The sequence below is a fragment of the Aulonocara sp. 'chitande type north' Nkhata Bay genome, linkage group LG11 (genome assembly GCF_057382095.1).
Source record: "Aulonocara sp. 'chitande type north' Nkhata Bay isolate Kocher_YH1m ecotype deep benthic linkage group LG11, A_spYH_male_GT1.1, whole genome shotgun sequence".
Lineage (NCBI taxonomy): Eukaryota > Metazoa > Chordata > Actinopteri > Cichliformes > Cichlidae > Aulonocara > Aulonocara sp. 'chitande type north' Nkhata Bay.
In genome coordinates, this window is record NC_141354.1 from 22,376,814 (window position 1) to 22,520,992 (window position 144,179).

At 39.7% G+C, this 144,179-nt stretch overlaps 4 protein-coding genes across 4 annotated transcripts; 2 read left to right on the plus strand and 2 right to left on the minus strand.

Annotated features, from left to right (window-relative positions):
- Nucleotides 1-9,762: 9,762 nt before the first annotated feature.
- On the plus strand, nt 9,763-12,908 carry pou3f1 (POU class 3 homeobox 1). The gene has a single exon (XM_086311132.1). The coding sequence runs from the start codon at nt 9,797-9,799 to the stop codon at nt 10,919-10,921; it is 1,125 nt and encodes a 374-aa protein (XP_086167258.1). The 5' UTR covers nt 9,763-9,796; the 3' UTR covers nt 10,922-12,908.
- Nucleotides 12,909-37,152: 24,244 nt separating this feature from the next.
- utp11 (UTP11 small subunit processome component) lies at nt 37,153-40,693 on the minus strand. Its single transcript, XM_086311133.1, has 8 exons — nt 40,489-40,693; nt 40,270-40,331; nt 40,075-40,177; nt 39,848-39,967; nt 38,013-38,106; nt 37,743-37,873; nt 37,498-37,608; nt 37,153-37,402 (listed from the first exon to the last, which is right to left on the minus strand). Exons 1-8 carry the CDS (start codon nt 40,546-40,548, stop codon nt 37,319-37,321), a joined length of 765 nt encoding a protein of 254 aa, XP_086167259.1. The 5' UTR covers nt 40,549-40,693; the 3' UTR covers nt 37,153-37,318.
- Nucleotides 40,694-47,196: 6,503 nt separating this feature from the next.
- fhl3a (four and a half LIM domains 3a) lies at nt 47,197-81,977 on the plus strand. The gene is made up of 6 exons (XM_086311134.1): nt 47,197-47,409; nt 74,912-75,076; nt 76,055-76,229; nt 79,227-79,396; nt 79,548-79,734; nt 80,356-81,977. The coding sequence occupies exons 2-6, from the start codon at nt 74,921-74,923 to the stop codon at nt 80,505-80,507; spliced, it is 840 nt and encodes a 279-aa protein (XP_086167260.1). The 5' UTR covers nt 47,197-47,409; nt 74,912-74,920; the 3' UTR covers nt 80,508-81,977.
- An 18,185-nt stretch (nt 81,978-100,162) lies between these two features.
- rspo1 (R-spondin 1) lies at nt 100,163-118,848 on the minus strand. Its single transcript, XM_086311135.1, has 6 exons — nt 118,451-118,848; nt 112,551-113,212; nt 110,400-110,594; nt 108,001-108,144; nt 107,194-107,418; nt 100,163-103,273 (listed from the first exon to the last, which is right to left on the minus strand). The coding sequence occupies exons 2-6, from the start codon at nt 112,645-112,647 to the stop codon at nt 103,104-103,106; spliced, it is 831 nt and encodes a 276-aa protein (XP_086167261.1). The 5' UTR covers nt 112,648-113,212; nt 118,451-118,848; the 3' UTR covers nt 100,163-103,103.
- Between the last annotated feature and the right edge of the window lie 25,331 nt (nt 118,849-144,179).

Below are 144,179 nucleotides of genomic sequence, written 5' to 3' on the forward strand. Positions count from 1 at the left end.
CACTCAGACCGCCTCTGGCCACCATTATCTCTTCAGTGCATGACTGTGTCCATGTGAGTGTGACAGTGTGAAAAATAGAGTGTTTGTTTGTTTACTGTGTGCATGTTGGTGTGTGTGTGTGTGTATGTGCGTGTGTGTGCATGCCAGTGTTTGCTTGTTCATGTGTGCGCCTGTCAGTAAATCCGAATAAGTGTGTGTTCACATTTGCTGTTCAATATGCTGAAGCCAATATAACTGACTGGGGGATAACTAGTGAGCCAGATGACATAGCGGGAAGATACTTCTCCTCAGACCTTAATTCAACCCCTCCGGGCAGGGTTAAAGCTTCTTAAACTTCACAGACGACTTTTTCATTCATTATAATTATTTAAGTGGACAAACTTCTCTGAAGCTACACTTATCTGGTGTAAAATAAATATAATCTCCTGCTAGAAGACAAGAGTCACTAAGACCACTAAAATAGCTGACTGCAAGTTGAAGACTAACTTAAAGTAGGCTTCGGGTGAGATCAAAAGGTAAAATCTATTCATACTGCTGATATCAGGTGTTATTGTGTATCTCAAAACACCACAAGAGGATTAAAAAAAAGTTGATGGGTCTCAGATCAGGTTAAGTGCATCTGGACACTCTATTATGTGCATATATGCAGCAGGTCAGGGAATCCTAATAAATCTGCTTAATTGATAATATATTAATCACTCTAATAATAATAATAATGATAATAATAATTGGTAAAATGTTCTCATTAGTATGTAAACACGGGCATATCTGGAAACATGTTTAGTACCTTTAAAATCTTGTTTTCGTGTTCAAATAAATAGAATGGATGGAGTATTAGTGGCAATGTATTTTTTTCTGACAAGAAATGTTGACCTAAAGTAAAGAACAAAAAAACACTAAACCTCTGAACTAACCTCCTTTTCACTGTAGCATAAAACACACTTTCTGCAGACTAGTTTGTGTAAAGCTATGTCATAATTTTGTCGTAATATTTCTGACAAGTCATTTTGCATTTTTTTTACTTTTACATGCCAAATCGAAATTTTTATTTTTGTCTATTGGACAGCAAAGATAAAATTCTTTAAAGCAGTAAAGAGACCACAGTGGGATGTTGCTAACAGAAACTCACCCAGAGCTGGGCTGGCCTAGAGACCTACATCATTTAACATACTGCCAACACCACACTACCTATATAGCCAAAGCACCCCACACACTCTATCCACACATCAGTCACTGCTCGCTGTGTGTGATAGCGAGAGAGAGAGAGAGAGAGAGAGAGAGAGAGAGAGAGAGAGAGAGTGTGTGTGTGTGTGTGTGTGTGTGTGTGTGTGTGTGTGTGTGTGTGTGTGTGTGTGTGTGTGTGTGTGTGTGTGAGTGCGGGAAACAGAGATGAATGACCGTCTAATCGTGCACACAATGCATCTAAGCTCCATAATGAAAACCACTGATAAGAAAAATTAACATAACAACTAAGTGGTAAAGAACAAGACAGTGGACTTAAATAAGGAGGCCTCACGCACCATAAATCTGAACCATAAACACAAATATGTAAGACACACAAACATAACTCAGTGACTTCCTCATTCTAAGCTGGGAAAAAAGACCCTAAGGCATATATACACATATCTGCTTCATCCTCATTTTTGCTTTTTGCCAGTTCCCGCAGAGCTGGGTCCTCCACTCATAGCACGGTGCAGTAAGTTTTAATGGTAAATCAACAAAGGGCCAACATGAAAGAAAGGCTAGCTTTCCAGTTTGCAGGGTGAAGAATTATTCATCAGCACTGTAGTGTTGCACTGCAGGCGAAAATCCTGCAGCAGCGCTCCATTTTAATTGCCAGAAAATGACTGTAAATGATACAGAGAGAAAGGGAGAAGAAGCCAAAAAGGAGACAGAGGGAGAGAGAAAGGAAAAAGAGAGCTCGAATCAGAGGTATAAAGAAGGGGAGGAAAAAAAGGACACCCCCTCTACCAACAGCTGCCCCCCAAATTGAAGGCCATGGTGATAAAAAGCTATGTGGCAATCAGAGAAGTGAAGTGTCCCCCCAGCAGCCTAAAAGAGAGATAGTGAAGGGAGAAAAGAGGAGAGGAGGGCAAGGGGGAGTGCCATCAAAAAAGGACTGGTGGGATTAGGTCTGAGAGAGAGTTTACTACGCTCTTTTTGTGCGCCGAACCTGCAGGATTAGAGATAACAAATGTTAGCCGAGGACGGGCACCTGCTGTGAGCCGAAAAGAAGAAGAGGAGGAGAAGAGGGGAGGAGAGACGAGAAGAGCTAACCCACTAAAACAGCAGAATGGGCTTTTGTAGCCCTGTGCAGAATTAGAGGAAAGAGGGCTGAAGGGGGGAGACAGAAGAGGATAAAGAGGGAGTGAGTAGAGAGGTAAAGAAGTGGATGGAACGGGTACAAAGTAAATTTGTAATTGTCAAACAGATGAAGGAGCTGAGATTTTGTGGAGGGGTAAACATTGAACTTGCTAATCTTTGGACCTCAAAGCCTGCTTTGCTCGCAGTCACTCTAACGCCTTCACCAATATGCGTTTCTGTTTGCTTGAATTGTGTGGCCCCTGTAAATCCACAGATCAGACTTCATGTAAAAACGAATAAAGCACAACAAATATTCCAAGTTTTTAAAGTCTCTCAGCTCTCACTTGTTCTCCTCGCCTTCTCCTAACTACCTTTACACTTCCTCCTCTCCACCCGTCTGCAGCACTTGGGTGTATGTGACTGAAATTGCTGCTGGGGCCTGGGGACCTCCCCACCTGCTCTCTGCAATGACCCCAGCCCAGGAAGCACTCAGACTGGTCAATCAACAATTAAAAGCCTGTCTGTAGCCACTAACTCAATTCAACCACTCAGCTTAGTGCTCCGTTAGAGCCGAGGCACCCAGACAGAGCCGAGACAGACTCAACAGCCTTGACCTCTCCACTCCAGATCTCTCTCTCTCTCACACACACACACATACGGGGTGGTCCAAGCCAGTGTGGTCACACCTACACACCCTTACCGATGTTTGAACCCCTGGGGGCTGTCTCGAACAAATGCATCCCTAGGTGGGGAGCAGTGTAGTAGATGTGCACGTGACAAGAGGCGGGAGAGATTTACCTTGAGGCCTGGCCTGGACAAAAAGGTCACAACCTCTGTCTTGCAAATGTCTTGGTACCTGTACTTCAACCTGAGGGTTTAACCCTGTTTAGCGTTCAATACTGAGTTTGACCTTTTCTTCAGGCTGACTTAAGGCATTTACTATAGTGGACTCTGGGTCAGTATATGTGTGTGTGTCTGTGTAGTCCAAGTTTTCACACACGCAGACGCACAATCCTTAAACTAAATGATGTAGTGATAGAAGAGGCATGAACACAAACATATTGGCGTCAAGTTTCCACTCTAAAAATACACAGTAGCGCTCTTTAACACACACATACACCCACTAAAACGCTTCAGTCACCCCATATGTTTCCTGTTTTTACTGTTTCATCATTCACTCACTGCTTGGAAAAAAAGACCTGGAAATGTAATATAAAAACAAAAGCCAGAGAATAACTGCAGGGGCTGGTAAACGAAGCATAAAGACCCCGAGTGACCGAGGGGAATTATTTGGCTCCATTAAGCAGGCATTAACATGAATTACTATCTAATTAAAATTAAACAGCTCATTAATAACTTTGCGGTGGGGCCTTAGTGTGGAAGTTCTCTGGAGTGTGTGTCTGGAGTGTGTGTATGTGTATTTGAAGATCTGTGTTTTGTCACAGCCAAGAGAGCAATCAAGTGGGATAAAGCCGAGCAGCTGCCCCAAAGGAAAGTCAAGGCCTGAGAGGGCTTACCTCTGGAACAAGACAACTCTGAAAAAAGATGTTCTTCAGCAAATAAAGTTAACTTTATTCACTGTTTAATCCTGCAGCATCAAAAACTACAGTAAATGAAGCCGGCATCCAGCTGGCTTCGAGGTTAAAAGTGTGAACCACAGATTCAATGGTACAAATCCGTATGCTGCATTTCTTTCCATTTGTTGTCTGTAATCTGTCAATTTAAATAAATAAATAAATAAATAAAATGTCAACAACATATTTCAAATTTTAAAAAATGCACAAAAATCTTGTGTGTAGCTTTACCAGGTGAAAACGCCTCATTCTTAACTTAAAAGTGGTTTTAGGGGCCTAAATGTACACACACTTGTGGGTATTGAAAACGGCTTTTTAATAAGATATTTAGCATTAACAGTAATAATCAATAAAAGAATCGTGTGAGTCAGAAAGTTCCAGCAGTGTCATCGTATCTACACAAGCAAATAACAATCACACATACAGGAAACTAGAAGAGGGGTTTACATAGAATGAAAGATTGAAATGGAGCAAAAGGAGTCACGAACAATGATCGATCATGAACAACAGACTTCCCACAGAACATGTTTGCACACTTCTGCGCGCACACACATGCATTTTGACAATATGTGAGACACGTCGACTCACTCCTGCCGTGTCCTTTTGGGGTCGTGGCCTTCATGTCGGCAAGCCGCTCAGCCTTGCAGGGTCTGTCAGGCGAAAAGCAGACAGAAAGAGAGAGATGGTCTGAGTCTGAGATCAATGTGTTACCAGTCTTGTCATCATTTTAACAAGAGGATATTGAAGAGAAGAGGTGTGTGCTGTGTAGGGTACAGCTGATGCTCAGTAAAGATGGCAACAGTGGTCATTGTTACATTTGTTTTCATGGCAGTGGGACAGAAACAATTCCAATGTTAAATCCTGGCCTGCACTGATCTTAAAAATGCACTATCAGCAAAGTGAACCCAAAAACTTTTGGCTTTTTCAGCCTAAAGTCAGATTTGCAAACATCATTTCCCGTGCATTGATAATGCAACCTAATAATCAAAATCCACAAGATTGTCCAAAGCAAACACTCGACATTCTAACAACAAAATAACTTGAAGAAATAATGATAGATAGTCTTCAGAGATGCGGAGTGAATGACAGAGAGGGGGGGTATGGACTTAGGCCCCAAATGTATGCCAGTGCATGCATCAGCCACCCCCCTGCACTCTCCTCTGGGCCAGGAGCTGTTTACCTCTCTATCAGCGGTCCTCTCTAAAAGCTGGGACCCCATCCATATTCACTGGCCTCAAATTCCTCTGCTTATCTCCCCCCAACCCTTGAAAAACCTCCTCGTGTTCCCCTTTGCACATACATACATACATAAACACGTCTTTATGGAGGCAAGAGGCAAACGCGCTGGGCCAGGAGGGTGTCGGGGATAAGAATCACCTTGAATTCAAAGCAGAGGATTGTGGGTCCTTGGCGGGCGGATGGATGGACAGGAAACCAGGCACATAGGCTAAGGATCACACTGGCATGACACACAAAACTGCTAGACAGGTAGAAAGAGGCTTTAGGCAGGGGGAAGGGGTGTGTGCAGCAAGAATATTAGCAATTCAGAGGATTTGGAACAGTAAGGTGTGATGCTTTCAAAATTGTGTGTGATGTCAGGTGATGGATGCTTGTGCAGGTTGTTTTTCTGTATAAGCACATTTGTGCTCTACTCTAAACATGAGCTTTAAATGTGGAGTTTTACGAGGAGTCTTTTAAAATTGAATTGAAATTTTTGCTTGTATGTCAAAAAGTGAACTCAAAAAGCTCTGCTGGCACAGGAAATAGAATAACTCTTATGGGCACTTAAAAAGTTATTGAGAAATATAATTGGATTAGCTGTTGTTCACAACACTGAGATTTATATGAAGTGGACAAATCACTTGTGATGGTGGCTGCTTTGAAAAGGGGAGCAGGAGACTGGCTGATAAGAGCTGAAAGTACAAGTGAGGGCTCAAAGAGTGCTTGAGCAGAAGCAGAGACACATGGAGTAGGGGGGGACCGGTACCCCGTTCCTGTACAAGCTGCGTTGTTTGGGGATTGAAGTTGGGAACTCTCTCCACTACTAATTGCGCGCCGGTGCTTTCATGAATATTCATTCGTTCAGACCCCGCCTAATTAGCCGGGAGATAGAGGAAGAAATTCGCACCTTTTACCACAAGAGAAGCGTTTTTCCCCCGTCGCATTCTCAGGGGGATGCTGGCAGAATAGCCCAAGTTCATTAGCCAAAAAAGAAAGCGAAAAAAGTTACCTGAAAAGCACGGGACGATTTTGGTCTTCAGAATGGATGGGCAAACAGGATTTTTTTTTTAATTACAATTGCATATTTAGTGCCTATTACGCATGTCTGTCAAAAAAAGAAAAAGGAAAAGGAAACGAATTACAATTATCTGATTGAGTGAGTTGGTGGATATTATTCTACTCGCGGTAGTTGAGGGGTACATCACATGAATTTTAAAATCTAAATATAGCTTGTGGCAGTTCGAAATGTTCCCCCTGGAATTGAGGAAGACTTGTATTAAACATCTAATATGAAGCCGCTGCCGTTTTAGGAACGCGAGTGTCTTATTTCGGATATATTTGTGGAAAACAAAACCCGATTTAACTTTATTTCGGACTTAAATGTCGAAACTACTAAAACCTCGAAATGCAAAAAAAATCTAATGTAAAGCTTTGCTGCTAAAATCAGTTACATTGTGAAATGATATATATTCACTTTGTTTCAATTGTTCTCTAATAAAACATTTAAACTTTGTCTCCAGCAACATTTTATTCGAGATACAGAAACGGCTGTGAGATCATTTTATAATCATCCTATTTGTCGTGTTTAATTTTAATGCATCCCTCCCATTCTAACTGTACTCACAACAAGGCAGCGCGTAAATGAAAGGTGGGGTTTGGTTAATTGAAGGGTCGATGAGGTTTTGTTGGCTGAGTTGCGCCCTGGCAAAAACTGCTGCATTTAAAGAGATTGGGATTGAGGGGGGAGATTAACACGTGACTGCCCCAAAAAGAAAAATGCCTCTGCTCCTAAACAACAACCTTAATTAGAGAAGCACGGATATTCTAAAATTGTGAGCGGTCCGGGAAAACGTTGTTTGGTTAGTTTTCTGTTGTTCAGATTTCGTTACACTGTCTCTCCAAATCTGTCAGTGCATCGCAGGAAAGGGGCTCGCAAGAAAGTACAGAATAAATCAGAGAATTGTCTTCTCAGGGTGACACAAAGGGGACTTATTTCGGGTAAAAGAGGTCACCCAACTTCCTCATCTCTGCGGTTCCACTGTAAGTGTGCCTCGTAATTTCTTTCTTTTTTCTGAATCCATCATATCGCCTTCATTTCCAGCCGCTTTTCCTGTACGGCCTGTCATTCACCACTAAGTTCTGTGTGATCCCTTTCATCGAGCGCACCATGGAAACCTCGCGCATCCTGGCAAAAATGCACCTCAGCGCACACAAGGCCATATTCTTTACAAAAGGGCCAAAGCATCTGGACCTTTCTTTTCCAGCAGCTACTCGCTGGCATGGCAAAGCACAAGACTGGGTCTGTGAGGCAGAAACCACTGCTTTTTATAGACTGGGGACAAGAATGACTGAATGGCTAACGCATCTTCATTAACTGAGAGCTGCATGTAGCTCTGGTCTCTTATAGCAGTGACGCGCAAACCCGGGGTCTCTCAAGACAGAGGAAAGACAGTGATTTTTATTAAAGGAGTCGCGTTAGAGGGGCTTTGTCATCCTCGTCATACATGTTACTTTTAATTTTTTTCTCAGATTTCTGCGTTGTATTGCATAAAATTAAACTACGTAAAGGTTAGTTGATAAATGTGGTAATACATAGTGTAATTATGCATCAATGTATTTTATGATGTATAAAGACAAATTACTCATGCAAACTATTCATTTTTTTAAGAATTAAAGGGAAACATCAAGTGTAACTTATCAATCACGAGTCGTGTTTCTTAAATTCTTACATTGCATCTTATACCCAAATATCAGACTCTGTTACTAATAAATTGCTCCGAGATGACACGAAGATAACTCGCGAGGACTGTCTCCCACTCATTCCAAATAAATATATAACGGATGGGTGGACAAAAACCACGCCTTTCAAGAGATGATGACGAGCACCTGTGACCCCGACAACATTTTCCGCACACACGTACACACTCACGCCACACACACTCGCTACATTGTTAACGCTGGAGACAAGAGTACAGCAAGGACGCAGTGACAGCAGAAAGGAGACAACTTACCTTTTAGTCTTGTACTCCCGGATTAAAATGAACACTCGAGTTGAGTCGTACTGTAAATAGAAAGAGAATAGTCGCATGGGGAAGATGACAACAAACAAACACGCGGCAGAGATAAAAAGGCAAAACATTGCTTTCAGGTAAATGATTAAAATGGGACTGTTGCGCCTGAAAAACCTTCCAAAAAGCTCCTGTTTTAGAAGGAGCGGAACATGTGCCTGATTGCAGAGTTTTAGGCGAATGGAACGGGAGAGATGTAAGATTTGTTTAAAGCCCCGCATTTCCATTTAAGAACGTGATTGTGTTTGCAAAGATCCCTTTCAATCTTCGCATCCCCCCCTCTCTCTCTCTACCCCTCAGCGTCTCTGAGGCTGCTTTGCAATTCATAGAATTGGTAATTTGCTATTGGGACAAAACGTGAAGGGAAAAATAATCAGATCAACCGGGAGAGGTAGTGAGGAAGGAGCCAGGAGAAAGAAACACAAGGTTTCTCTCTCCAAGTTGCTGCTTAGTAAAATGCTTCGAGAGGTAAATGATATCAGAATATAGACTTTAAAAAATTAACAATTTAAAAAAAAAAAATCTGGAATCTGTTAAATCTAAATTTCCAGGGCTGGGGAATATCCAGATTAACCAAGACGCAAGCCAAGAGCTTGGCAGCGAAGAGTCCGTGTCATATTAAAAAAATAAAGATTGTTTTATGATTATAAATGGTAATTATCAGATGTAGCAGTCTGGCTTTGAGGATATCAAAACAAGAGGCGTAATGATGGGACTAAATTGCATCGCTATAATATGTCACCTCTGTCACCTGTACTCAACGTATGTGCAGGGAGGAGGGCTAAGGAGGGAAGGAGCACGTTTTGGCCTTTCTGATCTAAGTGGGTGGTGATGATGAGATCACACAACATTGAAAATTACCGAGACAATACAAATAAATGACACACGCGGAGGCTTTGAAACAGAGCAAATGCTTTCGAATTTGTCACACATTTACGACAGCATCCACAGACACGTCGCATATTATTTACACGCCTCTCGTTGTGTGGGTGGCTGCAGAACTGGAGCAGCGCGCCTTATAATCTGTTTAAAACGAGGAGCGCTATAATCATCAGTGACCTATTATAAAGGTGCACGGGTGTGTGTCTGTAAGTGCATCTGTGTGTGTTAGAGGGAGGTGGGGGTGGGGGGTATCCTTCAAAAAGATCTCCGTACTCCCCCACGTGGTTATTTGCAAAACAACCGATCTAAACCAGAGGAAACCTAATCAAACCCCGCTGCTGTAGCCCTGCTCACCTTCCTTGGAGAAAACTGGATGAAATGAGAGAGAGAGGAAAAAAAAGTTTAAAAAAAATTAATTAATTAAAAGACGCGCCTTGTGTGCAGGTTCGCCAAAACGAGCTGCAGAAACTACTGTTAAAAACTCAGAGACATTTATTAAATAGAACATATGTTTTTCTATAACATATGTAAGATCGGAGCTCTGTGCGAAAAATGCGCTGCACCGTGCTCTGAACCCCTGCGTCTATTGAGTGTGTCCCTAGTGGGCTTGAATCGGAGAGGAGCCAATACAAGCGGAGAGGAGGCGTGTCTTCGCTCTTCCACAAGACCTCCCAGAGCAGGTTGTTGCGTTTTGGCTCTAAAGCCTGGAGACCTCCGAAGTGCTCGTCAGTTTTCGAAGTAGGAGCCATGGCGACAACAGCTCAGTATATTCCGAGGAATAACTCCTTACCGTCTAACCCGCTCATGCATCCGGATTCGGACAGGATGCACCAGGGGACGACCTACAGAGAGGTACAGAAAATGATGCACCACGAGTACTTGCAAGGGCTTGCGGCGACCAACACGGGACACCCGATGAGCCTGACGCACCATCAGTGGCTGCCAACCTCCAACACAGACTGGTCCAGCGGCACCCACATCGGACAGGAGCACAAAGCCAGCGTGCAGGCGAGCAGGGAGGACCTGAGCAACGGGTTCCACCACAGGTCTCACCTGGTGCACCAGCAGGCGCAGAGTGGCCACCATGGTTCGTGGGCGCCTGCCACGACGCACCACTTATCCCCGCTGTCCCCAGCATCTAACGGCCACCAGTCACTTGTCTACTCACAGCCTGGATACACAAACCTCAACGCAATGTTGAGTCCCCAGCCCGGCACGCTGCACCATGGCATGCGGGACCCACTCCACGATGATTCGGCCAGCCACGACAACCAGATGGAGTCGCCCCAGCAGGCTTTCAGCCACCACCAGGATCACTCGGACGAGGACGCGCCCAGCTCCGACGATCTGGAGCAGTTTGCCAAGCAGTTCAAGCAGCGGCGGATCAAACTTGGCTTTACGCAGGCGGACGTGGGGTTGGCCTTGGGCACCCTGTATGGAAACGTCTTTTCTCAGACCACTATCTGCAGGTTCGAGGCGCTGCAGCTCAGCTTCAAGAACATGTGCAAACTTAAGCCGCTCCTTAACAAGTGGCTGGAGGAGACAGACTCAAACACGGGCAGTCCCACCAATTTGGACAAGATTGCTGCGCAGGGCAGGAAACGAAAGAAGAGGACCTCCATCGAAGTGGCTGTGAAAGGGGCGCTGGAAAATCATTTCTTAAAATGCCCAAAGCCATCTGCTCATGAAATCAGCACTTTAGCCGGTACTCTGCAGTTGGATAAAGAGGTTGTCCGTGTTTGGTTTTGCAACAGAAGACAAAAAGAGAAAAGAATGACACCAGTGGGGGTCCCTCACCCGAATATGGAGGACGTATATTCCCAAGCAGAGACCCCTCCTCTACACCGCACACTACAGAGTCCTGTGCAGTGACTGTTTTCATGAACAATCCGAGCATTTCCGCGGGGGGATAGAAAAGGGAAAGGGGCTATGGAGTTTACAGTATTTAAGTTTGGCTTTTGTTTTCCTGAGAGAAAAGAGACGTGGAAAAGTTGAACAGATCAGTTTTGCCTTTAGTATTCGCGATTCGCGTGCTCATCAAATAGATGGCAAGAGGAAAAAAACGTTAAGAAAAAAAAGAATCATAAAAAAGAAAAAAAAATTCGCTATTACTGATTCCGTGCGCATTTAAAGTGAAACAAAGATCTTTATTTACCAAAATTTTACAGAGGAGACATGCATATAAAGTAAATTTGATATCCAATGGCTGCTCCAAATAGGGGGTAATTAAATGTGGCAACTGAGTCCATCTCCTCCTGGTGTACCATGAACTGTAGGCGCTGACCCGAATGAGGTTGTAGCCTGAAAATGATCAACACTGGAGATGAAAAGCCTACACTGAATGAACATTTAGCTTTTTTCAGGCTTAAACTGGTTATCTGAATATTAGTGTATACTTTCTTTGTTATATTAAGTGTGATGTTTTGGTTCGGGAAATTCTTTAACTTCAGTGTCTCTCTTCCTGCAAAGTGTCTATGATTTTGTTCATTATTTGCTATGGGTACTGTATCTCATCAGAGCAACCGCTAATTTCTTATTTTTTCTGTTTACTCAGTGGGAGTTGATGGTTGGAGGAGTGATGGAAATTGTGGCACCCGAAAACACAACACTTACAAATAACGCCAGACACGTTTTAGAAATTGTGCAAGTGCAACAGGACATCCAAGTTCTGACTGCATGCCTTAAAAAAATCGAGCTTTTTGCAGCTGACCACGCCGAAATTTGCAAAAAGCACCAAATTAGAAGCAAGCGTTTCTTTTCTTTTCTTTTCTTTTCTTTTCTTTTCTTTTCTTTTCTTTTCTTTTCTTTTCTTTTCTTTTCTTTTTGGAGGTTTTGATTGTTCTAAAATTATTGTTTTCTTTGCATGGAGCACTTATTCTTTCGTTAATATTAGTAATGCTATATTATGTTTTTAATAAAAGTGTGAGTGTAGCTGATCTCATTAGGCTTAAACACAAAAGCCTAAAAATCCCATGTTTACAGGTTCCTGGTTATCACCACAGAGCGCTGTCAGCCCACACTGCTTACTGCCTGTTATCCTGTTGTATCCCAAACATTTTGAGAGATTGGTCAAATATGAAAAGTTATAATAACTCAGGTAACTTCAGTGCCCCATGTCGGAATATGACGCCTGTACATGATTTGTTTTCCTCCGAGTGTGTATTTTATTTTTATTTTATTTTTTAATATAATTCAGTTTTTTTGTTTCACATTGTCATTGTATTATAGTTAAACGCTGGAATCGGAGAAAAGAAAATTACAATTCATTCATTGAGGGTAAGCGATGAAGGGATTTACTTTAGATATATTTATTTTTTCCCGATCTATAAGGAAATCTGAAAATCTCATGTGTCGTGTGTCATATCTCAGTGTTGGACCAGTCCAAAAGCCTACAGCAGTGCTATTCAATACAGATGAGGGAAACTTTTTTTCCAGGAAAAAAAATAATGATAATAATAAAGATTTTAGAGAAAATGTTGCCAGGATTATTTCCGATATGTAAATATGTCTAATATGTAAACTTGTATTTGTTCCGAGATATTGTTTTGTTTTTTGTTTTTTCGTTTTTGTTTCTTTCCGGGCAGTTTTGTACACTTACTAATTCCAAGAAGATATTTTAATATGATTTCATTTATGAATCTGACCATTTATATATATATATATTTATTTCTTAAAAGTGTTTGGAGCTTTTTTGTTCAGCTCTGTTAATGGTTACGTTGCAGTGGACTTCAGTATGTTTTTTTCCTTTTTGTTTACTACATTGGTTGTATGTTGATTGCTAAATGTAGACTGCAAAGTCACATTTATATTTATGTTATAGTAATATTTTATTACTTACATAAAACATATATACAAGAAATGGTCTTCTGTCTTCATTAAAATCCAAACTACTCGTCTTTTGTTGATGTCTGCTACAGAATCACCAGGCAAGAAAAAAATAAACCTGATCATCAAGTTGAATGCTTTTCACTGTGCTGAGCATCGGGAAGAAGTGAGCACCCCATGTGTTCATTTTAAATAGCAGTGATTCGTTATGTAACAGGGGATCGTTTAAAATCAGAAGCTGTGTACATGTGCTGTTAAGGGGAATAGACAACAGTATTTTACCTCAGGCATTCCCTGCTAAGTTCACAGTCTGTGACGTTGTTCACATCTTTGTGTAAACGCAGTATTAAATTGTGCAATATAAATACGGAATTACTGTCTTTTCATTGAGTGATTATTACTATTATTATCATCATCATCATCATCATTATTACTATTATTTAACAGAGGCGTTTGTAGCTAAAATATGCTTTCTGGAATTATAATTTGAGCTGTATTCTTTATAAAAAAAAGCATCGATCATCACTTGACGTGTTTTAGGCATTTAAAAGGCGAATTGTGATGAATCTTTGATCTCAGACAGAAGTGCCTGCAGGCAAACATCAGCCTCTTTTCCAAAGATAGAGAGAGGAAAAGGCACACAGGCCCATAGGATCGACATAAACGACGGGCCCTAAACTTTTATAAGGATAAAGACAAGCCTAATAAACAGGCAGCATATTTATGTGTTTCTAGCATTAAAAAAATCGACATCACTAAATAGTAAATTAAATACAGTCTCACCTCATGGAGCCTTCTGTCAATTACAACGGAACAAAGCGGCAGAAAGCATTATTTTTACATTTGCATGTGTAGATAAAACCAACATATATGTAGTGAAATTTGTGCAGCTGCGGATATTTTAAGAAAATTTACTGTTTATTGATACATGACGAAAACCGAGAAAATTAAAAAGATTTACTGTTGATTTCTCTTATTGAAGTAGCCACTACTAAATGGGATTATAGCTAAAATCTAAAGTTTGCGTTTCTTGATGAATTTATTCTTTTAGTAGAGGATAGTAAATTCATATTATTAATAATTGCACATTTATATTTACGCATTTCCTCATGGTTTTTGTGGTGATCGTACAGGAACTCGCAATGCAAAGTTTTGTGTCCCGTTCAGTTTAGCCACTTTTTAATTTTTTTAACTTTCTTAATAAATAATGCCTTCGTCTGTTAGTATACATATATATGCACCAACGTTAAAATTTCTCTTCGTGAATTATTTCCTTCAATTTAGGATGTTCCGAATAATTTTAAACATGATTTTGTGAGCATCATTTGTTCATCCATGGCATGCCTTTGGAAAACTGCGATAAAATAACAAGAGAAACAAAAAACAAAACAAAAATTCAGATTGTATTGGGGGGTTTTTAGTCGATCTTTGGTGCTTCTGTGATGGAAGTGTAAAAGTTTATTTTTTTTCATAGGCTGAGGTGGTCAAATTGTGGGAGAAGAGGCCACATTAGGAAGCAAAGCAATTGCCAGACAACAGCGAGTCGCAGGCGCCCCCTGCTGGCTAAACCGGGGTACTTCAAAGTCAAATGAGCCTTAAAACGAGGAACGTAATATTCCAATAATCATCAGGAACGAGATTATTTCTCTTCATTGTTTGTGGCTGTGTCAGAACCTTTAGCTGGCCAATCTTCAAACAGCTTTACAAAAGTTAAACAAAACACTGCGCTCTATTTCCTTTAGTCCGCTATCAAGCTAATACATAAATTCATTTGGGCTAAGGTTTATGACTCTGATAGACATTAAAAGGGTTTTTGCTGCTTGTAGCATTTTTGGCACCCCCCTAGAGAGATTTTATCCAGATACAGTGAAAAAGCTTTAGTGTTTTAATGATAATAGCAATAATAGTAAAAGAAATCACTATTATAATTTTTTTATTTACCCAAGTATAATACAGATTTTTGTTTATGAAATGTTAGTTACATGAAAAATACATAGATTCCAGCTAAATAAGGTTACACAAACTCATTGCCTCTGCTATACCTGGATCAGTCATGCTTACTGTCATGTTACCCGCCCCCCAAAGGCCCATACTGAGCTGAGGAACACCCTGATAAACTGTTGAGAATGACTTTTTATGCACAGCCTTGCATCCAGTTCATCTCTTCATAGTAAACAGCTTCTCAATGAGCCACTTGTTCTCATTATTAAAAGTTTTATAGGTGAGTCAAACAGAGATCAAACAACAGGCCTGCCTGTGTTAGATCAGGCTCACAAACCACCTAAAGTGACCAGCAGAAATTGTGGCAAATGCACAGAGGCCTGCAGAGGGGACATAGAAGGCTAAACAGAAGACATCCACAGTTGACCAGACATGAGAGACTGTGGTGACTCACACCAACTGTTATTTTTTGATGATATGCAATTTTTATTCTGCACCGTATGGAGGGACACAACCTCCATTATGCCATTAAATCAATAATACATGAGGAGAACTCATCACAAAACAGCAAAACCCAGGTATTTGACCTAAGTATCACTGCAGTTCATTCTTTCCTACCTTCCATCTCATTCACTCTCAGCAGTCTGCTTTCCTACTGAGGGGGCCCTCGGCAGCCCTTGCAGTGGAGCTCCAGCCTCAGCACTGCCCGGGCGCCGATGAACACCAATGCCTCCTTCATCAGGGAAGTATCGTCACACACAGGAGATGTGGATTAGTGATGATTAGCAGGGATTATGGCTGGTTAATGGTGGGAAAATACATTAGGAACCATCGGCTCTTGGAGGGGGAGGGGATTTCACTCACACTAGCGGATTTGCATTGATCCACAGCAAATGAATGAGGATTAGTAGCATCAAGCTATCTGCCAACAGATAAATAACATTAAGCGTATTATACGCCAACGCCTGCTATTAATGACATTACAAACACCACTACAATGCTGGCAATTATGGAAATAATAGGAGCAGCTGAATAAGTTAGGCTGGGATTCTTGGGATTCCAGCTCATTCTCATGGAGAGGTTTGGGGTGATGCTGGAAAGTCAGGCTACTTAGTGGCAAAGACGCATGTAGCTTTTGGGTACCACCGTCTACTGGGACATACTTTAAGGGGTTTATATATTGTTAATGTTCTGATTTTTACTAAATAATTTATCACTGCTTTATAGGCTGGTAACAAGCCTTTCGTAATCCCATGTTTTACATTTCCAGGCTATGAAATTTCATTTTGGTTGTCATACAACCTTGTGCAGCAAAACATGTCTTTTTAACTGTTACCTTAATTTATCCAAAAGAACCCTTTCAGAGATGAGCAGCATTTGTAGAAGAGATGAAGAAGACCTGGATCAGAAGGGATTCTGTAAGATCAAATAGTTAAACCTTTGGTAAATATTTACTCATAGTTTAGCGACTCTAACTTGCCAACTCAAAGGCAATATTTGCTTATTACTCATAAAAAACATTAATATATCCATTAAAAAAAGGGAACTAAGACAAAGAAGCAAGATTTAATACACAGTGGTGTGTTAATGATTTTCTTTAATATTAGACGTTCTAAAAAAATGTGAAAAGAAATGTGGTGAATAATTTAAACAGTGTTGATAAGTCGCAGTGGCTACCAAAGTATACTTTGTCCTTTGGTATGCCCATGTGTATCCATTTTCATTTTATTGCAGTTAATGGTGAAGTTCTGCTGGATCAATACTGACATCTTTATGCAATCAAAGTGCACGAGGATGGCATCGACAATATTTGTAACAAATTACATCTATCATATTACTCTGTAGGTAGGAGTGCAGAGAAGGCGACAGAGCCTGTAGCTTCCTTATTCTCCATTTCTACCTCTTCCTCTGGCCGAGTTCTCCTCTCCTCTTCTCACCGTTTATGTAATAAATACTCCTCTCCCACAGCGAGCGGTAGAGAAAGTGGGGTTGGAAACTGGAAAAAGAACAGAATAATGCATTTTTTCATCAAAAATTCCTTCTCTTCCCCTACCTCAAGGTTTCCTCCTCTGAGCCACTTGAAAGATGGGCAACAATGTGGCCACACAGTGAACACCTAGTTACCATATGAAACACTCCAGCAGTGAAGTGAAGGAGACGGAGAAGGGAGAGGAGAAGTCTTGTGTTATTTATGATACTGGACCTTGTAGCTATATGGGTTACCTCTTCATGTCTACTCCGAAGTATGGCCCCCATATGCGAAGGGGTATAAGTGCAGGTTTATAAAGTTACTCCCCCTCCTCACTGTATCTCTTTGCTCCTCACTGAGAGGTTTTGAAGAAGAGAAGTAGCCCGTCTCCCTCTGTCATGGCTTTGAGCGACATTTTATATCGCCTCAGGTGTCTGTCAGTGTGACTAACAGTTCTGAGAATGGAGAACTAATATCTCAGGAACTTGCCTTCAGGCAGCTGCACATAGATTTTACTGTTGGTGGCATACAATGAGACGAAAGTCATACTTTAGAAGCATTCAGTAGCAGTAATTACTAGTGATTCAGTGAGCTAGTAGGCATTAAACATTGCCTGTGACAACTTTAGCAGGTGATGAGAAAAGAGTGGGAAAGGCAAGATAAATACAATCATCTGTACTGCAAAAGCTGCCTTCATTTTGTGGGCTGTCAGGCAAAAAGGTTGAAAAGAACCAAAGGAAATGTATTAGGGATTGTTCTCTAACTAAGCAAAAGCAGTAATAATGATGGTTTTATTTTATTTTCAGAACCTCGTGGCACTTCTAAAAGTGCTGCTAAAGAGGCTTTTTAGACTACTGCACAAGGTTGCAAAATTAATTATTTTTGCATAAAAGGACATAGTAGTCATATGTTAAAGGTTGCCCCCTCTTTTCGCCTTTATGCCAGTCCTTTGTCAGCTGTAGTGAAGGCGTTGCAGTATCTCTTGACTTCAATTACAAGGTTTACTGAAGAGAAGAGGAGAGAAAAAGAAAAGACAAGACCTTGCAGTAAAGAGACACATACCAGAGTAGGAAGGTCATCTGAACCTCGAGCACACTGAGATGTTCAGGGCCTTTCTTCAGTCATGTGTATTCAAAAGAAAAAAAATATGGCTAGTCAGTGTTCAAAAACGTATACGAACAGCTGAAAGATCATCTTTCTGCTCACCCTGAGCTGATCTGTTGTTTGCTCTGCACTGTGTACCAGGCTTATAACCCAAACCTAAACAATTTATCTTTGCCGTTGTCCTTTACATACGACTGATCGTTCCTGTTATGCATGATGGAACAGATATCACATTGTGAAGCCCTGCAAATTGGAGCCGGACAATAAATAGATCATCAAAGATGATCCTGCTGCCCCAGACAGTCGGCTTTGCCCTGCTACGCTGAGTTCAAAGGACGAAGATCGGTTGGCAAATGAGTGCGGTTGCTCAGCTCACAGTCAATCGAAACAACAATAAAGATAAGGCTGATGGAAATAAATAAAAAAGGATGGAGGAATGAGGAGAGGAGAGGGGAAAAATAAGGCAAATGGGGGTGGGTGGGGGTGTGTGTGGGTAGGCAAAGCACAAAGATGAAATGGAGAACTGCCACTGTGCTCAAGGACACCGCATGCCACCATGTAATTAGAAATGTACACAGATGATTTGGATGCAGCGATATGATTAGGCAAAGCAGTCTCCAGTCTTAGGCCTAATCAGCTCACTTCTGAGAGATACTCCACCACTACTTGTGTGTGTGTGTGTGTGTGTGTGTGTGTGTGTGTGTGTGTGTGTGTGTGTGTGTGTAGGTGATGTAGAAAGGGGGGTGAATAATACTACTCCTGTCACTACAAGCTTTGGGAGGGTACAATGAGGAAAAGTTTCTGAGAAGATTTGTGAATAAGCAAGCAGATAGAATAAGGAGGTTTGGAGAAGACCTCATGATATTGTTTTTCTTAAAGATAAATATGGGGACAATAATAATAATCATATGCAAGAATATTCTGAACCAAAATATGTTTCTGTCTTCTACTCTGAGTCACTTTCTAGGTTCAACTTTAAACCAGACATTTTCGATGAATGCATTTTGATATCAGCTGAAAAAGTACAAGAAAGAAAAAACACCCAATACATGTGTGACCAAGAGCTAAAGCCCAGGATGTGCACAAAATAATCGAGGATGTACAAAGACCCCACTAATGAGCACAAGCCAATTAAAAGAGCTTCTGCTTCCACCTCCCTTTCTATCCCCTTCTGTCTGTCCTTCTGTCTCTGTGCCTTCAGTGGCTTGTTATTGATCACCTTTAACCTCGTCCCTCAGTGGTGTCAAAACTACCATTTAGGCTCATCCCTAGGGCTAAGCGTGTGTCGATAGCACCCTGCCTCATAAATCATTACTGGACGGAGGCCTTGGGAGGTTTTGCCTGCGCGAAATGCAGAGGGAAGGCTTGACTATCGTTGACACATTTCGGGACAGCCGACCCGTCATGCCCCTAGGGGTCAAGGGTCATCGATGGCACTCAGACACCACCGTCAACCCTGGTTTCTCCAGCCAACCCACCTCTAATCCCCAGCGGGCCTAGCAGTGGCACCCTTTTGATTTTTAAATAAGACAAAAGGTCAGTCGTCACCCTGCCCTGTCTTTACAGTGATCACCTTTGCTGTACGTGACAGTTCTTCTTTATTCATGATGGATCTCAGTGTCTGGATTGCTACAAACTGAATTAATGATTAGCAGAGTTTTAGGTTCACAGAATTAAGTATTTGAAGTTAGTGACAGTGGCATGAGTGAATGGTGCTACAGGGCACTATTGTTATCACTGTCTATCTTTTTGGTTATCTGTGTTAGCCTCACTCAAACTCCTCTTTACCTCCTCCTGGACTGAAGGCGCTTCATCTCCTCAGTACACGCCTGCATATCAGCCACAGCATCTACCCACAGCACTCCTCTTCTTTTTCTCTCCTTTCTGACATCCACTGTGCTCCCTATGATTTTCTCCCCATGTAAAGAGGCAAATAAAGAATTCATCTGATCCTCTCTCGCAGTTAATCTGCCTCTCTCAGTCCGCCTGTCTAGCTGCTGCTCTCCAAGCAGTGGTCAGACAAGCACAGTTACCCTTTGCAGTGGCAGTCATGGGGCCTGGGGATCAGGTAGTGATGGGTAAAGGTGACAGGTCCTTTGTTGGGGATAAAGACTCAGGGCGCATGGGTAAGTATAGAGTAAAGGGTGGGGGAATCAATGCGTGCTTTTCATTATGCTAACTAATGCTCCTTTGCATTCTCTCTATTACTGTGACCCGGAAATCATTCCTCTGCCAAGATGTAGGATCTTTCAATCATTTAATTGCAACTCAAGGAGCAAGGAGGCTTCTGGAGGAACTTAGGAAATACGGGTCTATCCCTCACAGATGTCTTTTCAAGTGGGTGACTTATAATTGCTGCACCTCTACATGTCAGTAAGTAACTGATGTCACTTAAGACTGAGGCAGTGGAATCAATGATTTCTCACTCGGTAGCTTCGGCTCTTCCTTCTGTGGGGGGACCTAACTAAAGAAATCAGGGTGATTTTAGGATGAAAAATACTTTAAATACCAATGGGTCTTATGCAGTTGTATGTCATTTTTTCCTCATTTTGTGATCACTGGTGCATTGAAGCCATTTACTCAAATATACTTAAGTACAATAGCCAAGCATTTTTACTTAGGATAGCCATTATACATACATTTCTTTTGCATGTGGTATGTTGCTTTCATTTATATAAAGAATCTGAATATTTTTACTTTTGCTGGCATTACGAACACATCTTTACATACTCGCATTAGTTAAATAGTCGTTTTGTGTTGCATGCTTGAATAGATAGATGAAAAGGATCCATTGATGTAGATGCGGGATGTTGGTGTAGCAGAGCATACGGTATAGATTTGGTGCACATTGTTGATTGTTGTTGGTCCCCATGAGCCTCTCCACCACTGCACCCCACCTCTACCCTGCGGGATGGCCCTGCCAGGGGGTGCAGGCATGGGACAGGACACTCTGCCACCAAGGGGATTAATTGGTGTGGCACCTCTTTGGTGCACATGGTCAAAGCAATTAAATGGTGGCCCTAGGCCCTCGGTTTGCTATTACTAAACCAGTGACAAAGCTGCAAATTGGGTCTTTTCTCCTTGTGCCCGTAGTTCAGTGCATATGCGGATGAGTTGAAACGAATTCTGCATGTGTCTGCAGAATTTGCTTTATGATGTGTGAATAAAGGCCAGAAGGATTGCAGGTGTGGCAACATCAAAGCTTCAACTGAGGTAATTTTAAAAATACATTATAATTTGTGCTGTGTGCATGTATTAGTGAATATATATATTATATGTGTCTGGATGGACATTTGGATGTACAATGTGCTTAGTGTAAGCATGGTATGGTGTCTTTCACATCTCTCCCACTCCCTGCAGCCGTCAATTAGTGAGCCCGGGTGTTCGAAGGCCTTGTGCTCTTTCACATGAGCCTTTGTTGCTTCTGTCTCCCGTGCTCTGTCTCCCTTATGTTTGAAGATTGAGAAAGGACACAAGGCAGGTTACTGCTTTTCTCTGGGGTGTTGGTTTCTAGCTGTCATCCCTCTGTTAGCCCGCGTGGGTATGAAGACCACAAAATCCTCAGAGCCTTCAAACACAAGAAGGAAACACATGAACACACAAATGACCATTGCCAACTAGATTAATACACTAACAGATGATAGGACATATTTTTTACAGTAGTTTTTTTCTGGTCAGTTATCAGATTTTGTTTCTTATACAAATATATATAAAAAATATAATATTTAATAAAAATTATTTGTATTGAATAACTGACAGAAGCATTAAGAAATTCAAGAGATTTGGCTAATACTTGTTGTCATTCAGCCTATAAAGAATCAAAGCACTTGAATATGCTTTGTTTAGATTGCAGACATTTGTCTAACAAACCCAGCCATGTTAACCCCCATCCGCCTAGCAGCCCGGCCGTTCCGCCCCAATCTCCAGACACTGGGCTAGAGAAAAGCGTGAAGAAGGGGGCCAGACTGCAAACCATCCATCACATCTATCTGACCTGCCCTGCAGTGTTGAAAAGACCACGGTTATCACTCACCCCTGACACTGTCATCGATGTCTGTCCTTAAGAGTGCACACGTGTACACACACAAAGACACTGAAGCAGCACGCATATAGACAAGCTACAACATCTTGGCACTCAGTCCAAAATGTCCCGTCACCTCCTGTCCTTCGCTCGATTGCACTCTCATGACCATTCATCAGCACCCATCATTCACAAAAATGCCAACATGCTCAACAGATGGCTCCAACCCAATGAGATCACGACGAACGACAGGTAACTCCCAAAAGAGACCGGCCACATTTGTCTGCGCTGGAACCGTTCTGCAAAGTTGGTGTCAGCTTAGACCTCGACTGGTGGAGGCCTTTGTGCTGATCTGAGTTGGAGCTAGGCATTACAATACAATAGCTTGTATTGTCCCACTGCCTCTCAGCTTTATTACATATGTATGTGTTGATTGCTCCAAAACAACAATGCTGGTGGATGGCATTAAGCACCAACAATAACAGTGATGCTTGGCGCTCCTACTCAGCGTTGGATGTTTATCTAACAAACCTCTGTGTTGACGCCCAGCACGCAATAGTGTGAAATACCAACACAAGTGCCAGTTTGGGAATATCATGAATGGGGAGTTTATGCTTTTTTCTTTTTCCAGAACCTATTTCAGCAATTTTAACTTTGTGAGCAAGGAACAATGACAGATGAATGATCGTCATACTGGTGTTTCCTCTATTACAGGATACAGACAAAAAGAATAGCAAACAGCTGGCTGTATACAACATTTAGATTAAGTCTGAGTTCTGTGCTTAGTGTAAGAAATTAGTAAGAGCCACACTGCGTAGATTTGAGAAATTGATAAAGAGACTATGGCAAAATGGACACATGAGAGAGATCCATAGGCTCAAAGGTCATCTAGCCCACCCACGTCACTGTGGTGTAACAAGCCTGCAGGGAATGCTGGATCGTGCTGGTCGAAAACCTTGGGTTTGTCACCCGACCCAACCCTTCAAGCATCACAACACACCCGATCAGGCCAAGCTATGTGCCACCCCTGCTGGTACCCTGTTGTATCAGAGACCTCCCCACCCTTGGGTCCCATTCACACTCAACCACACATGGGCGTTTGCAGACAACAGCCATCTCTGATGCCCTTCTGATTCGCTCTGCTGGCATTTAGCTGGTGAAGTTCAGTGTGTGCGTATGTGTGTGTGTTTGCTTCAGTGGGGCAGCAGGGAAAAGGGACTGAGGTGACAAGAGTTGTGGTGCAGATGTCTGCACAGCTAGCGGAGCCTCATGAATGGCAACTGTTGTGATGGTGACGGGGAAACGCGTTGGAGGCCTGGCCTACGCACTCCAGTCATCTGAATGGCCGGAATTCAACATGGTCGAAAGACAAGCTCATGCGTGCGGACTGGAAACAATGTGCCCTCTTTATTACTTTTTTTTCTATGTCTCTCTGTTACTGTCACTCAATTTTTAATCATTCCTTTTATGTAGCTGCAAGTTTCATTGTGCCAGTACTGTCAGTGGCACATATAAAATATATACTGATAGATAATATAACCGATGCATTCCTAATAATACTTTAAACATAACTAGTAATTCTTCGGGAAAAAATCAATTGAAACAAAGGAACAAAGATGAATAGGAAGTCAGCATAATTGATTTGAAGTGGAAATGTTGTGATTGATCTATTGAGTAGCTGTCTGGTCTTTACTCAGGGGACCATAAACCCTGGCCTCACATGAACAAATATATGCCATGGGTTATGTTTTTTTTTCTTCTTCTTCTTCTTTTTTTACCATGTTTTTATCAAGACTACAAGACAAAAGAAATTCATGATCTAATAAGGCAATGCTTGCAGCTGATGAGGATTTGACACAACACAAAAGGTGTGCACAACTACGCGTGTGCTGAAAACACGTGTTTCAGAAAAGTCTCCTGCAGTATCTGTTTACTGCACAAAGATGCCGATGGCGCTCATTTACTGTTATTATAAATGAGATTGGTATGTATTACCTCACCTCACACTGACTGCAGACAAAAAAACCATCCTCATAAACAACTAGCCACAGCCAGCAAGAAACACACCCTCAAATATGATTAGATAACATTTACTGATAGATGGATGGTGAGCTATCTAGGCCTAAGACTGCAGTTTAGGCACAGCTTCACTGAGAAACAGCAGTGGCACCTTAGCCGGACAGACGCCCTGGTACTAATGAGAGAAGGTGACAAACTGGGAGGCTGGGGTACAGAAAACACAAGAAAGAGGCACGTAGGGAAATAAGGCATTTAAACATGACTGTTCCTGAAATTTAGATGAGTTATCTACAATGTATGTGTAAAGGCATACATGCATAGTAGTGGAAACCTCGTGTTTATGTCTAAAAATGCGAACCACATTAGAGAAACAGCACATGCATGAGGGAAAAAAATAAAACGCTAGATAATACTTAAAACATGCAAATCACCTGCCTTTGCCAACATTTACAGGAGACTAGAACTTGAACATTTTCAGTCCTGTCTTGCCCTTGTTTTCCCCATCAACTTCTCCCTTATGTTTTATTTATTTATTTTTTAATTGACAGTCAGACTACAGTAAAATCTTTTATCCTGACTTACAACAGATAAATCCCTTACCCACCCACCTCACACAGTGGAGAGATAGACTGTAAAAGTCTAACAAGACTGACTAAGAAAAGGATTCTTGTTTGAAGCAGGAAGGGGTTATTGTTCACTAGATGGCTGGGCGTGGGCATCACGGCAGAGATTAGCTACAGAGAAACATTATCTCTCCGGGCCAGTTTACAAAACCCAATGAGGCCAGGACTGGCATAGTTTGGCTATCTAGGTACTTTATGTTCTAAGAGGCTCTTGTCCCCTATATGAACAAAGTTAGGGCTTGTTGTTGAAACCCAGAGGGGTGAGTCCCTGCTTTCCTCCCACCTCCTCTCCTCCCTGCTTCCCCTCCTCTCCTCCTCCCTGGCCCACGGACCAACTGCAAGGCTGCTGGAGTTCAAGTCTGGCCACGTGTTGGCCATTACACTCCCACAATGACCTTGTTGAGCTCAACATTTAGAGTCCCATAAAAACATTATTGTCCAGTTCCTGGGATCATTTGTCCACTACCACAAAGGCTCAGAGAAAACCAAAATGTTAACCACCCCCAGGGTTTTGCGGAGACACATTTTTCAGATTCTGCCCCTTCTCCTCTCTACCCATCCGCCTTCCTGGTACCACATTGCACCCACATTGACGCACTTCCCAGCAGTGCCCACGGGGTACTCCTACACCAGCACATTCAGATATAATGCAAGCTGCATGGTCAAAATGCTGCCCCATAAAATAGCCATTTTGTGTGTTGTACTACAAAAGAAGAAAGCCAACAATAATGTCCATTCTCCTCTGCATACATCACCATTTCTACTTCCCCCCTCTCATTTAATTGACTCCTGCCCTGAAATTGTTCCTGTTTGTCATCTATCAATCTATGCGCCCATCTTGCCTTCCGTTTTCAGATGCATAACTATGGACCCATAACAGCTAAAAGTCCCTAATGGTCATTCAGTCTCTAAATATGTCCACTTCATAACGGCTCAGTGCATGTACCTGCTGAGTGAATAGGCAAGGTCGTGCCAGTCTATTAGCCATATTAAAAACCAACCCATTATGGTAATTGGCGAGGTCTAATGCATGTACAGGTTGCTTAGCGCCCATGTATTAGCTCTGATAGATGACTCAGTGATTAGCATTGAAAGCTACATTGTATTACAAGACTGCTTTTTGCCCCAGTGCTTGGCGTCCTCTGATCCTGTCTCTCAGTGTGGTGACCTCTACTGTGGACAGATACACATGCCCCTGACCAAATGTTTCATGCTGGGAAGCAGAATGTCTGCTATGGATGAGTTACTTACTGTGACAATCACAAAGACCTTTTTTTAAAAAAAATATAATTACTTAATTTCCATTTGGTTGAGAAGATGAGAAAGGTTGGAAGGCACCCTCATTGTTATTTTATCTACCTTACTTTAATTTGCCTAAAATCCACATGTAAATACAGAAACGTAACAGTCTGGACCTAATGCACATGATTTTTTTTATGCCAACAATTCTTAAAAGACAAATACAGTGGGGCAAAAAAGTATTTAGTCAGCCACCGATTGTGCAAGTTCCCCCACTTAAAATGATGACAGAGGTCAGTAATTTGCACCAGAGGTACACTTCAACTGTGAGAGACAGAATGTGAAAAAAAAAATCCATGAATCCATATGGTAGGATTTGTAAAGAATTTATTCGTAAATTAGGGTGGAAAATAAGTATTTGGTCAATAACAAAAATACAACTCAATACTTTGTAACATAACCTTTGTTGGCAATAACAGAGGTCAAACGTTTACTATAGGTCTTTACCAGGTTTGCACACACAGTAGCTGGTATTTTGGCCCATTCCTCCATGCAGATCTTCTCGAGAGCAGTGATGTTTTGGGGCTGTCGCCGAGCAACACGGAGACTGGCTAGGCCACTCCAGGACTTTCAAATGCTTCTTACGGAGCCACTCCTTTGTTGCCCGGGCGGTGTGTTTTGGATCATTGTCATGTTGGAAGACCCAGCCTCGTTTCATCTTCAAAGTTCTCACTGATGGAAGGAGCTTTTGGCTCAAAATCTCACGATACATGGCCCCATTCATTCTGTCCTTAACACGGATCAGTCGTCCTGTCCCCCTGGCAGAAAAACAGCCCCATAGCATGATGTTTCCACCCCCATGCTTCACAGTAGGTATGGTGTTCTTGGGATGCAACTCAGTATTCTTCTTCCTCCAAACACGAGTTGAGTTTATACCAAAAAGTTCTACTTTGGTTTCATCTGACCACATGACATTCTCCCAATCCTCTGCTGTATCATCCATGTGCTCTCTGGCAAACTTCAGACGGGCCTGGACATGCACTGGCTTCAGCAGCGGAACACGTCTGGCACTGCGGGATTTGATTCCCTGCCGTTGTAGTGTGTTACTGATGGTGACCTTTGTTACTTTGGTCCCAGCTCTCTGCAGGTCATTCACCAGGTCCCCCCGTGTGGTTCTGGGATCTTTGCTCACCGTTCTCATGATCATTTTGACCCCACGGGATGAGATCTTGCGTGGAGCCCCAGATCGAGGGAGATTATCAGTGGTCTTGTATGTCTTCCATTTTCTGATGATTGCTCCCACAGTTGATTTTTTCACACCAAGCTGCTTGCCTATTGTAGATTCACTCTTCCCAGTCTGGTGCAGGTCTACAATACTTTTCCTGGTGTCCTTCGAAAGCTCTTTGGTCTTGGCCATGGCGGAGTTTGGAGTCTGACTGTTTGAGGCTGTGGACAGGTGTCTTTTATACAGATGATGAGTTCAAACAGGTGCCATTCATACAGGTAACGAGTGGGGGACAGAAAAGCTTCTTACAGAAGACGTTACAGGTCTGTGAGAGCCAGAGATTTTCCTTGTTTGAGGTGACCAAATACTTATTTTCCACCCTATTTTACGAATAAATTCTTTACAAATCCTACCATGTGAATTCATGGATTTTTTTTTTCACATTCTGTCTCTCACAGTTGAAGTGTACCTCTGGTGCAAATTACTGACCTCTGTCATCATTTTAAGTGGGGGAACTTGCACAATCGGTGGCTGACTAAATACTTTTTTGCCCCACTGTATCTTACCTCTGCCATTGTTAAGTATATTGCACAGACCAAAAACATTCAGGTTTTCTTAATTCCCTTTTTATTGGACAATCTCACAAGTCAAAAAGCAGTCAAAGACTTGAATTGAGAATGTGGGAAGGAAGAAAAAACAGCTTTTGACAGCAGCGTTAATGCTTCACTACAAGTTTTTAATTTAGAAAGCCATAAGGGAAATGCTTTGCCTTGAGTATCCAAATCACATTTCATTAAATTTTACCATCTGTCCTAAACCACCGGCACCCACCCCAATCCTTGTCTTATTCCCAATCCAGAGCTGGCATCCCCTGCTCTGTGAGCGGCCCTGACTGGGTCTCTCAGGGAAAGGAGTAGATTCTCCTTTCATCCTCTCTTAGAGGACAAACATCAGTCCCATCTCACTGCTCATCCATATTCATGAGCTGCTTATAAATATCTGATAGCCACCTTGCTACAGCTGTTTAGCTGGGAAAGCAACATAAACTGTGTTGCATTGTATATATATAAATATATGCCGGTATGTGTGTGTGTATTTAAATAAAAAGCACTTTTACCTAATGGTCCAATCATATTTAGCACATAGGTGCTTAAACATGCATTGTATTGCTGTATTGTTCTCTCTTTCAAACATATGTGTCCACCGATTGGAGACGAGATCTCAGCTTCTACCTGCCGGGCCCCCTGATACCATCGCCTCATTGCAGGGCTATCGCTCTCTCTTTTTCGCTCTCTCCTGGTTTTAATTAAAGTTAAGTGTGACTATAGAATAAGAGAGGAGACCTTAAGTGCTGTATTTACCTTCCCTCTGACAGGGCTCATGCTTATCAGTAAGGCTGAAGTACTGGAGCCACAAGACAGGGACTTCTCAAAGGTCTGAGTAATCGCTAGGGTCCCTCTCCCTCCCAACAAATAAACCCATGCATACACTTTTTCAATCTAAGCATACCTACCTTGTAGCACATCTCTCCCTGTTTGATGCAAATGGAATACAAATGCCTCACACTTTCACTCGTGAAAGGGGAAAATCTTATGCTCAGTTATATGGTTGCAGTGATTCATGGTAATTATTCTTTTAATCTCAAACAAACAGGATATTTTTTTTCTGTTGTTGAAACATTTCACTTGCTGTTTAGCCTAACAATTGAAATTTACTCTGGAAAGATGTAGATGACTTCTACATGTTTTAGAAAAGCTCAACTTTCATATTATCACTATTATAATGTGCTACATGAAATGACAAAAAGAATAAAAAACAAAGAAACAGAAAATAAAACAAAACAATGAAAACGTTGTACAGTCTTTCCCAAACTGCTCCTCACTATGAATGCGTTTGGATAACAGGCTCTGAGGGACGACTGGAGGATAAAATCCAAATAAATAAAAAGTAACCTCAACTCTTTCCTGAGATTCAGCTCATTTTTCCAGCTCTTGTGTTTTGATTTTACGACTAAAAAAAACTTAGTTCAAGTGTGTGTCTCTAATTATCTAACATATTTTCATTAAAGATGATGTACGAGGTGCATTCGCAAAGTTTTTAGCAAATTTCCATTTCAAGGTCACCTTCTTGCGTGCTTGTGGGCCCCTTTTTTTCCACATTCACTGGTTTGTACATTGTAAATTTGCGTCCCAGGCTCAGGCTATCAATGCAGTCTCCAAAATGAAAGTGGCATTAAGACCATGCAACAGGTGATGATATAACCCTAATGTACAAAAATATTTGCCATCCAAATGCAAGCAATAACACGATACACAGTCTGACATTTAAAAAAAGAAAAAGATGCACCCCTTTGATGTTACAATACAACGCTAAAAAGGGTTTAAAATAAAAAATTTTAAAAAAGCACTCAAGATGGAAGCAGTGCAGCCAAAGGGGAGCTAAAAGAGAGTGTGGAAAAACTGATATCAGGTATGATTATTGTTTTTATAGGCAGTGATTTTTTTTTCATTCATACAATATGTCATGTTCACTGTACATCTAATGAATTTCTATTAATGTTTGATATTTGGATTTGTTTGTATTTCTTACAGAGAGTTAGTTAATAGGGCTGACACTCTCCTCTCTGCTTTTCTGTTTGGTAGATATGAAGCGAGAGACAAGAGAAATATTGCATAAGAATGAAGAATGACTAGCGTGGCTTTGTGGGGGGTTGGATTCGACCAGCATCAGTGACTTCCTGAAGCCAGTGATGCAGTAGTAAGCAAATACTTCATTGCTGTGGCTGAGGCAGTAGAGTGGGTTGTCTACCAATCTGAAGGTTAGTGGTTTGACCCTTATCTGTCCCAGTCTTTGTGCTGAAGTGTCCTTGGGCAACATACTGAACGTCATATTTCCTTTGATACATTCATCTGACTGTGTGTGAGATTGTTAAAAAGCACTTTGTTGAATAAAGTGCTGAGTGAATGTTGTTTGTAATAAAAAAAAAAAGCTTTGAGCTAGACTAGAAACGCTTAGATATTACTTTAACATTTTGTTTTTACATGGCTTAAATAAACAAAGCACATGTTCTGTTGTACAGACCTTTTACTAGCTGTTTCTACTTGTTTCTAGTGTTAAATTTAAGCTGCTTTTTCTTTTTCAAATTCATACATGAATGTGATATTGTCACACTGATCTGATTCTATGCAAAATAATGCATTTTACCAAGATATCAAAGTGTGTCTTTCAATGTAACATTTTCTTTTCCCTGTCTTTAATATTTTTGAACTTTCATTGTTCATGAATTCTCCTTCTAAGTGCTGTTTTCAAATATGAGCAGGTACCTTACAGAGATTTACATTGCAGAATTTTGGGGGGAGGAATTTTTTCCCTAGTGCTCTAGATTAGACTGGTGATAAGAGCACCTTCCTATCACTCTCTGCTAGTGGCTTCCTAATCACATCTCTGCAACTGATACTGAGGCCGAAACACTGAATGTGAGAGTAAGAGTGAGCAAGAAGAAGAGCGATAGGATGAGGAGCAGAGAGAGTGGGGCAGTTGAAGACACAGTCTTGAAAATCAAACACCACAATCCACCGTGAGCTTAGCACAGCACATATACAGCAGCAGCAGCATTCAGAGGTGACATTGCAATCGATGGTGAATACTGTAACATGTTTACTGGACTGTTAGGAAGGTGGAAGCCACAAACTGCACTTATGAGGAACTCTTACAGTGTTTCTCTTCTTTACTTGTGATTTTATTTTAATTTTTTTTAATTTACCGATACCTAAACCACTTCCACTCGCTCCACTTCTCTGCCAACTCATTAGAAACATTAGAATTGCTGATGCCGGCAAGAAAACACATTTTGCTTCAGTCTGAAGAATATCTTTGTTCTGCTTCCAATACAAATAGAAGGAGATTTAAATATTGCTCCTCTGGAGTGTGCCTGGGTGGCTCTGTGAGAGTGAGGCAGAGAGTCTGTGCATCTGAAGTTGAGCCGCTATTGGTTGTGTATACCAAAGGATGAGCTATTATGTGAGCTTGTATGTGTGCGTGTGACTGTATGTGTGTTCCCACAGGGTATTTCTGTTCCTTGTGGGGAGTACAGTTGAAGTGAACAATAGGCAGTGCTGCACTGCACCCTACGCTGCACGATACTACAGATGATCAACAAAAAGAAGGCTTCGGCTTTGTACGTGAATCTGGAATCCTGCTCGGTCAAATAAATGGTCAAAAATATTGTGAGTTTTTGGCCCCTAAGGTCATGCGTGACTCGTAAAAAAACAACTCAGGAGCTGATAAAAAGGGAAAGAATTGCACTTGCAGATAAGAGAGGTGAAATATAATGACTGAAAACAGCAAAAACAACAACGACAAAAAAATGTAAGTAAACAGAAGGTGGAGACATGAAAACAGAAAAGGGTGGGATGTTTAAAGCTTGCTAGCTTTCCTCATTAGCCATGCAGAGCATCTTGGCTGCTCTCCCACACCTCCCGGCTCATCATCGCCTGAGCCGTGGCTGCCAGCGCACCCCCACTTCCATGAACCATCCCTCTCTGCCTCATCCCTCCATCCCTTTCCCCCTCCCCTCCCGGCCCCTATAATCACACCCGCAATCACAGCCCCTAATTAGGTTAATTAATTTGTATCAGCCCTTGTAGGGACTTGGCTGATGAGGCTGCCATAATAGCGTCATCACCCCCTCCTTTAAAAAAAAAAAAAAGGAAGAAAAAGATCTGATGCAAGCCTGTCTGTGGTAAGACAGTACTATAAACCATGGGGTCACATTTACATCCCCACCCCCAAACCTTTCTTTCAGCTGCATCTTTTCTCTTCTCCCCTCCAACTCCAACACATCCCTTCCCCCTGCTCTTTTTATTCAATAGGTGTGACGCTGACACCAAAATAGTGATATATAACCTGTCGTGTCACAGTGCATCATTGTGTTTACTAGAATGCAAACATCTCGTGTAATAATAATAATAATAATAATAACAACAGAGTCTGCATCTTTACAATGACACACTTCCCCACATATTGAAGTGTGCTGTTTTGCTTGTTTGTTTACACTTTGTTTGCTGCAGCGTTCCAAGAGCGGAGGGGGGAAAAACTGTACGCTATGATAATGATTCTCTTGGCGGTTTGTCTCTGTAGACCGATCGAAGCATCACATTACAATCAGCGGCCCTCATCGCCCCTCATCAGGCCACTGACGAACAAACTCTGATTAACACCCCCATCTGATTACTGCAATCACCCGAGATAACCACGCACAAGCACTGTCCCCCACCGGCGCACACACGCTCACACATACTGATTCTCACACCTCACCGTTAGTAGTAGTAGATAGAAGGCAAACGTGTGCACACAAAGTAGCTCTGATCAGGCATTGTCACATAGTTACCATTAAAGGAAAGCATTAGAGAAGCAAAACACTAACAAATTTTGAGAGGCAAAAAAAAAAGTGCACGGAGGAGAGCGTGATTGTGTGGAAGATGGAGGTAGATTAAGATATTGAGATTATAATTAAGTCATAATGAGCATGCTTGTAGGTGTATAAATATAATGAATGGCTTTTAAAAACTCACAAACACAATATCAAACTCAAACGTGGGTCTCTAGAATAGTTCTTAATTTTAAGTAACCAAGTAACCCCCCCAGTACACTTGAATTGGGTGCATTCAATTGTGATGCAAGCAGACACTTGCATAAATATACATACACACAATCTCAAGTCGACAATGACACAGGGAGACTGCGAGACAAGGACAGATCCGGTAGTTAAAGCGTAATGAACACGTCCCCAAGGCACGCGGCTGGCATTCCCCTGAATGATGGACTGACAGTAATGCCGGGGCAGATGGGTGCGCTCCACGCCCCGTTCAACACCACAGATACACACATATACACACACCCACACCCTCCCCCTGGTCTATTCTGGCCTTCTTTCCTGAAGAGAGATACCCCCTGTAGGTCTGATATGGAGGTGGGGGAATAGCAGGGGTGCTGTGTATGTGTGTGCGCAACTAGAGGTGGGGTGCGCAAGTATGAGGCCTCTGTCATGATTTAGGCTCCCATGCAAATTTAATCAATTCGAGTACCTCTCGCCAGCCAGGGCTCATTAGCGGCAATTTAAAAAGGAGGCTCTGTGATCCCACCTCATTGCATGAGCCAGACATTTGGCTCAGGCACACGTTCATAGTATATACACACAATCATGCTAGAATACACACAGATATCCAAATACTCACACACAAATACACAAAAATGAATGCACATCAGGGGGACTGTCATGGTTGTAAAGATTTTCCTTCAGATACCTTCCCCCTGGCATGGAGAGAGACCCTGCCTGAACATCCCCCATGCTCCCCCTTTTTGGTCTCTCCTCTCTTTCGACAACTTCAAAAGGTCCCTGACACCCAGCTTCAAGTTAAAGGATTGAGGGTATCCATAGATAAAGACTAGCTCTCACCCCCACCCCTCGCATTTGGAGATGCCCTCCCAAAAACTCAAACCTCAGGCTACTTCAGTCTTCTCACCACCTCTCACTCTCCACCTCTCAGTAATTGGGGGATCAATAAGTACTGTCCCCAAATCACGCTTTACTGTGGCACTGAACGCTGGCTTTGCAGAGGAAAAGTGGTACTGGTAAATGAAGTGGGTGAAGTGCAGCAGGTTGTAAGGATCAAGCACCTGTTTAAGGGAGGTGACAGCAGCACGTGTCTAATTAGAACCCTGTATAAATAAGAATAAAATTTCACCACTTTCCAGAATAATAAGCCATCACATCAATGCCACTGAAGATTTGTAATGTTTAAATGAAAACTGCTCACAGTGTGGTCTTTAGATCTCTCTCAAGAGGAGTTGTGTATCGTTTTGAATGACAAATATCAATACTGCAAGCAGTAAAAATGAGGTTTTGTTCACTCTGCCTGTACTAGTTGAACTCGTTGTGTGACCACTTTGACAGAATTTCCCAGAAGAATGCAACAATCTGAAGAAAACTGACCAGATATCAGACATCAGTTTAGGTTAAATCTTGAATATATTAGGCCACTAATAATCACACGAGGGGTATGACTGTTCAAAAGATTTTAACAAAAAAATAGATGTTGGTATGATTTTATTCTGCTGTTTTTTATCTCTTGAATTTTTTTTTTAAATTGATTCCACGCTGCCCGTTCTACTAGTTGTTCTTCACCCATTTAGCAATTACTAATATGAGGCATAAATCACTGGTAGTCCAGTCTGATTTGTTAATCCTGTAGTTTGTATACAGTAATTAACAAAATAAGATGGATTACCTGATTCCAGATAGCACACACTGGGACTCCTAATTCAGATCACTCTAACCCAGATTAAGTGTTGTTAACAAATGAACCCTTGAACAATTCAAGTTTATTTAAAATGTGCAGTATTCAGTGGAAATGTACAAAAAAAACCCAAAGTGTGTCATTTTTTAGTTTTGCTCTTTCATATGTTTAATAACTAAAGTTAAAGAACAAAGCTCTGTTGTATTCCATTTTAACCAGGCTACACTTTCACTCTCAGTGAAGTTACTATATATCAGGGTCAATGTCATACCCTGCAGCTGTGTGACTACCCCACAGTACTCCACTTCCACCCCCCCAATTCCAAAAGTGACTATCCGTTAACAAACCTCAAGGGTCATTAACTTTAGAGATGGCTTATGGGGGACAGGATGGCCTGTGAGAGTAGTCAAATGAATTATGAGCCTTTTGACAAAAGAGGAATGCCTGTCTATATCTTTAAAATCAGAAGGTCACCCACTGCCCACCCCTGAGCCCTGCCTCTGCACCCCTGCATAAGAGTCCCGTTACTGGGGAGAATGAAAGGAGAGCTTGAGGAGGAACAGAAGCTGGTCTGTGCTTGGGTCGCATAGTCGGATTGGGGTCCCGGAACTGCGCACACAGTGTTTTGACCCCTGGGCTTTCCTCAATGACCTCCACCCCCTCCGCTTATGGACAGTGAGCCTCAGGGTCCCGGTACACACACGCCCTCATAGGAGTGTGACGCAGTAACAGAGGGCAGAGAGGGTGAGAGAAAGGCGTAAGGAAGGAGGAGGGAGAGCTGGCTGAGGATGCAAATCACTCGTACTGGGTACAACAGAATTCTGACATAAATTGTCAAACATACAAGAGCCTTGTTTATGCTTTGATTAAAGTGAAATACATCAATCTGTGCACTATATACTTGAGATGTTTATTATATAGGTGTACGTGTAGAGGTATTTGAACTTACATTAACAGAACATTTTGTAGTGCTAGATTTGTCAAGCTGTTCTTCTAGACGAGTGCAACTGAAGCAAGCAGGAGTCCTGCTATCACTCTTTGCCTCTTTTGGCCCATTCTGAGCTATTGGCGCACCTTTCCTCTGGTCAGCAGAGTTTGGGCCAAGACCTGTGGTCCCTATCCTGCAGCCTCTATGCCTCTCACTTTTCCTGATGACACATTCACTAGGTTCCCTGCCTGCCCTCTTACACCCCCAGTGGCTCCCAGGAGAAACTGATGGATGGGCCCCATTTATGAAGCTGCTGCAACCAACAAGGATCAATCAAGACCGGGTCACTGAACTGTTGCTGGGCATCAGGTACTCAATTTGTTTCAAACTACTGGAAGTAAGCAAATATATTTTTACCTGCTTTATGTGCAGACAAGACAACATAAAAGATTAGTGGAGATCGTGAGACAAGGAGCAAGAACGTCCAACCTTTATTTTATTTTTTTGAAAGTGTGCTTGCTTTACCCTAAATCATGATGCTTTCCTACATTTCAGGGAGTAGAGCAACCTCTGTTGCCCACCCAGGAATGGGATATCAACGGCTAACTGGAAAGGATTTGACGGACAAGTTTCATCATCAGTATATTGTACAATTGAATGCGAGTACTCATTTGGTTAATTAAAATTTCATTTTTAGCACCTTGATGTCCAGTAAGATTCTTAGGAAGCCTCAAATCAGTTCGCTGAAAGAGAACTACCTGCTGAAAATGAGCTAGCTGCAACAATTTATCTCTCAAGGGGGCCTTTTAACAGAGATGTTATTGCATAAGCACAGCTGCAGCTAATAAAATTAATAATGGGTAATTTTGATTAAAGTGAGCTAATGAGCAAGCATTGGCAATAGTGTTATTGTTATCGATGCTTGCTAACTGACATCTAAATCATTTTTAATTGTATTAGCTGCAGCTGTGTCTACCCTGCTGCGACATGTGAAAAGGGCCTGTTAGAGGTGTGCTGCATCCCAAGTCGAGGGCTGCAAACAAAGACATGTCCTTCAGAGGCTCTGAAGGCTAAGCCAAGCCTGTGTCTCCACCACAGAAAGCACTCCAGCACTTCAGCACGCAAACAATGTCCTCAGTTGATGTTAAAAACATATAAATGTGACTTCATTTTTTTTAGATAATGTATCAGAGCTTCGAAAATATTTAACCTCGGTATACAAGTGTTATTCAGGACTAAATAACACATTAACACATCGTGGGTATCTCAACGTTCAACAAAGCATTACGTGTGTAATATGGAGAACTTCCAAAGTTGTCCTCAAACCTGGATAAAGAGAATGTATTTCTTGATGTTGTTGTGTAAATGGGACAGTTACTGAATTAGAGAGCAACAACACATGAGTGAGAAATGTTATAACCTCAATCTGACACAAAAAGGAAATTGTAGGTCGTACTTGTAACTCAAACTGTGGGGCAAGGATGGCCTGGAATACAGTGCAGAGCCAACTTCAACAAAATATGGCATTTATTTAACTACAGTTCAGCTTGGATCTTAATATTATTACTACTAATAACACTACTTTTACTACTACCTAGAAAAGAGTGAGGTGTGGGATGCAAGTCTTCTTCATCCTCTTAAAAAGAGTATGCTAAAAACAAGTTTAAGAACCACTATAATAACTTCTGGGAACAAATGCACTTATGGCTCTCTTCTAGTTGCCTTAGATTGGAACACTCATGAAGAACACTAATGCCCCCTAGTGGTAAAAATATATATATATATATATTTCTTAGCTAACCAGATCATACAGCACCCCTTGAGTCATAGAGCCTGAGAGCTCTCCACTTCTTCACAAGCAAAGAAATCCTTAAAATATAAGTTGTCTCCAAATCAAGAAATTAAATCCAATTACAAGTTCTTTTGATATTTATTTGAAACAAATTAAGCATAGTTGATAAATATATACAAAACTGAATTTTTATCCTTTGCCTCTGCTGTGCAGACCCATAGGATTCGAGAAGTTCATTATTTTCAAGTATCACCTCCCGACAGTGATTTTCTTTCCCTCCTCTTGTCAACGTTTCCTCTTAGCTTCAAACTTGTAAATTGCTGCAGAACTGGTGGTCTCCTTCTTTACCTTCACTTTCTTGAACTTATCCTGTACAAAGGCAAAACATAAAAAAAAAAAAAACTGAAATGAAGACAGTCATAGCACACCAGCACCAAAACTTTCAAGAACCATGTCCTCCTCACCTGCAGGTCCTTACGGGTCTGAATTTTCTGGCTGATGACAAACATTTTCTTTTCTCTGTCAATTCGCTGGGAAAGTATCTTGTATTGATGTTTCCTTTGCTTTGCCAGTTTCTACAGGTACAAATCACATAGACCCATCAGTGGAATGAAATGCCGAATCTTAAACTTTATTACCAATGAACAATTCCGAGGAGCTAAATTTTAAAGAAATATTCAAAAAATGAATAAATATCATCTCCACAAACCCCCAGAGCACGCGGGTCTACAGCTCCCTGTATTCTCTTGGTTTCCAGTGTTCCCAGACTTGGTCTGTTGTACACTCTGTCCACCAGCTCTGGAGCTGTGTTGAGGTGGTCCGCCAGGTTAAATGACTGCACTGAGGGAGAATAAAAACAACTTCTCAGGCAATCTCAAGACTGAAAGCACAAGAGGAAAAGGATAGTTTGTGTGCACAGCACTTACACATTTCCAAGCACTCACTAAATTTATTAAATCTACCAAACGCTTATATTTACCTTCTTTTTTGGAGTCCACAAAAAATGTGTGCTTGTTTTTTGGTTTGCTCTCTGCATCCAGAAGATGGAGCTCTCCTTTCAGCCTCTCAATTTTCTGGAAGTACATCATATACCCAGAAAGATTGACCGAGGCACCACCACAGATATAAATGATGGTGATAATATCTATGCTCATGCTGCTGCCACTGCCCTTAAACTACTAGGCACATGTACCACCACAGAGCCCTCTCATTCGTTACTGCAGATGGCTACTGGAAATTTGCCTTTTCAGGAACAGAAACCCTTCATCCCCCTTTATATTCCAGTACTAGGCCTACTCTGTGGAACCTTTGGAAACTGAACAGTTTTCAGAGGGGAACAACTTTTACCATTTGGTTTAACGTTTAATTGTGATGTGATGCAATGATTTGTATGTTGAGAAGTTATTTCTTTGTTGTTTTAGGTTTTCTTTATGTTTCCAAATTGCGAACTCATGCTGTTGGAAAGAGTCATGCACAATATGCATTTTAAAAATATTAGTGCAAGGATAATATATAGCCTGGGTACACTGCCCTGCAAAGTAACCACTTCCAAAATGGTATCGTGAGTATTTAAAAATTACACTGCAGTAGCATTGCTTTTAACATTTAAGGGGTATAATGTATATCCATACCATTCTTCACCTTTGCTATTCGTGTGTATTGACTTAATTTTCAGATCTTCACAGGTGCATTTCTGATGTCTAAAACAAACTCTTAACATCTCTCATTAAGAAAGCTTCATACATGCCAAATTCACTTGTTACTGGTCCTGCATCAGCAGTGTGTTTGGGGTCATGATCATGCCAAAGAATGAAGCCGCTGCCAATCAGAAGCTTTCCAGAAGGTGTTACGTGGAGACTCAAAATCTCGCTGTACTTTTTGGGTTCGTAATTTTATCAGTTTTAACAAGATCTTCAACACGACTGGCTGAAATGCTGCCTCACACCATGACAGAGGCTCAGTGTTCTCCAGATGGCCGTAGACACTCACTGTCGTACTTCTCTCTTGACCTGCGCCGTACATATTTATGACAATTTGAAGCAAAAATTTCAATTTGGATTCACCACTCCATAAGACGTGTTTGCCACTGATTGTCAGCTGAGTTGTTATTTAATTTGGGATACCTCAGCCTGTTCCCGTTGCTTAAGAATGGCTTGTGTCAGGCCATATTTATTCCTATTTTTTAAGCACATGACTTTTTTTAGTTATTGTTCATCTGCTGCAGATACTTTTTAAGCCCCGCCACTTCTGTTGTCCTCCCTTTGGTTTTCAGCTAATAGCACTTTGCCAAATTGTCTTCTATGTGTAGACAGACAAGTAGTTAATTGTTGAGGAGCATTTTTAATGCTTGGATGATTCGCAGATCAGTATTAAATACTATTTTAAATAATTACAAGAAAGACTGGCTCGTTTGAAGCAGTATATAAAGAAATGAAGGGTGAGGCAAGACTTTTGCACATTACTTTACCACAGTAGTTACTGGTTCAAAGATGTTATGATGTCACCAACCAACTAATTATCTATCAGTCAGATGCCTGGTGTAATCCAGTAAGATGATTTGTAGTAATGAATCTCATAACTGGTCAACAAGCATTTCCAAAAAACCCAAAACAACAACAACAAAAACAAAACCCAACAACATCACACTAATTGAACAGAACAGAAAAATGCAAATTTGGTTATAAGGCAATGAGATAAGCTGTGGCCACTGAGCCTACTTTAAGTGAAAAGTGAGCCTATTAACAAGTCAGTTTTGCCACAGTGGTGGTATTTTGTTTCTTCTGCATGACTTATTACATGGAAATTAAAGGTTACCTTAACTTCTGCAACCCTTTTCATCTCCACGTAGTTGATATCCTGCGTCCTCATCATTTTCTTCTGTTCCTCGGTCACCTCCTCCTGCTCTTTTGGTTTTTTAATTACGTGAACTCCATCCTGTCAACACACCACAAGATAAAAAAAATTTAAAAAAAAACGCTGAGGCAAAACTCATATATGACCATATCTATGAAGCAAGGAGGTGCTTCTTGTTGCTTTAATACCTGCAGTGCAGAGCTGATCATCTTGAAGTAAAATTCATCCGGGTTCTTCTCCAGAGCTTTCTTTCGCAGAGCAGCGAGTGTGTTCTGTTTCTTATGATAGTCACTATACCAGCAGACAAGGCAAACTTAAACATCCTATCTTCAAAAGGTAAACACAACTATAAAGTGTGGCAAAAAACTTGCACTTTTCCTTACTCTGCACGGAGTTTGTAGTCCTTCTTCTTCTCCAGCAATCCCAGTTGTTTCCTGAAGCCGGGCTACACACGCACACACAAACAGACAGGACAGATCCAACATTAGTATCTATTACTGTAAGTGTGTGTGTGTCAGAAAAACAACCGAACACACGAGAAGTATGTTGTTTTGCCTTGGCTAATAGGCTAACGAGCTAGCCAACAACATTGCAACGCTCACCTGAGATCTTTCATGGTGGTTTCTCTGTCGAGATTTCAGTGCCTTTCGGAACGAGGACATATTTGTGAAATGACCCCGACCGTATACACGCAAAAATAAGTTAAAACAGATTAATATAAGACTTATTAAGCACACACACACAGATATCTAAAGCCTCCTTGCTGCCTCTGGTTTCTAGTGCTTCCCTGTGAGAGGGACACGTGGGTTCCTGCCTGATTCAGAGCGAGCCGTTTTTCATTTCGCTGTCGCAGATTCGCAACTCAAATTCCGCTGAAAATGTCGTCATATTTTTAAAATCTGGAGCTCAGCAACAAGTTGTATAACTATTTAAAATTATATATTATTTTTAATTTACATTTTAAATAAAATTAAACATGTTTTAGACAAATTAGAATAGTCGGTATTTTGGTGTTGCTTATTGTACATTCGGGTAGTAACACTAGGGGGCACTGTTGCATATGAAATGTTGATAAGATAACCTGTACGTGCGCTTCAGTGTATTATACAGAGGAGAGAAGAAAATATTAAGCAAAGCATTTTTAGATATATTTAAATAGTAAACCCAGCTAAAAATTCATTATTATAGTTTTCTGTGCATTTGTAATCTTTATCCAAAAACATACATTAAATATATAGGCTATTTTTTTAATACTTACATGGGCTTTCTGGTGAAAATACTACTGAAAATCAGTTTTATTAAAACCCAGCATTTTTCTGATTCTGACTATAGACGATTGAAAGGTAATTAAGTATTTTGATTATTAAACTTTTTTTATTGATAATTTTAATATTTTTTAAATCAGTAATATTAAATTATGAAGTTATTTTGATATTATTAGTCTACATAGATGGGGAAAAACAGTGACATATTAACCAGTTATTTAATACATTTTCTAATAAATGTTATGTTTAAAAAAATCAACTAATGTAATATCATTGAAATCCGAAGCCCTGTAATTTGGTTGTCTTTTGGTTTTAAATGTTGGGTCTATAATACTACAGTTGTCGTGCTGTAAGGCTTACTGGCAAAGACAAGCTGAATTAATCTTATTTATCTAACAAGTACTCTCAGGCTATATACAAGCCAGACTTGGCACAGGAAAAAAAAAAAAAAAAAACAAAACAAGTGAGGGTACTCATACACCAAATTGCTTTGGTTATTATAATAACAGCCAGCATTTGCCAGAGAGCACAGTTAAATGGTAAATGGTAAATGGTAAATGGCCTGTATTTATATAGCGCTTTACTAGTCCCTAAGGACCCCAAAGCGCTTTACATATCCAGTCATCCACCCATTCACACACACATTCGCACACTGGTGATGGCAAGCTACATTGTAACCACAGCCACCCTGGGGCGCACTGACAGAGGCGAGGCTGCCGGACACTGGCGCCACCGGGCCCTCTGACCAGTTAACACTAATTGGTAATACGTTTATGTTTTTCCAACATGAGCATTCACTGCGTGTTTCTGTTGGGATTCCAGACCCCTATTTTGATTAATACCCAGTCCAACAGGCCTAAAAAGGATTACACAGAAATCCTGTAATATGCCTTAAAACAATCACATGCTCTCAAACAGAAAACAAACTCAATTACACTTAAAACATTTATATGTGCTTTTCTTATGGCTATAGAACTAAGACACTGTGACTTTAGCTCACATGCTTGAAATGAAATATATACATGAGGAATTTCTGTGTTTTTCTTTCTTTCCACTCTGAAGATGAGGGTCAACCTTTCTCTCTGTGAGAAAAGATTCTCCACTTCCTGACATTTCGGGGAGACAAAGACAAAGCCGCAACGGCACCAGTCCCTAATCTCACCCAGGTTCTCAACTCAGCGAGACAGAGAGTGATATTCCTCTTAACGGCCATTTTCTCCGATGGAAGCCCACTATCTCCTCACCAACCGCAAGGAATTTGTTTTATATGTGCGAGATTTGCCTGGCATGCAGAATGTCTTGCGGGTGATGAGACCTCTGAATAGGATCAGTTTTTCCACATTATGTCACGGGCTTGTTTATCAGTGTGATGGCTAATCACCCCGATTCCTGTGAAGGTTTCAGCCCAAGGCCCCACTGATCCACTCACCCACTAACATGTATTTAACTAGGCAAACACAGACAGCCAGGATTTACGGGTTAATGTCTGCCTTCTGACTTACTGGGCTCCGTGCTGTTTAATTCATGTGAGTATTTATCATTACAAGTAAAATGCCTGGTGAGCCACGGCAGGGGTAAATGCTACTTTGGAAATCGGGGACTTGTAACGAGCTGACACAAGAACAGGAGCACAACAGCTTGTGGGTTTGTTCATGGTCAGCAATGGAGGAATGCCCTTGCAGGGCAGATGCAGAGCCATTGGGTTTTCAAATATGACCTCGTAAAAATAACACTGCTGACATATTGTGAGGCTGCTGCACTCGGGGTGAGCTCAGGACTTTGGTATGTCTCCCCTGGCCGTGGTTGGTCTTCATCTGCAACGGGCCATTTGACCAACCCAGTCGAAAAATGGACGGGCTACAAATTTCTCCTGTGTGATTATTTAGTTGTATCTCCTAAGAGATTGAATAAGTTGCTGTCAGCGGTGGAAAGTAGTGTTCGGGAAATTCTATTTACATCATTTCTATTTTCTAGTACATTGTATATATAACCTTTATTCTTAGATGGAAATATCAAACTTTTTACAACATCTGGCAGCTACACTTCAAACTGACTTAAGAATTCATTGGAGTGAACCCATTATGCCTACTTCTATATCCACAATGCCTTTTTCTTGGCACACAATTTAATATAATCCCTATTTACTTCATACCAGGACTTCATGCAGTCATCTACTTTCAAGATGCTGTAGCTCTTCCCCCTTTAAGGAAACCTTTAGGCCAACTTTCTCCTGATTGGCTGCCTATTGCAAACAGAAGATGAAGATGTTTTCATGTAGTTAGCAATTCTGTCAAGCATCTTTCCTCTTATGAATTCCTCATATGGTTTAGTTTAGATAACTAAGAAGGTAAAATGACCCAACATTAAGAAAAGAGCATTAATAAACAAAACAAGAAGAAACACTCAGTATTATATTATATACCCCAGAAGGATCCATTGAGCACCCCAGATTTATCTTGTGACTGATATACTAGATAGTTTAAAAGTATTTATATTGATTCAGTCTAATGGTGTAACATATAGTAATGTGATGCATAGCTTTTCCCTTGTAATAGAACAGTGTTACATTCTGCTTCTTTATGCCCAGTTCCCAGTAAATTACAACATAGGGGCACTACTGGGTGGGATTCTCACAAAGTTAACCACAAACTCTTGTAAAACAAAATTGTCTACTATTAAGTGTTGATATGGTGCTTATTTTCTCTGCTTGAGTTTTGAGAGTGTATATTGTGCCATAACTGGTTTTATACTCCAAGCAATCATGGCTGCAAAGTGTAGAAAAAAGGGTCATTGTTTTTAGATCAGACCTGATGTGCTCTGTAAATAAGCTCTAATTGCTGAAATCAGCAAAAGCCTTTATTCTTAAATTGATAGTCTTGTGATAGGTTATTTTGAGTTTATCTTTGATAATTGATAGACAGTGTGCTCCACGTGCTTCTCTATCTAAAGCTACAAAGACATTGTAAATTCAATTTAAGTATCCAAACACCATTTGAGTTCATGCTATTTCGTGCCTCTCACCACTAAATATGTCGATATTTTTATTACATTATAGCGGGACGTCACGATGTCCACTTGCCATTATGTATCGTGTGAAAACACACACAAATTGTACAGGACACATTTAGATATCACTCAAGTGGGGCATTTAGCAATTTAATAACACCATTGGTCTTGTGCTCAGGGTTATGTTGTTCATTTGAGCTAATTTGCCTCAGATGTTTCAAAGCCACACGTCCAAGAAAAGAGCGTGTTGTGTGTAGTTTAGCACATAATAATCAAAAACATTCATTGCATAGCATTCACTTTAGACATTATGATCCATTTCTGTTCATGATCAAGTCACATTCAGTTGACTCATATTAAGCCTTTAACTTGTTTTGCAAAACTAAAATATAAATGTTTAAGGTAAAGGTCACAGTTAACTTGGTTACAAAGTAAGAAACTCATCGGACTATCTCGACCACGATGAATTGACAGGCCTGTAATCCTGTAATGTTTCACACAGCCTGATGGGACCACGCCTCAGAGTGTAAAATTAGAATTCATAATTAGGGGGTTGCGTGGAAGTGAGGGGTCAAACGAGTGGGGATCACACTCTTTCAGTTTTCAAAGAAGCATGAAAAACAACATGCCACATGGTCGGAGGGTTTTGATTTGAACTTTAACTTAATATGGGATATCCTCTGTTGCTCGTCCATAAACAATCAAGAAACAACGATGCCATATTAAGTGAATGAAATTAGCAGGAATTTATATTGTAGTGTTTAGTACTTCTGAGCACTGGCATTTCTTGTGAAAGTCTTATTTGAATGAGAAGTGTATTGACTGATCGCTGTTCTTATTTACTGATGGTGGTGCAGCTGTTACACAAAGTATGTCCACAATGTAATACAAACATCTAGTCAGTTATTTCTCATAGAGATCTTTTCATCTCTCTGCAATAAATTTACATGAAACTTGCTTTAAATAGTGAGTTGAATCCCAGTGATAACAAATAGCTAACAGATAGCTGAGGATGGACACAGAGAGTTTTAAGTTAGTATGTTAGTGCCTTACAGCCAGAGGGCTTTTCAGATGGCTGAAACAGTGTCTGAAACCTTTTAGCCCTTTACACTGGCACATTTCTGAAACTGTCACTCGGCACACATCACCCAGAGACTAATCCTGTTTTGTTAGGTGGAAGTGAGAAAGGTTTGAAATTCTCTTGCATGGTCTGTTTTTGTTGTTTGCAAAGCTGTTTGTGACACTTTTGATTGAAATGCAGTGTAACGTGAATAATGTCTTCCAGGAGAAAGCGCGCACCACGGTTCACATCTGCGTGGTGTCGTGACGTTTTTTACTTGACCTTTATGTGGCCTTTGATTGAGGCCAGCCTAAAATAAGAGTATCAAATAGCTTGCCTTGCAAGAAGCATATAAACCACAGAGAAGGTTTGAAAATTGAGATCATCAAACTGTGAGAAGATTAATTACTGGTTCAAATCACAGATATGGTCAGATGGTGCGGTGGGTATTATGGTCCTATCTCCGCCTTACTGAAAACTTGCAGAGCACCCTTAAAAGGAAAATCTATGAGAGGGTCTTCAGTATAGCTGCAAACAGCAGCATGTAATAATAACAATACTGACATCCTTGAAATGAAGTCCTGCAATGAGCTTAAACAGTGGTTAAAAACAGCTTTTTTTGGCCACAGGATGATCTTAGGGGCCGCATCAAAGCAGCATAGGTCAGTATGAGGTCGCCAAGGATTGCTTTAAACTGTGAACTGCAATACAAAGCTATACTAGCAGACTAAAAATATGGAGTTGAAAATTAGCACCACAGTTGTTTAATTACACATATTGAACTGTTAAATGTTGAGGTTTTTTTTCACCAATTCACAAACAGTTATTCTTTGAAAACTTTTCCTACAGAGAGTGTGGTCTTTGTGGTCTTTGCTATGTTTGAGCTGCTGCTGTGTATATGGTTCAATCCCTAACCACAGAAAGTGTATGGTGACTGCCGACCTGAACGTGCCGTACTGTTTATCATGCATGGAGGCAATTCTGCCAACGATACTGTGTTTAATGGGTTGGGAACATACTGATTCACTGTAATGACTCAAATGGAGATATCAGGATCATTCACTGTATGACAAAACAGCAGCCAGCTGCATCCAGGGGAAAATGTCACTCCCACTTGTTGAGTCATGACAAAAAATGAAACATGGGGTGTGGAGAAATGGCCCACACTTTAAAATAGGGAAGTGTAATTTAGCAACTGGGTTTGCTCTTTACCCTTTTTGGTAATGTAACTGCATGAAAAGGTCAACAAATGTCACTTAAAAAGCAAGAGATTTGTGTGTTTTAGAAAAGCAAGAATGTCTTAATACATATCTAGGCTGCTTGCTGCTGTTCACTTTCACCAGTTAATATTTATACTTACACATTATTTAGACTGTAGGAAATATAAAGTCTCTATTTGAAGCCAAGTCATTAATATCTGGAATTGATCTGAGACCAAAATGTCAGAGCATTTGAACACTATTATATGCATCCATTCATGCTTTATTTATTTATTTATTTTATCGAAATGTATTTTATTTTTTTTACCCGCTTCTCCAGTTGAGGGTGCTGGCCTGGCTGGAGTCTATTCCAGCTCTCATAGAGTGGTCACGTCTCATGTGTATTAACTCTAAACATTGCATGGGAGGTTCACAGATAATTTCACATTCATCTGTCAGACTTTTTACTTCTGCTTGATTTATTTACTAACCAGCTGATTGCTTGTCAGAATTAATTAAGGAAGCTCGTGAGCAGTATCGCCTTCTCCACCATACTTATTGTAAGTCGGTGTTTCCTGTTAAGGATATTAACTCGGCTATAATATGTAATTCTACTAAAACTGACAGCAGCACGGAAAAAATAAGGCCCGGTTGGGATGTACCCTCCACTGCCTAGACTACTCTCAGGTCTCGTTTGAAGTCGCTGCAGGGAGGGAGGAAGGGAGGAATGTTTTTTGGGGGGGCGGGATCTTGTGACTCACCAGCAACTTCCTCAGTAGTAGGACAAAAGTAGCCGGCAAGCTGCATCCCTCTCTGCCGCAGAGGTTTATCAACAGTCAGAGGAAACACAAAAAGTTGCACAGTTGCGGGCGACACGTCGGAGGAGCGATCTGCGAACTGATCCCAGTCCTGATCTGAGCGAGTGCCTGCAGAGGAGGAGGCGGGTTACCACTTTGAAGTTCCAAAGGTGCCTCCAGACTTCAGAGACCCCTGGTAGGATTCAACTTTCTTTTAAAAAAAATATAGAGAGAGATAGAGACTTTTCCTCTCCTTATTATCACGGTATTCCTTTTTACTAAACAATGAATTTACCTTTCAAGCAGGAAATTACTTCGCAAAAGATGGATCATGGCAAAATAAAGTAACTTATACATACTGATTCTTGGTGAGGTATTCAGCTGAAAATACATTTCACAAAGAATCTCGAGTTTAAAGAACTTAAAGTGTTGTAATTACTAGTTGTGTCATTACTATTTTATATTCAGTAAATGGATAATAAATAACAGCCTATGATTGTGTCTCGTGGCAAAAGTTTACTCTTTGTGAAATGTATTTTCAGCTGAATAGTGATCAGCTTACTGAAATACTGATTATTATTAGTTGTCTTTCATGTGGTTGTACTGGTAGCACTGCACTTAGCTGCACAGTATGAGCTTCATGTATAATTTAACATCTTAAGATCACATTTACTCTGTACTATTCATGTTGGGAATTGCAAGAAAAGAGCAGGCTTGGGCTTGACATTATGACAAGTATTAATCCTTCACACCTTAGTCAAACACAGGGCCCGTGGATAAGCCTGCAAAGTAAAACCCAGAGACATTTCAGGGGGTCTGGATCTTTTCTGTCTGTCTATGTGTTTTTCTCCTTTCTTTTCTCCTTTGCTTTTCCTTATTATTGTAAAACAGTATATGCAAACATGCAAATGAGGCATAAAACAAACAATGGAGAAACAGAGTGTGTTAGTTTGTGTGACCCACTGAACTGTGTCGAGGAAGGATTAAGGAGGAACTTTTGTGCCACTGAAGCTCCTGGCTGAGCAACGTGTGAAGGCCTCACGGAGCAAAGTCCCTCGGGCTTAACTTGTCATTTCTCCAGCAGAACAAAGTGGGGTATGGCAGTGTGCGTCTGGGATGGGTGTGTCTGTACTGCAGCTTTGAGGTTTGTGTTGGGCGTGTATCGTGACATCATAATGCATAGTAGCAGTGTCATCCTTGTGGTGATTGTTTGGTGTTTCATCTGTTGTGTCATGCGGGTGCAGTGGGCATGCGGTGATAGTAACGTGTTCACAATGGGATAAAGTTTAATCCAAGGATTGAAGATGGAAATGGTGTTTATTTTTATTTCTACAGCGTAAGCAGATTACAGACACAAAGTATTGTGTTTTTTCTCGGGTATAGTTGGAAGGGCTTTCAGGGACATAACGACTGCTGTTGTGCTGACACTACATGTGATGCCAAGTTACAGACTGAAGATGCAAATTCAGTTTTTCCATTGTGTTAGGAGGGTTTTTATTACATTGCAGTGCCTGTAACAGATCATTAACATACAAAGATTTGGTCAAGTTAAATTCTAACCATGCTTTGAATCACTAGGGATCTCAGAAACACAGAAACTGTTATGCAGCACTGACATACGATATTGTCACCATATAAAGTTGATATGGCACTTACAGTTGCATATTTGCATATCCAGCAGATAAGGAACAACACAGGCTTTTGTTTAGAGCTCTGAAGCTGGCCAAACAGTGAGCATAGCTGTGATATTGACTTTCCTTTCTTAGTTTTGTTCTCTCAACTAGTTCCTGTTTGTTAGCTTTGTCTGTCTGGAACTCAGCATGTAGTTTACAGTCACACTTTCCAGCTTTAGCTGGGAATAGGGTTTAATGAGAGCAGAGATACGCAGTGAGCACAATAAAGTTAGGATGAGGACACGAGAAATGAGAAAATAATGAGGCAAAAATGCTGATACTCTTTGCAAATGAAGGAACCTGTGGATCTGGGTGATGTCTTTGTGATGAGCGAATGCTTATGCATAGTCTCTTGATCCATTGTTAAAATTAAATTATTATTAGATTTAAAGTAAGGGCTTGACTCCTGAAACCCAGTGGTTCCTTAAAAACATGTCTTTGTGGAGCAGCTGAGGCCTAGGAGCCAGAGGCAGTCCTCTACTAATTAGAAGGTCACTGGTTCAATCCCTGACTACTGTAATCTGTATGCTGAAGTATCCTTGGGCAAGTTTTTGAGCCCTGAGTTTACCTCAGTGCATTCATTGGTGTGTGAGTGTTGCTCATGATGGTTAGGCAAGGTGCTTATACATAAAGTAACGTGATGAAGGCTTGTAGTAGAAAGTGCTTTGAGTCCCCATTTAATGCAGAAAAATGCTAAATGAATTATTAAATAAGGTGTGTTTTAATGCAAAGACAACAACTGTTTAAATCAACATTAGATCCAGCACCCTTGTTTTCTTTGTGTCACTACAGAATTGAAGGGATGTGCTCTTTTTGAACTCTCGTTGTGCTTTCACCATTGACAGGTTATGTTTATTATTTTTACACAAATGCTTTGCCACAGTGACAAGCAGAAGTAATACCCTAGCAACCAAAAGACAGTCATTCTGTCCCATTTAGCATCTGGGGAGCTTGCCTTGACAGAGCCCACGGGCTGTATAATGTATTTGTTTGCTTTTTTCCCTCTTCCTCTCTCCCTCTCTGTTTCATTGACCATGGTCACATTCTTCAGAGGTCTCAGTGTTTTCTAAAGGTTTCTCCCTGCATGGTGGTTGGACCATGGCCAGCTCTAAACTGTAGTGGGACTGCAGCTAAATGACTTGAATTGGCTGTAGCTAGTTTTATGTGTTGGCACCATTTGAAATAAGGCCAAGGATAATGATGGAGGAACTGGTGGTCAAGTGCTTGCAGGTGGTTTGAGAGCAGAATATAGATTTGTAAAGAAGTGGTTCTCCCCTGACATTTCGCATTGTATTTTTCCTGTCCCTCGGTGGTATGTGTCAGAGTTTTATTTTGATTACTGCTTCAGATAGCGGTGTCTTCCTAACCCTCACTTGCATGCCCCCACGCTTTGGTCCTTGTTGTGTCTTGTTTTTCTTTTCAGTTAAAAATCTGAAAATTTGATTATCCCAGTACAAATATGAGACTGCATAACTTGTTTCCAGAATTTTAATGTCTGTGTTACATGTGAGACCATATAAGGCAAAATGTAGTCCTTTCTGCTTCATATACATACATATATATATATATATATATATATTTTTCTTTTTTTTCTTGAATGTGTCTCCTCCACCGTTACTCACTTCCCTCTTCATTAGGATATGGGGGCGCGTGGCTGGCAGCATGAGTGTGTCTGCATTCCGTGAAAGGGGGGAAATGACCTCAGGTTTCCTGTGTGGGGAAGGCCCAGGTGCTGTGCTGTTATTGTGAGGGTCGCAAGACTTCCTCCATGGACGCTTTGTTGGTAAACGTCTGAAACATGATCCCTTGAGCCAGGGCCCCTGTGGGAGGTAGTGCCCCCCTCGCCCCACCACCACCTCACAATTCATTCATTTTGCCTAACACGTGTAACTGCTCTTATTTCTCACTGCCACAGTGTTCAGTCCATATGAGATTTTATGTAAGGAGAACTCAAACTTCATATAGACTGCAAAGGCGTGTTAAAGGTAACTGACTCTGCGCTAATGGGGTAATTATGCTCCTTTAGGAGTGTAATTACGGGTCTGTACCTAGCACTTACAATACAGTACCTGCTATCCTTAAAGGAAATACTGTTTTCAGAAGAAATACCAAATTGTGAGGATGGAATAATAGGTAACTTATAACTACACACCTGCGAGTTTAATACAAGCTAATTATATGGCATGAAAGAGTACATCACTCCGCCTTTCACCTTATCCATTCAAGTTTTCCACACGTGTCCTATAAATTTATTACACATTGAATTTATGGAAATCATTCATAGCTTATCAGTGTTTCCTTTGCAGCCTCTCACATGAAACAGATGTTGTTTGGGTGCAGAAATCCTGTCGATTCAATGCTTCGTCATCACATTCAGTTGTGCGCTGAAGAAATGTGTTAGTCACTCATGACTCTTTCTCTGCGCCCTCACCTAAAGGGAAGAGAGTAGGGTCATGTGCCAACAGATGTACGGGACCTGATAAAAGGAATGTCATGTAAAACCTACGGCCGTTACAAAGCCTTCCATCATCTGTGTAACCTGACTTGTTCCTGAGAGCAGGATCCCAGAAAAAAACTTTCGTTAGTTTCTTGGAACTCATTCAAGTCCGCTATGTGTTGACTGAAACTTTGCCAAAAGGTGTGAAGATCTTTGAATTGCATAATGTAATTGGTTGCTTAAAAAGTTGGCACCCATAAATGATGCTGTCCTGGGAAAGTAGTAGATTTTGACAAAGAGGAAGAATAGTTGCAAGTCCCATCAAGAAAAGGGAGAAGGGAGGACTCAGAAGAAAGCTCAAATTCAAAGTCTGTGGACAAATTGCAGGGCTTTTATATAACTGGTAATAAGATGTGTGTTATAAATTCATATAACTAATGGTTATGTTGGGCTGTGGCTAAATCATAGGATAACCTATGGTTAATGGAAGTACTTGAGGAGAGGAATGTTGAGTGAGGAGAATTTCTTCAAGATCCAAGGTAATAAGATGTTATTCCATCCTCATATGTCTGCTAGGGAAGATGAAAAAATAAAGAACCAGTGCTTACACTTCACATTGTAACACCACACTTTTTGCATGTGGAATAACAGAGAGAGATTCTTCTGGATAATATAATGAGGGACTCACTGAGTTGAAATGATCATGACTTCTGTCACAAGTAGATGACTCTCAAGTTGGTGTGTCTGTTACTTATAGATCCCTGATCCTGATCCTACCTGCTAAAATGCTTTGTAGGTTACTACATGTACATTAATCTAACAGCAATCATCAACTGTATCATCCTTTCCATTGGATGGTCTTGTACATTGGCTTAATTAGGTAATAATTTGAGAGCATGTGGCAAACAGTCCTTAACCACGCAGTGATGCACAGCAGGCAACAAACACAGCAACAGTGCCTGCAGCTTAAAATGCCACCTTTCAAAACACTGCAACCCCCAGAAAGAATGGGCTGTTAGCAAAGAATTTCTTCTAAACAACATACTAGCAGACCTCTGTTCTCATAACAGATGTCTTGGAAAGGTAATTAAAGCTTGGCTCTGTATACCTGCACTGTTTGTTCCACCACAGCACTACTGTATCTCACCTTTACCCCATGCTGCAGTAGTTGTGTCTTTATTTGGCTGTAACTTCAGTTTGCCGCAATGCCAACTGCGCTGGTGTTGATTGCTTCCCAAATACTTTATAGGGTCGGCTCTCACATCTGCACAGAATGAGCCCAGACTGTGACATCACAACAGAGGAAGTGCCGTCAATCGAGTTTGGGTGTGAAGCAAGCTGTTTAGCATGTGCACATTTTTATTTGACTGCTCACAAATGTTTGCTGTGTTGCACAACTGTCTCCAAGGAATGAACCCCAGGGAGTTTACACGATGTCCTGTGTGAAAAGCTGGTACATGTTCAGAAGTGAATTATCTTGTCTCTGATAAATACAACTCTGTTTATTTGGAGTGAAGCTGTAAGAGAGCACGTTCCCCCTTGCTTAACATAAACACTGTAAAAATGCCTGCTCTGCATGATGAAACTAGCAAATGATGAAGAATGTGATTCTTTAGCCAGAATATCTTCGTAGTTCTTTTTTGCCTTTTGCGCGCACGTATCGCAGGCACACATGCATACTTTTCTACCATCTCACTTTAATCTTTACGGGTCTGTGGCAGAGACAATAGTCTCTACAGAGAAAGCAAGCTGAGACAAGCCAGACTCGCTGCATACACAGAGGTGTGGATTTATGTCAGTCAATAAATTGTGCTGTATATGACAGTTGTGCCCTTTTCAAAATACACAGAGGAGAACGCGTTCACTACTGCTTGGGTAGCATTTGGCACTAATTGTAAACCTGTCAAAGTTACATAGAATAGGTGTTCGAAGAGGGCAGGATATTTTTTGGCCTCCCTTGCTTCCCTGTCTTCTCTCACCTTTACTGGATACTGACTGGCCCTCATTCAGTGCCTTGGAGGAGCCATAAATGGCAGAAAGTGGCCGTTGTCTGGCTATAAAAGGACGTTAGCTTCTCTGTGAGAAGACGACGGTGATGTACGACTAAAACGACTAACAGAGAATTGGGAAGGGATTTTGTGGCTTCTTTGGTTGAAGTGAAAAGCGAGAATGAAAGGGTGAGATGGCTAGGAGAGGTGAGCGCACGCATTTATCAAAGGACTGTTACAGAAAGGTGTAATCAAAGGCAAATGTACATCCCTACTGTTTATAGTACACTCTATGCACCACCTCTCTGTCTTAGAGAAATTTCTATTAATTTGCAATAATTTCAACAACTATTTACTTTTATTTCAAAAATGCAAACAAGCAAAAGAACACATTGTGCATCCAGCGATGCGTCTGGCATCATCTCTCCACTATGAAACTCCTTAAAAGTGATGCAGTGTAATCTTAACAATGAAATACTGCCGTGTTTGAAAGTGTGTTCACAACCAGCCAATCACATTCAGCTCAGGATGTTTTTAGTACTTTCAGCACAGCTCCTAATGATTCAAACTTTTCCAGCACCCCAGAATTATGTAGGCATTGTTTTACTTTTGTTTTAGCGTAATCACCTGGCATTGAAAACCATCATTGGCTCTGTAGCAATTCCAAACCTTTTTACCAAGGACAGAAAGTCCACGCATGCAACACTGAGCATGGAGCCTTTCACTGTTTTTGAATATGAAGGGAAACTATATATTTGCTGAAAATTTACAGACAATTTCAGACACTTAAACTTAAATATTGCGTAAGTTTACATGCATTTCATATATAATTTTTGATTATTTGTTTATTATTACTTATCGGATATATGTTGGGCTGTGATGCAATTATTCTTGGATATAGTTGTCTGCACAGTTCAAAAAATTATATTAAAAAAAAATCTAAAGCCAAGATGTCGTCATATGATGACTATGTCTCTGCCACAGCTGGAAAAACATAAAAGGGCACACAAAATAGGCCTTTTTGCAGAACATGTGGTACATCAATACACATATGGCTAAATGAATTTGAAAAATAGTACCTTGGAGTGCTTTTGCAGCAATTCAGTTTCATTTGATGGGGAAAAATTATAAATGTCTGGACCTCATTGTTGCAGCCTCAATGAAGTGTATTTTTGTGTCTTTGGAAATGTCTTCTTTTTGTTCCCTTCTTGCAGCTAACCGTATAGTGTCTATGTTGTCTTATCCGAGCATTATAAGAGTCACTGTGTAGTTTTCTGCCCTTATGCGTAGAAATAAAGCTGTCTTTGTGATGTTGTAGAAATTATGTGACAGATACAGACCCCCCATTACAACTAGCAGCTTGATGTATTGTGTATGGCCTGGGCAGCGAGTCAAACCACCTACAGAGATGGTTTTTGACCGCATTAGTGGCAGCACAGTACAAATATAACATTTCTCCAACACAATGCAACATCCGGGTTTTAAAAAAAGTTTTTTAAAAGTTAGGATGCTGATGTGCAATAATTTGCAAATCATTTAAACCCCATATTTAACTGAAAATAGAATATAGGCAAGTCAGATTTTGAAGGTGAGATATTCTACTGTGTGTTTAAAATTATATTTGATAATAACTACCAGCAACACATTTGAACATAAAGATTCTACATAAATGGATATAAGCTTTTCTGACGCTTTGCTCACATATGATGCACAAGAAATAATTTGGTTTTATTTATATAAAGCCATTACACCACAACAATTGTCTCAAGGCATCTTTATATAGTAAAGTAAAGATGCTAGAAGGTAACGTTAAGGTCTCGCCTTCTTCCATCCTGCTAAACGCCCCTCAGAACGAGACAGTCTTCCATATTCATACTATATTCTCCAGTCTTTTCAGAAGCCTGGCAAAAAACACTAAGTTGTTTTCCTACTTGTCCTAAGGTCCACCATACGTTTGCAATTCTGTCAGTACTTTAATGGACCTAAACATTCAGCTTCAAACAGAACCACATCCAGTGTTGGCAATGGAAATTAGATCAATGGGTAAAATGCAGGCCAGACGGTGAGCAAAGCAAAGCAGAGGGCCAATGACACAAGCGCCATGACTTCACTGTGGAAGTATTCAACCCCCCTTAAAAAACCCCATCCCTCATCGCATCGCACACTTTCTCAACACTGGTGAGTGGAAACTGTTTAAGGTTTAATGATTGCTGAAGAAAAAAGAAGGAAAAAGTGTCCTATAGTATGAGAAGACTTGCATGATCAAGCTCATTTGAGACACTGCGTGTTTCTTGAGAAGGTCAGGCATTGGATTATCTCAGTGTCTCTGCACAGCACTTTGTGCCATGTAGCTTTTAACCTTTATCTACTGCTAGTCTAATAGTGAAGGTGGATCCATGTATCCTGATAATTTACACTTAGCATGACTTACATTTACACTTTACTTGATCGATGAAGAGGCTGTGAAACCAGGATGCTATCCTTGTGGCTTTAGCTAAGTCCTCAACTTGTGTCTGTTTTGTGTTCAGCACAGTTCCCAAATCATTCTTCTATATAGGAAAGAGAAGCAGGACAAAAGCTGAATAAGGTCAGACAAGAGTCGGGTAGGAGCTCTGGTTAATAGATTGAAAGAGATAGACAGGTCTTCTTTGGAAGCAACATAATTCAGCAATGCTATCAGTGTTTACCAAAGCACCTGTTTTCACATCTCGCCTCTCCATTTAACAACTGCAGCTGGGTCTTTGCATTTTATCACCGATAATGAATTAGGTGGGGAAGATGAATGGTGTTTTGCATGGCTGCATGATAAAGAGATCCCAGCGTGTGACACTCTAAGATAAGGACCTGACGGATTGCAGCTCTCTTTCGGCAAAGTCAAGTAACAAGCTTGGATTTCTGAACTTGCGGCTCATCTCGGGGACTTAAAACAATCTCAGATAAATCTACTGGGATGTATTGTGTATCACAGGGACTGCTGTTTTTTGATACTAGTGCTAATCACTTTTAGGTGACTATACGCTTACATCTACTACTATCACTCCACCTCTCCCTGGTTTTTCTGCAATGTTTTTTTTTTTTTACTCCTACGGCTTTGCCTAGGTCACTACACAAATAAATGAATGCACTTGTGCGATTGTGGCCTTGTGAGTGGATGCAAGAGCTCAAAACATAAATGATCAGAACTAGTAAGGGACAAAAGACATATAGTCTGAAGCTTTGTTCGATGGCGGCAGAGAAAAGGGGAAATCGGTAGGTGTAAGAGCAACTGAGGGACGTGGGGAGGTAAGGGTGGATGCATGTCAGTGTGATTTATGGACACCTTTTGAAGTGAGCTCATTGCAGCCACAGAGCCTACCTGCTGCATTTCAGAACCGAGACATTCTCCTAGCAGTCAGGCGAGGGGGATGTCTGACCTCTAGGTCACTAACCTCCACTAGTGCACCGCTCACATATACACATCCTGGTTTTGTAGCCAATCATCATGTGTTTTGTTGGGGTTTTTTTTCCAGAAAGCATACATGCACTGCCAAGACATCAGGTAGTCACATGACTTGGCCCAGAGTAACCTATTTAAAGGTTAAAGCAAACAGGGAGACTGACAAAGAGGAAAAAGAGGCGGCTGATCTCCGGATCCTAAAAAGTGGGTCACAGGAGATATGTTCCTACACAGTCCTTTCTTCTTTTTTTTGCATCAGTATGCAGAAATATAAATGGAAATTTATACAATCTCAAGTTGAGTCTGAATGGAAACTGATTTTTATCGTCCCTTGCACTTTAAATCTCACTCTACGGTAGTCTCACCAACAATGACATCATTGTTTGACTAAGTAAGGCTTCCATCTTCCGAACTGCTGGTGAGGGTTCGAGTGTAAGGGGGCGCCTGATCATCAGCCTGGTGTGAATTCATCAACTACTCATCATGTTTAGATTGTTGTTACCAAGATCTTCCCACTGTGTTTGAAACTCATTTCCTTAATGCATCAGACTGCTTGACCCTATCAGCTTCATTTATGTGAGCAGAAAAGCTGGAGATCATAAATATGAGAGATAATTACACCCAACAGGAAGTCCCCACAAAGAAAGTTAAACAAACGGTGTGTGTGTATGCAGCTGCTCATTGCACTCTTCGTGCCACTTATTGCCCCCTGTTTTGGTTGCAGTGTTTATTTTTTGTTTGATCTCTCTACACTCTACCCTCAGCTTTGTGTGCACTTGCATTAGGTGTGTGTAAAAACGTCCACAATTTGCTGCAGGTGTATCTGTGACTTTGTCCTTCCGCGGGACTGTTTCACTGTGTTTAGACATAATACATCTGTTTTTCATTGTGACTGTGTGTTTGCAAAATGTATGTGAACATCTCTCTGAGAAGTCCCAGAGATGTCTGTGTTTGGGGTAACAGGAAGAAGCAGTGTGTGTGTGCATACTGTCTTGGACTTCTCATTGTTATCCACCGCATACGGGTGAAAGCGGTCATCGGCCAGTAGGAAATGAACCTGGGTATGTTTCTCAGACTGATTAGCAGAGTAAAGGAAGTGGACATCACATCTTTTTTTTTTCTTTTTTTATGACCGGGGAACATGACGCTTGCGTTACAGGCTTCGCTCTTGAAATAGTGAGGAAGTCCAGAGTCGCCTTTTCAGGATGGCATAACACATCAGTTTTCACATTGCACCAGCATTCCTAATAAAACGTTGGGTAGTGCCCTCAGGCAGAAGTGAGCAGGATGAAATGAGAGCTAAACGTCACTGCCAAGAGGTTTATGGTGCTAGGGAATGAGGGCACTGTTTACTTGTTGCCATGGAAATGTGTCTGAGAAGGGAAAGAATGGCAACATGTACTGGAAATGACTTCTAAGCTAATCATCCCAGCCAGTTCACAATTGGCATGTTACCCTTATTTTCTTATCCAGTGAATTGCTTTTTTGTTGTTGTTGTTGTTTAAATAAACCTGTCTTTTCAGGGTAACAGTGTCAAAGGGGGAGAGAGGTGAGTGTTCTGGTCTGCTGCGGTTATGAAGGACAGTTTGTGCAGCTGTTGTCAGGAACGTAGATTTCTCTCACCCCTTATAATGCATAAAACTCATAAAATCCCTGGCGCTCAGTGAATGAAAACATCCACCTGCTTATTACAAAATGCTGAATATTCATGTCTGGGGATATTTGGATGAATGTCTAAACAGAGAAATAATAAAAAGCTCCCTTGCCTTGATATTAACCTCAGGGTCAGGTGCCATCACTGCAGCCACGAGCCGCAAGTCTAAATGAGTTAAAAATAATTGCTTGCACTTGTGAGTGTATACTCAACAGTTGTGTGTGGCATGCTCAGATTGCTGAGTGTGCGGGCTGTGAAACTCTAGCCTGGTTCCTTGATGTCCTGGCTAGTTATGCTGACTAAGCAGCATTAGGAGACCACCTGGGAATGACCAAGAGTCTGAAGGAGCCATTTTGTGTCTTTTGGTTCTTTAGTTAGCCTCAGGGCTGGTTTCCCAGCCATGAAGTAAGTATAGTCCTAGACTACAAACTTTTATCAATGGAGATGTTCATGGATTTATTTGCTTTTTGCTCTGTTTTGCGTTGTTTTTTTTAGTCTGGGACTAGGCTTAATCCTCGTCTGGGAAACTGCCTATAAATTTCAGTGCCCCCCTGTGACTAATAGCCACAAAATCAGTGTCTAAGGAGCAGAGGTCTGAACATGTTTAAGTTTCCCACCTCTGTGGCCATGCTTATCCAGTATACTTTAAGTTTAGACATAAAATACAAGTGCATAGTTAATTAATTGTGTTAGCAGGTATGTGAAACATTGGTGACTCACATTATAGGCAGGATTAAGTGGATTTGTGCATGTGTGTGAGTTACCCCCAAACATTACAGTTGTTTTTACAAACTTTGTTACTACAAAGTGTCAGTTGCCTGAACCCACTTATTGAATCAATCACTCTTTTGGCAAAACCATAAGCATTTTTTACCTGTTTAGACACATCTTGTCAACACATTGTCATTGTGATGCACCTGTGTTGCATAATGGTGAGCACAGGTGACAAAAGTCAAACACAAGTAAAGCTCAAGTGTCACTGGTTGAACACAACAATTCAAAATTTATCACACTTGTGGCTAATGATGTGAGGGTACATATAAGCCAGAGCACTGGTTTGTGAGGCACTACAATGGATAGACATCCAAAAAAAGGAGTTTGTGTGAGAGGAGGTTGAGCAGGTCAAGGTGGTCGAGGTGGTCAGCGAGGACAAAGAACAGTACGGTAATTTCAGATGAAATCAGAGCTACTGTGATTGATCACGTCCTTGTCCATGGTATGACAATGAAGGAGGTCGGACTAAGGGTACAACCAAAAATCAGTAGATTCCACCATACTCCCCTTTCCTGAACCCCATTGAAGAATTCTTCTCCTCATGGCGGTGGAGGGTATATGAACGCCAACCTTACACCAGGATAAATCTCCTGCAAGCCATGGAACTGGCCTGTGGTGACATGGGTGTAGAGGCATGTCAAGCCTGGATACGGCATGCCAGGGGTTTTCCCCCCCATTGCCTGGCCAGAGTAAATGTGGCCTGTGATGTAGATGAAGTCCTGTGGCCTGACCCAGTACGGAGAAATGATGCTGTGGCGGAGTAATGCACTTCTTTTCTTTGTACTTCATTTTTAATATTTGTGTGCTTTATTTCTACGTACAAGTGCTACATGTAAATGCACAGGATTTCTAGAAATGCCCAGGTATTTTGGTTTGCAACATGCATTTAGCCTAAATAAACATTTATTTCTACCACTTCATGTCCTGAGCATTGTGTTTTCCTTTTTTCTATGTAGTGTTTAGTGACTACTCAGTAGAGTATTTAATTTAGATTGACTTGAGGCATGATTTGATGGCATAGTTCAGTTTTGAGCACAGATTGAACTGTTTTGGGGTGAAAGTTTGGTTTTGAAGAAGAGTCAGAGGTTTTGTGAATGTAGCTTGAAAATTGGGTTTTGTGTTCACAGTTTGGGGAAAAGGAGAGTAGCTTCCCAGGAATGAGTCTTAACAATCGAGAAAAACTGTAAGACTTGATTTTAGGTTTGATGTTAGAATGACATAACAGTTTGACTGGGCAGTGTCCTCTCAGAGACGCAAGTACAAATGCATGTGTGTTTGTATGTTAACTAATGACAGATTCAGTCACTGTGCTACATTACAATGCATCAATCTGTGGCCCTTTCAGACAGGTCTCTAAAGGAACTCTAAAAATGACTGCTCCTCTTGTTTTCACTCAGAGTGAAAACAGCCATTCCTAACAAGGTCAAAAGTTGTATAACACAGATTTAAGTACAACAATAAAGACATAGCCATAGCAAATAGAAAAGAAAAGGAGAAATGTCCATGACTCCATCACAAGTTATTTTTATTATATCACAAAGCATGGAAAACAAAGTCAAAGCATTTCCAAACCACTGTGTAATTAGATTTAATTTCCCAAAATGCCTTAAACAGGTTATTCTGCCCTCACTGATACACTGGATACAGTTATGCAGATAGATAAACTCCTCGACAACTGACAGGTGTATCGTCCCTTTTATTGACGCTGCCTTCAATTATCAACGGAGTGAAACTACAAACAGAAGAAATAAGCAATATTCAGCCTATATATTCACACGATAATGCAAATCAGTTGGCTAAACTAGCTAACATTGGAAAGAAAGTAAATCTGAATACAGTACACCTTTAACCATAAAAGTGCATAAATAATAGCAAATATAGTTGCATTAACTCTTGTTCAACTTAAATACTCACAAGCGATGCTTTCTGTAAAACAACGAAGAGGATGGATGCAGATGTTTATCTGAACAACATGCTGAGTCAGTCTTTTCTCAAAGTGTGCTGCATTACTAACTCTACAGCTAATAACAAACAAATCTTGGCATGAAAGAACTGTAGCGACTCTTGCTGGTGGGAAGAAGAACTACACCAGCACACTCCCCGTCTGACATCTATTGGATGTCATCACCATCTTTAAGGATCAATGTCTCTATTAGTATTTCGCAGCAGGAGTACAGTCTCTGTCACTGGTCTTAAGAAGGTTTTAGATATTCATCCAGAAGTGACCTTTACCTCAATCTTTCTGACATGTCCGTCTTGGCTAGGAAAGGTCTCAACAACCACCCCCATGGGCCAGTGGTTTCTTTTAGCTCGACTGTCCTTTAGAAGAACTAGATCTCCCTTTTGAAGGTTTTGACTCACAGATTGCCATTTTCTTCGCTCTTGGAGTGTCGGCAGGTACTGTGTTTTCCAACGGTGCCAGAAGACATTTGAAAGATGTTGCACTTGTCTCCATTGGCGTCCGAACATATCTTTATTGTCAAAGTGTCCGGGTGGTGTAGGTGGTAATCCAGTTTTCTGCGTAAGGAGGGTAGCAGGCGTAAGAAGAAGGGGGCAATCTGGATCTGATGAGACTGGTAGTAGCGGTCGAGAGTTTACAATAGCGGTTACCTCTGCTAGAAGGGTAACGAGAACCTCATGGGTCAACAGGCGAACTGAGTTGACAGTTAGCATAGAGTCCAGTATGCGCTTCACGATGCCGATCATGCGCTCCCAACTTCCTCCCATATGAGAACTATGAGGAGGGTTGAAGATCCATGTGCATTCATTCTTGGATAAAAAGTCTTGAATTTCCTGGTTGCCGCAGTGTTTTGAAGTTATTCCGAGCTCCTTGCATGCTCCCAGAAAGTTGGTCCCACAGTCGGACCTCAGCTGCTTTACTGGTCCTCGGATAGAGATGAATCGTCTCAGAGCATTGATAAAACTAGACGACTCCATCGTCTCGATGACCTCAACATGAATGGCCCTGATGCCCAAGCAGGTGAAGATGACGGCCCAGCGTTTGCTGCTAGCAAGGCCTCCTCTTGTTCTCCGAGAGCTTATTGTCCACGGTCCAAAGACGTCAACTCCGACGTAAGTGAACGGGGGGCAGACTGTCACACGATCGATGGGTAAGTCTGACATTTTTTGCGTTTCTGTGTTCCACCTGAGCTTGCGGCAAATTACACAGTGGTGGATGACTGAACTGATGCTCCGTTTCCCACCAACAATCCAGAAGCCAGCGGATCTCATGGCTCCCTCTGTGAAATGGCACCCCTGGTGCTGCACCTGTTGGTGGTAGTGTCGGATTAGTAAAGTAGTTAAATGGTGGTTGCCTGGGATGATAATGGGGTGTGCTTCGTCGCTTTCCATGCTGGCTTGTGAAAGGCGACCACCAACCCTGAGACAGTCTGCATTGTCTTTGAAAGGAGAGAGTTTTCTGAGAAGGCTCTGTTTTGGAATGTCTTTTTGGGCTTGAAGACATGTGAAGATGTCAGGGTAAACCTCGTGTTGAAGACCACTCAAAACAACGCTCTTTGCCTTACTGTAATCTTCTGGACTAAGACTTTTGCAGATATGCCAGCCATGACACCCTTTTGGGGGAGTGCTATTCCTGTAAAACCTTGCAATATGAATGAGCCTTGCTATTGCTCTCAACAGTGACCCCCAAGTAGAGAAAGACGCAAATCGTCTCGTTTCGAGGAAAGAAGCCACGACATTGGTTGAAAGTGATGTCACTGTTGGACGGATCTCAGGATCTGATTCAGGATTGACTAGTTCAAAGGTATGTTTAGTCACTTCAGGAGTTGCTCTCAGTAGGTAATCTGGTCCTTTGAGCCATGTGCTTGATGAGAGTGCACTAGCTGGGATTGATCTTGAAGCTATGTCGGCTGGGTTAAGCTCTGTTGGAACGTAGTTCCACTGCTCTGGGTTGGACAATTTTCGAATCCTCTGTACGCGATTGCATACATAGACGTAGAATCGTCTGGATTCATTCTGTATGTATCCAAGTACCACTCTGCTGTCTGTGAAAAATCTTGTAGAATGGAAGGGAACATCAATTTCCTCTGTGATAATGTCAGCAATCTCGACAGCAAGAACAGCTGCACATAGCTCGAGCCTGGGGATTGTTATTTCTTGCTGCGGTGCGAGTTTTGCTTTGCCAAACATGAATCCCAGTTCATTGTTGCCTTCTGAGTCTGTTAGCTTGACATAGGCTACTGCAGCGATAGCTTTTGTAGACGCGTCACAGAATATACAGAGCTCCCTTTTTTCTGCACCATTGAAGGATATAGAGGTGTACATTCTCGGTATTCTGACTTCTTCGAGAAGTTTCAGGGACTCTTTCCATGCACTCCACTCTTGGAGCAACTTTTCTGGGAGTGGATCATCCCATTGACATATGTCTGTGGAAAGTTCTCTAAGGAGAGCTCTGCCTTTGATGCTGACCGGAGCTGCAAACCCGAGAGGGTCAAACAGACTGTTGACAACTGAAAGTACCCCTCTGCGGGTATAGGGCTTCTCAGCAGTGGACGCTTGAAACGTGAATTTGTCTGTTGCAATGTCCCAGCTTATTCCAAGGCTTCTTTGCATAGGTGGAATGTCAGCTCCTAAGTCGAGGTCTTTTAGACCTTTGGCTAGATCGTTTTTGTGGAATGCCTTCATTACGTCCACGTCATTGGATGCAATCTTGTGTAGCCTCAGATTAGATGAAGCCATAGTGTCTTGAGCGTTTTGCATAACAACAATGGCATCAGTACTTGATTGGAAGGAGGCAAGACAATCATCTACGTAAAAATGTCGTTCCACCAGATGTTGTGTAGTGATGTCTTGCTTGTCTCGGTCCTCTGATGCCCTTCTGAGTCCGTAAGTTGCAACCGCGGGCGACGGGCTGTTGCCAAAGACATGTACAGTCATTCTGTATTCCACGATCGGTTGATCCATGTCATTGTTTTGGTGCCAGAGGAATCTCAAAAAGTTCCGGTGGTCCTCCCTGACCACGAAGCAATGGAACATTTGTTTGATATCGGCTGTGACTGCCACCTTTTCTTCACGGAGTCGCATCAACACACCCAACAAGCTATTGTTGAGGTTGGGCCCAGTAAGAAGAACATCGTTGAGGGATACTCCATTGTGTTGTGCGCTTGAGTCGAAGACAATGCGTATTTGTTCCGGTTTGCGCGGGTGGTACACGCCGAAGAAGGGGAGGTACCAGCACTCTTCTTCTTTAGTGAGTGGTGGCGCTATCTCAGCGTGGCCATTGTCAAACAAAGTTTGCATAAAGTCTGTAAACTGACCTTTTACCTGAGGGCGTTTGTTCAGCATGTGGCGTACTGATGTAAGGCGTTGCATAGCCTGCCGCTTATTGTTCGGCAGCCGTGGCCTGGGTGAACGAAAAGGTAGTGGCGCGACCCAGCTGTTAGCACTGTCCTGGTAGACTTCCTTATCCATTATCTGTAAAAAGGCCCTTTCCTCCTGTGAGTAGCCGAGGCTCTCGTCCAAACTTGTTTGTTTGAAAACTGTTTCTCCAATCGAAGAGTGCTTTCTTCGCATTGGGGTGTTGACCTTATTGTAGCCTTGCGAGTTGAAACTTTCCTTTACCTGAATGGCATTTTTGCATGGAAGGAAGTGACTTGGACGACCATTGTCTAAGATGTTCGTTTTGAAAATGTTAGCACGCCCGGGTTTGTGAGCTCCACCCAGGCAAACGTTGCCAATGATCACCCATCCAAGAGCTAGCTTCTGTGCAAATGGCGCATTTGGAGGTCCATTGCGCTGGTCGAGAACTTTGTGTGCTTGAATAACGTCCGTTCCAATGAGCAGCAGGATCTGAGCACTCTGGTCGAGAGCCGGGATTTCGGTTGCGATTTCCTGAAGGTGGGTGTGATTTCGAGCAGCTTCAGCTGTGGGAATCTCACTGCGATTGTCGGGTAGCATATCACACTCGATAAGTGTCTGGAGCTCAAGACGTGACGTGCAATCTGCCGATTCCACAATGAAGTTAAAAGCTCTCCTCCCTGTCACTTCCTCCAATCCAGCACAGGTTCTCAATTTATATGGAAATGAGTTTCTTGTGATGCCAAATGTGTCAAAAACCGATGATTTTGCGAGTGACCTGTTGCTTTGGTCGTCTAGGATGGCATAGGCCTTAAGTTTCTTTTCAGGTGAGTTCTTTGGGTAAATGAACACAAGGCAGATCTTGGCACATGAGTGACTTTCAAATTCACTTCCACATACTTGTGTGCATGTCGAGATAGCTGTGGGCCGTGCTGCATTGCGCTCCCCGCCGTCAACTGTTACCGGCTCTGCAATAGTAGCTGTCGCAGTAGTCGTTGATGCCAGTCCCGGATGAAGAGCTGTAATGTGTAATTTTGAATCACATTCTGTACAATGTATTTCTGACTTACATGTCTTTGCCTGGTGGTTTGTAGAAGCACAGCATCTGAAGCATATCATGTTTTTCTTGAGATAGGCCTTTCGCTCCTCCAGTGGCATTTCCCTGAATGCTCTGCATTTTTTGAGAGCATGAGGTCTTTTGTGGATAGGACATTCCTTATTTGGGTCCTCAATGTTTGTAGGAGTTGATTTCGGCTCCGTACTGACAACTTCGGTTCTGATAACTGAGATAGGTTCTCTTTTAGCGTGTTTTTCGTAAAGTTTATTCGTCTTTGAAAGGGCAGGAGGAGGCGGCACAGACTGCCTAAAGCTGGGGTCGTTGCGCATTTTTGCTTCTCTACTGATGAAGGCCACAAATGCAGAGAATGGTGGAAATGACACGCAATGGTCCTCTTTGTATTTAGAACCATAGTTCATCCATTTTTCTTGCATAGCATAGGGGAGTTTTTCCACCACTGGATTAATGCCTCTCGCTGTATCGAGGTAGAGTAGACCTGGAATGTAACCTTCACTCTTTGCGGCATCTATTTCTAGGAGCAGGTCCTGTAGTTCTCTCAACAGTTGTGGATCTTTGTATGAGATTTTTGGGAAACGGTCCAATCTGTCGAGCAGTGCGTTCTCTATAGCTTCGGGGGAGCCGTAGCACTCATTTAATCTTTCCCACACCTTAGCAAGTCCTTCAGAGGGATTGTTAATATGCACAGCTCTTAAACGATATGCATATTGCACTGATTCTGTGCCAAGCCATTTAATCAGCAAATCCAGTTCCTCACTGGCCGTTAGGTTTAAGTCACAAATTGCATTCTCAAACGAAGATTTCCATCCCCAGTAATCTCCTGCCTTGTCACTGAACCTTCAGAGGCCACCGGTGAGTAAGTCGCGTCTTGCAAGAAACCTGGCTATGTCAGAAATGTTTCCTTGTTGCATGCTCACCTTATGTTCAAATCTCGGTGAAGTACCTGGTGACATTTTCTGCATTAATTTCGGAGACTGGGAAACGTTTTCTCCTTTGTCAGTACTCAGAGGTTGAAGGACATATTCCTTTAAGGTGTCCGACCTGGTTGGCCCTTGTTTTGGCGTGAGGAATGTGACATTTGGTGCAGGCATTGAATTATACTCGGTATGGCCAATTGGGCTTGTGCTGTCTTTGATGATGAGCTGGTCTTTCACATAGTTAAAGGTGCGTTCCAAAGTGTCAACCCTTTGAGGTACACTCACGTGTTCTTCTTCAAGATCATTGACTGCTGTTTCAAAAACTATTGCTTCGGCGTGTGCCGCTTCCGCGTCACGTTCTTGTTGGAGGGCTTGTAATGTGGCCTCTAGACGTGTTTCCTCTACTTTAAGCTCTGCTTTCTTAACTTGCATTTCGATTTCCTTTTTAGCGTATTCAGCTCTTTTGCGTGCTGCTTCAGCTTTGGCTCGAGCGTTTAGGGCGGCCATACTGGCAGATGACCTACTTGTACCTTTTGACCCATATGATTTCTCTGAACGGACAGATGATGCTTTATCTTGTCTTGCTTCAGACATGGTTGATGTAGCTGAGTTGACGTAACATCCAAAGGTTGTCTTGTAGAAGGACGCTTTTTCACTATTCTGCCCTCACTGATACACTGGATACAGTTATGCAGATAGATAAACTCCTCGACAACTGACAGGTGTATCGTCCCTTTTATTGACGCTGCCTTCAATTATCAACGGAGTGAAACTACAAACAGAAGAAATAAGCAATATTCAGCCTATATATTCACACGATAATGCAAATCAGTTGGCTAAACTAGCTAACATTGGAAAGAAAGTAAATCTGAATACAGTACACCTTTAACCATAAAAGTGCATAAATAATAGCCAATATAGTTGGCTGCAGATGTTTATCTGAACAACATGCTGAGTCAGTCTTTTCTCAAAGTGTGCTGCATTACTAACTCTACAGCTAATAACAAACAAATCTTGGCATGAAAGAACTGTAGCGACTCTTGCTGGTGGGAAGAAGAACTACACCAGCACACAGGTCAAAAGTGCCTGCCTCAAATACAAAGTAGGACCTGTGTAAAACAAGGGGGGGAAAGGACTTTGTGCAATTTATTAAGGTTAAAACTCACAAAAACCCATGCATGGAGTATGATACTCTTAACTTTATGAAGGGATTAATGGGGAAAAGTTCAGAAATGTTGTGCAATTGGTTTAGTTAGCAGGTCATTACTGAATCTGACTGTTCATGAAACAAAGGCACAAAGAGACAGACAAAAATATATATCGTTTGTTTTGCCATTGAAGATATTGTATCAAAAGGGCTCCCCCCTCCCCCTCTGGAGCATGGTCTCGTGAAAACATCCTCTCCTGGGGCTTGCAAACCAGTAAATGAATCACCCAGCTTGGAAGTGGAAGTACCCTGACCTCACTAAGCATACTTCTGTCCTTAGATCTGAATGGAGACTAGGGTGGCCACACTGAATACATGAGTAAAGAAGGGCTGTTAAAAATGGGAATACATTTATTCAAATGTTATGCACAGCATTACAAAGCAGGTGACTGAAAAGGTTCTCCACTAAACTGTGAAGGATTCAGATTTCAAAGGGATTCCCTATCCTGTGGATCATAGGGTTGGGGATGACGGGGAGGATGTGAAGATAGCAGTACAGTGACTTTCCATGCTTGTGCACAAATCTGCCATGGGAAACTTTGGAGAAACAGGTTCTTGGTTTTAAACTCTGTTTCTTTAAAGAGAGACACGGTCGTGGTAAATCCTCTCTGAAAGCTATATAGAAGGCTTAGAACAACTCTGTTCATTTTAACTATTCAAAGCAGGAGTAAGACTTTGAGAAAACTGAATTTTTGTCTTGAGATCTTTCAGCACCTTTATTGGCTTCCCTTTGTTGTTTGCCTTTGTTTTCTGCAGGAATCAACTTTTTGAATCGTTTGTTGTGAATTGGCTGTTTATCACACATTCTTTTCAGCGCCATTGTTTCTGAATTCCTTACTTTCCTCTCCTCACTCCACACTGTTTTCCACCTTTAAATATATTCAAAGATTAACTACAGAGCAGACTGTCAAGTTTTAGTTTTTTTTTACCTTTCTTGCCAGCTTTTACATTTTTTTGTGTCTTTGTCCTCGCTCCCATTCTAGTTTTCCCCATGCCATCTAAATACCAGCACAGAGAAATAAAAAAAAGTAAAAACGCCGCTTTTCCTGCATTCTCAAGGCATTGATTCTCCAAAACCTCCACTGGCACACAGGAGTTAACTGCATAGTTCCTCCAATGCAAACCAGATGTGAGGCACTAATGTATGGCAGCATTTTTTTTTTCTTCAAAGGAAGACAAATGTAGGCCAAAAATGTAGCCTTTTGACCATCTGCACACAGTGGTACAAAAATACATTCAGATTCAGTTCACTTCCAAGCTTTCCCTCATGGTGGTTGGGACAGCACTGTATGATTTAAAGTAATTGTAATGTTATTGTTTGGTGTTGGTGGAGTATTGTGGAACACTCGGATTGAGATTGGCTTCTGGAAACGGAGCGGTGACGTGTGACAATTGCATTTTCAGCTGGGTTCTTCTTCACGGAGTTTTGTGATCCATGCACACATGGAGGCCCTCTAGCTAACACGTCCTCAACTCTCAGTTGGGCCAAGTGACTGTCAGACTGTGAAAAATTTATGTTTTAAGTATAGCTAAATTAAGTGCAGTATGTGCTGGGCTTTTGTTTATCTTTTGTACACACATAAATCATTGTGTCAGATCCTTTTAATGAAGGACTCCAGAAGGTTTGAGATACAGTTCTTTCAAGCCAGCTGATATTCACTTGTAGCTTTTCCCTAATACTGCTGTGTGCACAACACAACAGACTGAAGGCTAATATTAAAAGACATTAAGTCATTTCCCACACTGGTCATTAAAAGCTGCCAAGAATGGACAAATTACAAAGGCCATGGTGACATTTGCTGTTGCAGGTACTCATTTTCTTCCTTTATGTTTATGATGTTGGCTTTAACTTGAGCCTTCTGTCGCCTCCCACTCCACACCAGGCGGTGTTTAAATGCTCAGAGGCAATAACAGGTTAGCCTTCCAGTGTCTGGTCCTGCACCCTGTACTCTGTTGTCAAGTCTGACCCATGCTTCCACAGAAGAGCAGTCTCAGGTGACCTCACACCAGACCATATCTACGTCTCTCTGCCCTGCCACATCTTTCTCAACCATGTTGTTGAAAGAAACTCAGCAGAAGAAAGTGTCTCTGTGTACCTTTATATTCAGATGCTCCTCTAATGTACTGAGAATGTGGGTGGCCCAAGATTTCCTCTAATGAAAGACGGAGAGTGCAAAAATGACAACAGATCTAGTGGAGCCACTGGTTATCTACCAATAGCATCTTAACAGTGGCTTGGTGCCGACCCCATCAAATAAACTCTGATGACTGCAGAGTTTATTGCAGAGATTGCAGTTTGGATTTCTTGCTAAGAGTCTGCATAACAGCTACACTAAACAGCGGCATATTTGACTAAACTGTCAGTTCATTGTGGTGGATTTTTTTGCTACTTTTAAGTAAGCAAAGTTGTTGCTTAACACTAGAATTAAAGTGGTTTTTTGTATTTCCAAAACCAGCACTTATATGCTTGTTTAAATAAGCACATCTGTCTTTGAATAGAGCTGCAGCATTATCTCTCATTCATGAGCAATTTCCTTCTCTTCCTGTGATAAGACTCAGTGTGTCCTTTTGATTGCTGGACTTTATTTATCTGATCTAGTGAAAGCCAACAGGAACAGCGCACCAAACAACTGACTAATTTAGCAAATACATAGCAAAGTCCAACCCTGTTTTTGTTTTATTACAACCTAAATATTTCTGACCACTTTCAATGATCCTCACAAAAACAGCCATACTGATGGGATTTCGTTTGTTGAGTGACTTGTGGATTTGGAACATTTTCCCAGAAGGTCTAGTTGCGAGTCACTTGAAAAGAAAACAGAATGCAGTTCTTGTGACATTGTGTCATAAACCTAAGCTCTGAACCATTAAAAGAAATCTTCATTGTGCAATTCATACTTTGACTGCATTAGTCACCATAATGAAATTCTTCCTTGGTTTTGAGGAACTGGAATGAATGAACTCATCTCCATCAGGCTCTTTTCATATAGCCACTGGATGGAGACACAATTGTTTTCACAAGTGTTTTTCTTGCTAATGTGCTTTATTTTTCATATGCTCAAGTAGGCTCTAAAACGATATACTGAAATTTCTCCTATCTCAAAGCCAGAAAAGGCTTACTGTGTTTGGAAGATGTCCAGGCAGCAGACAGGACACAATGTGATCATATGTGTTTATCCAAATGCAGCTGTTTCACTTTTTCTCTAATTTATTGTAAGACTTTTGTAAGACAACATGCATTTTGCTTTTTATCTCACACTCTTTGCTCATTATCTGTTTTTGGGCTTCATTTCTACTTCATCACTGTCTCTGGAACCTTTATAGATGGTGTACTACTTGAAGGTGACCCGCACAAAACACACTCCAACTAGTTTGTGAGTCTTTTTACTGCCGAAAGATTCAGTCAGTTAAAGTGATTGAGTGGCTTTTGTTGCTACTACTTTTTCAAAGTAAATCAGGCTTTACTCTCCACAGTAAAATCCACACATTACAAGTATCCACTTGGATTTAAAAGCACACATGTCACAAAGGACGTATAAACACAGACCTACAATAACAAACAGCAGTTGCTCTTATGCTTAAATGGCTTCTTCTTAACTACTTTATTGCATGCATGCCTCATATTACAATGTAACCACAACTTTTCTGTAATTTCCACCTTAAAATTAAACAGAACAATTTTAAAATATGCTCCTAAAGTGTCACTGCTGTGCCACGGCCGTGATGCTATTTCCTCCAGTTGTCATGCTGGCTTATCTTGGTCCAACCAGTCACACTGCTTCTGCACTGGCACTATTATTAATCTTTGATATGTGACATTTCCCCATTAACTGTTTAATAAAATAGTCATAAAATGTGTTTTTCTCATTCTTGTTGCTGAAAATTGATTCAGTAGTTTCTCTGTTAATGTGGAGTATATGTATATATCTTTACATATATAAATAACTATAGGAGTGTTTATTACAGATCATACACAGCCATCTGCTTTCTGTGGTCAAGATGATCTCTGTCCCCAGTTGGTGTAGCATGATGTCAGGAGATATTTTACAAACATGTTCTCCAGATAAGCTGCAGAAGACAAGGGACAGATTTCGCACATTTGTTCCCAGCAGGCTGTGTGACTGTTCATTTGGAATTAACCAGAGCATATGCAAAGTTTGGGCTGGGGATTAACAGGCCTGCCTGTGGGACTGGACAGGGTGTTTGCTAGCTCTTCAGTGACCAACCATGACTATGTTGCTCAGCAACAGGATACAGTCTGCATGCTCTGGTTGGTCTGTTGCTTTGTGGTGTCTCACAACTGACCCTGAACTTGACCTCCTGATGCCAATCATGGATGGCTGTAATGACTATTAGAATGTGGCCTTGGCATTCTTCTGCTATCTTATAGCCTGATATACGAAAACAAGTCTGAAGGTCTGTTTGTAGCAAGTTTAAACCCAACTATAATTCTATAGTTGCGTTTTGATATGTGGTTGGAGCAAGAGCAATTATTGCAAGTTCATCCTTGGCATAGTATGAATTTGCAATTCATTTTACAGAAATTTATTAGATTTTATCTTTTGGGGTGACTGAGAGTTTGGTTGATAATGGTACTAGAAACTAAGGGCAAAACATTAGAGACCCCTGTGTCTCAAATGTTTTTGAGAGAGTTTTAAGATGACAGTTGACTGTCAGCTCTCAAACAATACCATTTTTAAACTTAACTCGTACAAGTTTATTCTAAATATGACTGTGACATTCCTGCAGAATCAACTTCACCGACCCCGCTGCTGAAACGAATGTTGCTTTGAAAATCTAGAGAATGGTATGCATCGTTGTCTGCGTAAAGTCTCTTTCTGAAGAAGCACTATATTTGAACTTTCGGCAATAATTTTGGGCCTATGTCGATTCAGTGGCGATTTTCCTGAAAAGCCCACACTTTTCCCAGGGGAATGAGTTCAGTCACACTTCTGGTATTTTTGAACATTATTAACCCAGAGTGGGGCTTTTAGTCACTTGGTACTGTACACAAAGGCAATGGAACTCTGCCAGAAAGCTAGTATATACAGTAGTAGATACACAGCCCTCTCCCTGTGAGAACTGACTTTCAGAGTAGAGTTCACTGCGGCTGTCTCACCATCTTCTCTTCTCTTCTCTTCTCTTCTCTTCTCTTTTGATTAGTGGCCAACAATTTCTGCATGCAGTCACGTCTTAAGCCATCACTGCAGGGTCAGTGCACTGACGTCATGCCCCTCTCTGTGAGAGTCTGTTTTGTTAGAACTTCATTTTAGGCTTTGGATTGGTATTTGAAGTAAATCACTTCACTGTAACACTACAAGTCCTGGGAGTAAAAAAAAACAGCCTTTGTTCTGATTCTTGAAGTATTACATGCAATATATTTGTACTTGGTTCTGGAAAATTTTGCAATTACTTCTAATGTTCATCTGTGCTCCACTGAGTTCTTTGGATACTTAACCCTAAACTAGTTTTTAGACAGGGAAACTAGACAAACCTAAAAAAAAAAAAAAGGCAGACTGTTTAGTACTCTTTAAGGAATCGAAGTGTAAACATCTCACTTCTCTACTTTAACAACTTCTATATACTTTATTATCATAATGGACAGATCATGTATGAATATGAAACAGGCAATAAATACGTGTGTGATTTGCTGTGGAAATTTAATCTGATATCAGACGTCATAGCACTGACTCTCTGGCTTTGTGAGTCATGCCTCATCCCGTACCTTTGCCTGGAAAGCAGTGCCAGGTATGTTAACGTGACGTGCAGATAATATTAAGGTCGCAGTGCTGCTTTTGAGCTTTATACTTTGCTGATCTAATCCTGACGTTGTAGTTATGTGGGCCAATGGCAGCCGTTTCTTAGATGGATGGTGTATCAAATGTACATAAATATAGTGTTAAAACACAACAGAACCACAGCTGCTTATTCTGATCTTTTCGCATAAGCCCCAGAATTTAAGACATTCAGTCATTAAATTAGAGTGACATGGCAGTGTAGTGATGTGCGCCCGTTCATACACATGTCCAAAGCGGCAGAGACGGTTGAAACTTGAGAGGCTGAGACTATTTTTTTCTTTGATGGTGGATCCTGTGTGACTTGGCTTTGTTCTTTTTTTCCCCCTTTGGTACAAAAAATGTCAGTATGTGTACTTACACGCCTCCTTTGGGATTTGTGTGTAATATGCTTGTGTGCATGCAGCCGTGGGTGTTTTTCTAAGGGTGTGGGTGTAAGACAGGCAGCAATGGAGCAGTTTAAAGTTTGATTGATTGTCTTATCAACGATGATTGTTGTTACTGGGTGGTGGGAATGAATAGCCAGCACTAGAGCCTGCCAGAGGGCGGTATAGCTTATCACTGGGCTTTTCTCCAGCCATGTTGTAATGTTTTGGCAACCTGATACTGTTACCATAATGCTCACACAATGTTGTTCTGTCACTTTGTTGTTCACTCAGTCATGATCAAGGGTGCTTTCGTACAACGGAAACCATATTCATAGACAGTTACTGCCTATTATCTATAAGGCACACACTGTAGCTGCATCTTGTCCTGCAAGGAAGCCACTTGCTGAGCAGTTGTGTTCAGACATACACACACAAACACACTTTCAAACGCTTCACCAGATTTCTGTATCTGTTGGTGGTCCATGCTATATACAAAAAAAAAACCTTGCATCATAAATATTTACACGCACGTGGATTTCATGTGATGTGCGCAGATATACTACGTCTTTCTGTCATAATCGCAGCAGAGGTTGTTCAGTTTGGCGTTTTACTCGTTAGCTTGCGCTTCATAGAAACAGGAAGGTGTTTTACTCAAAGACAGCAAGTGACAGCTCCCTCTTTTGCCCCCTTCCCTCTGCACCTACCACACACTTTCATCACACAGTAATAAAACGTTAAAAGGCATTTTGAACTGCTCTAACTCCCTCCCTCACTCCTTTCCCTGCGTCTCTTTCCACTTGCTCCCACTTGCGCTGTGTATTTTGTTTGAGCTCAGCTCCATTGCTGGTACAAGCTGAAGTATTTACAGCATAAATATTGGCAGTGAAAGTCTACACTGATGTTCGGCTGCTGTGATGGAAAAGGTGATTGAATCATTCTTGAGCACGCTCCCTCCTTGTTCCCTTCTCTTGTGATTTTATTGTTTGTTCTCACTTTTGCTTTTTAGCATTTTACTTTAGAATCATTGATGACCTGAATGCATCTTTTCTCTATTTTAGGAAATTACGATGACTGACCGATTTGACTGTGACAATTGCAAAGAATCGCTGTATGGCCGCAAGTACATCCAGTCTAATGACAGCCCCTACTGCATCCCCTGCTATGACACCTTGTTCTCGAACACATGTGACGAGTGCAAAGAACTGATTGGCCATGACGCAAGGGTAAGGCATCCATTTCAACGTGACCCAACATGCAATCAGCTATGTGCTCGACAACAAGAGTAACAAGTGAAATATTTTTTTAGATTTGCAGTTGAAAAGCATTCGATAGTTGTTATAAAAAGATAAAAACATGATTGTATATATAGGATTTCCTTATGTAATAAACTACTAATAATGATCTACCTCTTTCCACAGTGTGGACTTTGTATTAACTGTTTAAACAAAGATAAATCACACAAAAGAACTACTCCAATGAGCTTTATGCCATTTTTACAGTGTTTGGACATGGCTTTGAATGGCTAAAACAGAAGTTATGTCATGTTAATGATGCATAATTCATAGTAAACGAGGCGTGATCTATATATTTTGCGTAGCAAGACATTGTAGAGGCTAATTTAACAAGCAATTATGCAGGTAATTTCCACAGAAGTCCATAAATGCCAACTAACTAATTTTGAGATAGTAAAAATGCAGCATTAGGCAATGTCTATTTCTTCCCCACAATCAAGTTAAAATGTAATCCTCCCTCAGTGGAAAACACTAATACGAAGTGGATCAGCTAAAGCCAATATGGTCCATAATGGAGTCAAATAAGTGGAGTTATGACACAGTGCTTGATAGTTTACTTAGCTAAAACATTCCATTCAGTTATCAACACCCTTAAGAGGGGTAAATGAAAAATAAAGCCAGCATTTTCCTGGCTTAAAGCCCTGTATACAATGAATTCACTCCACATGCCTGACCAATAAAATCACAGTCATGCACATGTGCAACCTACTTGTCACTGCATATACAGACATTTGACCTAGCCCAGGACTAAACTCCTCAATGCTCATGCTATAAACACAAATTATTTTTTATTATTTTTGTTATCCCCTTAGTTTATATGCCTGGAAATGTCACTTCATTTCTTGGACACATTTGTAAGTGTATGAAATGACTTTCAGTGTCCTTGCCTTTTCTTTGCTCTGCTGCCAGGAACTCTTTTATGAAGACCGGCATTACCATGAGCACTGCTTCCGTTGCTTCCGCTGCGATCGCTCTCTGGCAGATGAACCCTTCACTAGCCAGGATGATGCACTGCTCTGCAATGACTGCTACTGTAATGAATTCTCCTCCAAGTGTGTAGCCTGTGACAAGATTGTCATGCCAGGTATGTGTGGATGCTGCAATGTTTCTGTGCAAAGGGACTTTGAAGATGAAATGTGCATTATAGTCTTTTTTCTAAATTTTGTTTGTAACAGTTTACAGTTTTTATTTTTTGTGTCTGTATGAAGTATGCTTCCAGTGGCATTTAGAAAAGTAAAGTTGTGGGGCATTTTGAAACATGAGCCGAGCCATAAGATGAAATTCAATAAAATAGAAAAACATTGTCATAAAATATGATACCTTACTAACCCCCTCCTCCTTGTCCCTCCTTTTATTTTTATGTATTCCACTTGTTTCAAATTGAAAAGTTAAAATATAGGCACATCATTTTAAAAGAACTGTAAGATGGTAAACTCCAGAAAGCAGGGTCAAATGAAAAGTGTAAAGTCAAAATTATAGAAAAAGGCGAAACAGGATGGATTTAGAAAAAAGGATGACCAATGATAAAGAGGCAAAGACGAGGCTTGAATAGTCTGCTTGTATTGACATGTTTAAACTAGATCCCAATGGCTGACAGACTGGAAGTAAACTGATCATATCAGTAGAGAAAGCTGCAAATTCCAGTCCCCGGTACTATCTTTATCAGCCCTCATAATCTACAAATAATTCAAAGAAGACTTTGGCTTCCCCCAATTACTCCTCTTTTTTATTCAGTATTATATAAGACAAATTTACAGGGACACTTACTTCATCCTGTTTCATTTTTGTGCGTCCAGTTGCCATCATTTGTCATCAAATAACATAAACACCTGTAAAAAACAGAAGCATACTTATCATTGTGTAATAGCTGAATGATAGCCTTAGTGCTAGCGACTTGAGGAGAAAAGCACAGTTTACACTGAATCAGTATAAAGATTCCACAGAAACTGTTTTGGTTATCAAGATTGTTCTGATAAAAGTACTGAAATTATTCCATTGCCAAAGATCATCAACCAGATGTTGTTGTGCAGTCGCAGACAATGGTCCTCTTCTTCACTTCTGAAAATCATTTAGCGTTTCTGTTGTTGTGGCGACTGAAGTCTTGCATAAGTTCTTTTCTATTTTTCAGACAGACAAAACATACAAGATATGTTCTGCTTCACCTAAAAAAACACCAAAAAGTTTAAGTGATTTAACTTTTACCTAAGCTAACTGATATCATTTTGAGTTTTTGGTCTCTGGCTATAAACTCAGACACCAAATAGTATTTCCAGTAGACGAGCTTGGAGTTTTCAAGCCTGAAGAGCAGTGCATCAGGTCAGGTACACTGGGAAATTTTCCCATAAGATCAGACTGAGAGTGCCCAGTTCTACTGTCTTAAAATGGGATTCATGGTACTGTATTTGTGCTCATTTGCGTGAGTATTCGTTTATCTCTACAGAGATGCGCTGATGTGCAGTCCTCAAAACGACAACAGTGCATGGCTCAGCAAAGATGATGCTGTGTGTAGATCGAATGCTGATTGGTTGAAAAGTGGAGCTGGGCAGGAAAGGGAGCATTCACTGCAAAGGGGAGACAGAAGCATGAAAAAAGAACAAAATAATACCAAAGATCAAAACAGTAGCGTGAAAAAGCCCAGACACTGGCTGCAGTTGTTTTGTTTTGAATGCTTGGTTTCACTTTAACTCTTTGCATGTTATAACATCAATCTTCTCCATGGCTGGCTGAAGGATCAACAGCATCACAAGAACAGCCCACAGACTGGTTCTTCCACACATTTTTGACTCTGCCACCTGGTGACAGTAATCAGTTACAGCATATAGATGACAGTCTGCAAAATTGTGCAAAGGCTCTGCACAGCCATGCCAGTCCTTTGAGACGTCTGAGCAAGGACGTTATGTGCAAATGAACTACAGCACACACAACTGTCCTACAAGGGCACAATCTTCACTCACCTCTCACCCTACTCACCACTTTTAGTTACTTGCAACTTGAAGGGTCGCTGTTTTGACAGGCTGGAGGAAATCCAGTGTGTATCACAAATCTACGCCTGCGACTAGTCAAAACAGAGCTTCAAGCGAGTGATCAAAACGTAGCAGTGTATGGCTCAAGGACACGACCTTGAATGAAACGTTAACCAAATTGAAATCCTTTTATCCCTGTGCTGTAAGTGAAAGTTTTTGATTGCATCTCACATATATGGGAAATCCATTTATGGAAGTGTACTGTAAACGTGTACTGTAATAAGCAGAGTACACAGTAGTTTTGTGGTGTAAGATCAAGAGGGCCTGTAGAGTCAAGAGACTATTTAAAGAATACTGACTTTAGACTACATGCAGAAAGCATTCTTTAGAAATTCGGCTTTCTGTGCAGAGATTTCGTGCTTTGTTATAAACTTACTGCCTGTTTATAACGTTTTTAAAGCTTATTGCTATTCTTTTGAAATGCTTTCTCTTCTAAAAAAAAAAGAAAGAAAAACAGAATTCTATTTTAGCATGTTCACTTTTATTGTTTTTGTCAAATAGGCATGTCTATCAGTTAATATTATGCTTCTTGAGCCACAGTTATTAATGTCAGTTTCTAATCTGGAAAGATTTTGCTGGGGATTTCAGTGTTTTTGATTAGAGATCACAACAGCACATATACCCTAAGGCGAGGAAACGTTAGCAGTAATGCAAGATGTCAGCCCAACACAAACCACTGCGTCACTGTAGAATAAACCAACCAGTATAATAAAAATCTCAACAGCTGTGGAATACAAGATGGATTGGTTGAGGACACAGAGGGGGAAATGGCATTATCCCTTTTCTTTTAAGGCCTGCCACCAGTTTCCAGTTGTAGGAGAGAAGTATGGGGGCTGTGGTATTATGATGAAAAATAAATCTTAGTGAAACAAAATGGATTTATATGTCTTCATGCAATTCAACTGTTTTATTTCCTATTTTAATAAAACCACAAAAAATACCAAAATGATCGTAACTATCCTATAAAGACGTGTAGATGATGCAAGCTTAGCACTTTTATAATCATTCTTTCCATCATTCATTTTCTGTCTCTTGTTTCCATTCTTCTGTTACTGTAGGCACAAGAAAACTCGAGTATGCAGGTTCGACTTGGCATGAGGGCTGTTTCATCTGTCACAGCTGTTCACAGCCGATTGGCTCAAAGTCCTTCATTCCTGACAAGGATGAGCACTACTGTGTGGCCTGCTACGAGGACAAGTTTGCTCCACGTTGCACACGCTGTAAAAAGGTCAGCAAAGCTGCCACATTGTTATAAAGACTTATTACAGTTTGAGAAACTGGTAAACTGCCACACTTCAAAAAATGAGTTAAAAATTAGTTGTATTAAATCTCTGCAGTAGTGTGACAGATTTCCACATGACCCTTGATCTTTTTTTAAGACTCTGACCAAAGGTGGAGTGACCTATCGTGATGAGCCGTGGCATAAGGAGTGTTTTGTGTGCACCAGCTGTAAGACCCAGCTGGCAGGTCAGCACTTCACCTCCCGGGATGACAGCCCTTACTGCCTCAAGTGCTTTGGAAACCTGTACGCCAAGAAGTGTGAGGCCTGCAGCAAACCCATCACAGGCAAGAATGCATCACGGTGTATACATCACTATCTTGATTTGTGAATATACTTGTAGTGCTACCTTTATACACTACATACATTGAATTTCAGTATGGTATGGAAGACTGCTTGGACCACAGAGGGTAGATACAGAGAATTTATGGCAAAAAATAGTGTTGAATGCATTGAAGACCTGAAACTAATCACTAACTTATGAAGACGTTTAACATTTATTCCCTCAGATATACAAAAAAATACAATTTCAAATATTAAAAAATATATATTTATATAAATTTATATAGTAAATAATAGCGAAAAACATGAACTTTTCTATCATGTAATTTTTTTATCTATTACCTAACTACCCTGCTGTAGTATAAATGACCATTGGTCTGGTGATGAAACTTTTGAAAACAGTAAAAAATTCAAAATGTATCCACTCGTCGTTAACATTTCTGAAAGCCTTCCTAACCCTGGGCCATATTGGAGTCTTTGCCTGGCCGATGCTGTCCACCGGGCCTTATGTTTGACACCCCTGTTATAGACAAAAAAAATGTCAGGATAATTTAGTGTCAAAAAACTGATATTTTATTTTCAAGTATCAACTTTCAGCAGTCAATTTGTTTTTCTTTGCTCTTCAGGCTTTGGAGGAGGAAAGTACATCTCATTTGAAGATCGTCAGTGGCATCAGCCGTGTTTCACCTGCTCGCAGTGCTCTGTTTCGCTTGTTGGTGCTGGGTTTTTCCCTGATGGCGACAGAATCTTATGCCGTGACTGCCACACCAGCCTATAGAGCATTCATTTCCTAAAATCCCACCTTTCCCTCAACTTACTCTTTATTATGGCAAGAACCCTGAGTAATTACCAAGACAGGAAACACAGGCTAACACATACTGCCTCAGGTCAATTTCTTTATATAAGACATCAGTTACTCAATGTCCCGTCTATGTCAGATTCTAATCTAAAAGCTGGTGTCCAAAATCCTGTTTTGATGCTGCATTGTTTGCATGAACCCTCACAAAGTTAAAAAAAAAAATTTAAATAGATTTTGTTCATGGAGTGCCTTATTATTATAAGTGCGAATTGCTTGTAACTGTGTAAAACATTTTTTTCCATCAATAATGTAACTTCAGGTAGAAATCATACTCTGAAGAAAAGACACCAAACACTGATACAGTATAGTAGATGAAACTTGCAGTCAATATTTTAAAAGTGTAATGGAGTTACTGTTTTAATGCTCTTATAACTGCAGTTTTATGCATTTTGAATGTTTCCTTTCCTCACGTGTCAGTTGCCTTTCTCTATTGTATGTCTTTCTTTGTTCAACTTAACAATTTACTGTATATAATGATCCAGAAAGAGGTGGGACATTTTAAAGAATTAGACATTTTTTTGTAAATGGTAAAATACGAATGAGAGAACATGAAAAGCTGAGCATATGTTTATTATTGTAGTCGGTTCTTATTATTCACTCCAAATTATTTGCACTTTGGGTAAGATATGTACGTGCACATAAAAACATTCACTTTGCCTCCCTGTAGCTGTTACTTGCTGTTATGAGGACAAGGCACAAGAAATACAGAGCATTTTTTGTCTTGTATCTGCTTATATTGAGCTTTGCAATGACACTTTTTACATAACATTTTATCTTATTTCCTTTTTTAGTTGTTTTAATAATTCTTTATACATATATATCTATATATATCTATATATAGATATATATCTATATATAGATATATAATCATTCTACAAAGAGCCAGCATTAATAACCTAAAAGAAGCTGAAACATCAACATTACTGTTGTGTGTGGCAGGCTGTGGCAGCCTGCCGTGATTGGCCACACTAATTATTTTGTTTCTGTTGAAGCTGTTATTGTTTGTTTTTTTCATTGTAAGTTTGTTTGATACACTTGTGAAAATTCTATTAAAAAATACCTTAATAATTTCATTATTTCAGCTTTGATGCTGGTGAGTCAGAGTTGGCAAATATACATTTTAAGATGGAGAATAGGCCATCAGGATTAAAACTATGAACATACCTGTAACTCAGATGAAAATTGATATGGCTGAATGCTTAGTTTTATTTTGAAGACTTGTTAAATAAATTCACACAGATTTTGATGTTTCTTAGCAGTTTTTATATTTTCTTTGTTTATATTCTGTGCATCATTGTGGTCATTATGTATGAAGATTTCTGTGAACTTGTGTTTACTCTGTAAACCAGAAACCTCCCCACTTTGGCAAATGTCTTTCTAGGAAGAAAATATCTCTGTGTATGTGTGTGTGTAAAGTCAGGGGAATGAGTAGTCGAGCATGAAAGTGTGAGTGCGAGAAAATGGTAGAGACAAACCAGACGTAGGTAATAAAAGAGTGAAAAGTGTATGCCTTTAATTTTCTGATATTTTCAAAATATTTGTGTGTATGTGTGTGCGTGTAGGTGTGTGAATGTGTGTGTGCTCGCATGTGCGTGTGAAAAATGGAGCACGGGTGCAAATTTGTGTGTATGTCCCTGAATGGATATACATGCACCCGTGTTTATGCTGAGTCGACTGTTTCATTGCCTTGATGAAGCACAAATACACAGACCTCCAGATACACTCTCCTATCGGCGTTGGCGAAATGTCCTCCTCCCTGCCTCTGTTCCAGATTTTTTCACCAAAAAAGGAAATGGAAAACTCGTAGCTGCCTGGGGGAGGGCGGGTGCACTGGTGGTGGAAGTGGGAGAGTGTGGGAGACAGAGAGGAGGAGAGAAAGAGAGGGAAGATGTTCACATCTGGAGTTGCTCTATGGCACTTTCACTAGGGGGGTCAGCTCCGCTCAAAGCCCCCTTTGAATTTATTAGAAGAAGGAGGCAGGCGGGGAGGTGATGGCTAACAGGAAGGGTCAGAGGCAGACAGTTAACTGTATCATATGGCACACGATCCCAACAAGCAGTTTAATCATTCACAGTTATTGCTTGCAACAGAAGAAAAATGTGCTTATTCATATGAAAACCTGACTATAACTGCCCTTTACTGGGGGTCATTCTCTTTGTGGTTTTCAACAACAGAATGTTTTTTCCTTTCCTTTGACTCTGCCAGACGTGTTTGTGGCCACTGTCATTCAAAATGAAGTTTACCTCACAAACAAGTTCCTCAAAATCAGGACAGCTCAAAGAAGGCATGTCCTTGTTTGCCTTGAAGTGTGTAGACAGCAGCATTATTTGGGTTCCTACGTGATCAGTCACATAAAAATGATTATAATCACCATTTTGCTGTTAAACGTGTTTCAGTAAAACATCAACCCTTAAATAAACAGTTTGACTTGTAGGACCAGAATGCAGAAACAGGCAACAGTGATTACAGAAAGATGCCATGTTACAGGATTTGTGGATTTAAGGTCATATGTAATATAAACAGTTATCTATTTTAGCGCTTCATGCTTAAAGACGAAAATAACATTCAAGTTCCCAGTGCAGAAACGTAATTTTTTACAGTAGGAATTAGAAAACATGACTATAAATGCTTAATGCTATACAAACTCTTTATCCATTATCAAGACATTAAAACAGACAGTGTTTAAAAAGTCCAGCATAGCATTCACAAGTTCTGCTGAAGGTTGCATGTAAAGGCTGCTTGTATGGCCTATAAAACACCAGTAAAAGGAGTGAGACTGGTAGAATCATATGGGCTAAGAACCCAAAGGTTTACAGAAAGTGAATGAAAAAGTCAAATAGGACTATCAACATTTTTAAATTACTGTTTTTAACCTCTTTTAAGGCCAAGGCACTTGTTTAAGATGCATTTTCTTAAATTCTCTTAGCTATTTGGTGTTGGCTGAGCCTGATACAAAACAGAAAACAGAAAAAACTGAACATCATCTCTGAACAGAAAGCATGTCTTCATGGGAACAGTGAGTTTATTTTACAGCACAATAAAGTCCCTTTAATTTAACCAAAGTTTAAAAAACTTTAATGAGCAGAACAAAGCAGAAAAGCCCAAATGTAATGTCCCCATATGAGGACTCATGGTCTCCTGAGGATACACGGACATCCTGCCTTAAAAACCAAATACGATTTGTGCAACTCTCAAAGGCTTTAATGTTTAAATGTTTGGATTAAATTAAACTGAGTTTAGAGTATTACATTATGATCAGTTTATAATTTATAAAGTTTTCTGTGAAACTTTTCTGTGAAAAATAGTTTAATGAATTCATGTCACATTTTCCTGATTACATGATTTAATTCATTTGACTGAGTCAGTGTGTATGTGGTCTCTTCCTACAGAGCATTTTCAAAGCTGTGGTTACCATGAACAGCCTTTCTTAGTCTGGTAAATGTGTATAGGTATAGAAAATAGAAAATGACACTTTAAGCAGCAAAAAAATTGATAGGGTTAACTGAGTAATAGTAAAAAGTATTAAGATGTTATGGTTTACTTTCCTGTGTTTGAAAGTTGTTTTCTTTTTTCTTCACTTGCCTGAAAGTTTTATTTCTTCTGATTAGAATTTGCAGCTTCCTGTACACCATCTATACAGCTTTACAACCATATTAAATCTGAGCAGTTCTAAACCTGTTGACCCTGGTCCCTCACCCAAGACCAGTTTGCCTTGGATGACCCTACGAGAAGCAAATGCCCCCAACAACTTAGCTCCTGGGATCACTGGGCCACACAAACTTGTACATCATGATAAGATAGCAATTCAAAGAGGGGACCAGACAAAGAGTAATTCATACCCCAAGACCAACAGCTGTAGGTCTTGGACACATGAATATAAAAAGGGGCGATGGTGGTGAGCAGAGATGGGCGGTAACGCGTTACTGTAATCCGATTACTTTTTTCAAGTAACGAGTAAAGTAAGGGATTACTATTGCAAAAACGGTAATTAGATTACCGTTACTTTCCCGTAGGAATGCTGCGTTACTGCGTTACTAAAACCGTGATTTTTTTGCGAGAATGTCTCATGACAGTGACGTAAGCAAGTGCAACGTTCGTGACAATAGCTGTGTGCAGATCAACAATGGATCGCCTGCGGGAGAGAGTATGAGCATGCAGCATTTAAAGCGTGGAAGTACTGACCTTACTTTAAGTTTGATTCCAAAAGTGACAAAAACATTAGCGTCCATTAGCATTGTGCGTGGGAAGAAAACTTCTTTTTACAGCAAAAAAACCCCCTAAACTTCCAAGCAAGCACCGAGTGCGCCGTAATGGGAAATTCACAGAGAAACTCGCGGATTCTTTTACTGACCGCTGCGGCACACCTGCACCAGGGTAAACCACCTACGCCACTCCTGCTTTACAGGTGAAAATAGAGCAACAGGACCGCTTGTCTTTGACTTTATTTATTTTCTGCTGTGTTTTACTTGCATCTATTTGAAAGACTGAGTGTAAACACAAAAAAATATATATTTTATGTGCTGGAATGTGCAGAAAATAGGTTTAAATAGGTTTAAAACAAATTTCTTCCAGTCAGAGAATGTTGCATATAATTAAATTTTTGCTTGATGCATAAAGTTAAAAGATTAAAACTAATAAAACAAGTTTTAAAAAAGGACTTTTCCATTTGATTACATTTTGTATGATGGATTATGCAGAAAAAGTAGAATTGGGCTGAAAGATCTATCACTTTATCACCTATTCAGGTTGTAAATCGTGTTTTTAAAAAGTAACTAAGTAACTAAGTAATTAATTTTGTAAATAAGTAATCAGTAAAGTAACGGGATTACTTTTGGGGGGAAGTAATTAGTTACTGATTACTTTTTTCAAGTAACTTGACCAACACTGGTGGTGAGTTGGATCAGGTGATGAGGATGGATGTTAGACAGGGCTGGAGTATCCAAATGTATAGGGAGGGTTCACTTTGAATATCTAGCAGAGGCCCTGTTCTGCAAGATCTCAAATTCCCACCTTTGTAGGAACTTCAATACATATCCTGAGGGATGCTGGGGACACTGAGTCTGAATGGCCCATATCCCATACCTCCATTGCCAGAGTAGCTGTACAGATCTGTCATTGCAAGGTAATTGGTGCTTGTCATGGCAGTAATTCTCAAATCAAATGAATGAATGAAATGAATGAATGAAAATGGTGGACACTGGAGCTGAGGAGAGTCACCAAGTTGGAAGAGTACTACCAGGTTTGGTTAGCTTTTGGGACTCCTAAGGTCTGTGCCAGCATACTGGAGAAGAGAGTCCACCTACTGGTCGAATCTCCAATTCATGAGGAGAAACTGTTTTTGTCTTCATCGTGGAACACTAAACCAGCTTTTTTACCTCTCAAGGATATTTGAGATTTTATGGGAGTTTGCCCAACCACTCAACACATGTTTGGTGAAATTGGGGAAGTTAATCAACCACATCCCATGGGGAATTCTGTTACACGTGCTACTGGTGTATGGGGTACTTGACCAGTTGCTATTGGCCAGTCAGTCCCTGTTCAGCTACAGTGAGAGCTTGGTCCATATTGCTGGCAGTCAGAGCCAGGTCAGGTCCATTCCAGGACTACACCAAGCCTGCCTTTGTCACTGATTCTGTTCATAACTTTTATCATGAGAACTTTGGTGGCTGCAGGATTTCTTCTCTGCTTTTTGCAGATGATGTGGTTTTGTTTGCTTTATCAGTTGGAGACCTCCAGCTCACTCTGGGTGTGATTGCAGCCACATGTTAAGCAATGGAAATGAGATTAGCTGTAAAAGGGTGTAGTGCCTACTCAGTTTCAGGGATGGGTTGTTGCCCCAAGTGGGGGAGTTCAGATATCTCTATGTATTGTTCACAAGTGAGAGGAAAGGGGAGCGGGAGATTGACAGACAGATTGGTGCTACTTCTGCAGTAATGTACCAGTCCATTGTGGTAAAGCGAGCTAAGCATGAAAGCGAAGCTGTCCATTTACTGGTCGATTTATGTCCTCACTCTCAACTTTGGTCTTCAGCTCTAGGCAGTGACCAAAAGAATCACACTGCAGATGCAAGCAGCAGAAATTTCTTCCAAAGGGTGGCTGGGATCTCACTTACAGATAGGGTGAGAAGTTCAGTCATTCACCAGCATCTCAGAGTAGAGCCACTACTATTCCACATTGAAAGGGGCCAGTTGAGGTGGTTTGGACTGGATAACTATGGGTTGTTTCTGACTTAAATGCCTCCTGGTTGCATCATCCATCCATCCATGGGACAAACCGCAAGTGAGAGATATAATCTCTCTCCTGGGTTTGCCTATGGGCCTCTTCCCAGTGGGACACTCAACTGGTAAAATAAGTATTGAACACGTCACCAGTTTTTCTAAGTAAATATATTTCTAAAGGTGCTATTGACATGGAATTTTCACCAGATGTCGATGACAACCCATCCAATTCATACTTTACAAGAAATCAAACCATAGATGTCCATAAATTAACACTGGGAAAAGTACTGAAAAAGCTTACTGAAATGTATTTAATACATCTTACAAAATGCCTTTGTTTGTGATGACAGCTTCAAGATTTTCCTCTATGAAGAAACTAGTCACAAGGGTTACTCAGTTGTGATTTTGGCCCATTCTTCCACACAAACAGTCTTCAAAACCCGAAGTTTCTGTGGGACCCTTCAATGAACTTCGAGCTTCAGTTCTTTCCACTGATTTTCAGTTGGATCCTCCCGCTTTTCATTTGCCATAAGATCAAGACAGTCACAATGACAAAAAAAGAAAAGAAAAAAACTTGAGCAAACTTTAACAAGCCGGATGTTGCAGCAACTTCAGGTCATGTTTTTTTTTAGTGTCTAGACATCCGCACCATGAGTCAGTTGTACAGTACTATTTTTCACACCGCAGAAGTATGCAAAAAAGAAAACACAGAGCTGTTCTATTTTTTAGAAATGGGCATAGACAAAAAAATGATAAGCCTTGCAGTTCTTACATAATGAAACTTTAAATCTTTGTTAATTTTCAAGTAATTCATTCACAGTATCGATTTTAGGTGTAGCCACAAATGACACATCTATGAGAAACAATTACTATATGAAGGTTGTCTCGCCTGTTAATGACATATTGGGAGGCCCACCTGTGGTGAGTAATAAAGGTCTTTCGTTTGCTAAAATGTGTGATTTGGTTTCGCTTGTAGAGGTTTGGTGGCATTGAAACAGACTGACTATGAAGTTTGAGCAGTTTTCAAAATTTCCTTCATTGGACTCATTGAACTCCTTCAAAACCTGCTGTGATAATGTTGAACGTAAAAAATGTTACCAATACATACTTTATACAGCTTAAATTTAAAAACGTTTAAATAACATGGCTACTAATATCAGGTGGTTACACCACAGTGGGTCCTATTAGAATTCAAACCTTAAGTAAAGCTAATATTGAGTAAAATATTCCCGCAAAAACATGTGTAAGGGCAAGTCTGCAACTAAAGATGACTCCAAGAAGAAACTTGCATGACCTTTTAACTGCTTTAAATTAGGTTATTCTGTAAACCCATCTGCCAGAGTTTCATGTAACCCTTTTATCATGCTCCCACACAGTGTGAGAGGAAGTGTGTGAGTCTAAAGCCCACTTTTCAGCTGTGACACAACAAAAGCTGAAAAAGAGCCTTTGGGGGAGGAAAGGTCTCTTCTTTCACACCACAGTCAACAGTGGGCTTCTGACGTTTGTGTATGTGAGTGAGGATCACTACGTGCACAACATATGTAATGCACACTCACTCACACTTTATTATGTACACTTGTTCAACTGCTCGTTAACGCGAATATCTAATTAGCCGATCACATGCTCGCGTCAGCAAAAACAGCAAACTGTTCACATGGAAAAACATTACCTGGTCTCGATTTCTGAAACATTCAGACAATAGAGACAGACTGTAGCATAAACAGCATGAAAGCATGGATCCATCCTTCCTTGTATCAATGGTTCAGGGTGCTGGTGGTATATTGGTTTCTTGGCACACTTTGAGCCCCTTTGGTACAAAGTGAGCATTGTTTAAACACCACAGTCTGCCCAAGTATTGTTGCTGAGCATGTCCATTGTTGTATGACCACAGTGTACCCATCTTTTGATGGCTGTATACGGTGCCTTGCCCAAAAGCTCAAATCATCTCAAATTGGTTTCTTGAACATGACAATGACTTCACTGTATTCAAATGGCCTCCACATTTACCAAATCTAAATCCATCAGAGCACCTTCAGAATGTGATAAAATGGAAAATTAACATCATGGATGTGCAGCCAGAAAATCTGCAGCAACTGTGTGATGCTATCATGTCAATATGGACCAAAATCTCTGAGGAATCTTTCTATTACCTTGTTGAATCTCTAGGAATTGCAGACTAAAGACATCAGTGTACGTTAAACAAATCAATAACATGCAATATGTCTTTTGATTACTGCATATAATCCGAAAGAGCAATGAGTTTTGACAGAAAACAGACTTTATGAATATTTTCCACAGTAGATCACAGAAGCAGCCACAGCTGTCAAAAACAGAACTTAAAACGTGAGCCATACATCTCTATGGTTTCATCCTGGCCTCCAATGGCCTGAGGATTTTTCAGTTCAGTGTTTGGTGTCCACTTGACGAAGTGCACTGGTCCACCGCAGCCACGCCTTCAGTATGTAACCTCAGCAGACGTGGGTTAACCCCAAATGTCTGAGAAATTATTCTGTCATTGGTAATAAAGGATACCTCAGTGACTACTTAACTGCATGTTTGCTGCTTTGATGATGCACTGTCAGGATGAAATGGAGTTACAAATCATGACAGTTTACAGTTTAACTTGTATACTGAAATATTCCCAATCCAGTAGCTAAAATGGTAAATGGACTGCCTCTTACAGAGCTCCTTTCTGCTTTGCTTTAAAACTCAAAGCACTTTATACTACAAGCTTCATTCACACAAACACTTGCTTCACTTGTATATAAGTACTTTCTTAACATTCGCACTCTCATGAACTACTCAGGCAATTTCAGGGTTCAGTATCTTGCCCAAGGATACTTTGGCTTGCAAATTTGAGGAGCCTGATTGGGACTGAATCATTAAGCTTCTGATTAGTAAATGACCTGCTCTACCTCCCAAGCCACAGCCACTTCAAAAACACTCATAAGGAACAGAGGAGAACTTCTCCCTCCATAGTGAGCTGTCTGGGAATTGATCCCAGGTCATGATATTGGGAATCACGCATGAGACAACTACTCTAGCAGCACAGCATTCAAAGTAAGGCTGATTTCAAATAATTTTGTGAGCGCAGGTGTAGGTACCAGGAGACACCACCATACCAAGTTTGGCCGCTATCAGACCAACTTCAATTTTGACTCAGAAATTTCCATTACAGGCTAATATTTGTTGCGTTTTTATATTACCATCAATTTATAGAAGGAAATAGTTATCTGTACAAATTAGGTTAACTCTTTTTGATCAGGTGCTTTAGACTATGTTGAACACCAATGATCTTATAAAGAGATAAAATATAAATAACGAACAGATGGGAGTTCGGCTCATTGGTGCAGCCTTCCACAACAATCTTAGTTTCCCATGCGACTCCTTGGGAAACTACCTCTGGGAGGGTAATTAAGCTGATACCATATGTGATAGCAGAAAAAGGTTTTATGAACCCATCTAATTTTCTTAATTGTGTGATTGGATTAATTTAACTAAATACTGCGTACATGCCTGTACACCCTGCACTCCAGATAGCCACTTTCAAACTGAAAATTTCTGGCAGCAACTGGGATCACAATAACTTTTATTTATTTATTTTCATTCCGTCGCTGAAACGTGGACTTTTTCCTTCTCAGCTGACTAATCGTTAATGAGTTCTAATTGTGTGTATGTGCATGTCTGTGTCTTAGACATCTTAGCAAACAACAGTGCCTAACGAGCTAATAGCATTAAAGCATTGATGTAATTGAGAGGTTAACTGAGTTGCAGAGTGAGTAAACGTGGTCTCTTTTATAAAGACCACAAGGTTAAATGTAGGTCTTATGATCTTAACAGGGAACATTTTGAACAAAAAGAGAATTCTAGATAATTGATTTTACAAATAGTGTGGGACACTCACTATGTGTCTTGGTTTTTGTAATTTATTAATTATAATTTTATTTTATTTTATTACTTTTCCCAGTAAAACGCAAACTGAGTTAGATATTGCAGTTTTGTAATGAGATAAGACAAACAGCACATTCTCTAACTAGAATGATAATCCTTGCTGTTTTCTCTGTATAAGCAAGGCCTTTTTAGTAGTGGTTTATGCTTAGCTGACCTAAATGTTTAATGCAAGTTAAAACAATAGGTGACTGTGAGCACCTGTGGCTACAGACCCATAACAGAATGAAGGCCTCCAATACATACCCATTAAATCCAATGTCTGCAGGTTTGCATTTAATCCATTTGAGAAAATCAGGTCCAGAAATTTAAAGTTATAGCAGCAAAAATGTAAATTTCTGAGATGTGTAATGAAATGCTTCTGGGGATCTGGGGACAAAAGCACATTCTGCTGTCCGATCTGTGAGTTAGCTATTAAATGATGACCTTGGTAACCCTTCCGGCCAGGATTGTTCAAATACAAAGGTTAAAATTTAATAAAAAGAGAGACTTAAGACTTATTCTTAGGAAGTTAGCACATTTATACATTGCTTGTATCAGTATTTTGCATCTGTATTTTTGTATCTGTGTACAAGGTTTTGTAGTAATGGAATGAGTGTGGAATTTGTAGTTTTAATTGAAAATGGTTTTTTTAAACACAATGCTGACCTCATATTTTCAGTATTTTCATGGTTGTCATAATTTTTTTCAGCAAATCTTTTCTTTCTTTTCTTTTCTTGTCGATGGTGAACTGATCAAATATATTGCTTATATAAAGTGATGTGATGATGAGTGATGTGACAAAGATAAAATAACTAGAAAAATACATTCCTACTATGCAAGAGTCCATTAGAGTCATTAGAGCCGTGTTTATCCTGTGGACTCTGTGAATAGCTCCCTGTCCTTTTATTGACAATAAGAATGTTTCCACTATGAGGACTTCTTGCAAATATTATACAGATTGTCTGACGAATAACCAAATTCTAACATGTTCGTATGTTAAATGATAAACAAAGAAACGTATGAGCGAAATGTATTGATATTTTAATAGTGAGTGTGTTAACAAAGAACAAGTAACCATGACATTTCTCATCGGAGATCTCCCACAACTGATATGAATAAAAGAGATGCTTTCTCATCCTCAAACTTCTTCTGAAACCTACTCTCTTTAGCCAAAGTATCACAGGAGATTGTGAGGCTCCACACAGCTGTAGTTACTCAAAGTGTTGTGAAGGTCTGTTTGCTGTGCATGGAGGGAAAAAAAAACGATATACATCTGTGTCCCAAACTGACACTCCTGGGGCTGGTGCTTGTTGGTGAGGTTTGGAGTCTGCCTCTGCGGTTTGGCTCGACTTTCGTCCTCTCCATTCACTCCCATCTGAGGTCAAGGAGTTGTGCTTGTTTGTGGGAAGCTCCTTATACTGTCTCATAATGAATGCTCTAAGCAAAAAAAGTTTTTCCAGACTTCAGAGTTGGATGTGTCCACCTCTCTGATTTGTCCTCCGTTGACAATCTTAATGTCCTGAGAATGACTAAACACAGCTCCAGTAATGGATGCATTACAGAAATGTTGTGCAGTCACTGTTGCATTTCACACCCACACTGTATTTCACACATTTGCCTCAAAATGTGTTAGTGCAAGTTGTTTGTTCTGCTGCCATTTACTCCCCCCTCATTCATTTTACACTTTTAAGGGTTTAATGTGGTTTCAGACCTAAAACAGTGTATTAATGTGGGAAAGCAGGAATGTGATAAATTCCTACAAAGCCGTTCAGACTTGAACATCCCTGGGACAGAAGGACATTAAGGACACTAAGATCTATTGTCTGAATGTGGTTTTGAACTTTGTCCTCTTTTGTATTTGGTCTGGTGAAACCACAAACAATACAATGCATAAAATGTTCTGTATGTAGTAAAAGTATCTTCTTTTTTCCTGCAGAGAGGAAAGATTTGTGTCAACAGATTATTAGCTTTGCTTACATCTCTTTCTTTGTTCTTGACTTAGACTGAGAGAAAAAGTATATCTTTTCACTTATAATGCTCACAAATTCTGAGGTGAAACCAGTGGTACCGATGAAAGCTTGGAATCTCAAAGCTTGACCTTTTAAAGCAGCTAAAGTGGAAATTAAGAAAACAAAGAAATGGGCTGTTAATAAATACAGTTTTAATACCTTTTTGGGCTTTATTTTTACTCTTCACTTGACTTTCAGTGTGAAAGATTGGAGTACAAAACAAAACTCAAGAGGTAACAGGAATCAAGACAGCAATGGAGAGAAGGTCACGGTTCAGTGATTCTCCAGCAATTGTTTGGAAATACAACAGCAGTTGAAAGCAGGTCAGATCACTGGGGAAGACAATGAAAGATGGCTCAAATCACCCAAATGTGCTGAGAGGAAAAGAGGAACCTCTTGATTACTTTTCTGCTTCAGTGGGATTGAACAGTGTCTACAAAAACATTTCTACAGGAGGATGTGTTTGAACTTCGTGGCTTATTGAGACATGAGAAAAGTAAGTGCAAAGGGTAAGGTGGAAAGTTGCTGATCACGCATGCTTTTCTTTACCCAGTGTCAGATCAGTGGTCACACAGTTGCGCTGCTTTCCATTTTGGAGCAGTGCAGCATAACTCCAGTCATTTAGTGCTGCCAGCTGGGCAGCTCAGATGGAACAGTTGTTTGGGATTAGATTTTTGGAATGCAAAAGGTTTGAGGAGTGGATTGACCGTGATTGACTGTAATTTAAAATGTCAGAAAGATTTAGCAATGGACAAAACCAGGAAACCTCTCCAATTCTTTTTTTTTTATCAGTCCTCTAATTCATGTCTTTTGTTCAGGTTAAAATAGTTAATAATAAAGTAAATTGATGGAATAAAAGAGACCAACAAAGCCATGGACGAGGGTAATCTTGTAAAGTTCATGTGATTTAAGAGGATTTATTCAAACCTACTTTAAGTGTTGAGTAAGATTTCAAGAGGTCAGTTTTCTTTTAGTATTGTAATGTGGGAAAATAGTGCTAACTGAATAGGTTTTAAACACATTCTGAATTCATCTTTATAACCTGTAAATGCTTGGCAATGCCCCCACAAAATGTAAATAAAATTAAATGAAAAAAAAAAAAGTTCTACAGGAAAGTGCTATGAAAATTTGAGGACATGAAATTAAAGTCACATAACTGTGATAAAAGCAAGGTCACCAGAAAAGCACATTTTTCTGGAGCTACTTGAAAATTGAATTAGAAATTAGATTTCCATCAAAATAAAATAAAGCAGAACATGATGTAGGGGTCGCATGATTTAAGTTATTCTTCTAGATATGGTACATCTTTCCATTTGACCTGTAACAGCAAAGATCTTTTCTTTTTACTCTTTTTTTTCCATTTTTCTGACTCACTAACTTTCTGAAATCTAACAAAATGTATTTCAGAACGGACATTTTTCTTGCTTATTTGGAATGTCACAGTGAATACTTTGTTTATGATGAAAACCATTGTAAAAATCTCTTTCTGTTTGTTTTGTTTGTTGTTGCCTATTTTGTATGTGTTCATACCTCCCTCTTGTGTCCAATTCAGTTATTGCAATCTTGAACCAAAAGGTCTTAAATTGCAATATGATATAGAATAGGGCAGCAGGTTGGCGTGGTAGTTAGCCGAAGAAACATCTTGAATTTGGCATCGACCATCTGGCTGGTATCTTTATATGTGGAGTTTGCTGTTCTCTGGGTACTCCACCTTCCTCTCACAGCCCAAAAACATGCAGTTAGAGGGGTTAGGTTAACTTGTGAATCTAAATTACTCATAGGTGTGAATATGAATGCAAAGTGTTGACTGTCTCTCTGTGTTAGCCCTGCATCACATTGGTGACCTACCAGGGCTGCAGGGATAGACTCCAGGCCTCCTTTCAACTAGATAACTTGGAGAATGGATGAATGGATGCAGTAGAAGTCTTGACCAGAGATGGGCAGTAACGCGTTATCAGATTACTTTTTTCGAGTAAAGTAAGGGATTACTATTGCAAAAACGGTAATTAGATTACCCTTACTTTCCCGTAGGAACGCTGCGTTACTAAAACCGTGATTTTTTGCGAGAATGTCTCATGACAGTGACATAAGCAAGTGGCAACAGCTGTGTGCAGATCAACAATGGATAATATATCGAGTGCGGGAGAGAGTATGAGCGTGCAGCGTTTAAAGCGTGGAAGTACTGACCTTACTTTGAGTTTGATTCCATAAAAAGTGACAAAAACATTAGCGTCCGTTGTCCGTGGGAAGAAAACTTCTTTTACAGCAAAAAAACCCCTAAATTTCCAAGCAAGCACCGAGTGCGCTATGACGTAATGGGAAATTCACAGAGAAACTCGCGGATTCTTCCACTGACCGCTGCGGCACACCTGCACCAGGGTAAACCTCCGCCTACGCCACTCCTGCTTTACAGGTGAAAATAGAGCAAAAGGACCGCTAGTCTTTGACTTTATTTATTTTCTGCTGTGTTTTACTTGCATCTATTTGAAAGAGTGAGTGTAAACACACACAAAAAAATTTATTTTATGTGCTGGAATGTGCAGAAAATAAGTTTAAATGTTAAACTAATTTCTTCCAGTCAGAGAATGTTGCATATAATAAAATTTTTGCTTGATGCATAAAGTTAAAAGATTAAAACTAATAAAACAAGTTTTACAAAGAGACTTTTCCATTTGATTACATTTTTGTATGATGGATTATGCAGAAAAAGTAGAATTGGGCTGAAAGATCTATCGCTTTATCACCTATTCAGGTTGTAAATCGTTTTAAAAAGTAACTAAGTAACTAAGTAATTAATTACTTTTGAAAATAAGTAATCAGTAAAGTAACTGGATTACTTTTTGGGGGAAGTAATCAGTAATTAGTTACTGATTACTTTTTTCAAGTAACTTGACCAACACTGGTCTTGACCTATCACATATCTTGATAGGAACTTTGAAAGTGGGTGCACTGTTTTACTAAAATATGTGCATGGAAATTTAAACGTATGAAGTAGTGTATAAAGTGTATGGTGTATAGTGTATAGAGAGTTTGTAAGATTCTAATATGCCTGAAAGTAAATATTTGGTTTGACCACCTTTATTCTCCAACACAGCCTAAACTCTCTTAGGCAACTTTCAGTTATTATTCATCTATGTTAGATAGCTGTTAGGCCTGTCAGCAACTTCTTGTTGTGTCGTCCACCTGTCCAACTAACTGTTTTGAAGTTAGGTGTAAAAAGGTGTCCACTTTAAAAGCTGTGAAATGTTCAGATATATGGACTCAAAATAAACAACAAAGGAGCCAGTGTCTAAAGGAAAACTTTGAAAAACCTTCAGAATCAGAATCAGAATCAGAATCAGAATACTTTATTGATCCCTGGGGGAAATTATTTTTTGTTACAGTGCTCCATTTTAAACCAACATTAAGACAAGACAGACAATACGCTAACTAAGAATAGTACAATAAGACAACCTGAAGAACGATTGCTCAACACCGCTTTAGAAATGACCAAAAAGAGAAAGCCTAGCTCTTTGGAAGGATAATAAAAACAAGGTAAAAGACTGTTACAGCATTACAGTCTTCAGCAAGGCATTTTCAAAGATCTTATAAGCTCATGAAATTTTTTTGTAGTGATACAAAACATTTTTTAAAATAAAAATCATTTTTACAAATGATTGCTTGACAAATTTGGCACCACTGTATATAAAATATAATAGAGTATTATAAATAATAATTAATGATTACTAATAAAAAGGTATGTGATCACTGTAAGTGTATTTATTTTAAACGACACACCTTACAGACCTTTACCATTTAAACATATAAACAGACGCAAACGTCAAATCAAAATTACAGTTTTTCTCAGTCGCTTTGGTGCGTTTCTCAGAACACCATTAACATTTGCACAGCAGTTAGTGCATTTCCCAAAACAATTAGTGCAAACTGCAAAACCTAGTGGATAGCCTGCAAAAGCACGTCACATGCACAGAATTGATTATCCATACCTCAAAAGCAAGTATCCATGTCAATGAAACTGTCAGTGCCATCAAAATGAAAAGTCTTGACACCATCTTTATGAACAAGATAGTCAAATGGCATTGTCATGTTTCCACTATGACAGTTTATAATTTCAGTGTTTCCCATTGCAAAAACAATTGGTGACACCTGAAAATGCTGACAACAGCACTATGGCCTACCTGTACAGCCATCTGAAATGTGCAGTAAAGTCACTGTAGATGTTATGGGAGTCTTGGGAGTAACTAAGACACTGAATACGTACGTTTCACATTTCCATTGTGTAGAAGTGTTTGTAATCCTACAGAATTGTGCAAAAGAAAAATATGCTACAGTCACTTGTTCACTGTAGAATACATGTAAACATAAAATCACCCATTTGGTAGAGCCTCCTCATGAGTGACAGCTGTAATTCACCTGAGATCAATTGTTCAATTTCGGAGACATTTCCAAGAACAATGATACAGAAAGGTATAGGATTTGCTTGACAGATGGCCAATATTTGGCATGTGATAACTAGTTCAACAATTTTGTGTGTGATGACTTAAGCAATAGATCTATGACTATTAGTTTTATTGGGAATGACTATTCAGCATCCATAGGTATGATTACTTTTGACTGACATGACATAAGCAAATGGAAATGTCAGAAAGCAGCAGGGAAATGTATGGAAGCAACTGATTCATGTCCAAAATCATTTGCAGTTTGTTCAGAGAGAGGAGAAATTGCTACTATGATGTGCACAAATGACTGAGTGTCGTGGAGGTTGAACTAATAGTTATGAGAATTTCAATTCTGATCTGAGAAACGCACCAAAGCGACTGAGAAAAACTGTAAAAACTGTCCCTTCTTTTAACATGTAGTACCATTTTATAACCAAAAGAGGGCAGTGCACTTCAAGTATCATACCTTCCATCCTACAAGCATCTCTCAACCTTTCCTCTTAAGTATCAGGAACTACTGACGACCTTTTTCAGCCAGTCCCTTCCAGTTAAATCAAGCTATATTTTAAACTTTCTTAAAAATAACTTGACAGCTGACACAAGTTAAATCATTTTCCCAGCCTCTTTCTTGAGTGAAGACTACCAGAGTTGAGAAATCCACTGACACCCTAAAATACCCCTATGTTTGGGTCTGGCACTAAACAATGAACCTAAGTTTCCATATTAAAGAAAAGGTCCTTCCTCACTAAGTCTTTTGGTTCTGATTTCCATTACACGTGTGTGTTTAACTGTTGTCAGATGCACATTTGTGATTTGTCTTTTCTCACAAAGCATCCTGGCTTGCCCTAAAACACAAAATACTTCTGTTATTTTGATTTAGAAGCCCTGCTTTTATTGATATCTGCTGCTGGTCAAACATGCCAAACTGTCAGTACTGATGTACTCTGGAATATTTTTGAATCAAATAGGACATTTTCTTTTTGTAGATTTCCAGAAACGGCCTCTCAGATCTTGAGCCACAGAGAGGGTATGTTCGGCTTTAGAAATGATCAAATCGGATTGCTGATGGGACATCTGCAGAGGCTGATCTTTAAAGTCATTAAAGTTACTGTAGTGTACTGTGCATTCAAGTTCAGATTAAAATTTATATCTCTGAGATGCCTTTCAAATGTTATCATTTTTAAGTTAAATTATAAGCATTTAGTTATATATTCACAACACCATTCAAATCAGTACACATTACACTGTAACCTTACAGTATTTTAGAGCAAAAACTCAATTCCCTTGAAGTATAACAGCTGAAATAGGCTCTAAAGGCATCGCTCAGTTACTTTATATGACAGCCTTTATTGACTATGGGTTATTCTGAGGAAGCTGCATAGTATCAAAATATATAAAAATAAGATATGAGGAGATAGATAGATAGATAGATAGATAGATAGATAGATAGATAGATAGATAGATAGATAGATAGATAGATAGATAGATAGATAGATAGATAGATAGATAGATAGATAGATAGATAGATAGATAGATAGATTTGGTGTGTTTTGAAATAACAGTATAAACTTTAACTTGTATGGATAACTTAGAAATACCACAAACAAGGAAGTTCATTCTTGGAAACAGTTTGACAAAATCATCAAACAGATGAGTCAGTTTATAAAAATAATTTATGATGATCACAAGAAAAAAAAGTAATGAGAAATTTCAAAATCCTGTAACTGAATCTTCTGATCTGAGATTATTTTAACTACAAATGCCATCAGAAAACAATAACAGATTTGATTTAGTTGCTCTCTAACAGTAATCTTTGTCATTGTTAGATTTTTTTTTTAAGGGTTGTTATAGTGATAGTACTATTTTGTTTACATTTGGTCAAAGCATTGTGCATTCAAGTCCAGCAGGGTGTTCCCTGTTGATGTGATGCACTTTCTGGGGTCTGGGTTAAAAGCCAAGCTAAAGTAATGAAATCATTTAGTGTTAAGAATCTTGGCAAATCAAGGGCACCCATATACTCCAAAGATTTACCATTCATTTCTCTTGGAAAACATGGGAGCGGGGAACAAGAGAACGAAAAAAGAGAGTGGGAGCTGAGGGAGAGCTCCGTCCAGTGGAGCCAGGGTAAGAATTTATGGTCAGGAAGAGCGATGAATGTGTAATTTACGGTGCATACTCTACCATTCCCCCTGCCCTCCCCTTTGGTAATGAGAAACGGCTGTTTGTTGTGGGGCCAGTGCATGGTATACCCCCTCCCTTCTGGCTATGACACACCATTAGTTTTTATTTCTGTCTCTGCTTTTACGACCCCTGCCCAGGCGCCAGCATTTGGCCAGTGATCGGGACCATCACACCATCTAAGCCCTTCCACCTCTCGAAATGGCTTCCTGTAGCCTGAGAAAAAACACGCCGTAGCTACAGAAATCTTTCAAATTGGAGATAGATAGCAACATACTAACAGCTCCAATCTACCAGGTTTATATTCAGCACAGCGAGGAGGAAATGGCTACTTAAGGTACAAAACTGTCCAAAATAGATCACATTGAACAGGACTGACCTTCCTTGTCACATATTTTGTTTCTCTCTGAAATGAATAAATAATTGCTATTTTCATTTTTGTTATGATTATAATAACAGTCCTAATTTTGGTTTGGCTATCATATCGATTGCTTATGTAACTGTATTCACCTAAAGTCACATTTCTCAAATTAAGGCAACACAGCTGCATTGAAAAGCTAGAAAAAGAGCCGCAAGAGCAGCCATCTAAAAGAACAGGATCTTAACATTGAAGTGAAGCAAATTATAGCAAATATGTGTTTTTGTTGATACTGATTTTAATTTATTCTGTATCTTAACTTGTTTTCATGGAATTCAAGTTTCTTATTTAGTTTTACTCTAATTTGTGTGCAGTGCTTTGTGACAACTTGCTTGTAAAACACACTTTATATATAAATGTTACCAACTTAACTGAATTATCTGCTGCTGGAATAAAAAAAAAAACCACCCATGATGCAGATTACAAGTAGGATCATTTGTTTATGTGGCCATAATGACATTAAAAAGATCAAAGTTAAACCACAAAATCAGAGGCAAGTTGATATTTTGTTTATCCTGTTCCTTCTGAATAAGCTTGACTAAGCTTGAGATTTGTACATAAGTAGTACTTTAACTAAGTTAGGCTGACTGTGTTTCTTTCTGGAAGTGAAAAAAAGACTAAAAGAAAGGAAATAAGACCACCTTGCAAAAAGGAATGAATTCATTCAAGTATACGCATAGTACTTGTTTTTACTGTAAACCCCACAGCAGCAATTATTTGTCATTTATTGACAAAATAATAAAACAGCCAATCTAAAATCAAACAGACCAGGTGCAACATGAGCGTAGGAGTGATGCTCGTTAGCTTCATCTGAACTTTATTTAGGCTTTCACAGAATAAGCTATACATGATAGTACTAATACTTTTAAATTTGTTGATAAACACAGCTTGACATATTCAGTATCACAACTCATAGTATGAATGAATAATAGAGCGTGTAACTTTCCCCGAAACTAATACCTTGTTTAACAAACAGACCCATGGAAAACACTCCATCCGCAATGTCATAAAGCCAGTTTTTACAGTATACGTTTATAAAATGCTATTATCGTTCTGAAATATGAGCAGTAGGGAACATTATATTTGTGCAAAATCTTCAGACCCTGTTGCAAACATACTGATTAGTGATGATTTGATGGCTTATATAGTAATAATTGGCTTGTATTTACTGCGTATTCAATATATCACTGTGCATTTACATTTTTTTGCTGTTTTCCACATCCTTTTCCTTCAATCTGTTAGATCAGTATTACCATATACTATATGTGCAAACATCAACAAACCTACAAACAACTAAGTTCTGTCATCAAACCACTTGAATTCGTGCAGGAATGCATATAAACAAACACCCAGACTTCAGTTACAAACAAACAGATGCACACGCATACACACACTTGCACACACATGTAATCGTTTGCCATGCAAATACTCATTTCTGTGCAGAGATATTTTCAGATACAAACATTTTTTTTTCAAAACAAACATTAAGCTATCGAATGACAAAAGTTTGTGACTAAAGACCAGAGGATATAAGATGTGCGCCCAGTAATCCTCCTCTGCATTTTCTTCAGCTTGTTTTGGAACAACGACTCAATTTTTGTACACAACACAGTGGGTTTTAAATCAAACAATAAAGATGCGACTGGGGTACAGACTTTCAGCGTTAATTCAAGACATTTGACAGAAAAAAATGTATTAACCGTTTAGGAGTTTAAGATGTTTTATACACAGTCCCCAATTTTCAGAGTATTGATTGACTAGCAGTTTTATGGCCAGGTGAGGCCTATTCTCTCAATATTACACAGCAAATTAAACAGATCAATGATCTGAATTTGAATCTAAGGGTTGTGTGTATATCTTCAAAACTCTCAATATGAAGTCCAAATGAAAGTAAAGGAGGCCATCATCAGGCTGAAAACCCAAAAAAACCTACTAGAGAGATAGTCTTAAAAAAGAATGAATGGACCAACCAGCAAGTAGTTTTATCATTGTCAAGGTCTACAATCAAGAGATGCCTCAAGACTAAATACACTCAAGAGTAAATACAGAGGGTTTACAACAAGGTGCAAATCACTGGTTACGCCCAAGAACCAGAAGGTCAGATTAGATCAGCCTTTGCTAGAAAACATCTAAAAGAGCCTGCCTCCTTAGCTAATTCTAAAGAGTACAGGGCTATAGTCTGCGCTCAGATCCAGCCGAAAGCTGCAAAACCGATCTGGTGCTTCACAGTCCAGATGGATTAGGATCCACAGCACTACTACAGAAGAAACCCAGTAATTTTTCAAGGTAAAGAAATGGGATATTCTTCAGTAGCCAGGTTAATCATGTGATCTTGAAGTCAATAAAGAATGAATTTCAGTTAATGGAGACAAAACTGAAGGCAGAGAGACTGACAAGCAAGGGCATATTGAAAGTGACTACAATCACTAAAGGACTAATGGAGAATCTAAAGGAAACACAACATTTGCTAATTCATTGACTGTAAAGGTTAAAAAAAAAGCATGAAAAAGAATCTTTCATCTAAATTATGGCTGAATTTGAGCCTTTTAAAATGGGGGGACTATGTATAAAAAAATGGCTGTAATTCCAAAAAGTAAATGCAATACTTTTATGAAACCTCCTGAATCAGAGCTCAAAGATCATGTAGTTTTTACTTGATTTAAAATCTGCTGTTGTGGTCTACAGATGACATGCTACAAAAAATGTGTTTGTCCAACAAATTATGAGCCTAACTGTATAGAAGACTTCTGTCCTCAGCAACCACAAGTGATTTCCAGTGCCTTTCTTTCTGTTTCCTTTCACAATAGGAAATAAAGGTACCAATACATAATACTTTCTTTGTCTTTACATCACAGACAGTGACAGTTGAGAAAATCCATCTGCCACCTCTTACAAACATGAAAACAAATGGAGAACAGACGGTAATTAAAATCAGACTGGAACAAAATACATCATGGACCAGAGGAGATTTCGGCATCCCTTCATTCATAATCAGGCTTGAATGCTGCATTTAAAACACATGGTCTGGTCTTAGTTTAAGAGTGGTCAGTTCATCACACAAATCAAGTCCAACCATAGTCTTCATTTTGGCTTTGCTGTCCAACATTAGGACAGCATGTCTCTTCCAGATATGGTGAGCTATTCAAAAAGCTTCAGGGAATCTTTTGTGTTTCAGCAAACCTCCAGTTCTCTCTGCATCTTCTACAATGCAGCATAGCAGCATTAATCCCTTCCTTCAACATCAATCTGTGTCTGTGGCTGACACTGCTGGGCGAGGCATTGTCTCTGGTTTTCTCTCAGCCTCATCCAGCAGGCGTCAGCGCTTAGGTGACAGAGCTGGTTGTGATGCTGGGAGCAGTGGTCGTCCTGCTCTGGCCTTTTCTCCGCTTTCCTCCTCCTCCTCCTCCTCCTCGACTATCTTGTCCTCGCCCACGTGCGTTCTCCCTTTCTCTCCTGTTTGTATCGTCTTGTCGGTCTCCTTTACTCTTCCTCTCTGAAAAAAAAAGAATGTATAAGGAAAAAAATTGGGGTTATACTACACATTACTGTATTTCTTATATAAAAGGCATCTGCCCCAACAAAATGTTGCACATAGAAATACTCCTGCTTGGCTAAAAACCTCCTGAGGGGTTGTGTTATGCATCAGAACTTTTAATACAGGCTACCAGACATAAACCATAGTCAAGAAATCCCAAACAACAAAAGCTAAAATAATGTTATGTTTAGCCATGGTGACAGTATATGTATAGCAGCAATTACCGCACAACATGCAGCCAGCAAAAAATAACACATCTAAACATTTGGAGCCAGTTTGTCCACGACTGGACTGAAATAACCCAACAGCTGTTGAATCAGTCTCATGTCTTCAGTTCACGGCCAGAGGAGGTAGAATGCAAATCCCTTTAGAGTCTCCCTGACTTCTGTGGCATCACCTTTCACCTTTGTTGTTTTCAGTAAAATATCTTCATAACTATCGCACCTGTTGCCTGGAAACTTGATACAGACACCTGTATTCCCATGCAGACGGGTTGTCACAGTGATACTCCCTTTACTTTTTTATCTCCAATGCAGTCGGGTCCCAATAAAAAACTGTGTAACACCAGCAGAAAATGGTAATCGTAATTAATATTGGATCTACTAACACCTGCATATTGATATTTTCATAGCATAGCGCCAAGCGCTGCAGTACCTAAGTACATTCTCACAAAGGTGTCATCCACACGCTAAGCTCTCAGTCTGTTTAATTTCTCTTTCAGCAACCCACTCCCTTGTCCCACTTGACATACACTCAAACCTCCCCGTTAGTACTCTTGCATTAAAATTCACAGCAGTCACACATTTTAAGAGCATAATTGCTCTCTAAATGCAAACATCCATCATTGTGTGGTTCATTTCCACACTAAACCTGTTCATAAAAGTGAAGGGCTTAGATCGGCTGGTGATTTTAAATTACAGCACACGTACTGACTGTAAGAGCGGAAGGGACAGACAAGTGACAATTTGCTGTCACATAAATCACATCTGGCTTAATGAGTTAAACATCGTCAAGGACCCAGTAATGGCCCACAATGATATGAAGAGCTGCCGGAAAGTGCAAATGGACACGAGGCTTGTGTCTAGTGTCAGGTTTCAGTTTAACTTTGTCAACTTTAACTTTGTCAACTATTGTTTAGGCAGCACTGAAAACTATTTGATTTTGTATATACGAGGGAGCATAGTTACGCTGGAGTGTGTTTGTTATAAAGTTGTGTGTTGAGACTCTCTGCACATCCGGAAAGCTGAGAGGACACGTGCCAAGGGCTGGACAGTGTTCACTGCACGGCTGACAAACTCAGAGCTTATGGCGCCACCATGTTTGTCTGCTGCTATGCAGTAGTAACTTTATGTCTGTGTTTATCTCCCTACCAGCACTTTTAAATTTGTCACCCATTCAATTATGTTCAAATTGAAAGAAAAGAAAAAAAAAAACTCAAGCCATGATATTTCACAAACTTGAAAAAGAGCAGAATTCTACAGTGAAATTCAGTACATGGGCGTGACGTAATTTTGATGTGAATGTGAACAAACCTAACACAATAACATTTATCCACCACTGACCCATGCATGTCACAGTTACTTTAGTCTGAACTGTAAACGAGAAGGCTCAGTCCCACACAGTAGTGCACAAACAGGAATAACATGTCTTTTTTTGGAGCTATTAGTGCCAAAAGTGGTGGAAACTTCACTAAGATCTCATTTGTTTAGTTGACTTAAATTACATAAGATGAGTTTGTCCAGCTTGTTCATCATTTGTCTTGAATGAATAAACATATTTCTAGACTTTTATAGAAACTATTAAAATAAACACTTAATATTGAGAAGTAACAGATTCGCTTTAAATCACTGAGACACAATGAAAGAGAATGGCATTAAGTAAGGGTCTTCAATCACACACTGCAGCCTCTGAGATGATGTGCTTACTGTGTAAGGACTTAATTACTTCTCTAACAAATCACTAATGGAGCCAAGAAAGGCGGACTCCATCAGTTTATGACAGCTCTGATTGCAGCTCCTCTTCATCCAAGCTAAACAATTTTGCCTGACAACACATCCAGAAAATTTTGTTTTCGCGTGAGACCTTTTTGTGGAGCTTCAGGAAAAGGGTGGAAAAAAAATCGCAGCCAAATCAACACAAAGCGTGAGATCTGCAGACCACTAAATCACTAATGTTATACAAGGTCTGCCCCCTGTGTTTTATATAGCCAGTTGCCAGCCAACTCCCACCCCACAGATGAATCCACAGCTGCGCTCTTTTTGCGGCGTTTACCCACATAAACTAGTTCATTGGAGTCGTGGTACCATCACGCATGAATGATCTCACAGAGGGAAACTCATCCCTGTACGTTTTAGCACCAATAAGCGTCTTCAGTTTATACACGTTTACCTATTTAACAGTAGCTTACTCAATGTGAACGATCACATCCACAAAGCTTCCACAACTCATCTCCTCAGATCAAACCTAACACACCCTTTGCTTAAAATTCGACAATCTACATAGCAGTTGTTTTTATAATATTTCACTATTCAGTATTATTCTGAACCAAAGGCTGAATTTTTGTTCCAGGATGCTGGCCCCACACAGAGCAAATCTGCCACTCGTTTGTCAAACTGCACTGTAACAGCCTGTCCAGTGAAGCGGCCCCTCCTCACTGAGCAGTTACGAGCCATGCCAACCTCTCTCATTTCCCATTACCGCAGATCTATGGGAAAGTGTCAGATCATGTTCTGTTTTTTAGACTCAGACCCCTGGAGAAGAAGAGAATGATACCAGAGTATGTAAGCCTCCACCATGTTTACTCACATATATCAAGCCATGTCATCTGTTACGTGTTGCAACATCTGTACTGTGGCCAATTAATATTGTTATGCAATGCTGCTGCTGTGCCCGAAATCCCCAAAGCGTGCCACCGAAAAATAAAGACCTTAAATACTCCTTATTAACAGTTCTCTAAGTCTTGTAAATAAGTTTACAGTTGAAAATTGGCATATTATGCAAAGCAGATTAATATGGGGGTATTTAAAGACAAAGAAACTTTCTAACAACATTTCATTAGCAATAACTCCTTTGCACCTAAAGAGACCAGAGCCGATGATATGAATCAGGAACAGGGTTAAACCCATCCACTTATTTTCCTGTCGTTTGCAAGCTTTATCACCCCCAGAATTGCTGCTGATACTTATTTATTTGTTTGACTAAGAAGCAAAATATTTAAATGTAAAATAAGCCTTATTTCTGTTTTTGTTGCATTTTTGTATTTAGTATGCTCAGGATGCTTGACTCAACTGAACAGACCGGTCGTTTAATAGCCGTAGCAGCAAATAAGCCCAAGAGCACTTAATAAGATGTTATGAAAACTGATAATGACCACTAACTGGTGACAATGATAGTTCACCCACTGGAGAGCAAGCTGCTATGTGGATGAAAAGACCTCAAGCAAACATGTCATGGGCATGTAAACCTCGCGCTTCAGCAGTCCTCAGAACAAATAGCTCTTTCTAGCTCTGATCCTTATCCAGCTTTGCAGTGCGTAATGTCCGCCCTTCATCTGCTTGGCTCGCAGATGAAGTTTATTGTTTACATGCAGAAAAGTCAAGAAATTCTGTGTTCTGCTGTGGACTCTGCCAAACCAAACCCAATCAACACGCTGCGGGTCACAGACACACTGGCGAGAACGCAGGCCTTTGAATGTCGAGTACTGGTTCCATCAATCATCATACTGACTAAGAAGGAATTGCATAAAATACATGCAGTATAATACAAAATACATTGCCTCTTAACATGTTATCTAAGCCCATAAACATTTTAGTATTTGACATTTATTAAGGGTTTCATCTTCAATCCGTTTGTTCGGTGCGTGTGTATTTGGTTTTTACCCCTCACACACGGCGTTTTGGTCACGACACACTTCCTCCTCTCTGTCTCGGCAGCACAGGTCTGCGAGGGTACAAAAGCAGGGGAGGTATCCGGACTGTGAACCTGCGGAAGGGGCACACGAACCCGGGACTGCGTGCCTTTCCTAAATCCGCATGTTTTGTTTTTCTTCATACAGGAACCCCATTGGCTCCACTCACCCAGTTCACACTCTGAGGCACGTTGACCTGGAATGAAAAATAAATAAATAAAAATGTGGAAACCACTAAGGTACTGAGTAAATGGTTCACAGCTCACATTTGTTTCACAGCCTCTCAGCAGTTTTAACTGAGGATAATGAGTTTAAGTAAATCTGAAAACAATTTTTGCTTGTTTGATCTCTGATGAGAGAAGGACAGATAGATGAAGCTGAAGGAACCTGAAAATGTAGCAAACTGTACAGCATAAAGTGCATGTAACAAAGTCTCGTTTTAGGGGCCCATTCAGTATATTCACTGTGGATGAGCAAGGCTAATTTAAAAGAACAAAAAGGCAGCTTAAGACTCCAGGTCTCTGGAAAACTGTGCCAAGATGTCTGGAGAGCTTTGAGTTTCCTTTGTGTTTTCTAACTTATGACAGAATCATTTTCACAAGAAATAAAACAACAAAAAGGGTCAGCCCAAGAGTTTGCTTTTTTTGTAAGAGTTCGCTTCGCTTTTCCAGACCCGAACATAGATGACTGATGAAATTAAGTGATAAGTAAAGTTTATAGATTCCAGCAAATCACTGTGAGTTGGTAAGCAGTAAATATAAAGAAAAAGACCACTCACCGACACACTCCATGGTCTCATTGACGGTGCGTTGGCCTGGAGGGCAGCTGACATAACATCTCCCACTGTGTGAATACAAGCCCTCCTTACATTTTGTGCAAAAATTGCGATTGAAACACGCTTCACAATTGTCTATTTTACATTCTGCAAAACACAGGGAGACAAAAAAAAAAGGAGTAAGTATTCTGTCAGTTTAAAGTCACGTTGAGACTGGAGACTGTGTTATTATTTTGCCTTCAAATTTTTGGTATTGGTCTGAAACCTTTCTGAGGTTAACGTAGAAATAATAATATGGAATATTCATTGTTCTCATTCATGGTTGTGAAGACTGAGGACAAGGGGAACTTAAATTTTATTTCCTCTGAGAGATTTATTAGTGATGGGGTCTTTTAAGGGGGAGTAATCCCTCTAAAAACACATGCACCACAGTCCTTGTTTTTTTGGAAACGGGGTGTGAATGAGTATAGCCAGAAGTCTATCCCTTCACTAACTTTTGGAAAAGTGGGTTTCTCCACACCTTAGTCTCATTAAATCTCTGACTCAAACAACCAACTTCTTGAAATTTGGATAATGAGAACCATAAAAGGATAAAAACCAGACATCGTAAAGGACTCCCAAAAGCTCAAGCTCCATCATGAAAGGCATTTCCTTATTCATTATATCTGAGAAAAACAGTGGAGGCAGGTGAAAATATCTCAGTATAGGAAATATATTTATAGCTATAGTTGATGTAATAGCATGTTAAGAATGTCTACTCTGCAGCTCTGGTCTGATACCAAGATCCAAAATGATAAAACGTCAAATCCCTCAGTGGGATTCTTCCGTCTCCCGATTACTATTTTCAAACTCTTGACAGCTAAATTTGACCGTCCTGACGTTTGTAGCCTTATAATGTAAGACATGTGTTTGTAACAAGACATTGTGGAATGGTATGTATAAAGTTAGATGATTGGATAATGACCCAGGTTAGTCACCGAGGGCCTCAGAAAAGAATTCAGCAGCCCTCTGCAGCAAACTGGGACGGTGAATGAATGCCGCATTGAGAAAAACAGTTATAAATGAGATTCCATTTGTTGCAATCTACTAAAAACACACAACTGTGTCATTAGCACTGATAAAACAAACTTTACATACATCTGAAATAACCAGTTGTGAAAAAGTTACATCTTTATAATCAGAATTATAGGCTTTATCTGCTTTTGGTTTATGAAATCATTATTTAGCCCTTGTTGACAGATACTAAGTGTTGTAAAAACGGGCAGTCAAGAACACTAAACTCAAAGCAATCACTGTCACTAAAGCAATGAATATCATTAAATGTGGTAATGACCAAACAACAAAGCAGCCCTCATTATATTTACCTTAAACAATCTTTCAAATGTTGCTGAGCAAAGAATAATCACAAGTGATTTAGTGCACACTCACATTCAAAGGAACCCTTTAACGCAGTTACTTAGTAAACAGGCGTGTATGCAGACCGTACTGTGCGTGATACATTAAGGTTCCATCAGAATAACAAGTGTGTAAAAGGGAAACCGAGACTATCACGACTGTGGCCTGGCATGAACTCTGCACATGAAGGCTAAATAAAAAACACAGACATCCTCTTAAAAAACAGACAAACAACAATGCATTACGAATGTTTTGGTTGGGATTTTTTTCCAGTCTTGTTTTCTGCCCACACATAAGAGGAAACAGACAACAGGCGGAGTTGCTGAAACTGCCTCTTAAAAGTATGTAATGTCAGTTTGTTAAGTACTGTGAATGTGACCGTGCTTTTGTCCATATTCCAAATGAGCCAAACCTGTCTGTAACCATAATAAGAACTATTTCAATTAAAACTACTGACATTCATTCTGATTAGGAAATAATTTGCTTTAGTTCATATTTTTCGTGCCCTTTTCCCATGAAAACAAGAAGCAACAGATGATTTAATCACCAAGTGGCTACTTCTATTATTACTCTCGCCTTTTTTGTAACGTGCATTATGTAATGAGGCGCTATATGGTATTCGGTCACAAACAGGATCACATAAGACAACATCAAAATCACATAAACTGCAAAAATATGCAGAAATAGAGGGTGTATTATAGCAATAATAGTTTGACTTTGTTAGATTCACAAAGGGATTTAGAAAAAAGGTAAAACAATCAAATAAGATACACAAGACAAAACTTAAACAGGTGAAGATGAACCGAGGATAAACACTTCTGCATGCTTGTTCTGAAACCAGATGTGTGGAGTATCACAGAGTAAAGAGTTAGCTGGATCTTTTTACATATTTGCAAGATTCCATATGTGTATCTACAAAGTTAAAGCGCCTGCTGGCATCCTGTTGATATATCACTAACACTTGCATCATTCTGTGGTCAAGAGGGTACAACACAATTAGAACTCACGGGTGCATCGATTGTTGCCTTCGGGGTTCCTCATGCCAAAGTATCCCATGGGGCAGGAGGCAAGGCACACGCCTATCTGACGGATGTCATTGCGCTCCAGGAAGATGAAGAGCTTGGGCTTGCATTTAATGCAGCCGTTATACTCAGAACATCGGTCACAGCCTTTGGGGCAAGATGGGGGCCCCTCAGTGCTGACTGTGGAAACATAAGGTAAACAATGAGAAAGAAAAGGCCACACTGAGGTAGGTAACAGCATGGTCCACCGACGGGAAAAAAATAACATAAATTGTTTCCAGCCACATGTGAATTTTAATGAGGAAATAAAAAAGGTCCAATAGTCAACAACCTGCCTAGTAGAAAAACATCAGGAATTGCAATATTTTTTTGGCGTCGTTACCAGTCATAAACATGCAAACATTTAATATTCCAACAAACAAGGGTTTAAGCTTAATTTAAGGGGGGTTTGGCCAGACATGAGTGGTTACTCAGTGTTTACTTCCAACTGCTTGTCGGAGATGCTTAACAGATTTTAACTTGGAGAAAGCCAGGTAACTGCGGCTGACAGTCAGGACCAAGAGCCTCTCAGATTCAGCCAACTGTCACTGGGTCCGGGCAGAAATGCTACGGTGACCGACATGTCCGAAATATAGTTGGTGAATGTGTTGAACGAGTGAGGAATTTTAGCATTGCAATGCATTTACATTTCCTTTAATCTAATCCCAGACTTGGACATGAGTCCAGTTGCCTCACTCTCCAAAAAGGCACAACCTGCAATCTAAATCAATTTTGGGTAAATTGTGTAAAAGTGCACATCATTTTTGAAGAACCATTCTAAGACAAAAACAACAGTCGCCTGAGTTGATTTACTGTCGTTTACTTTCAGCTAAAAATACACACAATCTTACACAGCCTGACCTCCCGCCTCCCTGACATAACTCGTCCGATAAAAGTATTAAACGTGTTTTTCTATGAACAGATTAGTCTATCATTATCCAGTTACCGCCAAGTCTTATTGTTACCACTAGTAACTATAAAAGTAGCTTGGGTGTCATCTTTAGCAACAGTAAATGATATAAGTTCAAGAACTTTTTTTGGTAAACAGTGTAGAGAGTTTGTGCTCTCGGTATGTTAAAATTGACCAGTCTGCTTTGATTAGTCAAGTCTGCACGATACTAAATCCTTTCAAAGAAGAAAAACAAACAGCCCTAAGGCAGCAGAACAAGTTGCTCTGTCCTTTGTTTATTATCATTTTCTTGTTGTGGGGGATGGATGAAAAAAAAATTAACATCATTAAATCAAATAACTAAAGAAGAAGCGCAAGTTGCAAACGTTTATTTAGTATCTAGAGGGAATAAGACTGTCGCAGTCTGCATGGCACTCGTGTATATGGCGAGTGACCTCAATCCTTCTGTCCAAATTAGATGAACTGCAACGACGTCACTGTCTACATATACATCAGCGGACTTAACACAAACTGACACAAACAATAGCTATTCCTTCCCAGTATGTGTGATTTTAATAATGCCACATCTGTTATTGTGGATAATCTTGGTATTATATGAATTCTGGTTCAGGAAGGTTGGGGTTAGCTTGGCATTGGCTGAAAGCTCCTTGTGTGTAAGGGAAGAATTATTTCAAAGCTGACAGTAATACCAGATCTGAGGCTCTGAAGCCAGAGATATACTGCGAGCCGACCTGAACACTGTCTTTGCGGTTGCGTGAGGTTAGAAAAATGCTTACAACAATATCGGCAGCATGGTCCAATTGAGAGCTAGAACTGTCAGGTACTCATTCCATTATGTGCCCACGGAGCCAGACACGAAGAGAGCGATGGCTTTGAGAGGGAATCCATCAAAAACCCCTTTATAAACAACCCTAATACCCAGAAAAGCTTCACATAAACTGAGAGAGGCATAATCTTAAAAAGAGGAAGAAACACGAGCCATTCTGGGGAAGCACTGAACCGAACATAACCCACCTAGGAAAAACAAATAGGAATGATGAGAAAATAAACAAAACGTTATCTTTACTTTGCTTGTTAAATGTTTATAAGGCGTCCACCACAGTGACTCAGACCACAGAAACGAGAAGCAGCAGTGCTGCTACGAAAGAAAAAGGAAATCAAAACAAACTGACAAAGTGAGAACTCACCACGTCTATGCCGTCTCGCCTTGGAGAGCTTCAGAACATCACTGTGACCCATGGAGCTGAGAAAGACCATTGCCAGCGCCACCAGTCCCAGCTGCATAGTCTCTGTTGCCTTCCAGGCTATGCAGGGTCCCCCCCCTGCGACGAGATGGATCAGGTGGGGGGGCCACCTTCCTATGCGGGACAGGTGGATGCTTATCTTACTGGGATAGATGATCCCTCCTTTCTCTTGTAGTACTGCACTTCTTCTCTGTGTGTCTGTCCCTCCTCCCCAGTCTCTCTGTATCGTTCACTCTAGTGGCTGACACATCTAGAAGTCTGTGTAGTGGTGTGTGATGCCGCAGTTGCTTGTCCAAATGTCCCCGCGGCACAACAAGCCATCACACTGGTGTTGGTTGCACTGGCAAGGCAGTAAAAAGGGCACAGCTGTTGATGAGGGAGGCGAGGTCACGGGGTTGTGCAGAGACTGAAGAAGAGCAGAGTGATGGAGTTCAACAGGGTCATCACAGGAAGCTTGGGCTGAGCTTTCGATCTGTAACAGCGGATCTGCTGTTTAAGGCGGGTTTATGGTCAGTTACTGAACAACTAAATGGTTGCAGAGTGACAAAAGAAGACTGGCTGATTATGACTACAGCTGAATAAAGATTTGCTGGTATTAGAGCGTGCTGAAAAAAAAGAAGACAGAAACATGTTGAGGAACTGGACTGTTTCTAGATACAGATAGATACTAGTTGTTGAAGAAATGGTAAATCAATATTTTAACACTTTAACTCAAAACCCTTTTCATGTCTCTAAGATGAATATAAAGCTAAAGCCAGTGGTTTAATTGGCTCGATCAAAAGGTGAAAAGGTCACTCGTACAATGTCATGTCACTTAATCACTATAAATCTGCGGTATAAAAATGAGAAACTGCAGTCTTTTGCATCCAACCAGCTATCCTACCTCCCGTTTAACTTAACCTCTTAGGTTTTGCAAGTTGCCTATCTTAAGGGTTATAAAAGAACACTAGGAGTTTAAGTGCCTAGTCAGGAAATTGCCCCTACCCCACTTAACCGCTCATAAAACTGCAAATAACACTAAGTTAATATTCAATTTTTGCCTTTTTATCCACCCTTTATGCCAAGCTAAGACAGCCAGTTGGTGACTACATCTTCATTGCTCACATAGCAGAATAGCAGGAAAGCCAATATTTAAGTTTCATATTTTCCAAAATCTCACTTGCTTTATTATGTTTCCCAGCAATAAGAGAAAAGCTTGCTATCACTGCATTTATATGCACAAACCAGCAACATTGAACAACAAAGATGTTTTAGTTGGCCCAAACAGCATTCGCTGCAGTGTGATGCATACTTTTTCTCTTTAACATTAGTGGTTTCTGTAATTTGAGGAACTAAAGCCATAACTGGATAAATCAAATGATCAGTCGTACAAAAAGGAAACCAAATCCCACAAAACAAACATAGACTTGGATAACAAATTGAACATGTTTATCCTTTGGAAATACAGTGAAGTAAGTTTCTTCTGAGAAACGCACCACACAGTCAGACTGAAGGCCTTTGTCATATTTGGTGCTGAGATCTTTTTTCGATAGTGTCATGTGCTGCCTGTATTTACAGCTCTTGTGTGAAGAGGACACACAGAACATGTTAGCATCGGAACAATGGGAGGTCCTCCCTCGCAGCTCAATAAAGAAAAATAGGACCATATTTGGGTGTTGAGTCGGTTGTGGCTCTGAATCACACAAAGGACAACGCCATTTGGTGTGTTTAAACATTCCAGGAGGCAACATTGCACTCGTTGCTAAAATACAAATCAAAAGGGATGAAATAATTTCGTCCCTTTCGATAATTTCACAAGATTTATTTTAGGTGGCCGGAGACGAAAACATTTTGATCATGCACATCGAACTTACAGCTATAGTTTTACAGTTTCTAAATGTCATATCATTTTTTGTAGTTTGTTTCATTTCAAACTAATGAACACAAGCAACTGAAAATGTAGTACTGAAGTTATTTACACAACTATACGAAAGAAAGGAGAGTCACTAAGAACAAACTGAAACTACCACTACTAATTTACTGCTTAGTTTAATAGAGTTGCTGTTAGTTATCTCACAAAATTTGTCATTTCTAATAATTAGTATTGAAAAGAGGAAACTACTTTAGTAGACATTAAAATTTGATAGTATTATTTCAGGATAGGGCTGGGCCAATGGGGCTTCTGGGCACATGCCTAGGGCACTATGTACAGTTAGAGGCCCATCCAAGAGAGAAATGAGAAAAAAATTACCAGGAATGTTTTCTCTTAACGCTTACTCTCATAAAGACAACTTTTAATGGCCTCCCCTGTACCTTTAATGATGAGTTTTTACCCCTCAGTATGTATCAATAAAGGTGTGGCTCTGTGACTATTACGATAGTTTCTGGGGGTTTTCTCAAGTACAGCTGCACAGGCAAAAATAACCGAACAATGAACGTTCCGTCATTTGTCATTCCGTCAACGGCATAAGAAGGCCTGAAATATGACAAAACCCCTTCAGTTTAGAAAAGAGCTTCAAGGGTTACTGCTACATGTTTCTTTTCTTAGCTATTTATTAATGAGTGACTTATGTATATATATATATGTATATATTGTACTATTCTTAGTTAGCGTATTGTCTGTCTTGTTAATGTTGGTTTATAATGGAGCACTGTAACAAAAAATTATTTCCCCCAGGGATCAATAAAGTATTCTGATTCTGATTCTGATTTAAGAAAATGATAATTGGTAGATGTCCGTAGATTTTATCTGCATCTTTCTCCCCTATCCTTTAAGGCTAGCAGACTCTCCCAAACTCAGCTAGCTAGTGGATACAGCACTTCCAAACTAAATGAAATGGACATCAAAGCAAAAAAAATTTTAAAAATTCAATTTTTGTTCAGGCAATTCAACATGAAAACACTGCAGTTAACTTTAAAGTTGTTGAGACTTTCAGTAAGATGCCCTGCAAGCTGGAAATTAGTCGTAGCAGTGTAGCTCATAATAAAACTTTGGTTGAAGGGGGCAGGCTGCCATCACCCGTGGAGGCCTAGCTGAACCTAACAACAAAATATCCAAATAACCAGTAAACAGTTCTATTTTGGGTTTTTTAACATGGAAACCAAAAAGTTTATTCCCTTTCTAAATTAACGCATCCCAAAAGTGCTTTTCCTGAGAAAAGCTTAGACTAATTCATTATTTTTTTCAATACTCATCCAGGAGCGGGGCTGTGGCGAGAGTCACCGAAAGGAGGGGGAGATAACAGACAGACAGGAAAACAGACAGACAGGGAGAGAGAGAATGAGAGATAAAGAAGATAGTAGCAGTTTTGTTCACGAAAACGTACATTAAATACAATATTATTGTTTTAAAAAACACAAAAAAAGCTCTGACTGCTTCATTTTTCGTTTAACTCAAGGTACTTCAAAGAAATGTATTTTGATGGTTACTTAAAGTACAGTAAGTACAGTACTATTAAGTGTACATGTATGTCCACACTCCTGCATGATAAACCTCATTACTGAAGAAAGAAAAAAAACACAAAACTGGTCATCAAAACAAGCTGGTTAGGGTCCACCAAACATTTGTGCCACGGAATCTGCAACTTGTTGATCTGGGCACGAGACATGGGTTTCCTAAATGGGGAAAATGTTGAAAGTCTCCCTAAGTTTATTTAATTCTTCATTCTTAATGACTCACTATCTCATTGACACATCTCAGCTAAAGCATTATTTCCAGGAAAGAGCCAAAATTGTGGCTTGCAGCCAGTCTTCCACAACACCTGTTTGTTGGGTTTGAGAGTGGTGACTGGAGGACATGCTAAGACTGGATCAACTCAAGACATGTGCCAGAGACTCTTTCACCCAGCACTCCCACAACTGTCAAAAGCCTAACTCATCCCACTCCATATGTGCTCTCACATGCTGCAGAGATAAGAGGAAACACTGGGCTACAGAGCACATCAATCAGGAAAAGGTCTTTGCTGCCACTTTTAACATGCCACATCACAATCAGTCATTTCTCTAGGAAAGTCTGGCACTTCAGCTTTAATAGTTCTCTGAAGCTGCTTCCTCGTCCATTTAACAGTCTGTCTTTACCCAACAATAGCCACAATCAAATGAGCACAATGGAACTAAGCCCAGCTCATCAAATAGTCAGGAGATTAAATTGCCTCCTAAGTTTGATCTATCAATTATTCAAATACTGAAAGGAAGCTCTCACACTGGGAATTTATTGAACTCGAGAAGGTGCCACAACTCTGAGCTCAGAGTTGCAAGTGCCTGTAACTCAACCTCAGAGCTGAACAATGATCATCTGTAGGTAAAATGTGTGCCAGAATTCCTCAATTACACAGAGACTTGCTGAAAGGGTTATAGAACAATGGCGATAGCGGAATTGTAAATCTAAAACATAGAAGGCGATAAACTAAAGAGGCAGCGATTACAGATTTTATTTAATCAGCTTTTTCCCTTCATGAAAATAGGAAAAAATGTTAGAGGCACATTTTACCATTTACAACTAATTTACAGTAATCTGAAAACCTTCGATTTCAAAATTACATAATTTTAACACAGCATCTGCCACACAGACAATAAAAAAAGCAATTAGTGGTGAATTCTGGACTATTTATTTACTTATGCCCCCAAAATGTGGTCGCTCATGAATGCAGGAAACAGTGCAACGGCAATTTGTGGGCGAGTTCAAGCAGTCATACTTCATATTCATTCTAAATTTATTTTGATATTTGTAAAATCCCTGACATGTATAGCCAAGACCTGAGCTTTGAGCTAACCAATTCACATTATCAAATTTGCAACACAAAGGGGAAAATAAGTGTTTACTGAAGCTGAGGCTCTAAAGAGAAACAGAACCAGACTCACAATCACATATACACTGATTAGGTTTTGATTAGGTTTGAATGTATGAATAATAAGTAACCTGTACTCATTCTATAGTATGGCATAACACCTGGCTGCACCAGCAGCACCCACAGAAGCCTCAGCTATTTTGGTAATCACTTCCTCTGTGGCTTAAGGAGTAAAGGGAGTGAGAAGTCAAATATGCAGCAGTTGTAACACACTCAACTCTTAGAGCAGAGCACTCAAAAGTATCTCTGGCATCTTCCCACAATGTAAGCACAAGCAAACTGTCTCTCTTTTTTTTTTTTTTTTAAGTTTTCATGTAGGACTCAAGACTGCACAGTTCCAGCAGTCTGAAGGTTTGATTCTGCACAGCTCATTTGGGCACGGTTCAGCTTTTCTGTTATATATTACTGTGATTAATGCTAGCTTTTATTTATTTTGCTGTCCAGCACTTTGTGGCTGCATGTCTGTAAAAGCAGATTTATAAATAAGCTTTACACACTTACTTTCTCTCTGGAGCACCACACATTCTAGTTAAAAGCTATTTGCTGTTCTTCAGCTAGAGTGGTGCTCAGCTGTCAAATCCATAAGTAGATATACAGATTAATACATTTGTGTAATGTAAAAATAGCGTGAGAAAAATAATAATAACCTTCATTATACTCCGGGGTAAATTTTAGTCTTTATATAAAAGTCTCATCATCTCAGTCCATACTGATGTGTCAAGATAGGCGGCATTCCCTCTATTCCATGTGCCACTGAGATAAGATGTATTATATTTAAACTATAATACATCTACACTGGCATTCACAATAGTTTGAAATAAAATAAAAAAAACTCTTAAGTTCTACAACTTCGAAACGTTTGTAAAATTAAATGCTGGCATATAAATGAACCTATATAACACTAATGTGTGATATATACAGGTGTGTATACCCACACGTGTGTCTCTCTGTGTGTGTATGTGTGTGTAATCCTACGACATCGGCAAGTACAAAACGTTGAAAATCAAACAGACTCACCTGCACACCGGAGCCCACGAAAATACTGTTTATGAACGCTCGGGTCTCCGTTTCCTTTTTTATAAGCGAAAATCTGTTAGTGGTTTGGTCACAAAAAACTCCTCCTCCATGAGACCCCCATGCAACTTTTCTGTCATCATTTAAAAAGACATGATTTTTATGATCCGTTAAATGCGATGCAACTGCGGATTTACGCACACGGCAGAAAATGTGCAGAGGATTAAAATTCCATGCCTCCGACAAAAAGGATTTACATTAAAAAAAAAAAGTATACAGTAACACTGTATATATACATATATACTATATTCCGATTAAGTTAGCCACTCTGACTTTTCTAGTGCGCGTGTGTGCACTGGAGCTCCTGCGAGATGCGCGTTTTAAGTCACTTTGAAGCTCGAACTGCATCCAAGTCAGGCAAGTACTTGCAAAGCCGCGATATGTGCATCCAAACCCCAGCACTGCCAGCGGGCATTACAGGCCACACCCCTTACAATTTTACTGAGAAACAAAACCTGCGATAGTGTTGTGTAGGTTAAATGTAGCTGTTTAATGCAAGTTTCCATTTATTTCTGTATTCGATGTTACTGATAAAGCCTTTTATTTATGACCTTTTATCTGAAATGTAAAATAAGTTCTGTCTTTGATATATATGGTTAAACATAAAATATAAGACAAAGAATATAAAGCATTTTGCTCAAGTTGCTGAATAAGGATGCTTTCAGATGATCTTCAGTACCTCCCACTTAGTTCCATGAAATGTGCCTTTTAGATGAGAATCAGATAACTGATTTCTGTCAGCTGAGTGGAGGAATAAAGTTGTTTTTGATAAGAAAATTATATATGTGTGTGTCTATATAGAGAGACACACACACATATATGTTACTATCAACACAAAATCACTAAACCCATCTACAAATAACAAGTATTAGATATGAGCAGTCCTCGTTTTCTTGCTATCCAACAGGGGGCCATAAACAACAATTCTTGGAGATCAGAGACCAGAATTCCTTGTTTTGAGACTGCAGCGTTTATCAACACTTACTATGTGAACAACTACTGGATAAACATCAGCCACATTCAGTTACCCTCATCTTGCTGAAGGATTTATCATGAGAATTAAGTTACAGTCCAGAGAGTTTGTTTTTTTCAAAGTCACCAAGAAATAAACCCAAACAATATGCGATCACGTCATCATGATGATGGCCAGTGATGTAGACAAAGATATAACATCTGAAACGGATGATACTGTAGGTTAGATATTAAAGCAGTTGATCATATTATTCTGCCAGCTGGTGTTTCGATAGATAGATAGATAGATAGATAGATAGATAGATAGATAGATAGATAGATAGATAGATAGATAGATAGATAGATAGATAGATAGATAGATAGATAATGTAAACAAATCCAAAGAATAAAATGCATCTTATCATATAAACTGTCTAATGCTAGGTACTATTTTACAACAAGAAGATTAGTGACAAGCAGCACTTCTGAATTGGACAGTCAGACTTTATTCTTAAAGTTCTGTAGTGACTTTGACAGGCTGTAAAGTCATGAGGACATCCACTGACTGCCAAGTGATATCCCACAGGAGCACTAAAACAGAGCCAGACAGTCATTATTGTATCAGTTCTAAGATGCTTATGCATGCAAATATTGCAAAGTCAACTTTATTAAGGTCATAATTTCTGTCGTAGCTGAAAAGCCAAGGGTAGTTTTGGACAATGCAATACCTCCAGGGTAGACTCCAGAGCAAGCAGTTTAAAGAGAGGGAATTATTAATGACTAATGATAGGTTTATGACTCCAACACTGTGACTGTGCAGAACACTGAGAATGCTGAAAAAGATATACAAGAAAAGTGTTACTATTGTCCCTAAAAATGTAAATCAAAGTGAGATGATGTTAAAACCATTCTGCAAAATGCAGTGATTTATAGGTAGATTATTAATGATCATACAAAAAACAAACAAAACACAGCCTGTTCGAAGTTTCCGGTGGTGTATTTATGTCAAGATACCCTCTATCTATTTATTGTCAGTGTTGTTTTCTTTGTTCAGGCAGTTTCAGGTCTTCAACCTCTATAAAAAGAGTACCTTGATTACATTGCTGTCGCTCAGTCTTTCTCCTCTGCTTTGTGCCTCTGAGTCTAAAGTCTCATTGAGTTTTGAGGCCTCAATTTCACATGTAATCAGTATTTAGTTTTAATGATTAGTAACAACCTAATCCAACCCCGATTGGATATTAATAATGAACCTGTGGAGCTGTGTTAGTTTTGGCAAACCCATCTGACAGTAATGTCTGGCAATTGGAGCAGTTTTAAGAAGACCAAGAAGTTTGGTGGTTGATAAAACCCTTGTCTTTCAGATTGACTGACATATTGTAGTATGTCATTCAAAAACCAAATGCAAAGTCACAGTTGACCAGTCATAAACAGAGTACTATAGGCTGTCAAAGACACACACATAGTGGGGGTGGCTTTCCAGACAAAAGCTAAGGTGATAGACAGATACCTAACTTTCCAAGTCCTACAGGACCCAAGCTCTGACACACTTTTTCATGCAAAAAAAAAGATCTTAGACTTTGACTGCTGGATGTGTCAAAAGTAAATAGACACATGTGCATGTGTGTGTGTGTGCACACCGTTCACAACTTTAAACTGTCTGAGACTCTTCAGGCCTGCACCAATGTCTGCCAGTCATCAGTGCAAAAACCGTCAGGACCCATGCCAATTCCAAAGTACATACAAACTTACCATATGTGCATTATTCAGCGCTCACATGAACTATTATCACATACTTTAGAACTTATGGACCAAAATGACAGTTACATATCACAGAAAGAGCTGAGCAATACTTCAGCTATCAAGAAAGAATAACAAGAAAAAGACGGATCAGCAGGAACTCTGAAATATGATGGAAATGCTGTATGAACTTCCAAAGCCAGACTTTTCATCACCAGTCCTTGTACTTGGAAGCTTAAAATCTAAATTAAATATGGTGTATTATTCCACAGAACATTCAGTACCCACTGTCACCAACTGCCTGAATTCATCAGCATGATGAGTCTTACACTTCTTACAGAGTTTTCTGTTGTTTTAAAAGTGACAAAATTTTGGCTAAAATATTTACGGTTGTGTTAGTTGGCAAATGATCTGATTACTGTAAACAGATTGGCCTTTTCCCAACCTTTAACCATAAAGCTTGTTGCTCAACAAAATGTTCACAGAACAAAATCCAAATTTGCTTTTGCAGACACTCACACCATAGCCTAGAGTAAAGTCATCCCAAATATCTAATTTGGTCCTATCCAGTGGAGAACCACTGCACAAATGCTAAATTTGATCTCAGCATTTTTTTTTACACATGAGACTAAATTGTGAAACGATGTGGCGCTGACTGAGATAAATGTGACTGAATTATTCATGGGCCAGTGATTGAGCAGATGTTGGTCACAGCTGTGCAAAAGACTGATTCAATGACCGTTTCGTTTCTCTTCTTTAAGCAAAAAATATAGGAGTTAAAATAGTATAAGTGACTAATTTCATTGACCCAGCAATTTATTTTCATCACCAAAGGGCCATTAAAAAGCCTGGGAGAACAATAAGGAAATTTAGAATGAAAACACAATTTATGGAAAGCAAAAAAGTTTTTTTGGTGTCAGTCTCTTTGTCTATGTCTCAAGGCTAATTTGACTCCTCTTTTGGACTGTTGTCATTTTTGTGTTTAACAAACAACATAAGACTGAAAAACTATGATTACGGAATTACAAAGTAAAAGGTTTAATTACGGCTGTGAAACCCTATCATAACTTAAGTAAACAAAGAAAGATATCCTGAACCATTGCCTGCTGTTTACTGTAACACTAGGCTTCTTGTCTACTTTGTCATGGTAAAGTGCAGACACAATAATCCCTCCTGGGAAAACACACACCATTTCTGCAGTGGTGCTGATAGATGAATGGTTAAATATTGTAACCAGAGATCGATGAACACTGCTGTGTTAACGTCATGTTTTTGTGAGGAAGACCGTTGTGTATGGAACAACTTCACGTCACTGCACAAAGAAAAAAAAACTGAAAAAAAGACAGCACTGTTTATCATATTCTGATTACAGCTTTCCACTAAAGAAATATATGGACATCCACGTGCCTCAGTTCCCTTTTACTCAAACAGGGAGAAAGAATTCATTTTTGCTCCTTTTTAAAGAGAGTAGACTCTTTCTTCAGAAAATCCTGGATCTTCCTGATTAAAAAAAAAAAAAACTTTTGTGATTTTACACTTTAGAGTTTTTTGTTGTCATTTGGTTTTATTGTACTCTGGTAGCTGTTTCAGCTACACCTGAGACAAACACAAAATCAGCATCTTGGATATCTATCTATCTATCTATCTATACAAATATATACAAACTAACAAATGAGTGTGTAAAATTAAAGAAAAATTCATAACTAATAATATGAAAATGAGGAAGAAAACAAACTTTCGCCATCTATTCTAGTGTTTCCATAATAGGGTGAGGGCTGTCCAGAGGCACAATATTTTCTTGGTCTTAGTTGTATTTTAAAGCCATCTAAATAACCGCATGTGATTTTTTTGTTTTAACTGCGTAGAACTTGTTGAACCTCAGCCTTTACTGCGACTACATTTCCGCTGAAACCCTAGCAAAGCTATGTTTACTAAAGAGGGGAACCGTTTCATTTTTGAACATACAATTCATTCATAACAATCTGAGAAGTCATAAACATCATGTGCACAATTTATCACATTAATTTATTCTACATCAACATTATGAGTATGTAAACTTAAATAAAACCCTTCTTGTCAAGTGAATAGAAGCTCATATGTTAATGGGAAGTGTTTTCTTTGACTCTAGTCCCAATACTTGAAAATAAAGATTAATGACATCTGAAACAATGTGCCCAGAAGGTTAGCATGTGTTTGCCAGATTGGTCAAGGCATTTTGAGAGGATGTGCAATACCAGTAAACATATTACAGCATGTCAGTCAATCTGAAAGACAAGACATACACACCATATTCCATCATTATAAACTTGCCTAAGTAATGCCAGATTGATAGTATGCACTCTTAGATAAGAATGGCATGGGTCACAGGTCTTTTGAATTATTTCCATGTCATTATTTAATCGCCAAACACAATTCCTGCATGCTAAGAAATGAAATGTTGTATTTACTTAATCCAGTTATCCAGCCAGCCTATTTTACTGGGAAACGTAATATACAGTTAAATGTAGTAATATGTTTTACATGGATTTAATTATATTGTTAATGAAATGCTAAAGCAAACAGTTACATTATATTAGCTTAACATCATTGCACTGGTTAAACTTAAAAAGGTTAAACTTGCTCGGATTTATAAAATTGCCCAGCAAGTTGTTCATTCTATATTACATTAAGTGGAATTTTTTTTTAAATTATTTTTAAACAAAACTATATGGCATATTACTTTTACCATGTGTACAAATACAAGTATTAAACAGGTATAAAATTACAAGTAGTTAAACTATTATCATAATCCAAATGAAGAAAAATAAAAACATTAGACTATATGAAAAATACTTAACACATTCTTTGTTAGTAAATTTTGTCTGACTTCACAGAAAGCTAATGGAGATCACTGGGCACTGGATTGGTCTGTGAAGTATTATCTAAATATTTTTATAGTGAAGAAATACAAATAGCTTCATATATACTTGGTCAACAACACAATTTTTATAATTCTAGCTTTGTATGCTGCAGTAGATTTGAAATTAAACAATGCAGATGTAAAAAAAAAAAAAAAAAAGGGGGGGGGGAGCTGTTCTTAACCAGTCATAAATCAAGAATGATACCACAAAAAATAATGCAAAATATAAATAAGTAACATTAATCTTGAAATTAAATTCTAATCCTGTTTGGTTTAAGGAAAAACTTTGAAAGATTTGATGGGTACTATCAGTATTGAGATTTAAGCGTGACAACACTACTCTGTCATTACTCAAAGACTTACGCAATTTTCAGGACAACCAATCCACAGACAGGTTTGTTTTGGGGCTGTGCTTTAAAAACAGTGTTGCAGCTTACCAAGTATTTGTTAAGAATGCAGTCAAAATCTTCATTTAAGTAGACACATACTACTTTTAGTATAGATTCCCATCCTACTTTGACACATGGACTGTTTAGGAGGCAGCAATCAAGCAAGTGAATAACAGCTATGACGTAAATGCATAGAACACACAGAATACTGTGTTTTGTTTTGTTTTTTAAAGTGTATTAATGAAAAAGTAATACTTTGATTCATCAATTTATCAATAATCCAACTTTTTCTTTCTTTTAACAACTCCAGTGAAATTTATGTACTCTTTCTTTGGGTGCACATTTGACAGAAATACATGCTTCACCTAAATTATTAACATAACTAAAGATTTAAACTATAAAGAAAGGAGTCAGTTTCAAATGTATGTTGCTGCTGTGACTATCCTCAGATTTTTTCTTCTTCGGTTTTCTATACGTTAATATTTTTGAGTTTGAAGTTATTGTAATCAACATAACAATGTATGAAATTTCATTTCATTTTCATTTCATTTATTTATTTATTTCACACTTGGTACAACAGATCAAACAAACCAACCACACTTTCTATCAATAAAGCACTACAACCATGTGTGAAAAGGAGCAGGAAGAAGAAAATATTCTTATTAAACCTTGCCCCCTATCTACAATCCAAATGTAAACAACATCAACATATTTCAGTTCTTAAAGTGTGTACGCAAAATCTGTGAATTCAATAGAGATTAATTATACAGGGCAGAGAAAATAAGACAGGAAGTATATTTCAAAAGTCATTTATTTTAAATTCCCCCCTTTTGGAGGCCTGAATGACACAAACATTTAGCGTTCTACTCAGACAATTTAAACCAGGTGAACTGCATGCTCTAAGATTTCAACTATGAGAAAAGTCTCAATCTAATTTACTAACTACAAAGCATTTGAAATATCCACCTGTAACCTGACCTTGGTCCATACGATTCGAATTAAAGTAAAGCTAAGTTTTATTTTCAGGGAATTAGCTAATGTGAAAGTCTAGGTCAAAGATGCGGTCCCATAACATGAAGATTTCAGGCATAGTATAACTGAGAAAGAGAGTCAGAGAGGCCTCAAAATGCATGAGGCAAATAGCAACAGATGTTTGAAGGATCCAGATGTGAAAGCGTAAGTACCAAAATGGCATTTTCTATACACTGTTGTGTGTACTTGGTGGGAAACAACTCTGTCCCTCTTTCTCTATCTGTCTTTCGCTACACATATATGTGTGTGTGTTCAGTGTTGGGGAGTAACGGAATACATGTACCGCTGTTACGTATTTAAAATACAAAATATGAGTAACTGTATTACAGTTACCGTTTAAAAAGGTGGTATTTAGAATACAGTTACTTTGTTGAAATAAATGGATTACACGGCGGTACTTTCCTGTTTCATATTGTCGCAGGTCAGGACTGTTTGGGTTTTGTTTGACAGCTACGTTCTGTTGTTCCAGGCGGCAGCACTACGGTTGCCATGGTTACAGGGTGACGCTCTCTCTCTGCGTGTTTCCTGGGTGAGAGAGCGCCTTTTTGTTGTTGTTGTTGCGCTAAGCTAATAGGCAGAATGCTACAGACATAGCCCTAAAGAACGTAGCCTCATGGACAGTATAGTCCGTGCTGCAGGGAGAATGGACTGCCATACCCGTTATGTGTCTGTGAGCAAGAGGAGGGAGAAAAAGGAAAAGTACGAGCTGTCATCGAGCAAAAACGGGAGCTGGAAGCATGTAAATATAATAATAACCACTGCAGCCAAGAAGAGTGCCTGACGAGCCCAGTTGTAAGTATGCTATCCGGTTGTTCAGTCTGACGTCACTAGCCGTGTCTGGGTCTAAACTCCGCTGCAGGTCCATATATCAAACGATCACTATGGCATTACTGAGAGTTGAAAAACTGTCTAAAGTCTTTCATCTTTAATAAAATGATCAGCGTTCTGCTCTACCAGGTGTAACAATTGAGTTTAACACCCAGGCATCCATGAAAACGGAATTTATGACATTTAACGGAGTTAGAAGTTAGCAGGGAGTTAGCTCGCTAGCTTCTATCTAAATACAATATAGCATGCCCTGACTGCGGGGTTTTGGAAACAAATTAAAACGTACAGCTCTGCTATCACTTCCAGCATAAATGAAGACAGAAAACTAAACAGCAGTGACGTTTGTAGGGTTACTGAAGTTGGGCTAGCTGGTATATAATGATGTGCTACGTGACCGCTAGCGACACAGCTATGTTATCATAATATAAACAAGCTAACTGTTTTTCCACTCGATAAAAGTTACCGTGAGTGTTCTCGGTGGTCAGGAACAAATGTAATCGCATGGCAGGATACTGTAAAAGGACCAAACTTCAGCCAGGAGAACAACTGAGATAATCCATCCACAATACGAGGTTAGTCATTCATATACTGCTGCATGGGCTGGGCTGTAGTTACATCCTAAGGTTTTAAAAACTGAGCTTAAATAAATGATTAGCGGTAATAAAAGCCGAGGGAGGTCAACAGTGATCACTGACTGTTTTAGGAGCTTTTTGAGATCAAATAGAAGAAAATACATAACATTAAACATGTTAACAACACAAAAGCCATATTAAACGCAGACTACTTTAGACCCGGAAGTAGGATTCGTCGCATCATCACTGAACAACCGGATTAAGACTCGACTGTACACCGTGTTCGTGTTTTCCTCCGAAAACAATAAGTTCCGTTGGAGCAGCCTTTCAACGCCTCTCTCTGTCTCTCGCTAGCAAAGTTGACCCAGACAACAAAGTAAAGCTAGTTTTCAGCTACGAGCCCGACAGGGAACCCGATGTATTAGCCAGAGGTCCCTTTACTACGGTTCGGAGCCGCGGACCTTCAGTAATAGTAATAAATATCACAGCAATAGTATATTAACGTAGTTGTAAACAGCATGATAATATATTAAGTAATCCAAAGTATTCAGAATACGTTACTCTCATTGAGTAACGTAACGGAATACGTTACAGAATACATTTTGGGGCATGTATTCTGTAATCTGTAGTGGAATACATTTTAAAAGTAACCTTCCCAACACTGTGTGTGTTTGTGTGTTAACACAGAGAGGCAGACAACTACACATTCTCATAGCCACATTTACAGCCAATTTAGAATAACGAAACAGGCATGTTTTTGGACTGCCTGAGAAATTAGAGTACCTGGAATAGTGAGTGGCCAGCCAAGCGTTATGGAAAGACAGTTATTATTCCCCATGCTTGGTGGACACCCAAACAAAGCTAAAGGGAGAAATATTACTCCAAATTATTGCTAATATGTCTTTTGAATTCGCAAACAGGAAAAATTGTTGCTAGCAGCTATTAGAATGGCAAAGCAGATTTATCGTGGTCACAGTGTCTATTATTGCAGCTAAATACATTTTCCCACTAGACAAAACAAATTACTTTTAATGTAAGGATAGGTTGCTCTGAAACAGAAGTACAGAATGTGTACATGCAAACATTTTGTCAAAACTTTAATGTAAATTTCTGTTTTCTTTTATAACAGAGAAATACTAAAAAGAGTAGTATGAGAAACCCATACAAGGTGCACTTGTGTTTGGCTGACACATCCAAAGCCAAGGCAAAGGTATTTTAAGGTGAGCATGGTCGTAGCGGTTAGTGCCATAAACCTGCTGTTGTGCACTGGCAGGTGCGCAAGAAGATGATCTACATTAGCCAGTGGAACATAAAACAATAGCTCTCTGGGATTTTATGCAAAATTGATGAAGGTACAGCTAATGAACAGTGAACATTACTCCATTGATCATAAAAAGAAACACACGAATAGACAACTTGGCTGCTGGCTGAGATTCCACACAGTCTCATATCAGTAAATTTTGTTTCATTTTCATACCCTCCAGAAGCTAGTCTGAGGGAGTCCCCCGACGAACCCTTTAATGAATATATTTATTTTCTATTTTCCAAGTGCACTATAAGGTAAGTGTCTAATATATTGTTTCTAAAATGAAGAGATTGGTAATCATACAAACTCTTTATAGTCAACCTTTGGTCTCTAGTGATCCATTCTCACCCACTCATCTAAAATCAATTACAAAATTCAGTGCACTGTTCCTGAAGTAGCTACGACAGTTCTGTCTGATGTTTGCCTTAATATCGTCAAAATAACTGAATGTGTCCTGTAAGTAACTAAAAACTTGATATATACCATATAATCACTTTTATGTAACAACAAAACAAATATAACAGAAGAAATATGGCTCTGTAAAAGTCATACTGAATGGGGTTTAAACAGTGTCAAAAATGCTAGTGCAGTGTTCATCCAAGTTTTTTACAAAGGATCAAACTGGGAATTTGACATCGGTTTGTTAGACTGAAAACTGATTTTCTTTTTGATTGCAGACATAGCCACAAATTGGTTTCAGTTTCAGCTGTTTAAAAACATAAGACAGTTTGATATATCAGATTCAAGGATAATGATGCATTTGGTGTTTTTGGATTTCAAGAATGTTATGCTTAAGTGGTCTTGCAAACTTGTTCCCATTGTTCTCTTTGTCATTGCAATCCCATGTGCCAGGGAAGTTAAATAGTTGCCCATGTCCCAGTTTGTGACAGTCTCATGTTATAACAAAATCTATTTTCAAACAGTGCTTTGTTTTATATCATGCTTTTTGACATACACAGCACTTTTAATGTCTGCATGCAGGTAAGTAAATCCCAAAAGGTTGATTCTGTTCATCTGGACGTAGCGTTTTCAGTGACAGAAACGTTTCGTCAGTCGTCCAAGTCCAACCTTAGAAACTGTACATTTGCACAATGACCTCACAGCCCATTGTTCATTGAATGGGCTTTTTCTGACAAGAGTATAACCCATACACTTTTATTTGTGTATTTTACAAATCTATACTGTCATTTTATCCTGTATTAAGATTAAGACCAATGCCAAATCATATACACAGATATACTGAGCTGTGAACCGATAAATAAGCTAGTAATTAAATAAATAACTGCGATATCCAGACAAAATTCCAAATCCCACTGTGTCTTGGCTGATTTCTCTCACACATGGATAAAATCAAGAGTGAATGATGGCCTCCGTGACTACAAGCCTTGCATTTCAGAATTTTTAATAAAAAAAATTTCTTTTAGAATAAGTATTCAGATGCCATCCAGGACAACCATCAGTGTTTTATTTAATCAAAATGTCTAACTTGCATTTTGATCTGATGTATTAAAAATGTTATTCCTATGGAGATACTAGAGAAAAAATAACAAGTTAATAGTTTTATATCCCAGTTTTGCTCTCCTTTTATTGAATTTTTACTTCTCTTTTTTCTGCTACTTCTTTCTATCTGCTGTCTTCCTTCGTCACTTTCACCGCGTGGTGCATGGATTACACATCTCCAGTCGTGCTTTTTCTCTCTGACCGATATTGTTTATGTTTCACTCAACCGCGATTCGCCTCCCACAGATGTTCTGGAACTGTCCAGGGTGTTAATCACAAGTAACGTCCTCCGTGGTGTAAAGGAGCCTGGCGTGATTTCAACCCAAAACTCTTCTATAAGGGTGGTGTGTTTTTCTCATCCAAAGGCTAATGAGTTCATTACCACGTCAAACTCAAAGAGGCCTCTGAAAGGCACTAAACTTACTAGATAAAAGACTATGTATTGTATAACTATAAAACATTTTTATGCAAAACATTAATGGTGATGGGGGCAATTTTCCCCTGGTTGAGTCTCACAAGACAGACTGGTCCTAAATGAGGAGTGATACTAAGCAATATTTAAAAAACCTGTGTAAAGAAACAAGAATTGAGGAATACAGTTACTCAGCCAGACATAGGTCTTATTCCTAGTTTCTAAAACTGGGCATCAGGACTTGGGATGTTACCGCTTTGGAGGGGAAGGAGCACACAAGGTTGAAAGGTACTGAGTAGATATAATTGGACAAGTGGCTCTGGCAGGAGCTAACACAAGAACATTGGTGTGTGAGGATTTTTAATGAGGTCAAGGGTTTCTGTGAGAATTAAAAGCAATTCTGGCAAACTGTCAGAGGACTCGGGAGGGAAATGATGCTTCTTGTATACAGTGGGGATGAGTGCTACTGATTTCAGCTGAGGGTATTATGGGGTACTGGAAGTCATACTTCAAGGATCTCTTCAATCCTGCTGCCACGCCTTCCATAGTGGAAGCACAGTCTGGGGACAAAGGTGATGACTTGTCCATCACTTTGGGCAGCATGTGGATGTGAGTTTTTTAAGGCTCTGGATGCTGTGGGGCTGTCTTGGTTGACATGCCTCCGCAGCTTCACATTGAAGTTGGGTACAGTGCCTCTCGTCATTGAGGAGGGACTGAATGTATAGAGCCAGTGTTTTTCCACATCAAAAGTAGCCAAACAAGGTGATTCAGACCTTTTACAATGCCCTCTGGGTGCCTCCTTAGCAGGATATTTAGGGCAGGATATTTAGGACATGTCCTACTGGGAGTGGGCCTGGAGGGACCCAGAACACCTTGGGAACGCCTTGGGAATGCCTTAGTGCCCACCCAGAAAAGCTGGATGATGTAGCCAAGGAGAAGGAGATCTGGGCATTTCTGCTTAGACTGCCGCCATGGATGGATGGATGGATGATTCCCACATAACAGAATATAAAGAAATTGTGTAATTACAAGTAAAATAATGCAAATATTTCCTATGTCTATGTCAAGCTGTTATATAGTACTGCTAAGCCACTCCCCAAATGAACACATTTGGGCTGTAGTTGTAACATTCACCAAAAAAAAATCCAAATAAATAATCTTAATTTCAGTGTTTAGAGCTGGATAATTGGTTTATAGAGTTAGTAAACTGAAAAACATGAGCAACTGTGAGATTTTAGTAAAAGTGCAGTTTCACAATGCAACACACACAAACACACCAAAGACTGGACCGGGTTTCCTGAAAATCTCTATAGCACGGCTGGATGATGTCAGCATTAAGAAACTGAGTTGCCTTGCGTGACTTTACAAAATTGCCTTCAGATATGTAACCTCCACCCTCTGCCAGTTTGAAAAGCAGCTAAAAGCCACAGGTCTGATGGTCACCAGGGTTCTGTTAGACATGTCTGTGAACTGCTCTCATTAGGGTTGATCAGAAATTCAGGGAACACTGAGGACTTGTCATGGCTGTGGTAAGTGTGGACAGACCACCACAAAATGTACAAGCAGCAGCAGCAGCAGGCTAAATGGATCTGTAGAGGCATGCAGTTTGAATGAAACTTCTGAAGAAATCAGTGGTTTTGATTGGAGTACTTTCGAGCGATGATATATATATATATATATATATATATATATATATATATATATATATATATATATATATATATATATATATATATAAAGACTAACCCTCACATCAAAGCAGACATATTAATATGTTTACATATTTTTTCTTCACCAATTTTTTCTTCAATGCATATTAAAGATTTTTGCTCTGTATTTATATATTAACTAATCCGAATCAGGGCATACTTTCATAAGTCAAGTGAAAGTTTAATTATATAGTTCGTTTTAAATAACCTCCACTGACCAAAGTGCTGTACAAGTTATACTAGATATACACTATATAAAAGTCAACAATAATCAACAATAAATATAAACATTTATGTTGCAAAGAAAACAGCTATTGTGCTGTTGAACAGATTTTATTGCATCACTTATTTCACAAAAGACAAATCCATACACTATGAAAATGTTTGAAGTCAGTTATGGCACATGCTTTGCACATTTGCAGCCATTCTCAAAATAAATAAACCACTGACTCTCAACAACTCTTAAGGATAATATCCAGAAGTAGCAAACACAAATGCAGCTTTTCACATGCTTTGCATTTAGCCAATATCTTCTTGTTATCAGTTCCTATTAAGAGAGCCATCAGTTTACCTTACAATGCGTGTATTTTATTTTTTACATAAGACAATAGATGTTTGCTAACTCTGCCTTTTTCAATGGAATTCTAATTACCATGGACTTTCAAAGAAAAATCCTATTATATATGGGAATCCCTTATTTTGCTTTAACCCCACATAAAAAAGGAAATAGAAGAGCATCCTAATATTAATTCACATGTGTTAGTGGTCTTGAGCTCATTTAAGCTTTGGCAAGAGACACTGTATCGGTTATTGGGATGACCCTAATCATTCTGACTTCATCGTCTTTGTATTAGAAGATCATTACAGAATAATGGCTTTGCTTCTTTTAACTTCAGTGGAATCGATGAAAAAGTCTGTTTAAAACAGTTTCACAGGCCGTTTTTTTTTTTAACAGAAAAAAAGAAAGAAAGAAAAGAAAAACCCCACTATAAAGTCACTTAGAATGTCAACCAAAACATATTTTTAAAAAATGGGTCATTTCATCCTTTAAATTGTTTATTGAAGCTGACACGAGATCATTAGTAAGCAGGTGGCTTTTGCCAGATCTAAATATGTTCCATTCTTATTTGGTGTAATACAACACAAAGGACACATTTTGGTTAAATTCACAAGGTTTTTTTTTCCTTTTCTTCTTTCATTGTTAGTCTGCTTGTTGGTCAGTCCACCACTTTAGCAAAAACTAATGTTGTGCAATTATTGAATAAATTGCCATAATATTTTTTACAGATATATTTGAGCCTAGGAAAACAATTCCTACTAACTTTATTGATCCCATCCATCCACCCCATCAATTTTCTTCCACTTATACAATTCAGTATCTTGAGGAGGCTGGGCCCTCTTACAGCTACCACAGTATAAGAGGTGGGGTACTCCAAAGGCTGCCAGTCTGTCGCAGGGCTAACAAATAGAGACGGACGAAAACTGGCATTCACATCAAGTTACGTCTACTTGAGAATCACAAATTAACCTAAGGCGTGATCGATACTTCTGCAGGGACGCTTTGTAGAGCCTACCACCTTACCTACGGGCAGTTATGGGCAGTTATGCTTGTGTGGCATTGTGGTATTTATGCAGTGCCAGGGAATGGAAGCAAATACAATGCTGGGACCACTCTTTGTTGTGGTCAGTTTTTTTTAATGGGCAACAATATTTGTCCATCAAGTTTTTCCACTTATTTCTATAGTTTTCAGGCCAATTCTGTTTCAGAAATCCAGTCACTGTCCTCCAGTTGAAAAATTAGGTTAAAACTTCTGGTTTAAGTTAATGAATTCTTTCAAGTTCATCAAGTTAGTCGCTCAATTATAAAACAACTAAAGGCTAGTGTTTCTGTGAAGTCATTGCATCTTTTTGTCTCTCTCTAGGGAAGCATTTGCGTAAAGAGCATAACTTTCCCTTAAAACAGGTTTTGGACTGAAGGATAATAGCATAATGTTTATTTATCTCTGAACTCAGCTATTAATCATAGGAAACACTTCCCCTATTCACACTTTGTTGATAATGTAGTGATAAGGAATGAATAATAGTGATGTGGAAATGGTACTGCTCATGCAGAAAAAAGCTCTACACATTGATGAAGAAAGCTGTGACTCACTAATGCTTTTCTCTGACGGAAGACGTAAAGCTAAATTTGGATTAAATTGCTGGAAAATTGCTGAGTCATTCTACCTTTCCTGATAATCACCAATAACATCCTAATAACTGTTTAAACAGGCAGTTATTATTATTACCAAGCAGTAGAAATCTCCTGCAAAACAACCATAAAATGCTTTTTTGATGTACTTTTATTTGAGTTTTCAATCTGACCGAAAATGTGTAACCTGCTTGAAATTCTGATCACATCATTGAACAGGTCTAAAGCCAGCATTATCTATTTCCATACCTGCTATATACTTGACATCTTGTTAGGATTGGAGAGGTCACTGAAAATGCACTCCAAAATAAACACATTTTTGGAATTTCTTCTCTCTTTTGGGCCAGACAGATGTCCAATCTGGCAGATGAACCAAAAACATCTGAAACAACTCTTTTAACCTTAGTTCAACAAATATACTTTTCCACACTTTTAAAGGAACAACCCACATGCACGGCTTTTGCATTTCTGATGTCCTGTACATATATCCTTTAGAGTAAATATAGATGAGATTAAGAGATAGTTATTTAAATGACTAGGAATGGTGTCTATAGTACTGTATGTGACTCTTGGCAGCACAGCTTAACTTTAAAACGTGCATCTGACCAAACTACAAGACTTCTGGAAGACTTCTGCAACAGGACCTGGTCACCTTTGAGTCACTGATGGCCATGAAATCCTCCGTATGCCAAAATAATTCAGAGTCATATGTGAGAGCATCTCTCTGACTAAAGCTTGGCCATAAATAGAACAATGACTCCAAGCCCACCAATGTCAATAAATGAAGCAACCTTAGTCATACAGGCCATATAGGAAATTATACAGGAAGTGATACAAGAAATCAATACAAATAGTTTGTTTTTTGACACAGTGATTCTGCATTTTGGCTTAGTTTTTTGTTAAATATATAATTACACTGTGTAATCATGCACTGTTGTTCATCTGAAGTTTAGTGATGTGCGATACCACTGATTTCCTTTCCGATCCGATACCAAGTAATATTCAGGGTGGTATCGACGATACTGATCCGATACCGGTACTTTGTACAAAAACTTATTTTATTCATTGTATCTCAAATTATAGCATCATAATGATTTCAGGACATCAGAGTACTTGTTTCGAACAATGACGGCAGCTGCTTAGTTTTAATATTACTCTTATTTCTCTTTCTGGGTCGCAAAAAAACTTTTAACATATTTTCAGGTGAGAATGTAGCCGTGCAAACTTCAAATATCTGAGCCGATCGACCAAGGGCGTAGATTTGGCATGGACGGAGGGGACATGTCCCCACCAATATCCAGCGATTATTGAATTGTCCCCACCAATAATTTGATCTCTTCGAGTAAAGAAAAACAAACCCAATAGTAAGAGAAAAACGATCTGTCAGCGTTTCTCCCGATTTTCCACCTGGACAACAAAACTGAAAACCATATCCCAGACTGGCCCAGCCAATTCCAGTTTCCAACAATGGCCACTATTACTGCAGCTACTTAGTTTTAATATTACTCTTATTACTCTTTCTGGGTCGCAAAATAAACTTTTAACACATTTTCAGGCAAGAATGTAGCTGTGTAAACGTCAAATAACTTAAACATGTTATCGTTTGGCCTTTTTCAGTGCTTTAGTTGTGTTTTATTTGTTGGTGAGTTTGGCTGAGATTAAAGTTATTAGATTAAATTAGATTAAATAAAACTTTATTAATCCCTCGGGATGATTCCTCCGGGTTCTCACACAGCTGAATAAACTGCTGTGTGAAAACAGCAGTTTATTCGACCATCTACGCCAGCGTCCGGTTATATTTTAGACAGCAAGGAGCAGACGGCAGGTGACGTAATTCTGAAGGCTAGACCGTCCAATTTCACAGTCGCTCATTTCCGGTCTACCCGGCTTTCGGAGGACCCGGCTCACCCGGGTCCTCAGGTGGACGCAGCCTCTGAATTTGGACACCCCCCGGCCTGTTTACGGTCGGACAATAATAACGGTGACATTTAACTTATTTTATCCGATAAATAAACACTGTAAAATTAAAGTTTTTTGTATATACATGTACATGTATACCTCCCCCCAGCCCCTTTGAATGTCTCCCTAATTCTGAGGTCTCAAGGTTGGCAAGTAGGTGCTAGGCTTGGCCCACATCAGTCTAAAATTGTATGTAACCATGAATAATGTGATGCCATGTCCACCAGGAGAGACTGGACAGTATAGATGTAAAACAAATATGCCAGCAGTTCATTTCAGCTAACGAGAGGAGCAGGCATGTGTTTGTTGTGTGGGCATGTAGTCCATGTCTGTTGCTGTAACAGTAGTTCATGTTTAGAATAAAACATCTCAGCTCACTGATCTGATAGAGGGCAATAGTGCCTAAATGTTGCATAATGTTGCTGAGAGATCTTTTACTTTGTGGTAATCTTAGACGAGTAGTTTTATGGACAAAACCCACCAGGTCATCTAGTGTTCCCTTAGTGCTAATGTGTCAGAGATGTTGGTGTACTATAACTGAAGCAATGTTGTTAAGTCCTTAAAGTCATATTCTTTTATTGTCATGACTGTATTTGAAGCTATTTTTATTTTTGTATGATACCTGATTTATATGGAATATGACTGAAGTAAACTAAAGTCTAAAATACTTAGTCATTTGTTTAATAGTAATTTAACATTATATAATTCACATATAAAACTATGAATTGTAATTTTAAATGGTTTAAAAGCATGTAGAATAGCATATGTAGGCAAGTATATTTCTCCTTTTATCAAGAAGCAAAAACAAAAAGGAAAAAATAAGAAACGGGGCAGGGTTCAGTGGTTGAATCATCCGTCCCCACCAATGCCACAATCAAATCTACACCCTTGCGATTGATCGTTTTCAAACCCCCGCGGTCTTTCGCTACTTGGGTTAAACATGATATATAAGTCACTTAGATAACTTAAAAATGTTATTGTTTGGCTTTTTCAGTGTTTTATTTGTTCGTGAGTAAATCAGTTTGGCTGAGATTAAAGTTATTAGATTAGATTAAATAAAATTTAACTTTATTAATCCCTCAGGAGGGTTCCTCGGGGTTTTCACACAGCTGAATAAACGTCAAACTGAAAACTGATTAAACAGAAGTGTGAGACGGTCGAGAGTTTACGCCAGCGTCCGGTTATATTTTAGATAGCAAGGAGCAGACGGCAGTTTCACTCCACCGAGGGAGCTCGTGCCGTATACCCGTCTTTCTTTAGACCGCGAAGGCCCGGGTCCTCGGGTGGAAGCAGCCTCTGAATTTGGACACCCCCGCTGTATCCGGACATTTAACGTATTTTATCCGATAAATAAACACTGTAAAATGTATTTATCCCCACCCCAACAGCATTTTTGAATGTCTCCCTAGTGTGGCCACAACACCTCACCTTTTTTCCCACATGTATGGCAAACCACGTCTCAGTTTTTGTGGAGGTAAAATAGGTTCGCACATGACTCAAATTACGCTCAGTCAATGTTGTGAGTGCGCACGCCAAGGGGCTGCGAAACAGACAGCCTATTTCGCAAATGACTATGAAAGGCGGAAGAGGAAGTAGTTCCTTTGAATGTAGACAATCCGAATGTTATAGTTTCTTTCCACTGTGTTCCTGTTAATGATAAACTACAAATTTACCCTAAATTACTAAAATATCGATATTTTAATGTGAGAATCGATTCTAGAACATAAATGATTGGTATCGGAGGAATCGATATTTCAGGATCGATCCGCACATCACTACTGAAGTTGTATTTGCCTCATTTTAGAACCTTGTATCACCCAGACATTTTTTAATATGCTCTGATACATATAACCTTGTAAATTGAAAAACTTCTTCACAGCCCAGTGAGTGTTGCTGTAGAAGAGAGACCCCAAGGAGTATCAAATAACTGATTACTTGGGAAAAGAAATTGAGGATACCAGCGAAGCTCTGTTAAGGAACTAAAATATCAGCTTGTGTAACAAAAAAAAAACAACCCAAAACACGCTACCCAAATCTTTAAATGAATGTTTTGGGAAAGTGAGCAGGAATATTGCCATAATATAATTGTTGTTTATATAAGTATTGATTTGCATTTCTAGAATCAAGCTGTTATTTGACCGTTAGCATTGATACAATTTCCAGTGAATAATAATACCTTCAATGGAATCTGGTTTTGGTTTTAACAGTTGTTTGCAGACTGAACTCTGCAACATACTTTGCAAACGCAACAGTGGACACATTTTTGAAAGGGATTCATCTTTATCAAAGAGGGTTTCAAAACGAAATATTCCAGGAACAGTCAAAAAAGAAAAATTAAAACAAAATTTAAAAAAAAAGAGAGAGATCTGAATAATAGATGAAGTACATCTAAATACAGAGCTCCCACATGTATGTGAACTCACATCTCCTGGTTAAAAGTCTTGGGCCTACACCTCCAATTATGGACCGTAGCTGTGAAATGTGGAAAGTTTTTGAGGAAGTGCCTCTTTTTATGTGTACTCAACATTTGTACTTTGAACTCAAAATCAAAATAATCAGAACCCCTCTTTTTTAGCTTCTACTTTAACAAAAGTAGTCACAAGATCAACCTTTGAATGGCATGGCTCTATAGTCTAGATCAGGAATGTCAAAGTCATTTTACATTGTGGGTCATCTACAGCTCACCCATACTACGAGAGGAACCGGACCAACGCAAATGAGCCAATGCAACACAAAAATAATATGATGTTTACTGGATATCAAAAGCAGACCATACAGCTTTTCAGCTTTTTAATGAAGCTGAAAGAGGATTACAAGAAAATTAAAGACAACAGCCAAAATAAATCTGAATTGATATGGGTTACTAGATGTGATCCTCTGCCACAGAGCAGCATGTCAATGAATAACTGATTCAACTTGAAGGAGTTTGAGGAGCTGGCATAAAAAAAGATTGATTTTCACACAGAGGACACCATGGAAATGGACAACCAGCTGAGTTTCTACAGATAAGTCAATACTTCTGTGCATTACATGTATAGTTGAATTGCTTCCAGAAATGGTAAATTCTCAAAAGAAGTTTTCAGCCTTGATCACTTATGCAAGGGATCCTTAAGTTAAGACTAATGCGAGACCTGCAAGCATTAATCATGCCTACTCCAGCCAGCCCGACTATTGTCATCTCTAGCCAGCTGTAGTTCTTGTGTCTCAGTGAGCTCAATGCCTAAAAAAGATTTTAAGCCAAACAGCTGCCAAATGGAAGACTAGGTAGTTAGGCTGAATGCTAGATGTTTATAGCATTCAGGCATTAGCCTTTTCTTTCTTGGCTCCAACCTGTTAGACTCAACCAATCACCTACACACCACTTCCTCACACCAACTTTTCATACAGTCTTTGGTCTGTTAGCATTTTACATTGCAGAAGTCTCTTTTCTGGGATACTTTTTACCTACAAATAAACCCTAACAAGAAAGTGTGGTTTCAGAAGATATTGTGGTTTCCTGTTCACAAGCTGCTTGTCTATCTTTCCCAGGAGCACTGAGTTTCTGTTGCTCAGAGCCATAATACTACTCAGTGCCCAAGCCAACATCCTGCCCGGGGTTAGCTAAAGACTCCTCAGGTCCACACTCTGTTCCGTAGTCTGCACTGACTGACATCTTCTGAGTTCTCTTTTATCTGAGAGTGACAGCTGTCCACTTCCTGATGAAGCTCTTTTCTTGAGCTTGCTGTCTCTTCTAGTCCTTCGTTAGTTGGATGAGTTAGATGAGTTAGCTGTCATCATATACTCAAATGTAAATGCGCCAACCTCGCAACACATTGGCCTGTTTCCAAGTCAACTCTTCTAGCTAACCTCCTGCCAGATCACGAGTCACCCAAGCATCTTAGCAGTCCTATTTCCTGACACTTACTAAGTATGCAGCTGCCCTGGTTTCCAGTCTCTTGCCACTCGCATCCTGGTATCAGAGTAGTGTGAGGGGCTGAGACCTTAACACACCTACTTTTTAAACTGCTACTTTTAAAGAGGGATTGTAAGAGTTTTCTGTCTTTATTGATGGTTTATTTTACTGCTGGTTCTACCTGTAAGGCCTGCACTAAAGCCAGCCTTCTGTTTTTCCCAGTATTTAGGCCATCCTCCTTAGCTGTACCCTTATCTGTTCAGGCTTTAGGCCATCCACCCACCTAGGTGGTTCAGTAAGTCTAGTCAGTGTTTGGGATGGCTGCACCACCTGTCTGTTCTGCCACTGAGCTGACATATTGAATGATTACACATATCTGCCTTCCGTTTAGGCTACTTTTGCAAAGTTTCTTGTCCCCCAATTCTAAATCTGTGTAGTTATCTACCTGATTTTCATTAGTTCTCTTACTCCCGAGCCAATCAAGCCATTTGGCAGAGATGTCCTAGTTATGTTTTCTGTTCACTGACTGCAGTAATATAAATTGTAAGCCAACCAGGGACTTGGAAAGCCTTAAAATAATGTGTGCATTAGAAAAGAACATTAAGAAGGACAAGCAGGGCAGAGAAAGGAGGCAAGGGATGACTTTTCCATGGGTTCTCCAGTTCCACATTCCTGTAGTGCGAGGAGGGTAGTTCACATATTTTGCCTGCTCAGTCTAAATTTGTTTCTGTTTTAAATAGTTCTTAATTTTTCACAGTTTCCAATACAGTTAGCTGATCTATTCCAGATGGTTTAAGCATAAGGTGAGTGAGCAAGCAAGGCATATACATACTTATATGCGCACAAACAAAAATGTGCTTTTCTATACTCAAACTACATAAAAATATCTTTCTTCCACCCTGTCTCCTGATTTTCATTCAAAAAGATTTGCAGTGAATTCAAAGGGTCGCACACAAACAAGGGCAAAGATATGAGCTTCATGTCCAGTGTTTTTCTAAAATTCTGTGGGAATCATGGATTAACTTGTTAAGAAAAAAAAAAAACAATACAATAAAAATCACAAAATTGAAAAATGATCCCCTCTGAAAATGACTAAATTCTACTGCTGGCCCAATCACTGTCAAGACAAATGCAGACATGCCACATCTTGATCAATCACAGAAAACTTCTTGGCCTTGTTGCTGCATGGTTCAAAAACATTTTGTTTCAATATGACCTGGAACCACTGACTATTGGCGTGATCAACTCCAAAGTACATAGAAGAGAGGAGCTCATGAGTACTTAGTAACAAACGCAAATCGTAATGTTCTGACACACGTGCAAAAGTTTTTGATGATTTTCACTACTAATAAGGTCTACTATAATATTTTTCAAAATGAATACCACTTAATGGATTAGCGTGTTAAGTGTACACCATTATTCTTAAACTTGCCAGTCACATTTTGAAATTATGCCAAATATTTGAGACTGACTTCCCTGCTTCAAAGTTTTTGCAACTGCACAAATTAAAACCAGAGTTTGTTTAGAGGGTTGGAATGAATCAAATAATATTATTTCTTGGCTAATTAGTTTAAACAAAAAATACAATGGAGTCTTGTTAATCTCCTTAGGGATATTTTCTAAATTCCAAGTTTGTACTCAGACATTTATTTAACCAGCAATCACTATAATAATCTCCCTCCTTTCAATAGAGCTCTCTCTCTCTCTGGCTTTCTCCCACAGTTCAAAAGGCATTCGTGTATGGGCAGAAATCTGTGCCATCAGAAACTGAATTTGAATAAGTTAAATTTGAATTTGAATTGCTCGGATTGAATCTGAATTGTAACTTGAATAAATGCTTTTAAAAACTGAATATGAATTAGCCTAGGGCTGTGCGATATGACCAAAATCTCATATCCCGATATAAGACATCTATCGTCCGATAACGATATAAATCACAAAAATTTTACATTTTCTGTAGTCGGGTGTTTTAACCGAAGCATGAAACTATACATTTTTAGATATAAGTTGTAACGGCCGCCGTTTTCCGCTATCTATTACACGGCGTGCTGCGGGGAAAAGCCTGTTCTAACGTTTGAGTCTAAGGTTTATTTTTTTAGCACCTGGCGGCTCTTTTTTGCTTCTCATCCGTAAGTACTCTGCATACTCTTTTACATGATTAAGTTTGTTTTGGAAAGTCTCAACAGGATCTTGAGCTTTATTGTGAAAGGTTTATGTGGAAGATAAACAAGAGGACACGCGATGGTTTTACCGTCATTGTTGCTAACGATAACGCATAAAAACTGTGGCTTGTCCGTCCATAGTGTGGTTAAATTAAATATAAGAGAAAGAGTGAACTTTAAGAAATTAATATAGCCACTACAGTGACCATCAAAACGATGAAAAAATATTGCCGTAAACAGTTTATTTTGCGACACCACGAAACAAACGATAGCGTAAAATGAAACGATAGACATTTTTATATCGTTATCCGATATATATCGTTATATCGAACAGCCCTAAATTAGCCTAATTTGAAATTCAATTTATTGGTTTGAAAATGATCATCACTAAATTGAAATTGAATTTCATAGTTTGAAAATGAATCCATTTGCTTTGAAACCGTATTTTATCCTTTAAAAATTTAGCTCTCGAATAATTGTAGATTCACTTCTCACCATTCAGTTTCAGTTCTACAATTCAATTTCAGTTCCAAAATTCAGTTTTTTGGGACTTACATCCGGTTCAAGAGTAATCGAGCGCAGATTAATAGAACTACGTTTTAGTAGTGGACCGAAAGTGTTACTGACGGGAATCTACAGCGTCTTGAGCTGATTTAAGCTACCACCACTTCCCCTGCCAGTGGCGGACTCCCTCAGACATCGGGGCGTTGGTGGTTCTTTGTGTCCGGGGGTGGGCGTCCAGGTACACACCGGCTCACTCCTTGGCGGCCGCTTATCGGGGCCTGGAGCCTGGGGCTTGCTCGGGCCACTTCGGAGGTGGGGTGCCCCCGGCCTCTCGGCCTGGGGCTCGGTCACTCAGGCACGGCTGGCTGCCGGCGGAGCTCACGGGCGCGTCACTGCAACTCCCCCTGGCTTCTGCTCCGCGGCTGCTGAGTGAGCCCTCATCTGGGACTCTCCTCAGCTCTTTCTGGGACAGTGGCGCAGCTGCCCCTCTGTTGGTCTTCCTTGGTCTCTTGTGTTCTGGGGGCCTCTGGATGTCTGGAGTTTTGATCTCCTCCATACCTGCTTCATGCCCTGGAGGACGGGCTGTGGCCCCCCCACACCCTCTAGCAGATCATTACATGAAGGAACCTTTTAAAAAACAAACGCGTCCATGCTCACAGGTGTACACACGGGTGATCACACCCACAAACTACACCCTTTTTGGCTCCTACCTCAAAGGACACTGTGTTCTGTTGATCTTATGTGCTGCACAATAATGTTTAATATTTAGTATTTACTGTCATATTCCCATATATCATTGTGATGTTGTTTATTCTATTACTCTTGTTCTCTTCTGCTTGTTTTCTTTTTTCTTTCTCAGCAGGTGACCCAGGTGATTGATATATGCATTTTTTTTCTTTTTTTCTTCTTTTTTTTCTTTTTCTGCTCATTCTGTTGGTTTTTGCCCTTCTCCCCCGTCCCTCTTCTCAGCTGTTTCTCTTTCCCTCTTTCTTTCTCCCCTTCTTTCCCCCAGTCAAGTCTGTCCCGTATTCAGTAAGTGAAAATAAAATAAACAATAAAAGGTGAATCAAATGGACCATTATGGCAAGGCTGGGATGGTCAATTTGGTAAAGTAAATCCGTTGGGCATCTTTCTTTGCCTTTAGACAACAATTCTGATGGCAAAAGAGCCAAACGGGACAGGCAAAAGAAAAAAAAAAAAAAAAAAGACTTCAGAAGTCATTCGTCATGCCGAATGACCAGCAGATAAACTGTCAGGTTGGTAATAAATGTATTACATGTATAAGAACAAGCGTCATGTTAACAAATGATAGCCGTACAATAGCTTTTATGCTTATTGTAGCTGTTAGCTAAAAACGCTAATTTAGCGTAGTTTGTGTTGGATTCAGCTTTGACAAACAAATATGATCGACTGTTTCTAGTAGAATTCCAAAGTTGTCATCTTGTACCCTCTCAGTGCCCTGTATGCTTGCAGAGACCCCTACAGTAGGGAAACATGCAAAACAGTGTCCAAAACTTTGTAGTTTAGCTTTATTTATGTCTTACACAGCATCCCAACTCTTTAGCTAACTTAATAACTTTAGCTAAAGTGAATACTTAGTGTAATTCATTAGTGCATTACTGGATCACC

What these genes read in the sequence shown, in the direction of transcription:
- fhl3a (XM_086311134.1), top strand. Translation starts at nt 74,921, where the DNA reads ATGACTGACCGATTTGACTGTGACAATTGCAAAGAATCGCTGTATGGC. An exon ending in TGATTGGCCATGACGCAAGG is followed by an intron (nt 75,077 to 76,054) that starts GTAAGGCATCCA and finishes CTCTGCTGCCAG; the next exon opens with GAACTCTTTTATGAAGACCG. An exon ending in CTGCAGCAAACCCATCACAG is followed by an intron (nt 79,735 to 80,355) that starts GCAAGAATGCAT and finishes TTTGCTCTTCAG; the next exon opens with GCTTTGGAGGAGGAAAGTAC.
- utp11 (XM_086311133.1), bottom strand. Translation starts at nt 40,548, where the DNA reads ATGTCCTCGTTCCGAAAGGCACTGAAATCTCGACAGAGAAACCACCAT. An exon ending in GACTACAAACTCCGTGCAGA is followed by an intron (nt 40,178 to 40,269) that starts GTAAGGAAAAGT and finishes CTGCTGGTATAG; the next exon opens with TGACTATCATAAGAAACAGA. An exon ending in TAGACCCGCGTGCTCTGGGG is followed by an intron (nt 37,609 to 37,742) that starts GTTTGTGGAGAT and finishes TTGTACCTGTAG; the next exon opens with AAACTGGCAAAGCAAAGGAA.
- rspo1 (XM_086311135.1), bottom strand. Translation starts at nt 112,647, where the DNA reads ATGCAGCTGGGACTGGTGGCGCTGGCAATGGTCTTTCTCAGCTCCATG. An exon ending in GGCGAGACGGCATAGACGTG is followed by an intron (nt 110,595 to 112,550) that starts GTGAGTTCTCAC and finishes ATGTTTCCACAG; the next exon opens with TCAGCACTGAGGGGCCCCCA. An exon ending in CAAAACGCCGTGTGTGAGGG is followed by an intron (nt 103,274 to 107,193) that starts GTAAAAACCAAA and finishes TTTTTTTTTCAG; the next exon opens with AGAGGAAGAGTAAAGGAGAC.
- pou3f1 (XM_086311132.1), top strand. Translation starts at nt 9,797, where the DNA reads ATGGCGACAACAGCTCAGTATATTCCGAGGAATAACTCCTTACCGTCT.